The following is a 144179-nucleotide window of genomic DNA, read 5'->3' as shown; positions in this document are numbered from 1 at the left end:
TCAACTAAAATTTTAATTTGTGAGATCAGAATACTGGTTCTACTAAATTATTATGAAAAAGGAATCTGAATATAAATTTTTAAGTCTCTAGCTCTTTTCTGTTGTGCCAATGATTTTTACAGAGAAACGTCAAGAATTCGAAAATGGTTAAAGTTATTGAACTGATATTCAACACATATTGATTTAGTATTACTCCTGACATGCTAGAATCGTTTCACGTTATATACTTGATTTTTAAAGTATTGCACAACACATATGACGTCAGTGCTAGTTACAGTGGACTAGGCTGGCACAAACTGGAAAGACTGATGTGAATTTATACGGCGTGAGTAGGCTGCTTCCCTACAGGTTCATCGAACAACCTTCACAATACTCTATAATTCCAATGTCGTATAGCGCGTGGAAAGAATGAACACATAAATCTTTCCGTACGAGCTCTGATTTCCCTTATTTTATCGTGGTGATCGTTCCTCCTTATGTAGGTCGGTGTCAACAAAATATTTTCGCATTCGGAAGAGAAGGTTGGTGATAGGAACGTCGTGAGAAGATTCCGTAGCAATGAAAAACGCCTTTCTTTTAATTATTTCCAGCGCAAATCCTGTATCATTTCTGTGACACTCTCTCCCATATTACGCGATAATGCAAAACGTGCTGTCTTTCTTTGAACTTTTTCGAAGTCCTCCGTCAGTCCTATCTGGTAAGGATCCCACACCTCTCAGCAGTATTCTAAAAGAGGACGGACAAGCATAGTGTAAGGAGAGTCCTTAGTAGGTCTGTTATATTTTCTAAGTGTCGTGCCAATAAAACGCTGTTTTTGGTTGGCCTTCCCCACAATATTTTCTATGTGTTCCTTCCAATTTAAGTTCTTCGTAATTGTAATACCTAGGTATTTAGTTGAATTTATAGCTTTTAGATTAGAGTGATTTATTGTGTAACCGAAGTTTAACAAGTTCCTTTTAGTAATCATGTGGATGACCACACACTTTTTGTTATTTAAGGTCAACTGCCACTTTTCGCACCATTCAGATATCTTTTCTAAATCGTTTTGCAGTTTGTTTTTATCGTCTAATGAATTTATTCATCGATAACCTACAGCGTCATCTGCAAAGGACCGAAGACGGCTGCTCAGATTGTCTCCAAAGTCGTTTGTAAAGATAAGGAGCAGCAAAGGGCTTATAACACTACCTTGGGAAATCACAAATCCAGTCACATAACTGAGACAATATTCCATAAGCACGCAATTTCACTGCGAGCCGCTTGAGTGGTACCGTGTCAAAAGCCTTCTGGAAATCCAGAAACAGGGAATCGATCTGAAATCCCTTGTCAGTAGTACTAAACACTTAATGTGAATAAAGAGCTAGTTGTGTTTCACAGGAACGATTTTTTGTAAACCCATGTTGACTGTGTGCCAATAGACCGTTTTCTTCGCGATAATTGATAACGTTCGAACACAATATATGTTCCAAAATCCTGCTGCATATCGACGTTAACGATATGGGCCTGTAATATAGTGGATTACTCTTACAATCTTTCTTTCATACTAGAGTGACCCGTGCAACTTTCCAGTCTTTGGGTACGGATCTTTCGTCGAGTGAACTGTTGTATTTGATTGTTAAGTATGGAGCTAATGCATCAGCATACTCCGAAAGGAACCTAAATGGTATACAGCCTGGACTAGGAGACTTGCTTTTATTAAGTTGCTTCGCTATTCCGAGGATATTCACTTCTACGTTTCTCATATTGGCAGCTGTTCTCGATTCGAAATCTGGGATATTTACTTCTTCTTCTTTTGTGAAGGCCTTTCGGAAGGCTGTGTTTGGTAACTTTGTCTCATCAGAGGACGTCCAGCGACTTGTTGAGTCCACGTCATATCTAGTTACTTTACTACGTCGGGCAAAAGAAAGTCCGATGATGAAGATACTTGGTTTGTTGGGCACTCAACTGCCTCGTTGTCAGCACCCGTACATAGCCCTAATCTGTCAAGTCTTACCACTTACCCGAATTATGATGAAATGATGAGGACAACACAAACACCCAGTCTCCGGATGGAGAAAAAATGTAGTCCGACACTATATTAAGACGTAGCCCATGCTTTTTATCGCCTCAGTGTGTACCGCCATACGAAGTCTAATTTATCCTACCATCGTACTCCTTGCGCTACATGTACGTTGGCGGCAGTAAAATCGTTCTGCAGTCAGCTTCAAATGCCGGTTATCTAATTTTTCGCAATAATGTTTCGTGAAAAAAAAAAACTTCCCTGCCCTCCAGGGATTCCTACATGAGTTTACGAAGCATATACGTAATACTAGTGTTTTGATTGAATAGGAGGGTTCCATATTTCTAGGTTTCAGGAAAGAGTTTGGCATTTGTCCCATTGTAAATTATTAACGAAGGTCTGAGCATACGTATTAGTATCCCAGATATGTAATTGACTCAAAGACTTCTTAACTCATGGAGTCCAGTGCGTTGTCCTCGATGGTCAGTTTTCGTTAGATACAAGGGTATCGTCAGATGTGGCCGAAGAAAGCATAATGGGACCGCTCTTACGCTGTATGTACGCAAATGATCTATGACGGGGTGAGTGGTAGTTTGAGGTTGTTTGCTGATGATGCTATGGTGTACGGAAAGGTGTCGTCATTGAGTGAGTGCAGGAGTATACAAGACGACTTGGAATTTATAGTTAGTTTCGAAAACGGCAGCTTGCTCTGAATATATAAAATGTAAAATAATGCATTTCAGTAGGAAAAACAATCCTGTAATGAACTAATATAGCTTCAGTAACGCTTGCAAAGCTGTATTAGATCATTACAGGATTGTTCACACAGTCACGTCTGTTGCGCATCTGCCGCGCGGGGTAGCCGCGCTCTCTAAGACGATTTGTCACAGCCCGCGCGGCTGCCCCGTCGGAGGTTCGATGATGATGATGATGATGATGATGATGATGATGTTCGGTTTGTGGGGCCCTCATTTCCGTAGTTATCAGCGTCCGTAAAAATTCCCAACCTTTACTCAGTACAATCTCGGCACGTTTATGAATGAGGATGAAATGATGAGGACAACACAAACACCCAGTCATCTCGAGGCAGGTGAAAATCCCTGACCCCGCCGGGAATCGAACCCGGGACCCCGTGCGCGGGAAGCGAGAACGCGACCGCGAGACCACGAGCTGCGGACTCACAGGTTCGAGTCCTCCCTCGGGCATGGGTGTGTGTTGTCCTTAGCGTAAATTAGTTTCAGTTAGACTAATTTGGGCGTAAGCTAAGGGACCGATGATCTCAGCAGTTTGGTCCCATTAGACGTTACCACCAATTTCCAAAATTTTGTTGTGTATCTAAGCCTATTGTCCCAAACCTAGGCCTAACGTTGTAAAGCAATATGAAACGGAACTAGCGCAAAAAAACGGTAGTAGGGAAGGGGTATCGTCTTTTTCGGTTTTGTGGCAGTTCAATTGTAAAGCAGGTCTCGTATAGAACATTTGTGCTATCCATTTTCGAATACTCCTCGAGTATTCGAAATCCTCACGAGGGCAGATTAAATGAAGTGTTGTGAGTAATACATAATACGTTGTAATTCCCACAAAACATTAATCTTAGATGTGTGTTACGTCACATTTTAAAATAAGGTACTCGATTGACTGGTGCTAGAAATTTTGTTTGACGAAGTCCACTAGCTGTGGGTCTAGTGGGTCTAGTAGTTACCGTAGTTCCCCGTTCCTGGTCGGGTACGATAGTTTCTTCTCTTGATAACTGAGTGTATGGGTTATTCTAATCATTTCACCTCATTTTCATCATAAAGACGCGTATGTCACATAAGTGCCATCAAATAGCGAGACTTGCGTCAGATGGTTGAACAACCGCAGTCGTGGTGCATAGTGGAGTGTACCCTGCAGCCACTAATAGTCATTCTCTTGCCTGCTCCACTCGCAAATAGAGCGGGGGAAAGCGACTGTCTACATACCTCCGTACGAGCCCTATCTTCTCTTACCTTCGTGGTGCTTATGCGAAATGTACCTTGGCTGCAGTGGAATCATCCTGCAATCAGCCTGAAATGCCGGTTCTCTAAATTTTCCGAACAGGTTTTCGTGAAAAGAACGCTGGTTTCTCTGTAGGGATTCTCATTTTTCACATAGCATCTACGTAATACGTACGTCTTGATGGAACAGGCAGATTGCGTATTCTTAGGTTTCCGACAAGCGTTTGATACGGTGGCCCACAGCCGACTGTTAACGATGACACGAGCATACGGAATGATTTAGAAGATACGTGAGTGTTCCGAAGACTTCTGAAATAAAAGAACTTGAGGATGAGTGTTCATCAGACACAAGGGTGTCTTCAGGAACTCATCAGAAAAATGGAATAGGACCGCTCTCAATCTGTATGTACATGAATGATCTGACCGACTGGATGAGCAGTACTCTGTAGCTGTTTGGTGATAATGCAGTGGTGTACGGTAAGGTGATGTCGTTGAGTAACTGTAGTAGTATACAGCATGTCTTGGACAAAATTTTTCGTTTTTTTTATGAATGGGAGCTTTCTCTAAACGTAGAATAATGTGAGTTAATGCAGATGAATGGGAAATACAATCGTATTACGTTCTATTACACGGTTAGTAATGTGCTGCTTGACAATTCCAGGTTGATTAAATAGCCGGTATTGACATAAGTACCTCCAATGAAGGGAGAAAACTTCATTCTGGAGACATCCCCCCACGGTGTGGCTATGCCATGACCCCACAGTATTCTTTATTCCAGAAGTACTAGTCCCGAAAATTTCGCAAGAGAGGTTCTGTGAAGTGTTTGGAAGGTAGGACATGAGTTACTGGAGGAACTGAAGCTGTGAGGAGGTGTCAAGAGCAGTGAGTGGGTGTCTCAGACAACCTATTCTGTCTTTTACAGTTGCACAATGTTCAATTGTCCCGTCCACTGCACGCGCGTATAGTTTGTTTAATTCCGAGTGACTGGACTTCTACATCTGAAAACTAGCACGGCCAACTCTTACAGGAAGAACTCTCTTAAGTCCCCTTTTTTGAATGAACATACACGACCAAAGAAATAGTCGTCGAGCACTTCTTGCATGATGATGTCAAGGTCTCATGTGACAATCTCATCAGCATTCAACCGTAGATTGCCACTAGCGTAGTTTAGGTTAATATGAGTTCCGACGCTGCCTGCAGCGAGAGTATCTGATGGACGCGACAAAGAATCTAATTTCGACACAATAGCAACATCAGGCATGTGATCATGGACCACACTGGACTTGGAATTCGAACGAACTGTGTTTTCAAACTGTCTTTCGAGATGCGGGAACGTGAAGTCATCGCGGAGCTAAGCCCGTATGGGAAATCCATAGTCATGTAACCGAAACATGGGCACAATTCAAGACGTATCTAGTGCTTAATGGTGTGAGACAGTTCCGAAATGAATTCAGACATCATATATTTTTGCAGGCGGTTTCCGACCAGAAGTAATTTACGACGAATAATCTCGAACATTTTTCAGTTGTGGTAAAGAAGCCACGCCCATAATCAGTGCCTGTAGCGCCACGTCATACAACTGCGGCACGACGAAATTAACACCGATGGAACCACAACCACCTTTCCACACACCAATGCTGCAAGCCAAGCCCTCACAAAACACGATTCATAACCCTCCCAGGAGTGACGCAACTGGTAGTGTGGCAGCACCTTGCAACCGGCAACGTCGACCGCGAACGTGCTTTCCAACCGTACATCTACATCTACATCTATACTCCGCGAGCCACCTTACGGATACCCGCGAGGGACGTATGGAGATTAAGGCCTCCATTAAAAACCAGCCGCGGCTTTTTTACAGTAACGACGCTACTCTCTTCCTTACTCAGATGTCTCCAAGTAAAACACAACATCCTCTACCGACATCGACAATATCGGTCCTCTTTCGCAAATTATTTATGGAATACTTTTTCCAACTTCCCCTTCTCCCCCCTCCCCCAACCTCTTGTCCCAGGAGCTAGAATCTCGACGAAACTCGCCAAACAAGACAAAACGGACGTTGTTCTAATGGAAAGTCAATGTGGAGCAAGGTGCAGCGAGACATCCTAGTTTCCGTAACGTCCACTTTCTCTTTACCTTCTAAAAATTTTCCTTATATAAGTTTATTCGCGGATAGCTCTGCATCTGCAGCGTTACTTGTTCTCCTTTTTCAATTACGCTGCTATTGCAGCCATTTACTAACCATGTGAAACAAAAAAGTTACATAATAAGAATCAGTAACGAAGATCATATACTCTGTATATCGTCTCCTTGTGTTTAAGTTGTTTCTTTTCCTAAATATGAGAATATAAAATAACATGACAGCTGACAAGAAAGAGTTTCTGCAACCTGAGCCTTATAATGTTGTTTACCCGAACTAATATTTCAATTTGTAATGACTTTATAAGAGAATAGTGATAAATAAAAAAATTTAAAAAAACTACCTGCACAAGGCTAATGTCTTACGTTGGAGTCCCTACCCGGCACACATTTTTAATTTGCCAACAAGTTTTAAGAGTGGAATGCTGTGGTGGGAAAGGACGGGATTAATCTTACCTCTATATAATTATTAAGGATTTTATTTACTTATTTAAAGAGACGGCATTCATTAAAAGTTACAGATATACAAAGGTTACTAAAGTACTACAAATCAGTGTTTCAACACAGCGGTCCACCACAATATAACACAGATGACAACAGCTATAGGCGAATATCAACGTATCTTATGTAATTTATCACACCACTTATGACTGTTAGGAAAGGATCCTTGTAGACACTTTCGGGACTTGTTGATACAAAATGAGAAACTGTCTGTCCTTCCGCACCACAGTCACAAGATTTGTCTTACACGTGGAGAGAGTCGGTATATCCTCCACAGGCCGTTCGTATGCGGTTAATTGTGGTCCAGATTGTCTAAGGCTGGCCAAATTTACTGGGTTTCCCCTGAATGCACGGTAGTTCCAGGTACTTAGGAGGACAGTTATGTTGCCAATAGCATTTCCATTCATCGATGGCACTGAATTTACTTTCAGTAAGAATTTTGCCTTCGATAAGAGTGGGATGTCTTGATCTTAATCTTTTTCGCTCAAAAGGGAATGCAGCGTCGAATACTGGAAGGTCATGTGGTAATCATATAACACACTCTTCCGTCTGATATCTGAATATGGAATGTGACACAAGCTGGGTAACCAGTATGTGGGAGCAGATCGTATTGACCCACCAACAATTCTCATTGATTCGTTAAGTAGTACATCTCCATTTTTCACATGTACTTGTATACTACTAAGCCATATAGATGCACAGAACTCTGCTGTTGAGTATAAAAATGCAGTACCTGATATTTGCGGCGTTCCTGCTGATGATCTCCAAATAGTGCTACAGAGCCTATGGAGAATGTTATTTCTGATTTTAAGCTTAGCCTTCGTGTCAAGTGCTCCTTTTATTTTAAAAAAAAGTGTCCTCTCTAACGTGAGACATTTTATGACGAAGTTTTTCTACCTCAAAATACTCGTGTGATGCTCTGTGTTTCAATCCACCGGACATGTCGAAACATGCTACTTCTTTTGTGCTTAAGTCTCCTCTGGGTTGTGCCAAGGATAAGTCACATAGAGAGAAATATCCAAAGCTTAGAAGGAGAAGCAGCCAGATAATATCAGAATCTCCTGGTTAAAATCAGTTTATCACAAGACATTTTAAAGCATATAAATTCTGTAGCGAACGTTTCTACTAGGGACAAAGCAGAATAAAGTAGATGAAGAATCTGTACCTCGGTTAAATTCATTTTTTATTCTTCCTCTTTCATCTGACGACTGGTTCGCTCAAAGGATATTGCTGTACCGCACTGCAGCTGGCAATGCGGTTTTCCCCCTTTAATCTGGTACTCTCGTAGTATTTTTTGGTAAGATTTTATTCTACAAGAGACAACGCTGGCTCGTCAGAAAACACATCAAATCATAGTGCTTCTCTTCACTTGTCCACGGTTTATCATTTAAGCGTTGTTAAAGGCTCGCCTTTTCTTTTTGTCAGCTTCGGTGTACAGTTTCACAAACTGCACATTGGAAGCGGGAATCACACAAAAACGTAACGTCCACAAAAACAAGTAACGATAAAGATTGCGAACGTCCGCACTGCGATTTTATCTTTATAGCGCTTCCTCTTGGTATTCTCTGTGTTGTACCTTCTCTCCCTTACAAGACAGTGCTCCCAACAACATCACTATTTACGTTCCGGGAACTGCTGTGTCGCCCTGTTTCCGAGAAAGGTTGATATGTTAAAGCGATAACTTTACCCCTTCACAGGTGTCCCAGAACACAACGTGATATAATTGCGCTAATTTAGTGCTAAATGTGGAATACTGATAAATTCATCGTTGTAAGCACGATGCTATAATTTACAGATGAATCGTGGTGTTAAGATAAATGTCACTCTGTTCATCCTTGGTCTACCTGCAACGGCGCCGCTATTTCTGTTTCGTCCTACAGAAAGCAGTGCCACGCACGTTGTGGTGAACTTCTTCTGCACGCTATCGTCTTCCCAACATTTTGACTGGAGGTACGAAGGACTTCGGGCATTCACTTACATAATAACATGGAACACCTACAGACGTCCTTATGAGGCCATTTATTGTATGACTACCAGTTTCGGTGCTTCAGTGCACCATTTTCAGGCTTTAACTAACGCTCAGGGACTTAACTTCATTCGATTAACGATTCAGCAGTGGCCAACATCTGTGAACTGGTTTTCGCAGACTACCTATAACAACGATGTTGTGACTCCAACCATCGACTACCAACTGACGGGAGAAATATTCGAAATTGTTCTTCTGCAGTCCGGGCCACACATGTTCCCTGTTAAAAACGACTCATGCTGTTCTACAGGAAAGGCTGTGGTAGAACCAACAGTATTAAACGAATCCAAACGGTGCACAGATGTTTTTCAGTATCAGGCTATAACACTACCGTCTGTATGTACGTAGCTTTTGCAATCAAATACCAAATTTGGTTTATAACGTACTATTCCCCAACAGAAAAAATAGTCCTGTCACGGAAAAGCCACGTATAACACTACCGTCTGCTACTGCTATACCGTAACCATAAAGTTGGAGGCAGATCGTAAAATGGAACTATCTTGTTAAAGCAATTATGGTATAAAGCCACAGAGCAGCGTTATCCTCTGAAAGGAATTTTGCTGTGTTGATCGCATTGTACATAACGGAGGTGGCTTATCGGAAGTGAAAGTCAGAACTACGTAAATATTTGAACAGTAACAAACAATAATTTACCTATCCACACCGTCCAAATGAAAATAAAAACGGTCGTCAGCCCAATATATTTAAATGAACTAGTAGATAGTGTCGGAAGTTCCATGCGGCTTTTCGCGAATGATGCTGTAGTATACAGAGAAGTTGCAGCATTAGAAAATTGTAGCGAAATGCAGGAAGGTCTGCAGCGGATAGGCACCTGGTGCAGGGAGTGGCAACTGACCCTTAACATAGACAAATGTAATGTATTGCGAATACATAGAAAGAAGGATCCTCTACTGTATGATTATATGATAGCGGAACAAACACTGGTAGCAGTTACTTCTGTAAAATATCTGGGAGTATGGATGCGGAACGATTTGAAGTGGAATGATCATATAAAATTAATTGTTGGTAAGGCGGGTACCAGGTTGAGATTCATTGGGAGAGTCCTTCGAAAATGTAGTCCATCAACAAAGGAGGTGGCTTACAAAACACTCGTTCGACCTATACTTGAGTGTTGCTCATCAGTGTGGGATCCGTACCAGATAGGGTTGACGGAGGAAATAGAGAAGATCCAAAGAAGAACGGCGCGTTTCGTCACAGGGTTATTTGGTAACCGTGATAGCGTTACGGAGATGTTTAGCAAACTCAAGTGGCAAACTCTGCAAGAGAGGCGCTCTGCATCGCGGTGTTGCTTGCTCGCCAGGTTTCGAGAGGGTGCGTTTCTGGATGAGGTATCGAATATATTGCTTCCCCCTACTTATACCTCCCGAGGAGATCACGAATGTAAAATCAGAGAGATTCGAGCGCGCACCAAGGCTTTCAGACAGTCGTTCTTCCCGCGAACCATACGCCACTGGAACAGAAAAGGGAGGTAATGACAGTGGCACGTAAAGCGCCCTCCGCCACACACCGTTGGGTGGCTTGCGGAGTATAAATGTAGATGTAAATGTAGATGTAGATGTAGAATTAGGCATGAGAATGAGTAACATTCCAGTTCAAGGAAATAGATATGAATAACTTTAATGGATAGACACAGCCTATATTTTATCACATGAGAGTGCAATGAACTCTGTCACTAGCCGGTGTTGACGTTGAAGAACGAGTTAACAGTTATAGGAGAACAAGACTATCTGCATAAGGACAACAGAAAATAACATCCACTTTTACCTTCAAGGCTTGGTCAAACTGAATGGTGTCAATAACATTACTATTAATATTCACTGTAGAATGATAAATTGGACATCGGTTCCGTCTCTCTTTTACCAATTGCTTTTCTACCTGACATGGAAAAAAAATATTTCACTAGCATACTATTTCTCAATGTCCTCTGAATAAAAGAAGTTACTGTTTTCATAGATAGTGGTCTTTCTGTTACTTGTTACCTAGCATAAGCACAACAGACAAACTGTGGATCCTGTTACACTATTAATATGCACTTCCAATACACAAGAAAGACAAGCACTTAGCAAACATGAGTATATAACTTTCCACAACAGCAGTTCGCGAGTTTTTCTGCAGTAAGAGAGCAGTCTGGAACCGCAAAACCGCTACGGTCGCAGGTTCGAATCCTGCCTCGGGCATGGATGTTTGTGATGTCCTTAGGTTAGTTAGGTTTAACTAGTTCTAAGTTCTGGGGGACTAATGACCTCAGCAGTTGAGTCCCATAGTGCTCAGAGCCATCTGCAGTAAGAGACGATATTGATAAATTTGTAAAAGACTGACTCACCTTTTAAAATTTACAACAGGCAGCCTTAGTTTTAAGAACTTTTAATTTTTAAAAGTAACAGCAAATTGTCTTTATTTCTACCGTCTTCTAATTTCAAGTCAATGATTAAATAAATAACTTTGAAAGTTCACTGAACTTTAAATTGGACTGTTGCAACCACTGGGAGGCTTTCACAAAGCTACATTTACTACCTCGCACACATTACCAAATCCGCAGTAAATCTGAATACTCCCTTCTTACCAAATGACAAACATTATTATTTAATTAACTGTTTGGCTTTGAGGCTTTCATTTTTTCCACAACTAGGACAATTGGTAATCATAATTCAAACGGAGAGGAACCCGAGAGGTGCTGTGCTTGGGCAAAAATCAAGGTAGGTACATAAATTCAGTTATAAGTTATATTTGAGCACAGTAAAACATCCAATGAGCTGATCCTTCACATTACTTGTTTACAATTCCTTGGTTCCTTTTCAGTGACATCAGAACGTGGCGGCGAGTGTACGTCGGTGGGTGGATTTGCAGGCGGAAATGCTGAACTCCGTCATTTCTTGGTTGTGATGATAGGTACTAATTCCAGAATAGTTCCAGCTCTTTATCCGTCCATCCGAGGCATTGGAAAGCGGCACGAAAAGCTCTCTCGGTACCAGCACGATGCACAACTTTTACATGGGCAGTTAACAGTTTGGTAGCTCGTCCCCGGCTGACTCTTGGTTCCACCTTTCTATCCATGCCCATCACATTTTGCGCGCGCTACATGCTTCCGTTCCCGAGGGGAACCACACCACCGTTTACATACAAAATAACTAAGAACCCTAAGTGAAGGTCAGCAGTTTACATAACAGTAACCTTTGCACATATTGACATTTCTACAAAAAAATTATTTAAACAAAATTATTCAACCTTAAAGGTAACCAAAGAGATTATACGAGAAAGGCAAAAGATATCATTTGCTCATATTGTGCATATTACAGAGATTACACTTCATTACAGTGTCGAATTAATTGTACACTAATTACAGAAGTTCAACGATGGGATGTTGAACAAAACAGAAGGCTAAATCAATTAACAAAAAGTATGTAGTGTGTGGGCTATGGTGTTACAAGGTTGATTGAAGGATCAATTGAAAAGTACTTTGTGAATGAAAACTTCGATATATGGGGTCACTTGTTTGTTACAGAAAACACTGCCAACCTCGTGCTACCTGGCACTAAACGAAACCTAACAACAGAAAGGATTACAAAGCGGATATTCTGCGTCGTGTATAACACCGTTGGGTCGTGTATAACACGTTATGCGGATTTTTGTTAATAAAAAGTTACAGTTTAAATTTTAAAATAGGAGTTTTACGTGTTCATCTTTTTCACACATTCAGTCCACTTTGTGGAACTCCACGATCTAGTTTAATCATTATTCTGCTAAATTATCACCCTTATTCATAGTTCATTATATACAAATATGAACGTGTTGATGGCTGAGTTGTGAACTGAACTTAGGCTTCACAAAGCCATTCTCTTCGTTCACAAAATACAAGCGAACCTATTATCCTCTAATTAAGTGTTATACATTGTGAGCCGGCGACTGTGGCCCAGTGGTTCAAGGCGTTTCAGTCTGGAACTGCGCTGCTGCTACGGTCGCAGGTTCGAATCCTGGCTCGGGCATAGATGTGTGTGATGTCCTTAGTTTAGTTAGGTTTAAGTAGTTCTATGTTCTAGGGCACTGATGACCTCAGATGTTAAGTCCCATAGTGCTCAGAGCCATTTGAAGCACATACATTGTAACCAAGCCAATATTAGTATGAAACCGCACAGTCCCACTTCTTTTACTTTCGACCATTCCGAACTTAATAGCTTTCATGAACAATTTAACAAAAGAACAAGTTTATAAATGCCACTAATATAGTTCAATAAACAGGCTATGTGCCCTTCACAACTTCCCCTGAGTATGATTCACTCTCAGTAAACAGCTCTCACGCTAACGTATATTCAGTTAATAGATATAACAATATTTCTTTATTCAATGTTTCACATTCACACTAATAATTAAACAAATTATCTATATTTAGAGGAAGTTGCAATAATCACAATAAATATAGCTTTTTTCCCCAATATACAATTTTGACTATTTGATAAGGTCATAGTCCGTAAGATGCAGACACCTTTCGGCTACAGCCGCAACTGCTTGCAGCTGGCCACTAGATCCGAGTGCATGTACCACAGCGCAACCATGACTCATTGCACCTGTCTGCTCGATCATCTTTTACTTACATAGGCGCGATGCAAGGAGCTGTGCCTCATCCCTCTACAACATCTTTCAGCCCATACACTTCCCACCAACACCAGACTGACAATGTCTTGAAGCCTCAGAATGTGTCATCTCGTAGTCGAATGTGCCATAATGATATTTTCTCCCCATTTAAATTCATTGTCTATTCATTAGTTATTTCAGCTACCTGTCTCATCTTCAGTATTCACATTTACCACAATATTGCCAAAGCTACTTCTATCTTTTGTTATGTACACTTCTTATAGTCCAAGTTTCATTTTCGAATAAACCTGAACCACAGATAAATATTTTCAGAAACAACTCTCTGAAACTCTAATTTGTATAAGGCATTAAAATTCGTCTACATGAATCGGCCCCTCATACCCTAATTAATTCCCTTAGCGTCTCCTGATTCAATTCAACGATGCTGAATTACACTTCATTTCCTTTTGTTGAAATTCATCTTACAAGCTCTTTTGAATGCAATATCCAAACGCAAAACGGATGCACCCGTTCACCTCCACAGTGGCGGAGGCGCCTGCGCAGTGTGTAAGTAGGTGTGTAAAAGAAAGTATTGAGGAACAAGAACCTGACACACAGTTAAATCAAAGTGCGAAATCTGCTGTAGCGGAACGACAAGAGAACTGCGGCCGGGATATTGATTTCATCTGCTTACGTATGTTACCCAAGGAAACGAAAATTTGTATGAGAAAAGTTCGAGAAGGGATTGATATTTCAAGGAACGAAGACGGCTGTGGGCACGTGCCTCCGTGGCTTCTCACCATGAAGGAATTGAATAGGCAGCCGAGGTGCCCGACGACTACAGACAACACCCAGGAAGGCATCTCTGCGGCAGAACAATAGTATTTTCATAAGCATTCCCCCTCTCTTGTTCTGCCTGTTTCCCTTCTGTCTAGCCTTTGCAATTTCAAGCAATACGCTTCAGTCGGGACTACTCCCTTTTTTTCCAATGATTATAGCCTCCAATGGTAGCCGGAGGGATTTTAGTCAATAACGACATTACTTCAGTATAGCGCAATACTGGTCTTAAGCAGTTTGAGCTAACCTTGAACGCCACAATATCCTGAAGAAGACACTAGCAGAGAGGTTAAAATGGCGATAAAATAGAAGAATTCGAAGAGGAAAATGATACATTCTTCCGTACTGTCTTAGAAGAGTTTGCCTTCAGTAGTCTTTCCGCTCAACTGAATTTCCGTTGCAGCTCCAACTGCTTTTAGAAAGTGCCTTCAGTACGAAGATGACTAGTCGCTAGTTTACGCTTGCTACGACATTGTGATAAACTCATATAATTGGGTAGTAATGAAGAGAAAACAGAAAATGATATTTCATCTACGTCAAAGTCTGCAAGCCACCTAATGGCGTGCGGCACATGGTATTTTGTACCGCTAACTGAGCCCTCCAACCCTGTTCCATAAGCGAATAGCGCGTGGGAAGAATGATTGTCGGTAAGATTCTGTATTGGCTCTAATTTCGGAAATTTTCTCCTCATTGTCATTACGAGAGACGTATGTAGGGGGAAGTAATATGTTTTCCGACTCTTTCCGGAAAGTGTTCCCTTAGAAATTCAGTAGTAAATCTCTGCTTGATACACAGCGCCTCTCTCGTAACGTCTGCCACTGGAGTTTCTAGAGCATCTCCGTAACGCGCTCGCGCCGGCTAAATGATCCCGTGACGAAACGCGCCGCTCTTCTTTGGATCTCATCTGTGTCCTCTATCAGTCCTACCTGGTAGGGTTCCGAGACACTGGAACAATACTCAAGAATAGGTGTCACAAGCGCCTCATGAGCCATGAATCCTTAGGATTCTTCTTATGAATCTGAGTGTGGCATCCGCTTTTCCCACTATTTGTTTTATGTAATAATTCTATGTAACGTCACTCTGCATAGTTACTACTAGATGTTTCACGCTATATAATGTGTCCAGCGGTTTGTCATCCATAGTGTAGCTGTTGAGTAGTGGATTTCTTTTGCTATGCATGCCCAATATGTTACATTTAATTACGTTTAAGGTCTGCTGCCACAGCCTGCTCCATTCATTAATTCTCTGGAAGTCTCTTTGCAAATCGTTACTACCTTCTGGCGCTGTTATAGACACTCGCATTATCTACATACAGCCAGAAAGAGCATCCTACTCCTTCTACTAGATCATTTACATATATTGTAAACAGTAACGGTCCTATCACACTTCCTTGGGGTACTGCGGGAATAACATCTGTCGATTTTGTTTCGTTAGAAGCAACGTATTGAGTGCTGTGTGCAAGTAAGTCTTGAACCCAGTCGCAAATCTGCTCAGTTTTTTTACTAAACGGCAGTGCGGGACGGTGTCAAGTGCCTTCCTTAAGTCAAGGAATACGGTATCAACGTGAGGGCCGTTGTCGACGGCTCTGTGTATCTCATGGAGGAAAAGAGCGAGCTGAGTTTCATAGGATATCTGTTTGCAGAATCCATGTTGATTTTTATAGAGGAGATTTTCATTCTTCGCAAACGCCATAATTGTTGAGCGTAGAACATGTTCCATAATTCTGGCGTCAATGATAAAGGTCCGTAATTAAGTGCATCTGTCTTGCGGCCCTTCTTATAAACGGTAATGACCTTCGTTTTTTTCAGTCGCTAGATACTGTAGTGTAGCGGAATAGTAAAGAGTCGGGTCGGAAACGTGGAATATTGTCAAAGTTTCGTTGCCTATGCCGAGAGCCAGAGGCAGTAGGTTACCCAAGAGGTAAGAGGATTGCACATACATCGGAATGTGTCGTCACGCAAGGGGAAATGGCCTGGTTACACACAAAAGGCGAGAGAGAATTGCTTATCACGCGGGTTTGTGTTAGACGGGGACTGTCGTTGAGTGCAAGACAGAGGTATAGCGTCAGCTGTACTGCATTTCACAACTTCGCGGAAGTCTGCCGCAACAACACGTAACTCTGTCGCAATAACACCTAAGGGGCGAGTATGGCAGCACTATAAGTGGAACGAATGCGGTCATTACAAACGAACATGACGTCAGGACGTCGCTCGTGTTTCCATTAAATACGCCAGTTTTGATAGCAACAAGGCACTCGCACTCGCAGTTACTCTTGCAGTTAGATGTGTTCTGGGTCGCTGCGTAGCGCTCAGCTCGGTGATCGACATGTTAATCTTTATTAAGGATATTTTGCAGTAAGGGCGGCCCATCCAGCAGCAGAAGTGAGGGGACAGTGCCAGCTCTGGTCCTCTCTGCTGCCGCTGTCAATCATCGACTCAGGATTAGCAGACATCGCGGCAGACTCGCTCCCCGCCAATGCTGAACACATCAGTGAGCCGTCGTCGAGATCGTGCGGGGCCTAGGTCCTGTGCATCCGCCGTCACAACTGGGTGAGCCGACGACGCTGGGGGACTGCAGCCCGTTCCGCCCGTCCACCGCGGACGAGCCACCAGGAGGAGCAGGGAAGAAGACGCGGTGGGATAGAGTACACTCCGCACTACGAGAACGCTTCTCGTGCCGACAGCGTCGGGACTCCAACCTGGAGCCTCTGCGTGCAGCAGCTTGCTGCCCGCAGCCGAGCCGCCGCCCAGACGGGCGCCGCCAGCCACGCGCGGCTGAAGTAAGGGCATTCCTCCGCCACGTCACAGCACGCGGCGCGGCGCTAGCAAGACTGCGCGGCCCGGATCTGGTGTCATCGCTACGAGTCAGCGAGGGCTCGGAGAAGGTCGTTGATATCACCAAGCTACATTGTACTCGGCAGGAATAAAGGTGTTATGAATTAATAATGTTTCTTTGGCGTTTCTGACGCTTCTACAGCCATTTCCTAGCATCCTGACAACTGGAGAGGTCACCTCTCGGCCATCCAGTACGCGTAAGCGACCGGGACCACCGCAGAGCCTACAGTACCCTTTGTTACTCAAGTGATGTAGAAGGGGAGCAAGTTCTTCCGCACAATATTTGTAGAATCTTACAGGGATCTTATCGGGTCCTGACACCTTTCAAATACTAAGCGATCCCAGCTGTTTTTCAATTTCATGATCGGTTCGTACGACGATTGAAACGAGGGACCATGTGACGATCTTCTACGGTGAAACAATTTCCGGAAATAGAATTCAGTATTTCGCCCGTCTCTCTATTATCCTCCGTTTCGGTGCCAGTATCGTCACTGAGTGAATGAATAGAAGATTTCGATCCACTTATTGAGTTTACACACAACCAAAACCTCTTAGGTTTTTACTCAGATCGGTTGACAATGCATTACTTTCAAAATCTTTGAACGCTTCTCTCATTGCTCTCTTTCGCTCATTTTCGCTTCGTTCAGCTTTTGTTTGTCAGCTATATTCTTACTTCTCTTGGACCTGATATGTAGATCTCTTTGTTTGCGTAACAGTTTTCCAACACTGCTATGCCTTTGAATTTTTTTCCATTTGTTCTCCGTATCTTTGTAGTCATCACCGAATGTCTGACGCTGACTGCTCAGATGCTCTCAGATTTGTATCCTGCCACTGTTGCCAAGCAAAAATATCCTCCTACCTTTCTCAGGTTTCTTTGTAAGACCCGTTGTCATAGATGTTATCATAGCCTTATGGTCACTCATATTTTCCATTACTTTAACTGATTCGTTAAGTTCAGTTCTGTTTGTTGCCAGGAGGTTAAGACGTTACCCTATTACCCTCACGAGTTGATTCTCTAACTATATGCGCAAAGAAATTTTTGGAGAAGACGTCCAGAACAACGTCACTCAAATCACTAGTACCAGTTTTGATAGCATGACACTCGCAGTCTATACTTGGCAAGTTAAAGTCAACCCTATTACTACGGCATGATCAGGAAAATTATTAACTATATTCTGGATCTTCTGTCTGAACCGCTCTACCACCGTTCTTGACCGATCTTTGATACTTAACTTCACCCAGAGTAATTCACATTCGGAATACTTGATAATCTCGCAAGCTTTTATCAAAATTTGTACTGTAACAAATATGCCGCCACCAATGGCCACTAACCTATCCCTACGATAAATATTCGAGTCTGATTTTAGAATCCCTTATCATCAAAATCCGGTCTCACCAAAATTTTCTCTCTAATACCGTTTGTACGTTACAGGCTTCAGTAAGCGATACTAATTCTGGGACCTTTCCTTGGATGTTCCTTCAGTTAACTGAGTTTACTGTAATAAACATGGTTCAAATGGCTCTGAGCACCATGGGACTTAACATCTTAGGTCATCAGTCCCCTAGAACTTAGAACTATTTAAACCTAACTGACCTAAGGACATCACACACATCAATGCCCGAAGCGGGATTCGAACCTGCGACGTAGCAGTCCCGTGGTTCCGGACTGAAGCGCCTAGAACCGCACTGCCACTGCGGCCGGCTTTACTGTAATAATATTATCCTTTTCTGATCTGAGAGGACGAATATTCTCTGAGGACACTGTGCCAAATTTACTAGGCAAATCGTCTTTGATTCGAAAGGATGGTTTCTCTAACCTAAAAAAGCCCCATGTGCACTCCACTCTTACTCCACTACCATAGTAGCCGCCTCCTGCGTGTAGTGTTAAGGTGAACCCTGCAACTCTGCACCCGATAGCGGCGGAGCTCTAGAAATTCGCATGCGATACCGTCGCAGAGTCTTCTGAGCCTGAGGTTTAGACCTCCCACTATGCTTCAAACCAGAGGACCGCGATCAACCCTGGATACGATGCTACAAAGTAGACAGCTTAACCTGACCACTCGTGTGATGCTAGTTGCCTTCACCAGATCAGCCATCCCCAGAAAGGAGACGAGGAAGCCCCCAGAACCCAAGCGGCAAGTGTCATTCGTGCCGACATGTGCAGCCGGTTGCAGCCATTGCGCTTGCGGCCGGAGTGGCCGTGCGGTTCTAGGCGCTGCAGTCTGGAACCGAGCGACCGCTACGGTCGCAGGTTCGAATCCTGCCTCGGGCATGGATGTGTGTGATGTCCTTAGGTTAGTTAGGTTTAATTCTAAGTTCTAGGCGACTGATGACCTCAGAAGTTAAGTCGCATAGTGCTCAGAGCCATTTGAACCATTTGCACCAGCCTGTGCGCTCGATAACCGCCGACAGGGCAGCCTCCCTCCGGTAAACACACCGAGTGCACAGTGGCATTCTTTCCTGCCTTACCTGCTGTTTACGTGGGGGTCTCCATCGTCCGCCTAGCACTGGAGCTCCCAATTTCAAACCGCGTGGTCTAGGGAGCTTCGACCGGTTCGCGCGGCTCCTCCTTTCGGAGGTTCGAGTCCTCCCTCGGGCATGGGTGTGTGTTGTTCTTAGTGTAAGTTACTTTAAGTTAGATTAAGTAGTATTTAAACCTAGGGAGCGATGACCTCAGCAGTTTGGTCCCATAGGAACTTACCACCACTCAATTTCAAGCGTAACCACTCTCTGCACTGATCCGGACAGGGCAAAAAAATCGACCGCTTTTCCAACAGGAGAGGCGTCCCGTGCTGGCTCAGAGTTATCATTAACACTGGGTAGCACTTGGTACCAGTGGCCAAAGCACAGGCCGTCAGCTTGAAACCTCCCCCTCACTTATCGACCTTAATGACAGTGAAAAATTAAACCGCGTGTACCTAATGGAAATTTGGGAAAAGCAATCGTCACCGAAGTTAATCTGTCGGTAAAGAGGGAGGAAAGGGTTATACCTAAGTGAAAGAAAAAATGCAAATGAAATTGGCGGATATTAATTTTGAGAAAAGGGTAAAATTAATAAAAAAAGTAAATGTGCGGTCGTCACGTTAACAATTAATTGGCGTTAATTAGAAATTTGAGATTTGGGCAAAATTACGGTGGCCAGTCCTACGGACAATTACTATAATAACTGAAAAAGAAAGGTTATTGCACATATAATTAGCACTAAAAGCGTGGCAACTGAAGGTTGACACGTGTTGTGTGAAAACTGAAAGTTTGTCAGAAGTAATAAATTTTGCGGCACTCTGACTTAATTTAGCAAAAGAATTAATAAAACCGGAAAATGGGAAGTTAATTTAGTGACTGAAATTAATAGTGTAGCACTACGAAATTCAGTAGAATAAGGTTTGTCTTGCGCTACCTCAGCAATCATTTCAAAAGCTACTTGAATCTACGCAATTTAGAAATAAGAGATTTCACTTTGAGCTTGAATTAAATGATTCTGAACAATTAACAATAGCAACATTTAGTACGTACCAAGCCGAGCTGCAGTCACAGGTAAGCTAAAATATGGTAACAAAACTCTCATTCTTAATTTCTGCTTGCGTAATCTAAATATTGTAGCCAGCTATGAATACTTTAACTGAACTTTGAAATTAAAGCAGTGAAATGGAATGATATTACTTTAATGCTGGCGTTTGAATTTCAACGACGCTCGGGTTAATTCCAGAAAAGGATGGGACCCTGCTTGGTAATGCAATTGGGACAATGAGCAACAAAGGTTCATGCTAAGTTGCTGTATTATTGTGATGCAACAGTTTTAAAAGCTGAGGTCTGCCATACAGTTCTAAAACTTTACGTGCTTCCAGTCTTCCTTGTTGGTTGATTGAAGGTTTGAAGCCGTCGATCGAGGAGGTGGCGACAGTCACTCACTGTCGGCCGTCGCTGTTGCAGAAGCTGGATGTTGGCGCGCCTTCTTCTCGACACTGTCACCAGGCGAAACGGCCTCTTGATGTGCGCCAGCTAATGCTTCCCGTCCGCGACACCGTGTCAGAAACTATCATAGCAAGTCGAGCGCAATTACATGCTGCCAGACCCCAAAAGCGCGGCAACTCGTGGGATCGTCATACAACACACCTGCTCCACCACCCTCCTCCAGCCAGACTCCCTCTGCCCGCGCTCCACGCGGCAGAGTTAACACTACCAAAGATCCTAAACACTTTGGTTCTCCACACGACCTATCGATGTATTCGTTCGATAGCATAGTTTTCCCTAGGCAAGACCCAGCGTATAAATACAAATAATATTCACAAAACAAACCAATTATACATCGACATAAATGCATATATATATACAAATAGTAAAACAATTACAATATATAATGACACAGAAATGTCATATCTTGAGGTAACAAAATAAGGAAAAAAAAATACACTCCTGGAAATGGAAAAAAGAACACATTGACACCGGTGTGTCAGACCCACCATACTTGCTCCGGACACTGCGAGAGGGCTGTACAAGCAATGATCACACGCACGGCACAGCGGACACACCAGGAACCGCGGTGTTGGCCGTCGAATGGCGCTAGCTGCGCAGCATTTGTGCACCGCCGCCGTCAGTGTCAGCCAGTTTGCCGTGGCATACGGAGCTCCATCGCAGTCTTTAACACTGGTAGCATGCCGCGACAGCGTGGACGTGAACCGTATGTGCAGTTGACGGACTTTGAGCGAGGGCGTATAGTGGGCATGCGGGAGGCCGGGTGGACGTACCGCCGAATTGCTCAACACGTGGGGCGTGAGGTCTCCACAGTACATCGATGTTGTCGCCAGTGGTCGGCGGAAGGTGCACGTGCCCGTCGACCTGGGACCGGACCGCAGCGACGCACGGATGCACGCCAAGACCGTAGGATCCTACGCAGTGCCGTAGGGGACCGCACCGCCACTTCCCAGCAAATTAGGGACACTGTTGCTCCTGGGGTATCGGCGAGGACCATTCGCAACCGTCTCCATGAAGCTGGTCTACGGTCCCGCACACCGTTAGGCCGTCTTCCGCTCACGCCCCAACATCGTGCAGCCCGCCTCCAGTGGTGTCGCGACAGGCGTGAATGGAGGGACGAATGGAGACGTGTCGTCTTCAACGATGAGAGTCGCTTCTGCCTTGGTGCCAATGATGGTCGTATGCGTGTTTGGCGCCGTGCAGGTGAGCGCCACAATCAGGACTGCATACGACCGAGGCACACAGGGCCAACACCCGGCATCATGGTGTGGGGAGCGATCTCCTACACTGGCCGTACACCACTGGTGATCGTCGAGGGGACACTGAATAGTGCACGGTACATCCAAAAAGTCATCGAACCCATCGTTCTACCATTCCTAGACCGGCAAGGGAACTTGCTGTTGCAACAGGACAATGCACGTCCGCATGTATCCCGTGCCACCAAACGTGCTCTAGAAGGTGTAAGTCAACTACCCTGGCCAGCAAGATCTCCGGATCTGTCCCCCATTGAGCATGTTTGGGACTGGATGAAGCGTCGTCTCACGCGGTCTGCACGTCCAGCACGAACGCTGGTCCAACTGAGGCGCCAGGTGGAAATGGCATGGCAAGCCGTTCCACAGGACTACATCCAGCATCTCTACGATCGTCTCCATGGGAGAATAGCAGCCTGCATTGCTGCGAAAGGTGGATATACACTGTACTAGTGCCGACATTGTGCATGCTTTGTTGCCTGTGTCTATGTGCCTGTGGTTCTGTCAGTGTGATCATGTGATGTATCTGACCCCAGGAATGTGTCAATAAAGTTTCCCCTTCCTGGGACAATGAATTCACGGTGTTCTTATTTTAATTTCCAGGAGTGTAGATGGAAATAGGAGGATATGCATTTCTGGCGTTACAAGCTGTGTGATCTGTTCCCTCTTTCGCCTTCTGCTCAGTGACTCGCAAACCCACCACTGTCTGCCACTCACTCTCTAGTGAGAACGGTGCGGTCAGATGTTGCGTATCGGAAGATGCAGTGACACCTGGCTCATTAGGGGATTCCAACAGCACCAAAGGTGTCGTACGTTTCATCACCAGCGCCTCCGTGTCACCTCAACTTTGAGCAGTAGCCGCGTCTCTTGTCGTCTCTGACCAAAATACATTGGCATCTTCAAAACCTTAAAAGATTTTACCTCTTCTCCATGAACTTTAATTCTTTCTAAAAAACACCTTCGTTTCTTTTAATGCTTCTTTCTCTGGAACTCAGACTCATCTTCGCTGAGGCCAACTTCCACTACATTTTCCAATTTGCTGTTAACCATTCGTGTTAGTATTCGTAATTATGACTTTTTAAACTGGAGGTTGGAAAATATTCACATCCATCGGCTACATTCATCCCCCAAACCTTTTGGAGCGAATTCAACAGTTGGTGCACTGGAAAATATATGTTAACGTCATGTAAATGTCCGGTATTCCCTTGAGGATAAACTCAAAAATAAATTACTTCATAAGCCCGAGCCTATTTATACTATAACAGACATTTTATAACCCAATGTGTGTTTTCAATAGTGTATTCTCGTATTTTTATTAACTTCATAAATATTGTGAACATAAAGTAGTTCTAAAAATTTCTATGCTAGCAACCGATTCACCCCTGAGGGTTTTTCATTCTATGTTTTCTCTCTAAACGCCTAAAAAATTAATACAAATTAGATGTAGATACCGCAGATAGCGACTGTACTTTATTAGTTAATACATGACATCTTTCCTCCTCATTTTCCAATGAGGAAAGTAATATTTGTTTCTTTGGAAGGCATTGTACTTTGTAACCTGAGAGTACTTAACTGCATGGCAAAACATATTTGTTACTATAGCTTCTCATGTTTCACAAACTTCACAAAATTCTGTTTTCTTGCTGATGTTAACGTTAAAAGCGGTACACAATACCATAGCACCGAACAAAGCCTTCGTGTGTACCGCTGTGTGCGAAAATGTGTTTACCTTGCTCAGGTAACAGCTTTTCGCTGACAGAAACTGTTCTTCGCTTCACTGCCGCATGTTGGCTGATATCAAGAAGGGGGGCAGCCCAGAAATAGGGGCTTTTTGGAATACTCACCAAGAGGGAAACAGCATGACAAAGCTGAGAAAAATCAGGTTTTGAAATGCAATTTTAATACATATCCTTGCGAGAGCCATTCATGGAAAAATTACTCTACCTGGAGTGAAAGATATACGAACTCTCTGATTTCAAGAGAGTAAAAGTTCAAATTCCAAATTAAAGCATGTGCTTACATGTACCAATATTGGGGAAGCCGACCACGAAGAAGGACAGTTTGGATTTGGGAGAAATATAGGAACCCCTGAGGCAAAAAGGGACCCTATGACTATCTTAGAAGATAACTTAGTAAAAGACATTTGTAAATTTATTTAGAGAAAACTTACAATAATGTTGACTGGACTATACTCCTTGATATCCGGAAGTTAGAAGGGTTCAAAGATAGCGAGTGAAATGTTATTAACAACTTGTACCAGAAACAGACTAAAGTTACAAGAATCGAGGAGCATAAAAGGGATGCAATAGTTGACAAGGAAGAGAGAAAGTGTTGTAGCCTATCCGAAATGTTCATTGACCAAGCAACAAAGGGAGCCAATTAAACACCAGGGAGAAGAATAAATAACTTGGAGCTTACTGAAGACAATGTAATTATATTCCAGACGGTAAAGGGCATGGAAGAACATGTTAACTGGATAGATGCTGTCTTCAATGGAGGGTATGAAACGAACTTAAACAAAAATAAAACATGGATAATGAAATGTAGAAGAAATAAATCAAGTTATAGTGGATAGAATTAGATTAGAAAATGAGACACTATAGTTAGTATAATAGACTATACTGTTTCAACAGTCAAATAGTTGAACGTGATCAAAGTAGGCTGCCGATAGCAACAAATGTATTTTTGAAAAAAAGGCGTTATTTCGCATGAACTGTCACTGTAAGTGTTAAAAAAAACTTTTCTCGGGGTATTTGTCTGGGGTGTAGTAAACAGTTCATACAAGAATAAGTGCTTTTGGGCTGTGGTGGTACAGAGGAATGTTGGAGGATTATTGGCAGACAAAATGACAATCGAGCAGGAACTGAACTGAATTGCAAAAAACAGAAAAAAACATACAACTATCAGTAATTATGTAGATATGGTGAGGTTTGTACATTGTAGACTAGTATGGAGAGCTGTACCAAACCTCTCTAAGAGGTAGGACTAACAGGGGATATTGATATTGAATGTATGCAGAGAAGGGCAGCACGAGTAGTTACAGGCTTGTTTAATCAGTGTGAGAGTGTCACAGATATACCAAACGAACTAAACCCTGAAGACTACTGAAGATAAACGTAAACGTTACCGAGAAATCGTATTAACAAACTTTCAGGAAGTGGCTTTAAATAATTGCTCTAGGGATATACTACAACCCACTACGTGTCACTCGCGTAGGGATCGTGGAGATGAGATTAGAATAATTATATAACGTACAGAGGCATTCAAACAATCATTCTTCTAGTCCTCCATACCCCAGCCGTACAAGAAGAAACCCTAATAATAGGTACAATGGGACGTACCCTCATCTATTAACCTCTCGGTGGTTTGCAGAGTGTAGATGCAGATGTAGGTGTAATAGTCAATTGCTTTCATAATACGACACTCTTCTGTAAGTTTTTATAAATTTCAGAACGCATTTTACACACATTTAAGTGACTTGAACATTAGAATTCTCAATCTCGCTGAATCCACAGTCTTCCAGTTGCAGCAGAATGACATATTCGGGAAAGCTTGCTCCAGAATATTTATGTAGGCTGGACTTAGTAGATATCTTGAAAATACTAGTCTTTCAGTCCTCATTCTCAGTAGACCCATAAGATAAGGTTCCGATGTGATTATGGCATCAACGACAGTGATTAACATACTGTGAATGAGGAATAGTAGATGGAGCTAGGCGCATAGCACATTCCATTTAGAATATCGTCAGGGTTTTCAGTATTCCAAGACCCACAGTTTCACGAGTGTGCCGAAAATACCTAATTTCAGGCATTACCTCTCCCTACAGACAACACAGTGGTCAGAGGCCTTCACTTAATGACCGAGAGCAGCGGCGTTTGTATAGAGTTGTCAGTGCTAACAGACAAGCAACACTGCCTGAAATAACCGCACGAATCAATGTGTGACGCACGACGAACGTATCCGTTAGCACACTGCGGCGAAATTTTTCGTTAATTAGCTGTGACTGCAGATTACCAACGCGAGTGCCTTTACTAACAGCACGACATCGCCTGCAGAGATTCTCTTGAACGCACGACCTTTTTGGTTGGACCTAGGACGACTGGAAAACGGTGCCCTAGTAAGATGAGTCCCGATTTCATTTCTTAAGAGCTGATAGTATGTTTCGAGTGTGCCGCAGATCCAACAAGGCTATGGACCCACAATGTCAACAAAGACACTGTGCAAGCTGGTGGTGGCTCCATAATTGTGCAAGCTATGTTTACATGGAATGAATTGGCTCTGGTTATGATCGGCTACTTGGAGGCGATTTGCTGTCGTACATGACTTCCCGTTCCAAAAAATCTGTAGATTTCTTACGGATAACATTGAGCTATGTCACCTGAAGAACATTCTGAACAATTCGAGACAACGATTTTGCCACCCAGATCCCATGGAATACTTTTAGACATAATCGAGAGATTAGTTCGTGCACAAAAGCCGCGGCGGCAACACATTAGCAATTGTGGGCATGTCAAATGTGGATCACGTTAAGGCGTAATCACCAAGAGTTACTTGTTGTTGTTGTGGTCTTCAGTCCAGACACAGGTTTGATGGAGCTCTCCATGCTACTCTATGCTGTGCCAGATTCTTCATTTCCCAGTACCTGCTGCAACCTACATCCTTCTGAATCTGCTTAGTGTATTCATCTCTTGGTCTCCCTCTACGATTTTTACCCTCCACGCTACCCTACAATACCAACTGGTGATCCCGTGATACCTCAGAACATGTCCTACCAACCGATCCCTTCTTCTAGTCAAGGTCTGCCACAAATTTCTCTTTTCTCTAATTCTGTTCAATACCTCCTCATTACTTATGTGATCTACCCATCTAATCCTCACCATTCTTCCCTAGCACCACATTTCGAAAGCTTCTATTCTCTTCTTGTCCAAACTATTTATCGTCCACGTTTCACTTCCATACATGGCCACACTCCATACAAATACTTCCAGAAACGAGATCCTGACACTTAAATCTATACTCGATGTTAACATATTTGTCTTCTTCAGAAATGCTTTCCTTGCTATTTCCAGTCTACATTTTGTCTTATCTCTACTTCGACCATCATCAGTTAATTTGCTCCCCAAATAGCAAAACTCATTTACTACTTGAAGCGTCTCATATCCTAAACTAATACCCTCAGCTTCACCAGATTTAGTTCCTCGTTTTGTTTTTGTTGATGTTCATCTTATATCCTCCTTTCAAGACACAGTACATTCCGTTCAGCTTCATCGGCGAAACTCAAAGTTTTTATTTCTTCTCCATGGATTTCAATTCCTATTCCTTATTTTTCTTTTGTATCCTTTACTGCTTGCTCAATATACAGATTGTATAACATTGGGGATAGGCTACAACCATGTCTCACTCCCTTCCCAACCACTGTTTCCCTTTCATGCCTCTCGACTCTTGTAACTGCCATCTGGTTTGTGTAAAAATTGTAAATAGCCTTTCGTACCCTGTATTTTACCCCTGCCGCCTTCAGAATTTGAAAGAGAGTATTCCAGTCAACTTTGTCAAAAGCTTTCTCTAAGTCTATCAATGCTAGAAACGTAGGTTTGCCTTTCCTTACCTATTTTCGAAGATAAGTCGTAGGGTCATTACTGTCTCACGTTTTCCAACATTTCTACGGAATCCAAACTGATCTTTCCGGAAGTCGGCGTCTACCAGTTTTTCCATTCGCCTGTAAAGCATTCGTGTTAGTATTTTGCAGCCGTGACTTATTAAACTTATAGTTCGGTAATTTGCACATCTGTCAAAACGTGCTTTCTCTGGGATTGGAATTATTATATTCTACTTGAAGTCTGAGGGTATCTCGCCTGTGTCAAACATCTTGCTCACCAGATGGTAGAGTTTTGTCAGAGCTGGCTCTCCCAAGGCTATCATTAGTTCTAATGGAATGGACTCCTGGGGCCTTGTTTCGGCTCAGGTCTTTCAGTGCTCCGTCAAACTCTTCACGCAGTATCATATCTCCCTTTTCATCTTCATCTACATCCTCTTACATTTCCATAATATTGTCCTCAATTACATCACCCTTGTACAGACCCTGTAAATACTCGTTCTAACGTTCTGCTTTCTCTCCTTTGCTTAGAACTGTGTTTCCATCTGAGCTCTTGATATTCGTACAAGTGGTTCCCTTGTCTACAAAAGTCTCTTTAATTTTCCTGTAGGTAAGATCTATCTTACCTCTAGTGAGATATGCCTCTACGTCCTTATATTTTTCCACTAGCCATCCCTGCTTAGCCTTTTTGCACTTCCTGTCGATCTCATTTTTGAGACGTTTGTATTCCTTTTTGCCTCCTTCATTTACTGCATTTTTATATTTTTTCCTTTCATCAATTAAATTCAATATATCTTCGGATGCCCAAGGATTTCTACTAACCCTCGTCTTTTTACCTACTTCATCCTCTGCTGCCTTCACTATGTCATCCCTCAAAGCTACCCATTCTTCTTCTACTGTATTTCTTTCCCCTATTCCTGTTAATCGTTTCCTAATATTCTCCCTGAAACTCTCTACAACCTCTGGTTCTGTCAGTTTAACCAGATCCCATCTCCTTAAATTCCCAGCTTTTTTCAGTTTCTTCAGTTTTAATCTACAGTTCATAACCAATCGATTGTGATTAGAGTCCACATCTGCCCCTGGAAATGTCTTACAATTTAAAACCTCGTTTCTAAATCTCTGTCTTACCAATATGTAATCTATCTGAAACCATGTATACAGCCTTCTTCTATGATTCTTGAACCAAGTGTTAGCTGTGATTAAGTTACGCTGTGTGCAGAAGTCTATCAGGCGGCTTTCTCTTTCCTTTCTTACCCCCATTCCATATTCATCTACTGCGTTTCCTCCTCTTCCTTTTCCTACTGTCGAATTCCAGTCACCCACGACTATTAAATTTTCGTCTCCCATCACTATATGAATAATTTCTTTTATCTCACCGTATATTTCATCAATCTCTTATTCATCTGAGGAGATAGTTGGCATGTAAACTTGTACAACTGTGGTAGGCGTGGGCTTCGTGTCCATCTTGGCCACAATAATGCACTCACTCTGCTGTTTGTAGTAGCTTACCCGCACTCCTATTTTTTTATTCATTATTACACCTACTTCTTCATTATCCCTATTTGATTTTGTACTTATAGCCCTGTATTCACCTGACCAGAAGTCTTGTTCCTCCTACCACCGAACTTCACTAATTCCCGCTATATCTGACCTATCCATTCCCCTTTTTAAATGTTCTAACCTACCCGCCCGATTAAGGGATCTGACATTCCACGCTCCGACGAGTAAAACGCCAGCTTTCTTTCTCCTGATAACGACGTCATCTTGAATAGTCCCCGCCCGGAGATCCAAATGGGGGACTATTTTACCTTCGGACTATTTTACCCAAGTGGACGCCATTATCATTTAACCATACAGTAAAGATGCATGCCCCCGGGAAAAATTATAGCTGTAGTTTCCCCTTGCTTTTAGCCGTTCGCAGTTCCAGCTCAGCAAAGCCGTTTTGGTTAGTGTTACAAGGCCAAGTTAGTCAATCATCCAGACTGTTGCCCCTGCAACTACTGAAAAGGCTGCTGCCCTCTTCAGGAACCACATGTTTGTCTGGTCTCCACAACAGTTACCCCTACGTGTGGTTGCACCTACTTTAAGGGTATCTGTATCGCTGAGGCGCGCAAGCCTCCCCAGCAACGGCAAGGTCTATGGTTAGTGGGTGGTAGGGGGGGGGGGGAGTGCTACTTATCAAAAAAATGGTTCAAATGGCTCTGAGCACTATGGGACTCAACTGCTGAGGTCATTAGTCCCCTAGAACTTAGAACTAGTTAAACCTAACTAACCTAAGGGCATCACAAACATCCATGCCCGAGGCAGGATTCGAACCTGCGACCGTAGCGGTCTCGCGGTTCCAGACTGCAGCGCCTTTAACCGCATGGCCACTTCGGCCGGCGCTACTTATCAGCTCGAAAGAAAATTAAGTTACATGATTAAATTTCGCTTTGTTTGCAGATACATGTATGGAGTCGAGTCGTGGTAAACTCTGAAATCCATTTCTACAGTACCGAAACACGGCGTTAGAGGCACCGAAACAAAATAGTCCACCCACTGATAACGTTGTTCTGTCTTCCCTAGGGTCTTTTGTGGTTCTATGGCGACGGGAAACACACCTGAAAATTAACAAAACCTAGCTGCTTAACTATATATTTTCGAGGTGCCCCTGCAGTCATTGGTCTCTTGTGAGAATTCATGTTTCGCGTATAGCGCGTGCTGTGAGCATCTTCTAATCCTGTGATACGAAGATTAGTGGTTTGATTTATCGGTTACTTTTCATCGTGTCATATTGCGTTTCTCAAGAGTGTCTGTCGTTACATGTGGAGACTGCTTACTACCTCTGGTCACCAGTCATGAGCCGTGGTGTGCTGTATTGATCATTTGCGTGTTTGTCTGTGATTCTCGTATGATCATTTGAGCGATATGCTCCACCAGCAGAAGGTGCTATTCGGTTTCGCTTTATTGGCGTTCTTCTGCATCAGATGTTGTAACGTCAGATCTATTTGTGCACTTTGAGTTGGTCGTTTTCCTGAGTTACGACAGCACATTAGCTCTTCAATTACAGCTTCACTATAGATAACCTTCAGCTCTAGACCCGTCAGAGAGCAAAGCTAACACTATTTCAATAAATGTATACTGGCTGGACAAAAATATAGATACACAGCGAGAAATGCACGTTTCAAGGTAAACGTCGATGCTGGCCAAGCCTGCAGTTCGCGCTTATGTAATGGACAACTAACTGCACCTGTGAAACGTCTCCAACACATTGTTAGTACCAAGCGTGGTCAGAACAGTGTTCTCTTTATTTGTGACTGCACTGTGACAGAGCTAGGTGACTTCGGACCTGAGAAATCTGATGGTGCTCATATGATTAGAGATTAGATTAGATTAGTACTTGTTCCATAGATCATGAATACGACACTTCGTAATGATGTGTAACGTTTCAGGTTAATAAAAGGTGTCTATACAAGATATTACATTACACAAAATATTACATGACACTTAATATTTTTATTTTTTTTGTGGGGGTTGAGGAAATTACCCACTTCCTATATCTAAATATTCATCTAATGAGTAGAAGGAGTTGCCATTAAGAAATTCTTTTAATTTCCTTTAAATGGAGAATCGAAGCATTTGAGATGTGGTGCTATAGACGAATGTTGAAAATTAGGTGGACTGATAAGGTAAGGAATGAGGAGGTTCTACGCAGAATCGGAGAGGAAAGGAATATGTGGAAAACACTGATAAGGAGAAGGGACAGGATGATAGGACATCTGCTAAGACATGAGGGAATGACTTCCATGGTACTAGAGGGAGCTGTAGAGGGCAAAAACTGTAGAGGAAGACAGAGATTGGAATACGTCAAGCAAATAATTGAGGACGTAGGTTGCAAGTGCTACTCTGAGATGAAGAGGTTAGCACAGGAAAGGAACTCGTGGCGGGCCGCATCAAACCAGTCAGTAGACTGATGAAAAAAAAAATGCTATATGGCTATCTGTCAGACTTTTTATGCTATTAGGTAAGTGACCAAAGACTTTTGTAGGAACATGATTTACCCCCCTCTGAGCCAAAGTTAGATTTAACCTTGAGTAGTGAAGATCATCCTTTCTCCTAGTGTTGTAGCCATGTGCACTACTGTTACTTTTCAATCTGTTCGAATTGTTAATAACAAATTTCATAAGTGAATATTTATATGTATACATTGTGAGGCTACAGTGAAGATGTCTAGCTCTTTAAATAAGTGTCTGCAGGATGAGCTTGGATGAGCTACAGCAATAATTCTGATTACACACTTTTGTGCAATGAACACTCTTTTACTCAATGATGAGTTACCCCAGAATATGATGCCATACGAAACGAGAGAATGAAAATAGCCGTGGTAAGCTAATTTACTGAGATGTATATCGCCTAAATTTGCAATGACCCTAATAGCATAGGTAGCTGAACTCAAACGTTTAAGCCGATCCTCAGTGTGATTTTCCAGTTCAACCCCTGATCAATTCATACACCTAGAAATTTTGAATATTGTACCTTAGCTACCGATTTCTGATCGAAGTCTATATTTATTAATGGTGCCATTTCATTTACTGTGTGCAACTGTATATACTGTGTTTTGTCAAAGTCTAATGAGAGCCCATTTGCAGAAAACCACTTAATGATTATCTGAAAAACATCGTTTACAATTTCACCAGTTGATTCTTGTCTGTTGGGTGTGATTGCTATACTTGTATCATTGGCAGATAGTACCAGCGTTGGATCTTCGTGAATATAGAATGGCAAGTCATTAATATATATGAAGAACAGCAGAGGACCAAAAACCGAACCTTGCGCCACCCTATTCTTGATTGCCCCCAGATTGAGGAATCACCAGATTTTTGCATATTATGTGAACTGCTTATTTCAACTTTCTGCAGTCTTCCTCTTCCAGTTAAGTACGGTTTAAACCATTTGAGCACTGTCCCATTGATGCCACAGTACTTGATCATATCTAGAAGTATTCCACCATTTACACAATCAAAAGCTTTTGATAGATCACAAAAACCCAACGCGTGACTTTCGATTAATCAGAGCATTTAATATTTCATTAGTGAAAGTATACATAGCATTTTCCGTTGGTGTAAGCTTCCCTCACAAAGGTAGACATGTCTGGTGTTTCAAGAGCAACCATATTGAAGGATTTTACCAAATACACGGAAAGCGGAAAAATATCGTATAAGTTACAACGCGGATGAAACCATGAGTCGAATGATCGCGATAGACGCTCGCTGAAGAGGATTGTGTCGAAAAACAAGAGGCCGACTATCCAGCAGTGAAACAAATTGCCGTATAGGGATTGCGGTGCCAGAGTCATAAAACATGGCTGTGGAGCAGTGGAATAAATTCAATTGCTCGGATGAATCTTGGTGAACATTGTTTCCAATTCTTGGCCGAGTTTACGTCCCACAAGTGACACACCGCGGGCTTTTGGTGATAGGAGAACCAAACCGTGGTATTCCAGGGCCCCATAGGTACTCTGCAAGGTCGCATCACTGCTAAGTAATGTGTCACCATTCTGGCTGATTGGTTTGACCCCACAGTACAACGTTTGTTTCACAATGGAGATTCTGTGTTCCAAGACATTTTGGCCTTTGCATTTTCCCAGGTCACCATAGCCACCAGATTTTAATTTTATTGAGCTTTTGTAGTCTAGTTTGGAGACAAGGTCCTTGATCGTTACTCACGTCCATGATCGTTACCGAAAGCTGTCGGGGCTTTGCAGACAAAATGTACGTAAGATTCCCTTGAAAGCCATACAGGATCTGTGTCTACGAATTCCAAGACGACTAGACTCTATTTTGAATGGAAACAGTTTTCCTACTCAATATTAGGCAAGTTATATGGTGTTACCATATTTTGCCCACCCCGTGTACATTGGCATAATTCAAGCTAGCCTAACCTATGTCTTAGTTCAGTAGGCCCTTCATTACAAAGTTGTATATGTAGGCTTTCGTAGTAACATACCTGTCGCGGGTTAGATGGTATATGAGGCACAGGGTGTGTTTACGTGACCACATCGGCTGTGACACCCATTTGTCGTCGCTGTGCAACCACGTGACACCTAGATCGAGAACAATTTTTTTTGCTTCCTATCTGTCTTGGAGATCACAACGGGGCCAGTGGTGATACATTCTCCTTCGGTGTATCCGTGCTCACCGTAACGCTCACGTGCTACATTAGTGAACATGTACGTATCATAATCAGAGCGTGTGATCTGTCTTTGATAAAACTACCTGTATGTCAAACGCTCCTCTCCCTGCCTCAGTGCTTTAGAATAGTCATACGTCACAATTTTTTATTATTGAGTATACGTGGTGTAACTGCGAGGGTCTTGTATGAGCAGCAGCTACAGCTGTTCCACTTTCAGACAAACAATGACGTATCAGAATTTTTTGTCTCGAGCTCACTACTGCAGGTGGTTCTTCCATCTTTGTGTGGACATCTCAGCGGATCCTTTTCACGAATGAAGTCTAGTCCACCAGGCAAGTCGTTCTCAGTTCCCACGACAGTTTTGTGTGGGCTGATGGAAACTGGCGTGATTGCCCCACCTCCCCCTCCCCCTCCCCCAGGGGTTTCAGGAACGATACGGACTGAACATTTAGGCAGGGTTCCTAGATGGGCGTGTTCCGTACCTTGTTCCATCATATCTGTGGGATGTTATGTACTTGAAACTCATATTAATAGAATATTCCGTCTGTTCTTGGTAGAACAACATTATAATAAACGAAAAGAACCAGTCTGCTTTTGTTCTACAATATTACTTTCATTGTTAACCGGTTTTCGGCTTACAAGGCCATCTTCCGACATTTACTGAGTATTATCACCAAAGAAGTTAAATGTTAGCAGACAACATTGGAAGAGAAGTAACACATGTAGACTGAAGTAGAAACGTACAGTAAGTAACATCTTTGCAATGAAAAAGTAAAAACTGAACAGTACATAAATAACAATGGATTATACAGGAAAACCTTTAGCACAAAATAGGAATAGCATGCCTACATAACAGTTTCTATTAATAAACAAAACTAATAAAATAAAATAAAAATAGTACTAGACAAGGTGGCATCAGGAGGTACGAAACATGGACAGTGATACACAACCAATTAAAAGAAGAGACAGTTATAAATGTAAATACAGAATACATGAGGAACTTCAGCAATGAAAACCGGTTAACAACAAAAGTAATATTGTAGACCAAAAGCAAACTGGTAATTTTCATTCATTACTTGAAATTCCTTGACGGCGTACTGCATGGGCTCTTGTAAGATGTGCCACTGCATGTGCATCCGAACATGTGGTTCCATCACGATGGCGCACCGTCTCATTCTAACGTGCGGCCCGATGTCATCTGCAGTTATGATTTGGAGAATATTAGTTAGGGCATGACGGTCTGCACGTCCTTCCTGCTGGATCCCACTAGACTACAACCTGTGGGATCATACGAAATCCTTAATTCACAAGACTTCTGTACGCATCCGATGAAGACCTTCTATGGCAGTTTATGGTTGCACTTCATGCTGGAGGATCAGGGATTTGTGAACATCTATACCAGAACATGGTAAGGATGTACTGCACCCATGTTGACGTCGGTGGCCATCACATCGACCCCAAATTGTAAATGGATCTAGACGACAAGTAGCAGGGGTCAGAGAGAAATACGTATTGTGTTATTTCACGTGTAGCGGGAATTAGTTTCAGGACATGAGTCCCTGTGCTTAACTTGACAGTGTTTGTCCGCACTATAAATACTCAAAGTCTGTAAAGAGACTTTAGTTACTCTGTGTAGATAAATTGTATGATATAAATCTCCTTACGGAGCTACTTAGAAGAAGCCCCCCTTGTTGGAAATTTCCAGCGCCCATTCTTTGCCGAGGCCTGCCAAGCTACTGCGCCACAGCGAAAAAATGGCTAATGATTATTCCTTTACATAAGCTATCGAGCGCGAAAGAAAGAACGGCAAGTCCCGAGGCGCAGATATTAATGATGCAGGTCCCTCTGATTATCATCCTCGTCTTTAATTGAATTTGTAAGTCGAAGTGAGTATTGGTCGTTTCCCTGGCCAGCACAGTCTTCACCGGGCCCGGTTATTGGAATAGGAGGCTGAATAATTCACCGCAGGAAGGGCCTTATTGTCGGGCCGTCGGGGCAGGGGGAAAGTAAATAGAGGGAGTACGGTACACGTGCTCGGTCGCTGCACGGTCGAAATTAAATTCTTGATTCAGAGAGCGCGAGAGGGGCGCAGCAATGGAGGTGGGCGGGAAGGGGCGGGGGTGGTGAGATACTGGCCTCCTGCCGGTCACCCGAGGGGTGGGATCCCCGGCCCCTGGAGTGGGGGCGGCGCGGACAGCCCTGCGTGCACTTCCTGACGACAGCACACGACAATGGCAGCAACATGGGCGAGCAGTCTGTGTGAGTGCTACAGCCTCGTTCATAAATCAGTTCCTCAAATTAATTAAAATCTCAGTCCTCCTCCTCGACGAGAAATATTATCCTCCATCCGTTGTTTGTGGCGAGCGAAGGACCTCTGTACAATAATCCAAATGGAATTATCTTAATTAATTTGTTGCTTTGCCCTGTATTGCTTGCCTATAAATACCTACCTGTACATATTGAAATGAGAATTTAAATGCATTAATTTAGTCAGACTTAATGTAAAGTGATCTGAATTTCCTATTGTTCCCTCTTGGTGTAACGTACTTAGCCATTTATAATACATGTTCATCATCGAAAACAGTGTGAATGAATTACGAAATTAATTACAGTTGTGTTGACTATGGAAAATTTTATACGTAATGGTCGCAAACCAATGTGTTAATACTATGGTCACCGTCATTTCTCAGACTATTACCCTTGAGTCTAATCAGATACTAGCCCGTAACCCCCCCCCAAACTCCTTACCCCCTCTCTACCAGCACCATAGTCAACATTAACGCCTAACTAAAAATTAGAATTAAAACCACAATCTTTGAACGCATTTACGATTTAAAATGAAAGATAATTGATGTATAGTTGTTGATGGTTACTAACCCAAGAACTAATAAGTCAGTGAGATGATTAGTGCTGCATGTTTCTAACGACCTTTTCTTTGTAGAATGATGAAAGATTTCTCAATCGATAGCGAGTTCTACGTACCAGTCCTTTCCAGAAAAAAGGCTAACTATCCACATTGAGGATACACACTTGCTAAAAAACATGCTTCCTCGCCATCACTCCTCTTCCTAGTAACATCTACTTCACCCATGGTCTGCATGAACATTTAAAATCAGCAAGTTAAGGTATGTGCACTGTACTTATTACCTGCAATTTATTTTTCGGCTGGAATCCTTACTTTCAAACGCGTACGTTTCGTATGTATTCATTACCAGCGATGGCGAGGCATGACAGAATCTCTGACCAGAGAGTTATTTATCGTTGCTAGTCTGCGCTTGACGGCGCGAGAGTTCTGTTGTGTGTGTGTGTGGGCAGAGCGAGTGTTCAGTTGCGAGTGGCTCTCAGTCGGCAGTAGTTGTAGCGAGTGGGCGGTTGTACTGAGCGGGCGTCGGCATGCGTCGGCGGCGTGCTCTCCTTCCATCTCTGGTCACGATTCAGGGCGAGGTATATTGTAATAGAAGGTAATGAAGCAGCATTGCGCTCAGCTAATAACATATGATAATAGTAATTAATTTGTTCAAGAATTGCCCCAATAATAATTTTTTTATAAAGTAACTGTTCTAAACAAAAAGATTCATTTCAAGTTAAATAATATTTCCCATGTATTCCCTCCAAGAATCAAAATTAAACATGGGCCAGCATTGCACGGAGCTGTGCCGAAAAATAAGAGCAGATATTGATGCAGTTTACTGAGGTAAGAATTTTGGTTTTTGTGTTCAGATTTAATTATTGCACAGGGCCGAAGGTCAGCGCCGCTGCCCTTATAAAATTTATCAGGTTTAATTATTGCTGTTCAGATATTACATTCAGTTCATGCTTCATTACTGAATCAACATTATTGTGAGTTTAATGATCAGTCATCATTCCTTAATTTTTGTGTGGAGTTTACATTTGGACCATTATTATTCTTTAATTCTGCTGGGAGGTTACAATTTCACTATTATTGACTTTTAAAATTCTGTGGGGAGGTTACACTCTGATTGTCTGCAAATGGAGGATTGTCATCATTATACCGCATGTCGCAAGTACTATCGGTCAAGTTGTTTAACTCAGTTATTTCACTCACTATACCTCACGATGTACTATTAACAGTTTTTCGCGGCATTTTTACACTAATCACAATTATTCACAAATGAAACAAAGACAATGCAAAATCCGTCAAACACTATTACAACAAAGAGCAACAAATTGCCGATGATCTGTGGAAGAAAGTGACAAAGTTAGTAAAAGCGTTGCGCAAAAATGCTAATTATATTAAGTAAATTAGAGCAGATATCTGACTACTTCTCAAAAGATTCTCGAAGAAATACGATCCTGGTTCGGATGTCGCCAAGTGTAACCTCTCCGCAAGAAATAAAAAGGACAATGATAATGAGCTAAAAATCTAAACTCCTCACAAAATATCGTTAAATAGGAAAATGGAGCCAAGCGTAACCTCTTTGCAAAATTAAAGAATAATAATGGCCCAAATGTAAACTCCACACAAAAATTAAGGAATGATGACTGATCATTAAACTCACTATAATGTTAATTAAATAATGAAGCATGAACTGAATGTAATATCTGAACAGCAATAATTAAACCTGATAAATTTTATAAGGGCAGCTGCGCTGACCTTCGGGCCTGTGTAATAATTAAATCTGAACACAAAAACCAAAATTCTTACCTCAGTAAACTGCATCAATATCTGGTCTTATTTTTCGGGACAGCTCCGTGCAATGCTACCCCATATTTAATTTTGATTCTTGGAGGGAATGCATGGGAAATATTATTTAACTTGAAATGAATCTTTTTGTTTAGAACAGTTACTTTATAAAAAAATTATTATTGGGGCAATTCTTGAACAAATTAATTACTATTATCATATGTTATTAGCTGAGCGCAATGCTGCTTCATTTCCTTCTATTACAATATACCTCGCCCTGAATCGCGACCAGAGATGGAAGGAGAGCACGCCGCCGGCGCATGCCGACGCCCGCTCAGTACAACCGTCCACTCGCTACAACTACTGCCGACTGAGAGCCACTCGCATCTGAACACTCGCTCTGCCGACTCCACACACACAACAGAACTCTCGCGCGGTCAAGCGCAGACTAGCAACGATAAATAACTCTCTGGTCAGAGATTCTGTCATGCCTCGCCATCGCTGGTAATGAATACATATGAAACGTACGCGTTTCAACTTCTGAAATGACAGAAACTGAAAGATTTCCTGTGCTTCGTGTTTGAGCACAGTCACTAATAACAATAATAACAATATGTAACCCCTACAATACTACAGTAGACATTACACAGATACTATTGTTGGACTTTCAATTAGTTCGTTCATCTGTTGCGGAGTGAATAATGAAACAATTTCTGGTCCATTGCGGGAAGTACCTAAAATTGGGAGATAGTATTTTCAAGAGATATTTAAGCATATGTGATCTACATGTCACAATTTGACTGTCGATAGGCGCGTGGTAAAGGGTTCAGAGTATATGTGCAGTGGGTTGATTGTTCCAGGAAGATGTTCATATCTTCCTTTCATATTCTGTAGTCTCCACCGCATAGCGACACACGTTAATGCTAGTATTTGAGAAAATACAATTATTGGTAACTTAGATAATCAGTATCACAGTCTTACAAAATAGTGGGAACAATAATAAGATTTTAAAAATAATTTAATATCGTGACAGAAGTATAGTAGAATCTTTTGGTTTAACCCCTTAGAAAATTTCGTTTTACCACTTACAGGTTAATTACCACCAGATTGAGAACCACTGCATTGATGTAATTGTCACACCGTATTGTGTAGTTGCACCTTCAACCACTCTAATCGACGTGTCACGTAGTACAGGGGCCGTTGAAAAGAAATATCTCCGAATAATTTGTTCTTCTCTCAGCATCAGTTCAGGTATTATATGTCATCCAATATTACTCTGTCGAATATCTCGCTTCGCTGACTCCAGTTACAGATCTCTGCCGCTAGAGTGCTCCGCATTGTAGCGTGTAAGATAGCGATGTGAACGTAACTATGTCGGTGCGTGCGAAATAGCTTGCTGTAATCGAGTTTACAATCGCATCCGATTGAAATCCATAGAAGAACGAAAGCTGTGTCCGGTGATTATTGTACCGACAGCAGTAGTGTGGGACTTTGAGTTGTTAGTGCTCGTAATGAAACAAACAGTAGTGCTAACCTCAACGTGTTTGATAGAGCTTGGTTGTAGACTACTGCTTACGGCAACCAGACTCCTCGGAATCGATTGTTTACTACAGACACAACTCTCAAATAAGTGTAGCATATCAAAATAGCGTGTACAGGTCATCACTGGACAAGTATGGTACAGAATACTGTGTGCGTGGTGTGTGCCTCGAGTACTCATAACCAACACGTAATAGAGTTGTTTCCTCATTTCTCAACAGTTTCTTTTGCGTTTTTTAGCAAGAAAACGTTTTATTGACACGTAGCCAGCAGAGATTCAGAAAATATCGTTCTTGTGAAACGCAACTAGCTCTTTATACTCATGAAGTAATGAGTGCTATCGACACGGGATGTCAAATTAATTCCATATTTTTGGATTTTCAGAAGGCTTTCGACACTGTTCTTCACAAACTTCTTCTAATCAAACTGCGGGCCTATGGAATATCGCCTAAATTTTGCGACAGGATTCGTGATTTTCCTATCAGGAAGGTCATCGTTCGTAGTAATAGATGGACATTCGTCTACTAAATCTGAAGTAATATCTGATGTTCCAGAAGGAAGTGTTATAGGCCTTCTATTGTTCCTAATCTATATTAACGACATAGGAGACAATCTGTGTAGCCCTCTTAGATTATTCGCAGACCATGCTCTCATTTACCATCTTGTAAAGTTCTCAGATGACCAAAACGAATTGCAAAATGATTTAGATAAAATATCTGTATAGTGCGAAAATTGGCAATTGACCCTGAATAAAGAAAAGTGTGAAGTTATTCACATAAGTACTGAAACAAATCCGCTAACTTTCGATTACGCGATAAGTCCCTCAAATGATAAGGCTGTAAATTCAGCTAAATACTTAGGAATTACAATTACAACTAACTTAAATTGGAACGATCACATAGGTAATGTTGTGGGTACAGCAAACCAAAGACTACTATTCATTGGCAGAACACTTAGGAGGTTTAATATATCTAGTAAAGAGACTGCTTACACATAGACCTATATCTCTGACGTCGATCTGTTGTAGAATTTTAGAACATGTTTTTTGCTCGAGTATCATGTCGTTTTTGGAAACCCAGAATCTACTATCGAGGAATCAACATGGATTCCGGAAACAGCAATCGTGTGAGACCCAACTCGCTTTATTTGTTCATCAGACCCAGAAAATATTAGATACAGGCACCCAGGTAGATGCTATTTTTCTTGACTTCCGGAAGGCGATCGACACAGTTCCGCACTGTCGCCTGATAAACAAAGTAAGAGTCTACGGAATATCAGACCAGCTGTGTGGCTGGATTGAAGAGTTTTTAGAAACAGAACGCAGCATGTTGTTATCAATGGAGAGACGTCTACAGACGTTAAAGTAACCTCTGGCGTGCCACAGGGGAGTGTTATGGGACCATTGCTTTTCACAATATATATAAATGAACTAGTAGATAGTGTCAGAAGTTCCATGCGGCTTTTCGCGGATGATGCTGTAGTATACAGAGAAGTTGCAGCATTAGAAAATTGTAGTGAAATGCAGGAAGATCTGCAGCGGATAGGCACCTGGTGCAGGGAGTGGCAAGTGACCCTTAACATAGACAAATGTAATGTATTGCGAATACACAGAAATAAGGATCCATTATTGTATGATTATATGATAGCGGAACAAACACTGGTAGCAGTTACTTCTGTAAAATATCTGGGAGTATGCGTGCGGAACGATTTGAAGTGGAATGATCATATAAAATTAATTGTTGGTAAGGCGGGTACCAGGTTGAGATTCATTGGGAGATTCCTTAGAAAATGTAGTCCATCAACAAAGGAGGTGGCTTACAAAACACTCATTCGACCTACACTTGAGTATTGCTCATCAGTGTGGGATCCGTACCAGATCGGATTGACGGAGGAGATAGAGAAGATCCAAAGAAGAGCGGCGCGTTTCGTCACAGGGTTATTTGGTAACCGTGATAGCGCTACGGAGATGTTTAATAAACTCAAGTGGCAGACTCTGCAAGAGAGGCGCTCTGCATCGCGGTGTAGCTAGCTCGCCAGGTTTCGAGAGGGTGCGTTGCTGGATGAGGTATCGAATATATTGCTTCCCCCTACTTATACCTCCCGAGGAGATCACGAATGTAAAATTAGAGAGATTAGAGCGCGCACGGAGGCTTTCAGACAGTCGTTCCTCCCGCGAAACATACGCGACTGGAACAGGAAAGGGAGGTAATGACAGTGGCACGTAAAGTGCCCTCCGCCACACATCGTTGGCTGGCTTGCGGAGTATAAATGTAGATGTAGATGTAGATACACTTATCCGCCCTATTCTGGAGTACTGCTGTGCGTTGTGGGATCCCCATCAGGTGGGACTGACGGATGACATCGAAAAAGTTCAAAGAATGGCGGCTAGTTTTGTATTATCGCGAACTAGGAGGGAGAGTGCCACAGACATGATACGTGAATTGGAGTGGCAGCCATTAAAACAAAGGCGTTTTTTCCTGCCAGGGGAACTTCTTATGAATTTTCAATCACCAGTTTCGTCCACAGGTTGCGAAAATATTCTGTTGGCACCCACCTACATAGGGAGAAGCGATCATCACGATAAAATAAGAGAAGTCAGGGCTCCTACAGAAAAATTTAAGTGCTAGTTTTTCCCGTGATTGTTCGAGAGTGGAACGGTAGTGAGACAACTTGTAGGTGGTTCACTGAACCCTCTGCCAGGCACTTTATTGTGGATGGCAGAGGACTCACGTAGATGTAGATGGTGATGAATTCCTTAAAAACATCGTGACAGGTTACGAAAGCTGGGTTCACCTTTTTGGCCCCGAAAAGAAGAGATCATCATTGAAGTTCCACGACAAAGGATCGGCGACGCCAAAAAATTTCGAGACCCTGCCATCCGCAGGTAAAGTCATGCTCACAGTGTTCTGCGATGCACAAGGTGCGGCGCATTTGGAATGCATGCTGAAGACACCATCGTGAACTGTACGTTTGACAACGCATGAACCTGTGTTCAGTGTGTGCCTCCTTTAGAATATGAACATGGTCATTTGATGGCCGAAACCGGATCTGACTGTGTCATAAGACTGTAATTGCGTCTATAAATAAAGAAAAAACTTTTATTTTGAGACCTTCATAAAACTGAATGCACGAGCACTGCGCCATCTACAGCGATCCCACACCTTGGCTTTACTGCCCTCGATCATTTTTCACACGGTCCCGTCTTGGCCCTATTCGATGTTCATATGTTTCCGAATCCTAAATAACGCCTTCGAGGACTTCAGTTCGACTGTGATAAAGAAGTGCAAGGACAGCTGAGGTTGTGGCCATGTCAACAAACAATCCTTAGTGGTAGTGTCGAGAAACTGGTCTCACGCTTCGAGAAATGTCTTCTTCGCCATAGTGACTGTGTTGTGAACAAACATGTAGTCATGAAGAGTGGAGATGCTGTATGTTAATAGTGTTTTCGCTTAATGACTTGGAAGTCATTACTTTTCGGAACGCTGAGATAATACACACATCAAAAAAAGTTTTGCATCACCCTGGTTCCCAGAACTCATGAAGATAGATGTTGACTGTGGATTCTGCACCAAAGACACAGTCCCTTTGACTGTTCAGAGATGTCACTAAACCCACCCAATGATGTAAACCACCATGCATCAGCAGCGCCTCTTAGATGGAGGGGGTTCTAGGCGCTTCAGTCTGGACCGCGCGACCACTAACGCCGCAGGTTGGAATCCTGACTCAGGCATGGATGTGTGTGTCATGTCCTTAGGTTAGTTAGGTTTAAATAGTTCTAAGTTCTAGGGGACTGATGACCTCAGATGTTACGTCCCATAGTGCTCAGAGACATTTGAACCATTTAGACGGAGGGGTCCGACAACCGATAAGCTCCAGTCATTCCACCAGCAAGGAGGTACACGGCTCTTGTTCTCTGTAATTCTACCAGCCTAGACGGTCAATACCGCGGTTGAATCGCGACCGCGTTGTTAGTTTTTGCCAGGAAGGGCTGTTGACAAGGGAAGTGTCCAGGCGTCTCGGAGTGAACCAAAGCGATGTCGTTCGGGCATGGAGGAGATACAGAGTGACAGGAACTGTCGATGACAGCCCGCGACACTGGATGACCGCTACCTACGGATTATGGCTCGGAGGAACGCTGACAGCAACGCCACCATGTTGAATAATGCTTTTCGTGCAGCCACAGAGCGTCATGTTACGATTCAAACTGTGCGCAATAGGCTGCATGATGCGCAAATTCACTCCCGACGAACATGGCAAGGTCCATCTTTGCACCGCGGTACAGATGGGCCCAACAACATGCCGAATGGAGCGCTCAGGATTGGCATCACGTTCTCTTCACCGATGAGTGTCGCACATGCCTTCAATCAGACTGAATGTTTTACCTACAGTCCAGCGAGTGCAGCAAGGTGGAAGTTCGCTGCAGTTTTGGGGTGGAATTATGTGGGGCCGACGTACGCCGCTGGTGGTCATGGAAGGCTCTGTAACGGCTGTACGATAAGTGAATGCCATCATCCTACCGATAGTGCAACCATATCGGCAGCATTTTGGGTAGGCATTCGTCTTCGTGGACGACAATTCGCGCCCCCATCGTGCACGTCTTGTGAATGGCTTCCCTTCAGGATAACGACATCGCTCAATTAGAATGGCTTGCATGTTCTCCTGACATGAACCCTATCGAACATGCCTGGGATGGATTGAAAAGGGCTGTTTATGGTCGACGTGACCCACCAACCACTCTGATGGATCTAAGCCGAATCGCCGTTGAGGAGTGGTACAATATGTACCAACAATGCCTTGATGAACTTGTGGATAGTATGCCACGACGAACGCAGGCATGCATCAGTGCAAGAGGACGTGCTACTGGTTATTAGAGGTACCGGCGTGTAGAGCATTCTGGACCACCACCTGTGAAGTCTCGCTGTATGGTGGTACAACATGGAATGTGTGGTTTTTATTTTGCCGCTACCAGGTTCAACGCTTCATCGCGTCATCTTTAGGCTGTTTTCATGCGGTACAGGTTGATACGATATCTAAGCGTAACCCATCATTTGCCAGCATATCTGGATACGCATATAATATGTCGCACTCCAACAAACAACTGCCAACTGACACGAGAACCATACAAATACTAAATGGTTCTCGTGTCAGTTGGCAGTTGATGGTTGGAGTGCTGACAAAATATCTGAGTATCCAGTAATGCTGACAACTGGGGGGGGGGGGGGGGGGGTCTGCATGCGGATCGTATCAACCTGTACCACAACAAAACAGCCTGAAGATGACGCAATGAAGTGTTAAAACTGGCAGCGAGAAAATAAAATAAAAAGATATGGGTGGCTGTAGGTGTTTTTTTTATTTTTTGTCACGAAACGACTCTCCGGTTGACCTATAGAATCTGTGAGACTGGTGACTGGAGAAACGTCATACATACAGTTTCCAAGATATGGAGAGTTGATAAGTGGGAAAACCATCGCATAACAAGCCCACGCTTCCAAGTTACCGACGAGAATAGTGTACAGAAGATTGCAAGAGAAAATTTAGGACGTTAGATGACAATCAGTTGGTCTTAGGAAAGGTAAGCAAGCACCAAAGAGGCAGTTCTGAAGTTGCTCTTCATAATGGAAATAAGAATGAAGAAAAATCAAGATCCATTTAAAGGATTTGTTGACCTGGAAAAACTGTTCAACACTGTAAAATGATGCAAGATGATCGAAATACTGAGTGTACGCTATAGGATAAGGTGAGTAATACCCAGTATGTACTAGAACCAAAAGCGGGTAAGACTGAAAGATAAACACAGAGGTTCTCCGACTGAAAAGGGGGTAACACAGAGACTCAGTCATAAGCCCCTACTGCTCAACCACTACAACGAAGAAGCAGTGATGAAAATAAAAGCAAGTAACAAGAGCGGGATTAAACATCAGGTTAAAGGGATATCAATTAGAATAGTAGCTGGTGACATTCTATCCTCAGTGGAAGTAAAGAAGAATTACTGGACTTGGTGAACCGAAGGAACAGTCCGATGAGTAGAGAATATACATCGAGAGTATATCGAAGAAAAACTAAGGTAATGAGAAGTAGCTGAAATGGGAGCACCGAGAAATTTAACATCAGATCTGGTGTACACTAAGTGGGAGAAGTTAAGGAATTCAGCTACCTAGGCAGATAAAATGACCCATGACGGACGGGGCAAGGAGGACATCAGAAGCAGACTAGCCGTGAAAAATAGAGCACTCCTGGTCAAGAGAAGTGTACTAGTATCAAACATTGGCCTCAATTTGAGAAAGAATTTTCTGAGAATGTACGTTTGGAGCACAGCATTGTATGGTAGCTAAACACGAACTGTGGAAAACCGGAACAGAAGAGAATCGAAGCATATGAGATGCGATGCTACAGGCGAATGTTCAAAATTAGGTGGTCTGATAAAGTAAGGAATGACGAGGTTCTCTGCATAACTGGAGAAGAAAGAAACATTTAGGAAACAGTAAGAAGAAGAAGTAGAGACAGGATGTTAGGACTTGGGATAAGGCAACTGGGAATAACTTCCATGGTCTTATAGAGAGCTGCAGTGGGTTAAAATTGAAGAGGAAGAACGAGACTGGAATACATACAACAAGTAACTGAGGTTTTAGGGCAAGAGTACTACTCTGAGACGAAGAGGTACGCAAAGGAGAGAAATTCATGTGGAGCCGTATGAAACCAGTCAGAAGGGTGGTGTCTCAATAAATAAATAAACAAAAATAAAAGAAATATTTAATCGGCGTCTGCACTAGTGGTATGCGTTCACTTGACCTTATCATCAATCTTTCCTAATCATTGGCCCTGAAGCACATTTCCGAATAAATAACGCGCGAAGCGATCCAGGTAACTGATAAAATCGTTTGACCTATAATCGATGTGAATATTGCAATAAACCCTCCAACAAACATTCTTGGAACTGATCATAAAACTGTGTACACAATTAAGAAACTTCCTTGTGCATATTCAGCATAATCGACACTTATCCACAGGGTTTTGGTGACTGTACAGATTGATTTGGACAGAACTTCATTATTAAGTGCACTTAAAATTACAGTTGGTACTGAAATTCTGTTTAGAAAAATACGAAATATGAATGTCACTGAATTAGCAACTTACTTAAGAGATCGTGTACTGAGTCTAGATTACCATAATTTCCTAAAAGATAAGCATTAGTCAGCCAATAATGATATTATTAAAAGAATCACGCACCATGTTTTGAGTACATCAACAGTTATCTTACTGTCTGAAAAGAGCTGTCCCAATTTATCCAGATGAATTTTGAGAAACATGTTGAAAAGGAACTCGCAAAATTCGAAAGTTATCAGGACAATGTTGTACTGATCAAGTTAGGAATGGCACTGTACACGAGTGACAGAAAAGCGCTCCAGTAGCTATCCACAGTAGACCGGGTCATCCTCCCTAGAACCAAGAGCATACTGAACAATATGCAGCTTTATGCAAACCAAGAATATCACTGTAGGTTGAGCGTTATGCTAGCCATACAGTTTCTTTCAAACTTGACAGTTATTTACTAAGTCTCTTTAGTTAAATATTACGGCCTTCTAGAAACTCCTCAACTGATGCTAAACAAACTGATGTAGTACAACAATATCTGCTGAACTGATGCTAGGACGAATGACCCTCGTGTGAAAAATGGTAGTTTTTAGGACAGAGTTCTGATCAACCGTTACTAATTACATTTACGCCTTGTTCATGAAACAACGAATTGTAATAACCCAAATTATTTTAAAACTCCTATTTGTAGTATTTCAGCCAGATTAACAATGGTTAAATATAAGCAAACTGAAGAGCTAATAATACACTCCTGGAAATGGAAAAAAGAACACATTGACACCGGTGTGTCAGACCCACCATACTTACTCCGGACACTGCGAGAGGGCTGTACAAGCAATGTTCACACGCACGGCACAGCGGACACACCAGGAACCGCGGTGTTGGCCGTCGAATGGCACTAGCTGCGCAGCATTTGTGCACCGCCGCCGTCAGTGTCAGCCAGTTTGCCGTGGCATACGGAGCTCCATCGCAGTCTTTAACACTGGTAGCATGCCGCGACAGCGTGGACGTGAACCGTATGTGCAGTTGACGGACTTCGAGCGAGGGCGTATAGTGGGCATGCGGGAGGCCGGTTGGACGTACCGACGAATTGCTCAACACGTGGGGCGTGAGGTCTCCACAGTACATCGATGTTGTCGCCAGTGGTCGGCGGAAGGTGCACGTGCCCGTCGACCTGGGACCGGACCGCAGCGACGCACGGATGCACGCCAAGACCGTAGGATCCTACGCAGTGCCGTAGGGGACCGCACCGCCACTTCCCAGCAAATTAGGGACACTGTTGCTCCTGGGGTATCGGCGAGGACCATTCGCAATCGTCTCCATGAAGCTGGGCTACGGTCCCGCACACCGTTAGGCCGTCTTCCGCTCACGCCCCAACATCGTGCAGCCCGCCTCCAGTGGTGTCGCGACAGGCGTGAATGGAGGGACGAATGGAGACGTGTCGTCTTCAGCGATGAGAGTCGCTTCTGCCTTGGTGCCAATGATAGTCGTATGCGTGTTTGGCGCCGTGCAGGTGAGCGCCACAATCAGGACTGCATACGACCGAGGCACACAGGGCCAACACCCGGCATCATGGTGTGGGGAGCGATCTCCTACACTGGCCGTACACCACTGGTGATCGTCGAGGGGACACTGAATAGTGCACGGTACATCCAAACCGTCATCGAACCCATCGTTCTACCATTCCTAGACCGGCAAGGGAACTTGCTGTTCCAACAGGACAATGCACGTCCGCATGTATCCCGTGCCACCCAACGTGCTTTAGAAGGTGTAAGTCAACTACCCTGGCCAGCAAGATCTCCGGATCTGTCCCCCATTGAGCATGTTTGGGACTGGATGAAGCGTCGTCTCACGCGGTCTGCACGTCCAGCACGAACGCTGGTCCAACTGAGGCGCCAGGTGGAAATGGCATGGCAAGCCGTTCCACAGGACTACATCCAGCTTCTCTACGATCGTCTCCATGGGAGAATAGCAGCCTGCATTGCTGCGAAAGGTGGATATACACTGTACTAGTGCCGACATTGTGCATGCTCTGTTGCCTGTGTCTATGTGCCTGTGGTTCTGTCAGTGTGATCATGTGATGTATCTGACCCCAGGAATGTGTCAATAAAGTTTCCCCTTCCTGGGACAATGAATTGACGGTGTTCTTATTTCAATTTCCAGGAGTGTATTATATATTTTACAACCGACTCCAACGTTGATTTTACCTTAGGTCATTGGCCTTCTCACTGGTTCGATACGGAACGCCACGAATTGCTCTCCAGCACCAACCTCTTCACTTCAAAAGCACATCAACTACTTTTTGGCTGTATTCGAATCTCTGTCTTCCACTACGGGTTTTACTCTCTACAGATTCGTGAAGTACCAAGGAGACACTAACAGCCTATATTTCCCTTCACATCCTACTGCGTTCCAGTCTCACATGGTTATCAGATGTTCACTCGCTTCACATGCAGAATTACACGCTCGATATCACTTACTTTACCTTTTATTCTCCAAGATCTATATACTAAAAGAAGAAGGGTAAATTTAACCTGAATGTCAGTGGTTTTCAAAATGGTTCAAATGGCTCTTAGCACTATGGATTTAACATCTGAGGTCATCAGTCTCCTCGAACTTGGAATTACTTAAACCTAACTAACCCAAGGACATCACACACATCAATGCCCAAGGCAGGATTCGAACCTGCGACCGTAGCGGTCGCGCGGTTCCTGACTGAAGCGCCTAGAACCGATTGGCCACACCGGCCGGCCGTCAGTGGTTTTCCTTGCACGATTCTAGTACTGGTTATTTATGAGATATGGTGTATTTAAATCTTCCCACACAGACACTTGTGCAATACCTGTGGTAACACACACTGAAGAACGTCACAAGTACATAAAATAGTTATTTGGATTCCGTGACAAGTAACGAGACAACTGACGATCGCAGGTTGTGTTCAAAATAAACACCTGCAGCGGCACATTAAGCTTCCAGTCTGGTATGGAACGACTGCTTCACATGATTAGCATTTCAGGGGAGTTGTCCGAGCAGGCTGCAGTAATACGTCTTTGCATATCATAACGTGTAGATGATATGACCTAAGAAGTAGCGTCTTTCAGCTTTCCCCATAGAAAAAAGTCTGCAGGCGTCAAATCCGGGGAATGGGCCGGCCAAGGTAGAGTTCCTCCCCAACGATTTGGAAGGCTTTGCTGAAGACATACTACAGTGTTTTTCCTACACTATGGGGTGGACAACCATTCTGTTGGTACCACAGTTTCCCCCAGTCTGCTGAGGAATTTCTTCTAGCATTCGTGGACAATCGTCGTTAGGAGGCTGCGATACTCGTGAACACTCAGTGTTCCGTCTACGAAACACGGGCATATGAGCTGATGGTTCACTATCTCACACTACACATTTACACTTGTAAGTACGCTGTTTAGGTTTTTATATTGGTAACGCCACGTAGCGCTCTGTATGAAAATCACTGGCTGTGCTGTGTGCAGTCTGTGGCTGGGTGTCATTGTTGTAATATTCGCTATTGTAGTGTTGGGCTGCTGGCTGTTAACAGCGCACAGCATTGTGCAGTTGGAGGTGAGCCGCTAGCAGTGGTGGATGTGGGGAGAGAAATGGCGGAGTTTTGAAATTTGTAAGACTGGATGTCATGAACTGCTATGTATATTATGATTTTTCGACACTATTAAGGTAAATACATTGTTTGTTCTCTATTAAAATCTCTCATTTGCTAACTGTGCCTATCAGTAGTTAGAGCCTTCCGTAGTTTGACACTTTTATTTAGCTGGCAGTAGTGGCGCTCGCTGTATTGCAGTAGTTCGAGTAACGAAGATTTTTGTGAGGTCAGTGATTTGTGAAAGGTATAGGTTAATGTTAGTCAGGGCCATTCTTTTGTAGGGATTATTGAAAGTCAGATTGCGTTGCGCTAAAATTATTGTGTGTCAGTTTAAGCATAGTCATGTATAATTGTTCAAAGTCGACGTTTCATAAACTTCATGTGCGTTGACGTCCCACACGAAACCCACAGGGACTGTCAACAGACAAATGGCGCACGTCTCGGCGGTTTACCGGCACACGATTGGTAAATGTGACCTCATGAATAAACAAGATATATGATGCATCTGAAGTTTCCTGCCTCAATGCCCTTGTACAACAGTTAACACGATTCTCGTAATTGTTTCCATTCAGATCTTGATGGAAGGACATATGATAGGGATAGAACCTATGTCAATGGGGAATGCGTAGAAAACTTGCCTGATATGTGTCGCTTCCTCTTGCGATTGCACGAGAGCTAATGTACTGATCAAGTAAAACAGCTGGCGCGGCAGCTGAGCGGTTCTAGGCACTTCAGTCTGGAACCAGGCGGCTGCTGCGGTCGCAGGTTCGAATCCTACCTCGGGCATGGATGTGTGTGATGTCCTTGGGTTAGTTAGGTTTAAGTAATTCTAAGTCTAGGGAACTGATGACCTCACATGTTAAGTCCCATAGTGCATTGAGCCATCCGCACCATCAACTACAACAGCAGGAAGAACATCAACTTCTCCCCCATATGTCGTCATTTGTTTCCTTCTGCTACCTTGTCCCAGTGTTACACTACCGCTTTTATGTAATTAATGCTGTTAGATTAGATTAGATTAATACTAGTTCCATGGATCATGAATACGATATTTCGTAATGATGTGGAACGAGTCAAATTTTCCAATACATGACATAATTAAGTTAATATAACAACATACTTAAGTTAATTTAACAACTTTTTTATTTTTTGTGGTTTTTTAAAAAAATTTTATAATTTTTTTTCTTAATTTATATCTAAAAATTCCTCTATGGAGTAGAAGTAGTTGTCATTCAGAAATTTTTTTAATTTCTTCTTAAATACTTGTTGGTTATCTGCCCAACTTTTGATACAATTTGGTAAGTGACCAAAGACTTTAGTGGCAGTATAATTACCCCTTTCTGTGCCAAAGTTAGATTTAATCTTGAATAGTGAAGATCATCCTTTCTCCTAGTATTGTAGTTTTGCACACTGCTATTACTTTTGAATTGGGTTTGGTTGTTAATAACAAATTTCATAAGAGAGTATATATACTGAGAAGCTACTGTGAATATCCCAAGATCCTTAAATAAATGTCTGCAGGATGATCTTGGGTGGACTCCAGCTATTATTCAGATTACACACTTTTGTGTAATATATAGTTTATTCCTCAGTGATGAATTACCCCAAAATATGATACCATATGAAAGCAATGAGTGAAAATAGGCGTAGTAAGCTGATTTACTAAGATGTTTATCACCAAAATTTGCAATGTCCCTTATTGCATAAGTAGCTGAACTCAAACGTTTCAGCAGATCATCAATGTGTTTCTTCCAATTTAATCTCTCATCAATGGACATACCTAAAAATTTTGAATATTCTACTTTAGCTATATGCTTCTGATTAAGGTCTATATTTATTAATGGCGTTCACTGTACAGAACTGCATGTACTGAGTCTTATCAAAATTCAGTGAGAGTCCGTTTACAAGGAACCACTTAGTAATTTTCTGAAAGACAGTATTGGCAATTTCATCAGTTAATTCTTGTTTGTCAGGTGTGATTACTATACTTGTATCATCATAAAAGAGAACTAACTTTGCCTCTTCATGAATATAGAATGGCAAGTCATTAATATATATTAAGAACAACAAAGGACCCAAAACTGACCCTTGTGGAACCCCATTCTTGATAGTTCCCCAGTTTGAGGAATGTGCTGATCTTTGCGTATTATGAGAACTGCTTATTTCAACTTTCTGCACTCGTCCAGTTAGGTATCAATTGAACCATTTGTGCACTGCCCCACTCATGCCACAATATTTGAGCTTGTCTAGCAGAATTTCATGATTTACACAATCAAAAGCCTTTGAGAGATCACAAAAAATCCCAATTGGTGGTGTTCGGTTATTCAGATCATCCAAAATTTGATTGGTGAAGGCATATATGACATTTTCTGTTGGAAAACCTTTCTGGAAACCAAACTGACATTTTGTTAGCACTTCATTTTTACAGATATGTGAAGCTACTCTTGAATACATTACTTTCTCAAAAATTTTAGATAATGCTGTTAGAAGGGAGATTGGACAGTAATTGTTGACATCAGATCTATCCTCCTTTTTATGCAAAGGTATAACAATAGCACATTTCAGTCCATCAGGGAAAATGCCCTGTTCCAGAGAGCTATTACACAGGTGGCTGAGAGTCTTACTTACCTGTCGAGAACAAGCTTTTAGTATTTCGCTGGAAATGCCATCAATTCCATGTGACTTTCTGCTTTTAAGTGAGTTTATTATTTTCCGAATTTCAGAGGGAGAAGTGGGTGAGATTTCAATTGTATCAAATTGCATAGGTATGGCCTCTTCCATTAACAGCCTAGCATCTTCTAATGAACACCTGGATCCTACTATATCCACAACATTTAGAAAATGATTATTAAAAATATTTTCAACTTCTGACTTTTTGTTCGTAAAGATTTCATTCAACTTGATGGTAATACTGTCTTCCTCTGCTCTTGGTTGACCTGTTTCTCTTTTAATAATATTTCAAATTGTTTTAATTTTATTATCAGAGTTGCTGATTTCAGACATGATACACATACTTCTGGATTTTTTAATAACTTTTCTTAATATAACACAGTAGTTTTTATAATGTTTGATAGTTTCTAGGTCACTACTCTTTCTTGCTGTCAGATACATTTCCCTTTTCCAGTTACAATATATTTTTATACCCTTAGTAAGCCATGGTTTGTTACAAGGTTTCTTATGAGTATATTTAACTATTTTCTTTGGGAAGCAGTTTTCAAATGCATTTACAAAAATTTCATGAAATAAATTATATTTTAAATTGGCATAAGGTTCATGGTACACCTCATCCCAGTCTAACTGCTGTAGGCTTTCCCTGAAATTTGCAATTGTTAAACCGTTGACTGAACATACTACTTTGGAGGACTGTTTAGTATTGCTGAATGGAGATATGTCATATATTGTAACTAGCTGTGCACCATGATCAGAAAGACCATTCTCAACAGGCTGCACATTTATCTGGTTAAACTTGTCTTGGCCTATAAAGAAGTTATCTATCAGTGAGCTGCTATCCTTTACCACCCGAGTAGGAAAATCAATAACGGGTGTCAAATTGAAAGAACCGAGTAATACTTCAAGGTCATTTTTCCTATTACCCTCTTTCCGAGAATCTACATTGAAGTCCCCACAAATAATAATTTGCTTCCCCTTGTCTGACAAATAGCACAACAAGGAGTCCAAATTTTTCAGAAATAGATGAAAATTTCCTGATGGGGACCTATATACAGTTACAATTATAAATGTGCCTTTATTTAATTTAAGCTCACAGGCACATGCTTCTATATGTTTCTCTACACAAAAATTTTTTGTTTCTATACTTTTTGCACAATGATAACTTTTGATATACATGGCAACTCCTCCTTTCTCCATATTTTCTCTCATTACATGTGCAGAGAGCTTATATCCACTTACATTTACCTTATCCATATCAGTAGCAATGTGATGTTCAAACAGGCATAGTATATCTATTTCATCCTCAACTTCTAAATCTTCTAAACAAACCAGAAGCTCATCTATTTTATTCTTTAAACTCCCTATATTTTGATGAAATATACTTACATTATTTTTAATTATACTTTTATGAGAACCTTTCCTTATTCCAACATTTGCAGTACTCTCCTGTCTGAGTTTCTCATTGTGCTTAGGCCTAGTTCCTATACCAGTGGTCACATGGTGTTCAGAGAGGCAGATTATGTCAAATGGGTTGGGTGACTTTAATTCATCAATGCAATTACCTAGGACTGAGATACAACTTGGTGGAGATAAAATTTCTGGTGATTAGTGAAAATTTATAATTGACAGCTGTGATTGGTAATCCAATGTGCTAGAATTGTGCTGTTTAATTTCTTTCCTAAACTGAAGATTTGTTTCAATCCTGACCTCACGTAGAACTTGACATCGTTCTGTCTTACCTATCTTAAAAAAGGTGCTGCTCCAACACCTGTAACCACTGGTATTTTACCATTCATGGCAGTGCCTCCCCCCCCCCCCTTAAATTTCCTGCTATTGCCCCAGCCAGTTTCCCATTCCCTTTCCTGTTGAGTTGTGGGCCATGCCTGGTATAGTCCCACCTACTGAGAAAATCAGCAGGAACCACACCAATATGAGCCCCTGCACCCGACCCAAGCAGCTGTTCCAACTCCAAATTAACTCTCCCAACAGAAGAGTTCAAATGAGGCCGGTCATGGCGTCTCAGGACAGATACAAATTCAACATTGGTGTGTCTCCATGCCGACACAATCTTTACCAGGTCACACTCTATACTGTATCCAGGATCTCTGTCGATGCTATTCCCTGGCCCTCCCACAATAACCACGGTGTCTTCCCTGGTAAATCCTTTACACAGTGAACCTAAATCCTCTGTCACCTGATCCAGACTAGCACTTGGTTTGAAAAAATTTGTGACCTGGTATTCTGGTCCTAATTCCTCCTGCAGAAGTTGGCCTACACCTCTGGCATGAGAACTGCCTAACAACAAAACTTTCTTCCTTTTCGACGACTTTCCTACAGTCTTTTTCAATTTCCTATTGAAAGTTTGTTGTGTCCTGTCTACACCTACCTCTGCTTGAGGCTCATCAGTTTCTAACTGAAGCAACAGGTCAAACTTATTTTTTTTGACATTCACCACAAAACTGTCAGACTTAGTTCTAGGCCTGTTCCTTATGTTACCTGTTGCCACTTTCCACCTCTCTTTGTCCTTCTCCCTCCTTAACCTGTCCAGATCTTTCCTAGCCTGATCTAACTCAGCCTGAAGGGCAGTAATTTTCCCCTCCTGTTCCACCATCTTCCTATCTCTGCTGCAAATCCTACACAACCACTCATGAGCCTGATCCACTTCCCCGACACCCACGCCACTGCAGTTCCCCCAGTGAAAAAAACTACTGCATCCATCACACCAAACCCCGGAACTAACAATTCTACGGCAAGTCAGGCACTTCTCACTTATGGCAAAAATAACACTTTAGCTAGAATAAATCAATTAAATTACCGAAAATCAAAAAAAGACGTTACAAGAACTAAGTTTATTCACAAATGTATACAAGCAAGATTCTGATTTAAAATTCCGCTATTTTTCTGAGATCTGTAATAAAACAATGAAGGTATACGCTATTTATTATATATTTCACTCAATGGAATGAAAAAAAGGACAATTAAACGAGATACTTTAAGTTTGATTCTCCAAAAACGTTACAAGAATTAGGCCTATAAACAAATGTATATAAGTAAGTTTCTGATATAAAGTTACGCTGTTTTTCTGAAATCGGTTTTAAAACAATGAAGTTATACGTTATTTACTGTAGTTTACTTATTTGCTACCGAGAAACTAGCTAAATTACCGTGAAACAAGAAACAAACACGTTTACAAAATTTAAGCCTAAGGGCGACTTCGCGAAGTTACGATCTTTTCGTGTTTTCCGAAAAAATACGCAAAGAAAAGTCAAACATTCAACGGCGAGACTAAACGATACACTAATGCACGTATTTAATTTGTTATCGGCGTTAAACTAAATTATATTCCTGTATAAATCACTTAACTTTCTGGAAACATTTTCTGGCGTCACTTACTCGGCGGCCATCTTGGATCTCCAATGTCAGTTAGTGTGTGACAAACTGACTAACAAGTCGCAGTGCACTCAAAGAACACACAAGCACACTGTTAGCAAACATAACAACGCCGTACCTAACAACTACACGGATTCTGTGGCACAAAAATCTGTCGATGGGAAACTTTTCAAAATATAGTATCTCGCACACGACTCGCACAAGAATCTTCCAACGAACACCATCGACATTTTTATTTACCCAGCGTCTAGTTCGTTAATGTCAACAGGCATTGTTCCATTCAGAAAAGTGTAAGTATGCACAAAAAATGTGCTTTGTAAGTATTATTACAATCTGTTGATAGTTCCAACGATACGAGCCTCTGAAAACTAATCCATTTTGCGAGAACCGCACATCAACAGCACTTCCCATCTCACCAAAATTTTTGGTATAAGTAAGCGTATATTGTAGCTTCTCAACCCCATTCACACATTGCTTTGTTCTTGAGTATTTTTCTGGTGGTCACCTCTCACGTATCAGTCTGTTCGAAGAGTAGTTTTCATTGCCTTCTGCATCATTATGCTTTCTCTTTTAGGGCTGTTTCCCATCCCAAGGGCAAGAGGGTACGCCAAACAGGGCACGTTCCAGCCCCCTCCTCCCCCCATGTCATTGCCAAGCCACTCGTTGATGATTAGATCCCGTAGTGCTTCCACACGGGAATGATGCTGCTGAGTGCTACATTTCACGTTTTGTTCCAAATAGCTTCAGACCATTTCTAGATTCTACTAAAACAATAGGACTTGATACACTCAAATCAGGAAAGCAGTAGTTGATTTAAAGCTGGAGTAGCTGCCATATTTTGTACAATTAAACCAATTGCGCTGTAATGACAGGAGAAAGCTATCACCATAAGCCTATAATACACTTAACGAGATGTTGGCACCGGTCACCAGTATCGGACGTGCCATCCTACGAGGTTGTCCGTCGAAATGCTCACAGCCACGGACCGTACTCGTACATTCAAAAGCGAATTCGTTAACCGAAATGATTTTATGTAACAACTTAGGCAATCTCTTTAGTGGTTCTTAAGCATGAAACATTGAAAAGGATTAACAAGTCGTTGGAAACACCGGAAATACAACCTACATCTACATCTAAATATATATATCGCTGGCCAAAAAGCGGTGTGTGGAGGAGGGCACAATTCGCACCAAAGTCATATTCCCCCTCCCCTCCCCCCTTACCGCTTCTGTTCCACTCTCGAATCGAGCGATGGTAAAATGCCTCAGTACGAGCTCCAATTTCCCTTATCTATGAATGTACAGGATAATAAACACACTAGTAAGAACTGAAGTAATTCGCGTCGTATGTGCCAGTAAAACAAAGATGTTCCACTACAAGGGAAACTATTTTGATTGGAAGGATCCAATAACATGAGCAACTTCGTGAAAGCCATTAAGAAATCGAAGATAACCTTACAATATGTCAGCTGGATATCAAATATTCTTTAAATCTCAGGAACTTGATAACAACAACAAACGTACAGCTTCGTACAAACAACAGACAATATAGTTACAGTAAAATGACATATTATACCCTTTGCTGGATATCCACAACTATTTAATAAGTTGACAGTACAAAATCCAAAAGTTTCCAAACCAATATACCACAAATTACACGAGGTAGTGGAAGATATGTCAATATAAGAATATGTCATATTAATAATGCTAAGGTATGCCTGTAGAGTGCAACACAACGTATAGGGTAACCTACAGGTTGCTGGTAAATAAACTCTACTGTAACAGAAAAGCCTGCGGGCTACTGAAGTTAAAAATACTATGGTTTTATGTGAGAAAGATTACCACAACAGCTGTATCTTGAGAATGCTTTATTCCATCACACGACTAGTTTCGGCGGCACATTACCGACATCCTCAAACCCCCATCACTGCCAAAAGAGTATTTGATTTGGTTCAAATGGCTCCGAGCACTACGGGACTTAACATCTGAGGTCATCAGTCCCATAGAACTTTGAACTACTTAAACCTAACTAACCTAAGGACATCACACACATACATGACCGAGGCAGGATTCGAAACTGCGACCGTAGCGGTCGCGCGGTTTCAGACTGAAGCGCCCAGAACCGCTCGGCCACACCGGCCGGCAGTATTTGATTTCCTTGGAGCATTAACTGTGGGATCCTTGTTACTAGAATACGTGGGCAGGCTTCCAGTAGGGGTCTATACTCTCCGAAACCAGCCGTCTGATAGAATAAAGACATTCTCAAGAAATAGCTATAGTGGTAATTTTTCTCATGTATGTCATCAGATGCAGTCACCGCAATAACATGAACATATGTGAATTACTATGGTTTTATTAACTTTATATTTTGTACTACGGTTTTATTCATTTTATTTCTTGACAATTTCATTACAGATTTTTATTATTCTTGTGATTCTTCAACTTCTCCCGGCGTATTTCTTGCTCGAACAGTCCACGGGTGTACTGCCGGACAATGGTGTCCAACGGGGCAGTTACATTATACATTGCATGTCTTGCTTTTGTTATTTGGTCTGTACCGTGTCTATCTTAGCTGATGCCATGCATAAGGAAAATGGTTTTTAGGACTATTACTAGCTGGTGGCTTATTGGAAGGAAGATGGGGGTGCGGCCCTGTCGTTAGCTGTGATCTCTTCGGTGGTCCCTAGAGCCCTTTGCATTACTGTCAGTAGTGGCCACCATCTGACCTACATGTGTACTAAGGCGTCTCACTGCGGTTCGCGCTCCAGTCTGTTGACTGGTCTTGCTGGGCGTCCATCACATGCGCCGGGCTCGGCTCTTACATGGTCGGCTAATTTTGAGGTTCGTACTGTGGCATTTCACGGCTTTTACGCTTTCATTATAATTTTTTAGGTCCATGCCTCATCGTTAGTAGCTCGCAGTTGGTTCATAAGTTATATTAGGCTGGCTATGTGCGCTTACTTGTTGTTACATTAAGCCCCGTTTACCTGGGTGGCCCTAGTTGACTCAGAAAACCTTTTAATCCCTCACTCACAAGGGACCTCGCAAGCTACTTGTTGAATTTGCTGGATTTTTTTGTGTGACTAATACGACTTTCTCACACGTTATCGAAATATGACCTGATGTTCGCTTTTCTATGGTCCCTTTCAACATTAATAAATTTTATGATGAATCCCTCTTCCTTCTCTCTGGTTTTTGCAGCGCGTAAAAATGGACTCCATCCTGATATCTGGGTCATGTGTAAGATTTTACACAGATAAGGGATTTGTTGACCGTACCTGTGAGCAAGAGGGATTGTTATTAAAGAAAACTGTAATATCTTTTTATCCCATTATATATTGACGAAAACATTACATCACACCAGCCGCATAAATCAAAAGCCAATCTCCTTTCTCAAATATATTCTGGCAATTGCATCTTCTTCCATCTATACATTTAACCAACCGAACAGTACCACATTTCAGTCAACACTCAGATCGTCTACTCTCTCGCCCAACAGAACACCGATTGCTCTCGATATCCTATAAACTACTACTGCGCCAGTAAAGGCGGATTAATAATAATATTTGGCGCAATCTATGGCGCTGTGAGCCAGTGTAGCCACCTTTCATATGCCCCTCCTCCATGGGCTAGAATTCGGTGGTAATTTTGCCAGCATTGGTGGTGGAAATACCACCAAATTCGTCCAAAAAACACAGACAAAAATAAAAGATGATATTAATAAATAAATATCACGTAACTAAATCAATTTTAGCTTTACACTGACCCTTCAATACTCTAATATATAAAAAGACTGTAATAAATACAAATGCTTACATAAGTATGATTTTACATAATAGTTTCCTCAAGTATTACTTCTCAGAGTAGTTAAACAGTTCAATCAATGGCACCTGCAATGACGAATAGGTGCACATAAAAGTCTAATAACATTTCATAAACAGTAAATACACAATAAATCAGTTTACACAAATATTCACAGAAAATCTTTTCAATAGTTCAATAAACAAGTAGCACTCCTCAGAGTAGCACCCAGTAATGGTCAACAGGTACAAATAGCAGTCCCATAACATTTCATCAGCAGTATTTGGACAGCTCCAACAGTGGCACCCAGCAATGGCGAGTAGGTGCAGGCAGGATGAGTTACATCACATCATTGGTTGCAGTTCCAACAGTGGCACCCAGCAATGTTGAACAAGTTGCAGGTAACACTCCATAATATTCACCAGCAATAATTAAACAGTCAATCACATTTCACCAGCACAAATTAAACAGTCCATCACATTTCATCAGCAGAATTTAAACAGTTCATCACATTTCATCAGCAGAAATTAAACAGTTCATCATATTTCGTCATCAGAAATTAAACAACTCATCATATTTCGTCAGTAGAGATTAAACATTTCCAAGTGGCACCCAGCAATGATAGTAAGTGTAAGCACGAACTACAGTTTGAATGCACACACAATTACTTTTACGAAATTATTATCAATGCTCTTACACTAAACATACAAATTGTAATAAATGCACAAATAATATCAGATAACTATCGTATTAACTATTACAAATACACAAATATCAGTAAACCTATAATATTTATGGGTGTCAGTGCAAGCCACAACAATTAAGTAAAATAATATTTAGGAGGTAGGTCGGTACCAATTATTTGGGATTAGGAAAGGATAACACACAAAACGCACTCACTCATTTTTCATCCACATACTAAGTACTATTGCGTAACTGAATAGTGCTCCTCACTTACCTTACCTCTTATCCACCAAAACTCAAATGCAATTCTGTCAAAATTTGATGTGTAACATGTGTATCAATTAGTAGGGGCAGCAGTGTATAATAGTCAATAGTAGTTAGTCAATGTCATAGTCATCAAGTCAAGACCAAAGTTTGCCAAGCCAAATCAAAATATACAGTTGCTGAATAGCAGTCACTTTGCCAACATATGCAAATACTTCTTCCCCCTCCCCCCCCCCCCAAGAACATATATACTGCTTATTGATTTAACAATATAAGTGTATAGACACTCTTCCTTCCACTGGAGTGTTCAAGTCTGCCATCTTCATCCTTCTTGTTCTATATAAACCAACAACAACAAAAAATATGTGCTCCGCACTTACCTTACCTCTTATCCACCAAAACTCAAATAATCATCAGCATCACACAATCTCAATACTTCAATAATACCTCTTCAATACGTCGATACATTTAAACCTTATCACCACTATCATTTCACTTCCATAACAACTCCTTCCTCTAGTCAGTCTCCTCGAACAAGTACAGATAAAATCCTAGAGCAAACTTCAATTCATCATCTTATATCTGAAGATACAATATCCACACACAACCTCTCAGTAATCCACCTGAGCCAAATCTTCTACTCATTATTAATTACAAAATATATTTTGGTTACCTTGTCCATCATAAAACAAAATAAATGCATACATGACCTCTAACAGCCTTCGGTTTGAATAAGTTTTAGTAAATAGGTGTGAGTAGACATAAGAATTTGAATGAATAAATCGCAATATTTCACAGTGTGTACACCACTTCAAGAATCATGGCAAAACAGATGCTAACATATGGAGTATTTATCTGTGTCTAGTGTCACTTGTTATTTCAATTGCTCACGAAGAATGCAGTGTATTAAACATCCATAGTCTAGAACTAGTGTTGGTATTTTATGTCGTCGGCTTCCTTTCTATAATAATGAATTTATACAGCTTCCATAAAACCTCCAGTTCACGTGACTTCAATGAAGTTTAAGAACCTATGTAGTTCGTAGAACTATAGCAGTTCATTTCCTTAACTTAAAATATAAAGCACTGAGCTAAGGAAAACGTGCAATACCGAGTAAATATACCAGTAGAGGACAGAATACCATCAAGTGGATGCAGCACAATCCCTGCAATGAGGCTCTGCCAAGCGAACAATATATAATTAATACCATAATGTAACCTAAACTCTATGTTTCTACACAGTATATAAGCATTTCTATATACTAATGGAAAGAGTAGTTATGACAACAAAACAGAAATGTGTAAATATGCAATCCATACGCAAAGCAGCAAGTATATATCTTACATAATAAATAAGTCATTAGCATCATATCAGCATAAGCAAATAAATGTTCAAATGTAATCTTAATAAGTAAAGATGAAGGCGCAAGAAGATAAATCACAAGGTATAACTTACATACATAGCCGTATCAGCGCAACTAATGGGGTGACAAATATAATTTAAATAAATAGACTCAGCAGGCACATAATGAAAAATATGACATCAGTGAATAAGCACAGCAGCCAAGCGATGCATAATATACACAAGTAACAACCCTGTTTATTAACAAACTATTGTCAAAGTCAGCAAATTTACACAAGCATGTCGCTTCACAAGTATATTCATATAGCATAAAATTTAACATAAAGTATAAATCACGTAATTGCGAGCAGCAAATTACGTATAAAGTACATACCAAAGTATAAATATGTTACCTGAAAAATAATCTCAATTAATAGTTACGTTTTCAGTTTATTACTTTCTTCCTCGAATTTACATTCTTCCTGAAATTTTCTTGATTACAAGTCCTCTTAATATCGGACACACAGAGAATTTACCCGTAGTTCTTAAAGATTTTATGCAACTGTATCCTGGAAATACTGAACATTAATAACATGATAAGTTATCAAGTCACTATAGCTTAATACTGAATTTAACCGGAGAAATTAGACTGTGTATTTGTGTACAGCTGTCAGTGCATTTGCACTGAGCGGTCAATCAGCTGTAGGCAGGCGTGACGTAGGAAGTAATGGTTTGTGGTGAACGGTTCCCTTGTGCGGCGCGGGGACTGATTGTCGCTTTTTGTATGTGCTGCAGCTAGAACACGGAGAGGTATCCCTGTGTTCTCTACGTGTTTACGTGTAACTGTTAATTTTCTCAAAAGTACGCCATTCCACAAAAAGTTTAACTTTCGATATATCATGTATTCCCTTAGAGAGCTGTGATTTAAGAGTTTCTACCTCTACAGTGTTATCATGAATAATGTTGCGAACTCTATATGAACCGTTATAAAGCAGAAAAAATTGGGGACACAAGCCTTTTCCTTTGTGAGACAAACGGTAAGACTTAATCAACACCTTTTGACCAACTGACAAAGTTTTTAAATGACCTGGACGTTCAGATGATTTCTCTCTTCTAGCAGCCGTAGATGTAGTATTTTGTAGAGCCAGGTCGACAACTTCAGAATGCCGCGTTTTCCGTTTAGGTGGAAAAGGAACGATTTCAGCAATACGATTTGTCAGTGCTTTAGTTTTTAATATCGGTATAGGCGGTAAAGAAGTTGAATCATTATGGAGTTCGTTCAGAATGTTTTGAAAACTATGAAGATACTGATCCCACGTTCTCTGATTATGATGACAATAAAGACGACACAATTTATTAATTTTCTTCATCCATCCTCCCAACGGGTTAGATTGAGGGTGAAAAAGTGAAATGAAAATTGGTTAATCTTACGACGCCGTAGAGCATAAAGCCAAATTTTAGAGCGAAACTGTGATTCATAATCTGATATAACTACATCAACATGACCCACTTCCTTAAGAAAATGTTTGATGAAGGCATTAGATACTGAACAAGCTGTTGCTTTGCGTAAAGGTGTAAAACACTCATATTTTGATGTCAATTCCACTACTATCATAATGTACGCAAAACCATTAGTAGAACGAGCCACTGGACTGAACAAATCGACTGCAGCCATCTCCTTTAATCACACTGGAACGATAGGAATCAATGGTGCTCTGTGAGAAATAGTTGGCGGCATAGCCTTTTGACATAATTTGCATTTGGCAAGAACAAATCGAATACGTTTTTCCATATTACTGAAGTAGCCATTTTCTCGTAATTTATGAAAGCATTTTCTGGGACCAAAGTGTGCATAGCTGAAATGTGTATACCATATCAATTTATTACCCCACTCATCAGGAATGCAAACTAACCAAACAGAGGTGTCAACCTATTTTCGTTTAAAAAGAATATCATTACGAACCAAATAATACTGTCTAATCGCTACGCTTTACTTTCTCCTCCACTTCTCCTTAATGTTCTTCCAGACTGGATCCTTGTTTTGCTCCTTAGCGATGTCCTGGAGCGAAGACGAAATGAAATTTTCAAATGCAACGCCTTGAATATACATCAAACAATAATTGTTTTCTTTGCAGTCCCCCTCAGAACTTTGTTTCAAACACATAGGTGCACGTGATGAAGCATCAGAAATAATATTAGAAGAACCCTGGATGCAAACAGTACTAAAATCAAATTCCGGTAGATACAGTGCCCATCGTGATAATCTTCCATGTGTTAATTTTGTTGACATAAGAAATTCCAGAGCTCGATGATCGGTGTAAACCTTACTTAGTATGTATGCCATACAAAAAGATGTGAAATTTGGTAAAAGCTCAAACAAGAGCCAAAGCTTCAAGTTCCGTAATCGAATAATTCTTTTCTGATTTAGAGAGAACACGACTTCCAAATGCAATAGTTTTCTGTACTACAACGCCGTATTCTTCTATCTCTTGAAATAACTGTGCAGCTAGGCCTTTGTATGATGAGTCCATTGCCAAACAAAAATCTTTAGATATATCCAGGTGTGAAAGAAGTGGAACAACAACTAAAGCATCACAAAGTTGTTCAAATTCTAATTGAGCTTCCTCATCCCAACACCAATTAGAATTCTTTCCAGAAAGTTCACATAAACGAGTTGTGGCCAAATTGTCCAATCTAACAAAGCGTCTAAGAAAATTACAGACACCTACGAAACTACGAACATCACGTTTAGTAGTAGGAACAGCATAATTACGAATAGTGTCTAGTTTCTTTGGATCAGGAAGAATACCTTGTGTTGAAATAATTTGACCAAGATATTTCATCTGAGAACGACAAAATTCAGATTTTTCCAAGTTCACTGTATAGCCAACTCTTGCAAAAATTCGTAATAATGATTCCAAAATTATGTTATGCTCACTCCAAGAACTTTTAGCAATAAGAATATCGTCAACATATGAAGTAATATTGTTACGAAGATAAACAGGTAAGATTTCATTTAAACCACGAATGAATGCTGCTGAAGATATGGTAAGACCAAACGGTAATTTCTGAAATTGATAACAGGTACAAAAGACTAAAAAAGCAGTGTATTTTCTACAATCAGGGTGGAGTTCAATTTGCCAAAAACTTGCACGGAGATCACTTGTGGATAAAACTTTAATTCTGTGGATCTGGAATCCAGAATCAAACGAATTGACCCATCCTTTTTAAGAACGACATGTAATGGGCTGGTATAATGACTGATTGCTGGCTCAATAATGCCTTGATCTAACATGGATTGAAGTTCATTCTTAACCTTGTCTCTATAAGCCAAAGGAATAGCGTATGTTTTTCCCTGAAATGGTGTGTGTTCTTTTACTTTAAATAAATATTGTAAGCCTTGTATAGTTCCTGTGTGATGACTAAATACTGTAGCATGTGAAGTCAAAATTTGCTGTAATTCTTCTCTTGCAACGTCATCTGTCACTTCAGCTTTGTTAACCTTTTAATTAATTAATTCTTCACTATTAATCAAATCATCCATTGCGTATCTGTATCTATTGTTGTCATGAATGAACATATTGTCATCATAATACTCAGTGGAAACATCACGAGTAAGAAACCGTAAACAATTTGTAGAAACCGTAAACAATTTGTGTCTGATTCAGATTTCGTTACACACTCGAAAAATTTCGAACATCTCGGCATTCTGGCAACAGTCAAGTTCACACTTCCTTCTTTAAAGTTTAATATTGCTTTATATGTGTTAAGAAACTCCATACCTAATATAATTTGTGTACCGAGTAATGGAACAATAATAAAATTAGCAGAAAATTCATATCCTCGACAAATGAAATTTAAGTTGGTCTGTTGTTTGACTTCCACACTTTTTCCAGAAATAACTCCTCGAATTGTGGTTTTAGAAACAGGTAACACAGGACAAGCAATAGTTCTTACACATATACGGAAAACTGATTCACTAATAATTCAATGGGCTCCCAGAATCTAAAACCGTAGTGAACTTATTTTTACTCACACATACTTCAGAAACAGGATGTAAAAATGCTTCTACATTATTTTCCTTTTCGTCTACCAAAATATCTCTCAACATAGTGTAAAGTCGTAGTGTCATTATATTCTGAACCGTCTGTATTGCTGCCAGAAGCCGAAGCTGCAAGTCATTGTCGATTGTTTGCGTCACGTCTTTGATTATTCACGTTACTTTGCGGATCAGTTTCTACGATTTGCACTTGTCTCTCTGAATTTCTGCCACATGGAGACTGCCAATTATGTCCGTCCTGTCTATGTAAATTCTTGGTTGTGTCTGTTATTAAAATTTCTATTTTCATGGCTATCTGCATGACTACTTCTTGTGTAATTTCGACCGTCACTTCTACAATTATTGTTAGGTCTACTACCAAGGCTATTTCTGTAGTAAGAATTTCTATTATTGTATGAATAACTTCTGTCTTGATGATACTGACTACTGTTTCCGTATGCTTGATAATTCCGGTAAGAATTTCTGTTATTATAATTGTCTGTGTAATTTCTGTTAGAACGACTGTTAATTTCATAAGGCTGGTATTTATTGTCCTGTGTTTCGTCTGTCATTTCCAAAATTACCGTTATAACGTCCGTTCCGATCATTATCTCTTTTCTCTTAAAATCTCTTGTGACTACCGTTATTGAAAAAATTACAAGAATTTCCATCGGCGTGGTCATACTCAAGTTCTTGTAGCAAAGTCTTAAAAGTTTCAATGTCGTATTTACATCTTCCGGCTAAAGCAGTGTGTCTTATCGATTGTGGCATCTTAGTTAAACAAATACGAATTAATTCATCGGGATATACGGGTTGGAAAGGAATTGCTTCTTTCGAATCATGTCTTCAAAGGATTCTGCCGGCGTGCGGAATTCAGACTGTTTAAAATGACGTTCCATAACTGGACTACGTTTGACTCTGTCTTACGTGTTTTCGGACAAATATGCCGACAGAAATGCATAATAAAAATCATTTCAATTATAACAATCTCTAATAAGTGCGCGCATTCGCGTCACCGGTTCGTTTTCTAAATATCCACACGTAAATTCCAGTTTGTGACTTAGTGGGCAATCTGGCGGAAGTGCATACATAAATTGATCTAACCATGAACATGGATGTATGTCATTATTAGAATTGCGCAAGATCTTAAATTTCCGAACAGTTAAAAAGTGTTTATATTCAAAGTTTTCGCCTCGTGGCGACAAAGACCTACCGCGTCCGTCCCAGTCCAAATGCCGATTATTGTCAAGTTCACGCGCCTGGCGCTCTCTTGTTTCATCTCGTAAATGAAATAAATTATTTTCTTCAAAACTCTCCGCTATGGACGATTCTAAATTTCTTCTACTGTCTGTTCCTACTATTTCGCTTTCAATTTGTTTGACTTGCTTTCGTAAAGCCTCGAATTCCGTTTTAACGCGTTCATTAAATTTATCCTGATTTTCAACATGTTTATTTATATTCTGGTACTCTTCTGTTTCTGCAAATGGCAATGGAGCTGTATCATCTGAATCTCTGTCTCCATTTAAACTAAGACTTGTCAATTTATCTGAAGTCTCCTCAACTTTTTCCGTTAAGTCACCTATTGGTTCTTTCTGTTTATTTACATCTTCCGTAAGTGTCGCGACTCGCGTTTCAGTATTGACATATTTAGTAGTTAACTGTTCATATTGTTGTGTTAGGTTATTTATTCTGTCATTTGGTGCGGATTCCTCGATTCTTTTAAATATTTTCTTTCTTATCGTGTGCGCGTTCTAAATATAACTCTGAAAATTTTTGTACCATAGCGCGAGCTCTTTCTGCCTGTTCGCTATCCAGTTCCTCTCGTCTATTTTCTATTGAAGTTAATCTGCTATTGTGTTGTACTTCTTCTCTAATTTCTTCTTTTAATTCATCTTTCATGTTTTCAAAACATGTCCCTATTCGTGAGTCTAAACATGTTGCCATTGTTCCCATCTGTGTTTTAAATTCAGATCCTAACTCTGTTTCCATTGTTCCCATATCAGTTTTAATTGTTCCTATTTGTGATCCCAATTTTAATATTGCACTCATCAACTGCTCCTTATTAACTAGATCGACATTCTTTTCGCCCCTAACATTTCCCGTAAAACTAACTTCCTTCGTCATAGCAGCAAAGCTATCTGTGTTCGATAATATTCCAGAATCTTCTGTCGTTAATCTCGTATTCTGAAAATTTTCCGATTGTGAAAAAATTTGAACTGGTTCCGGACTATTTTCCCGGCTTATTAAATTGTTTTCTACTCCATTATTCACCATACTGTTCTCCTGTGTGGGCGAGTTCGCCTTGTTAACAATTTCGTTATTCTGACTATCCATCATTCTTGCCTTTTTCATCAATCGCGTAATCATTTACAAAACATGCAAAACTCGTCACTATACGAAAATTACACGCAATACAACACTTTATCACCAACAATACCCTTGACACGAAATGATTCCCGACACAAACGATTAACGAACAATTAAAACTTTCACAGTTGCACAAAATTCTCAAACCCCTATACGACACATCAGAAAGTAAATTCTGCAAAAATACCATTAGAAGAATGACAAGACAAATACAAATGTTCAATTACAAAATCTACAGATGCAATATGGACTACAATTACTAAGCTACAAATTAGTACAACAATACTACTGTCTACAATTCTTACTATCAAAAGAATTCCGAGGGCCGATCCGAAGCAGCGGGCACCACGTGCATGGGAACTTTATTAAAAAGAAAAGACTAATATTATTGAATAAATGCAATAATTTTACTAGCTGTGTGACCGATTACGAAGTCTCGTAACCGGTTGGCCCTGACTGGTATTAGCACGCAATCTGACTGCATAAAATAAAAATAAAGAGTGACAAAGAATTTCCATTATCACAATTGATTAATTAAGTCCCCTGCAATTATAAAAGTTTCGAAACAACAAAGCAGAAGTGTAACTGTTCTGTGTGTGGTAGTGTGACTCAACGTACATGTATCTGGCTCGGTTCGTTCTCAATACGACGAAATATTTTAAACGCCATTTATAATCAACTAATTGAAAAATCAGAAATACTACAATTGCACATAGAAACCAAAATAACAAGTCTAATAGACGAACACAAGCCAGATGCTTTGTTGACTGTACCTTTGAGCAAGAGGGATTGTTATTAAAGAAAACTGTAACACCTTTTTACTTCATTATATGTTGACGAAAATATTCCATTACACCAGCATAATAAATCAAAAACCCATCCCCTTTCTCAAATATATTCTGACAATTGCATCTTCTTCCACCTATACATTACACCAACCGAACAATACCATATTTCAGTCAACACTCAGATCGTCTACTCTCTCGCCCAATAGAACAACGACTGCTCTCCACATCCTCTGAACTACTACTGTGCCAGTGGAATCAGCGGAATGATAATCTTTGGCGCAATCTCTGGCGCTGTGACTCAGTGTAGCCACCTTGCATCACATAAAGAGAGACTTTAAAGATAAGACTTTACACAGTACAACTGAAAAACATCTTAAGAAAACTTGAAGTATCTTGTCAGCTGAAGGCCCCAGCAATTACTCAAGAAAAATTAAAGACAACCTTAAGATAAACATACACAGACCACGGCTGAAGGTCGTTTCAAGAACTCAAGAACATTAAAGAGAAGCCTTACAGACAAGGATTTACATATTAAAGCCACAGATTCTGAAAGAAACGCTTCTGAAGTAATAAATACAGAACAACAAGAATTTTAAATGAAACACGGCTAAAGGCCTAAACTTAAAGATGCTATGAAATTCGGCTGAAGGCCATATACTAAACATAAAACAGAGAGTATTCATATGGGGCTGAACGCCTGGCACTGTACCTGCGACCAAATAAAATGAGAATCACAAACAACAAACAGTGGTGGTCAGAAGTGTTCAAAGGGTAGGCCTGGGGAGGAAACTCTAACCACATTTTAGGTGAGACAGACAACCAAGCTTAACACTACACAATCGGTTTGCAGCATGAACTACAGATGGCTGACGAACAAACCAACTGCCGAATCAATTCCCTTCCACCCAACCAACAGCACAACAACCAAAGGTACCAGCAAAGACGAGGATTGCAGTAGGATTATGCCTTAATAATTGGTGTATAAACATAGTCAAGGAAGAATAAACACCCAAAGAGAAAAAGAGAACAACACCAAGCTGTCAAACTACATGCCGTGCCGGACAGCATCAACACGGTGTGGGAAACACACTGTCGCAAAACTATACTAACGACCAGGGCAAGTAACCAGAACGTTAACGGCCACGAGGCAGAAGATACCACTGGTGCACTTTGAAACGTCCCCTTTGAACAATTATACAAGACTGTGCTTATCCTGACACACAATATTTTTAGCGTAACGCAATCTGACTTTCAATAATCCCTACAAAAGAATGGCCCTGACTAACATTAAACTATACCTTTCACAAATCACTTACCTCACAAAAATCGTCGTTACTCAAGCTACTGCAATACATCGAGCGCCACTACTGCCAGCTAAATAAAAGATTCAAACTACTGAAGGCACTAAGTACTGATAGGCATAATTAGCAAATGAAAGATTTTGATAGAGAACAAACAATGTATTTACCCCAATAGTGTTCTAAAGTCATAATTTACATAGCAGTTCATGACATCCAGTCTAACAAATTTCCAAACTCCTCCATTTCTCTCCACACATCCACCACTGTTGGCGGCTCACCTCCAACTGCCCAACGCTACGCGCTGTTCACATCCAGCTGCCCAACACTACAATGGCAGACAACAATGCAAACCAGCCACAGACTGCACACAGCACAGCCAGTGATTTTCATACAGAGCGCTACGTGGCGTTACCAATAAGAAAATCTAAACAGCCTACTTACAAATTCACTAATAAATTATAATCATCTCAAAGGTTAAACACCAGACAGAGAGACGGCCGCAAAATTTGCTGACTCCAACACAGCATCACACTGCTGCTTGCGGGAACAGCCCAGGATGCCACAATCTGCAGTCAACGAAGAGATGTCACTACGGTTGAGCTTTCATGACACGTTCACAGGTTACTCCAGTATGGCGGTGGGCGACAAATGTAGAAGTTCTCGCAGCTAGTGCTACACAACGCCGACAGCACGTGCATCACGCCAGCGGCCCCGGACTGATCACACACCGCAGAGACTTCCTCGCTGTTCCACCGCAACCGACCCACTGGCCACACCCGGAAACGGTCAAAATATCAAATACACGTTGGCCGATGAGACGATCCACCGAACGGCCAACAAACAGTCGTTTCTGCTCCAGTCTTCTTCAGTCAGACAGTCCATGTGTGCCGCCAGAGGTCTTCAAGTATTGGCTGTCCGCACCTCACTGGTGCTCCATGCACGACGCTTCTTTGTCTCCGACCGCTGCTCCGTCCCCGACTGCTGCACCGCGCCTGACTCACTTCCAGACACACGACGACCCGGAAATAATACCGGTCGCTCCAGAGATAGTACGACAGAGCACTTCTCGATAAGCACTGTTGCTGTCACTCATGGGCAGGTAAGGCAGGAAGATAGTGACGCCAGTAAATGGAATAGGAAAACGAGGCAGCAGTAAGATAAGAGAAGATGACAAACAATAAACGGAATGAACACGAGCCGCGCACGGCTCACTTTTAAGACCACTGGCATGTCGCCGTATGTTGGAATCGTGTTCGAAAATGATGGATTGGAACATGTTAACTACACTAAAGGACAGATGAAAATTCTGGTTATGAAGCTCCAGTCCTGCCTAGGTCTGCTTACAAAAGAATGCTTACATTGAAACTAAGTTGCAGGACTGTATACTTGCACTTAGCAACAGAACAACCGATCAACCATTTGCATAGGTTAAAAGCAACAGAATAACAACATTAAATGATCACTCATTTGCCGAAGTTGTATACATAAAGTTCTGTATGGACATTCCACAGGAATATGCAACAGAAGAGCAGGTAGCTTATGCCCAGGAAGATGGGGAGTGTTATAACAAAAGTGTTATACAGAAAACAACACGTAAAATTGGAATCGCCGAATTCTCTGACCTAGAAGAAATCCTGGAGGGAACAGAGATAATGGTCAAAGCCATATAATAGACTGTTTACAGGAAAAAACCTAGATATGTATTGGAATTCGAGAACAAACATTCAGTGTACCTTTCATATTACTGGCTACAGAAAGAATTTGTGGAGTCCAATGTAAATGTATATTATAAGATAAAAATTAAGTTGGGTAATTTTACAACCACATCAGATAAAAACAAAGAGCGAATTATTCTTTATGTGTTAATGCACTTGCCAGAATTAATATAGTTTGAGGATACGAGTACATTATGCTTTCTTATTCATTCCCCAGGTAAAATCCTAAAAAGTCTCCAATTTTTGACGATCTAGGAGTGTGGCATGTGGATAGCTCTATGACCTTGAAAAGTATCTGAAACTAGGCGGTTAAAAGCTTAGCGATCTCCTAAATGACTTTGAGGTCCTACGTTGCCGATTTTCTTTTCTTCTGTATACGTAACTCATGTGACGCTTATGGTTCTTATGTACGATGAGGCGGTTGGGATTGAATTTTTAACCTGAATGGCCTTCAATTGTAAATTCTGTAATTTATGTGTCAAATTACAAGCCCAGCGGTGTACAGATGAACTAATAATCACCTTAGACATTTTATGAAGTCTCCAGATATGAGACAACAGGAACTTCCCGTGTGTTCCTCGCTACGGAACACGGTATTACCAACCCGGATAGCACTGCATGATGGATCGTCTGTTTGATCCCTGTACAAGGCTGTTGAAGTTTGTCTACCATGACTTATGTCTTTCTTTTCAACTACTCTGTTACAGAATATACGAGGGCTATCCACAAAGTACATTACGTTTTGGAATTAAATGTAAATAAAGTATTGGAAATTTTATTTATTATATACAGATGAAAGCCACACTTAAATACTACTTTTCTGCATAGTTGCCATTTTAATTAAGGCACTTATCGTATCGATGGACGAGCTTGGAAATTCCTTCGTCGTAAAGTTCGGCCGCCCGCTACTTCAACCACGTGGTTACCTCTTCTTGAAGCTGTGCGTCATCGTCAAAACGCTGCATAGCCAACCACTTCTTCATTGCTGGGAATAAGTGCAAGTCTCTCGGTGCCAGGTCGGGACTGTACGGCGGATGAGGAAACAACTCCCACTTAAAAGATTCGAGAACTTCGCGAGTGGCATTGCCGTGTGGGCCCGGGCGTTGCCGCTTACGAGAAAGATGGCGACTCATTACTCGATTGCATCGTTACTGGTGACGAAACATGGGTTAAGCATGTGAACTGCGAGATAAAATTGCAGTCAATGCAGTGCGGGCACACAAATTCCCCCCCAAAACTCAAGAAATGCATGCAGACAATGTCGCCAAGGAAGGTGATGGCGACTGCCTTTTGGGACAGAAAAGGTGTGATTTTTGTGGATTTCCTGGAAAGAGGCACTACAATAAACTCTCAAGGTATTGCCAAACTCTGCACAACCTCAGAAGAGCAATACAAAACAAGCGCAGGGGAAAGTTGGGCTCAAAGATCTTGCTGATTCACGACAACGCCAGGGCCCACACGGCAAATGCCACTCGTGAAGTTCTCGAATCTTTTAAGTGGGAGTTGTTTCCTCATCCGCCGTACAGTCCCGACCTGGCACCGAGAGACTTCCACTTATTCCCAGCAATGAAGAAGTGGTTGACTATGCAGCGTTTTGATGACGACAAACAGCTTCAAGAAGAGGTAAACACGTGGTTGATGGCGCAGGCGGCCGAATTTGACGACGAAGGAATTTCCAAGCTCGTCCATCGCTATGATAAGTGCCTTAATTTAAATGGCAACTATGTAGAAAAGTAGTATTTAAGTGTGGCTTTCATATGTATATGGTTCAAGTGGCTCTGAGCACTATGGGACATAACATCTGTGGTCATCAGTCCCCTAGAACTTAGAACTACTTAAAACTAACTAACCTAATGACATCACAAACATCCATGAACGAGGCAGGATTCGAACCTGCGACCGTAGCAGTCGCGCGGTTCCGTCATCTGCATATAATAAAAAAAAATTCCAATACTTTATTTATTTTCAATTCCAAAACGTAATGTACTTTGTGGATAGCCCTCGTAATTACGATACTTGCGAATTTATTAGTAATTACCCTGCACTGTTGCTACTGTAATCACATAATTTCATATCTGTAATACAACAGGGGTCAGAAAGTAAAGCACCAAACAGGCATTTTGCAAGGTTGCGTCTATTTTGCCACAAAACAGAACAAACAAGTAATAATAAAGAAAAATAGTGTAATGAATACAGAATGTAAACAGCTGCAACATGCATAATGGTGGGCAAATATGTTCTTCGCTTTTTTCCAACCTAACGGATTTGCACACACAACTGGTTAATGTGCTGAGTATGGGATGTGAACACCTCTGGCAGCAATACTGTCCTGACATGGACCGTACATAATGTGAACAATGTTGTTAGTCTCTCGTTGAGGCATTAACGCCCTACAGAGCAGCTCGCAGTCTTGGAGGGTGATTGGTGGATGCAGACATACTGTGAACAATGTTGTTAGTCTCCCGTTGAGGCAATAACGCCCTACAGAACAGCTCGCAGTCTTGGAGGATGATTGGTGGATGCAGACATACTGTGAACAATGTTGTTACTCTGTCGTTGAGGCAATAACGCCCTACAGAGCAGCTCGCAGTCTTGGAGGGTGATTGGTGGATGCAGACATACTGTGAACAATGTTGTTACCTCTCGTTGAGGCAATAACGCCCTACAGAACAGCACGCAGTCTTGGAGGGTGATTGGTGGATGCAGACATACTGTGAACAATGTTGTTAGTCTATCGGTGAGGCAATAACGCCCTACAGACCAGCTCGCAGTCTTGGAGGGTGATTGGTGGATGCAGACATACTGTGATCAATGTTGTTAGTCTCTCGTTGAGGCAATAACGCCCTACAGAGCAGCTCGCAGTCTTGGACGGTGATTGGTGGATGCAGACATACTGTGAACAATGTTGTTAGTCTCTCGTTGAGGCAATAACGCCCTACAGAGCAGCTCGCAGACTTAGAGGGTGATTGGTGGATGCAGACATACTGTGAACAATGTTGTTAGTCTCTCGGTGAGGCAATAACGCCCTACAGAGCAGCTCGCAGTCTTGGAGGGTGATTGGTGGATGCAGACATACTGTGAACAATGCTGTTGCCTCTCGTTGAGGCAATAACGCCCTACAGAACAGCACGCAGTCTTGGAGGGTGATTGGTGGATGCACACATAATGTGAACAATGTTGTTAGTCTCTCGGTGAGGCAATAACACCCTACAGAGCAGCTCGCAGTCTTGGAGGGTGATTGGTGGATGCAGACATACTATGAACAATGTTGTTAGTCTCTCGTTGGGGCAATAACGCCCTACAGACCAGCTCGCAGTCTTGGAGGGTGATTGGTGGATGCAGACATACTGTGATCAATGTTGTTAGTGTCTCGTTGAGGCAATAACGCCCTACAGAGCAGCTCGCAGTCTTGGAGGGTGAATGGTGGATGCAGACATACTGTGAACAATGTTGTTAGTCTCTCGGTGAGGCAATAACGCCCTACAGAGCAGCTCGCAGACTTAGAGGGTGATTGGTGGATGCAGACATAATGTGAACAATGTTGTTAGTCTGTCGTTGAGGCAATAACGCCCTACAGAGCAGCTCGCAGTCTTTGAGGGTGATTGGTGGATGCAGACATACTATGAACAATGTTGTTAGTCTCTCTTTGAGGCAATAACGCCCAACAGAGCAGCTCGCAGTCTTGGAGGGTGATTGGTGGATGCAGACATACTGTGAACAATGTTGTTGCCTCTCGTTGAGGCAATAACGCCCTACAGAACAGCACGCAGTCTTGGAGGGTGATTGGTGGATGCAGACATACTGTGAACAATGTTGTTAGTCTCTCGTTGAGGCAATAACGCCCTACAGAGCAGCTCGCAGTCTTGGAGGGTGATTGGTGGATGCAGACATACTGTGAACAATGTTGTTAGTCTCTCGTTGAGGCAATAACGCCCTACAGAGCAGCTCGCAGTCTTGGAGGGTGATTGGTGGATGCAGACATACTGTGAACAATGTTGTTAGTCTCTCGTTGAGGCAATAACGCCCTACAGAGCAGCTCGCAGTCTTTGAGGGTGATTGGTGGATGCAGACATACTATGAACAATGTTGTTAGTCTCTCTTTGAGGCAATAACGCCCAACAGAGCAGCTCGCAGTCTTGGAGGGTGATTGGTGGATGCAGACATACTGTGAACAATGTTGTTAGTCTCTCGTTGAGGCAATAACGCCCTACAGAGCAGCTCGCAGTCTTGGAGGGTGATTGGTGGATGAAGACATACAGTGAATAATGTTGTTAGTCTCTCGTTGAGGCAATAACGCCCTACAGAGCAGCTCGCAGTCTTAAAGGGTGATTGGTGGATGCAGACATACTGTGAACAATGTTGTTAGTCTCTCGTTGAGGCAATAACGCCCTACAGAGCAGCTCGCAGTCTTAAAGGGTGATTGGTGGATGCAGACATACTGTGAACAATGTTGTTAGTCTCTCGTTGAGGCAATAACGCCCTACAGAGCAGCTCGCAGTCTTGGAGGGTGATTGGTGGATGCACACATAATGTGAACAATGTTGTTAGTCTCTCGTTGAGGCAATAACGCCCTACAGAACAGCACGCAGACTTGGAGGGTGATTGGTGGATGCAGACATACTGTGAACAATGTTGTTAGTCTCTCGTTGAGGCAATAACGCCCTACAGAGCAGCTCGCAGTCTTGGAGGGTGATTGGTGGATGCAGACATACTGTGAACAATGTTGTTAGTCTCTCGTTGAGGCAATAACGCCCTACAGAGCAGCTCGCAGTCTTGGAGGGTGATTGGTGGATGCAGACATACTGTGAACAATGTTGTCAGTCTCTCGTTGAGGCAATAACGCCCTACAGAGCAGCTCGCAGTCTTGGAGGGTGATTGGTGGATGAAGACATACAGTGAATAATGTTGTTAGTCTCTCGTTGAGGCAATAACGCCCTACAGAGCAGCTCGCAGTCTTAAAGGGTGATTGGTGGATGCAGACATACTGTGAACAATGTTGTTAGTCTCTCGTTGAGGCAATAACGCCCTACAGAGCAGCTCGCAGTCTTTGAGGGTGATTGGTGGATGCAGACATACTATGAACAATGTTGTTAGTCTCTCTTTGAGGCAATAACGCCCAACAGAGCAGCTCGCAGTCTTGGAGGGTGATTGGTGGATGCAGACATACTGTGAACAATGTTGTTGCCTCTCGTTGAGGCAATAACGCCCTACAGAACAGCACGCAGTCTTGGAGGGTGATTGGTGGATGCAGACATACTGTGAACAATGTTGTTAGTCTCTCGGTGAGGCAAAAACACCCTACAGAGCAGCTTGCAGTCTTGGAGGATTATTGGTGGATGCAGACATACTGTGAACAATGTTGTTAGTCTCTCGTTGGGGCAATAACGCCCTACAGAGCAGCTCGCCGACTTGGAGGGTGATTGGTGGATGCAGACATACTGTGAACAATGTTGTTAGTCTCTCGTTGAGGCAATAACGCCCTACAGAGCAGCTCGCAGTCTTGGTGGGTGATTGGTGGATGAAGACATACAGTGAATAATGTTGTTAGTCTCTCGTTGAGGCAATAACGCCCTACAGAGCAGCTCGCAGTCTTGGAGGGTGATTGGTGGATGAAGACATACAGTGAATAATGTTGTTAGTCTCTCGTTGAGGCAATAACGCCCTACAGAGCAGCTCGCAGTCTTTGAGGGTGATTGGTGGATGCAGACATACTATGAACAATGTTGTTAGTCTCTCTTTGAGGCAATAACGCCCAACAGAGCAGCTCGCAGTCTTGGAGGGTGATTGGTGGATGCAGACATACTGTGAACAATGTTGTTGCCTCTCGTTGAGGCAATAACGCCCTACAGAACAGCACGCAGTCTTGGAGGGTGATTGGTGGATGCAGACATACTGTGAACAATGTTGTTAGTCTCTCGGTGAGGCAAAAACACCCTACAGAGCAGCTTGCAGTCTTGGAGGATTATTGGTGGATGCAGACATACTGTGAACAATGTTGTTAGTCTCTCGTTGGGGCAATAACGCCCTACAGAGCAGCTCGCAGACTTGGAGGGTGATTGGTGGATGCAGACATACTGTGAACAATGTTGTTAGTCTCTCGTTGAGGCAATAACGCCCTACAGAGCAGCTCGCAGTCTTGGAGGGTGATTGGTGGATGAAGACATACAGTGAATAATGTTGTTAGTCTCTCGTTGAGGCAATAACGCCCTACAGAGCAGCTCGCAGTCTTGGAGGGTGATTGGTGGATGCAGACATACTGTGAACAATGTTGTTAGTCTCTCGTTGAGGCAATAACGCCCTACAGAGCAGCTCGCAGTCTTGGAGGGTGATTGGTGGATGAAGACATACAGTGAATAATGTTGTTAGTCTCTCGTTGAGGCAATAACGCCCTACAGAGCAGCTCGCAGTCTTAAAGGGTGATTGGTGGATGCAGACATACTGTGAACAATGTTGTTTGTCTCTCGTTAAGGCAATAACGACCTACAGAGCAGCTCGCAGTCTTGGAGGGTGATTGGTGGATGCAGACATACTGTGAACAATGTTGTTAGTCTCTCATTGAGGCAATAACGCCCTACAGAGCTGCTCGCAGTTTTGGAGGGTGATTGGTGGATGCAGACATACTGTGAACTATGTTGTCAGTCTCTCGTTGAGGCAATAACGCCCTACAGAGCAGCTCGCAGTCTTGGAGGGTGATTGGTGGATGCACAGATACTGTGAACAATGGTGTTAGTCTCTCGTTGAGGCAATAACGCCCAACAGAGCAGCTCGCAGTCTTGGATGGTGATTGGTGAATGCAGACATACTGTGAACAATGTTGATTGTCTCTCGTTGTGTCAATTACGCCCTACAGACCACCTCGCAGTCTTGGATGGTGATTGGTGGATACAGACATACTGTGAACAATGTTGTTAGTCTCTCGTTGAGGCAATAACGCCCTTCAGACCAGCTCGCAGTCTTGGAGGGTGATTGGTGGATGCAGACATACTGTGATCAATGTTGTTAGTCTCTCGTTGAGGCAATAACGCCCTACAGAGCAGCTCGCAGTCTTGGAGGGTGATTGGTGGATGCAGACATACTGTGAACAATGTTGTTAGTCTCTCGTTGAGGCAATAACGCCCTACAGAGCAGCTCGCAGTCTTGGAGGGTGATTGGTGGATGCAGACATACTGTGAACAATGTTGTTAGTCTCTCGTTGAGGCAATAACGCCCTACAGAGCAGCTCGCAGTCTTGGAGGGTGATTGGTGGATGAAGACATACAGTGAATAATGTTGTTAGTCTCTCGTTGAGGCAATAACGCCCTACAGAGCAGCTCGCAGTCTTAAAGGGTGATTGGTGGATGCAGACATACTGTGAACAATGTTGTTTGTCTCTCGTTAAGGCAATAACGACCTACAGAGCAGCTCGCAGTCTTGGAGGGTGATTGGTGGATGCAGACATACTGTGAACAATGTTGTTAGTCTCTCGTTGAGGCAATAACGCCCTACAGAGCAGCTCGCAGTCTTGGAGGGTGATTGGTGGATGCAGACATACTGTGAACAATGTTGTTAGTCTCTCGTTGAGGCAATAGCGCCCTACAGAGCAGCTCGCAGTCTTGGAGGGTGATTGGTGGATGAAGACATACAGTGAATAATGTTGTTAGTCTCTCGTTGAGGCAATAACGCCCTACAGAGCAGCTCGCAGTCTTAAAGGGTGATTGGTGGATGCAGACATACTGTGAACAATGTTGTTTGTCTCTCGTTAAGGCAATAACGCCCTACAGAGCAGCTCGCAGTCTTGGAGGGTGATTGGTGGATGCAGACATACTGTGAACAATGTTGTTAGTCTCTCGTTGAGGCAATAACGCCCTACAGAGCAGCTCGCAGTCTTGGAGGGTGATTGGTGGATGAAGACATACAGTGAATAATGTTGTTAGTCTCTCGTTGAGGCAATAACGCCCTACAGAGCAGCTCGCAGTCTTAAAGGGTGATTGGTGGATGCAGACATACTGTGAACAATGTTGTTTGTCTCTCGTTAAGGCAATAACGACCTACAGAGCAGCTCGCAGTCTTGGAGGGTGATTGGTGGATGCAGACATACTGTGAACAATGTTGTTAGTCTCTCATTGAGGCAATAACGCCCTACAGAGCAGCTCGCAGTTTTGGAGGGTGATTGGTGGATGCAGACATACTGTGAACTATGTTGTCAGTCTCTCGTTGAGGCAATAACGCCCTACAGAGCAGCTCGCAGTCTTGGAGGGTGATTGGTGGATGCACAGATACTGTGAACAATGGTGTTAGTCTCTCGTTGAGGCAATAACGCCCAACAGAGCAGCTCGCAGTCTTGGATGGTGATTGGTGAATGCAGACATACTGTGAACAATGTTGATAGTCTCTCGTTGTGTCAATTACGCCCTACAGACCACCTCGCAGTCTTGGAGGGTGATTGGTGGATGCAGACATACTGTGAACAATGTTGTTAGTCTCTCGTTGAGGCAATAGCGCCCTACAGAGCAGCTCGCAGTCTTAAAGGGTGATTGGTGGATGCAGACATACTGTGAACAATGTTGTTTGTCTCTCGTGAAGGCAATAACGACCTACAGAGCAGCTCGCAGTCTTGGAGGGTGATTGGTGGATGCAGACATACTGTGAACAATGTTGTTAGTCTCTCGTTGAGGCAATAGCGCCCTACAGAGCAGCTCGCAGTCTTAAAGGGTGATTGGTGGATGCAGACATACTGTGAACAATGTTGTTTGTCTCTCGTTAAGGCAATAACGACCTACAGACCAGCTCGCAGTCTTGGAGGGTGATTGGTGGATGCAGACATACTGTGATCAATGTTGTTAGTCTCTCGTTGAGGCAATAACGCCCTACAGAGCAGCTCGCAGTCTTGGAGGGTGATTGGTGGATGAAGACATACAGTGAATAATGTTGTTAGTCTCTCGTTGAGGCAATAACGCCCTACAGAGCAGCTCGCAGTCTTAAAGGGTGATTGGTGGATGCAGACATACTGTGAACAATGTTGTTTGTCTCTCGTTAAGGCAATAACGCCCTACAGAGCAGCTCGCAGTCTTGGAGGGTGATTGGTGGATGCAGACATACTGTGAACAATGTTGTTAGTCTCTCGTTGAGGCAATAACGCCCTACAGAGCAGCTCGCAGTCTTGGAGGGTGATTGGTGGATGAAGACATACAGTGAATAATGTTGTTAGTCTCTCGTTGAGGCAATAACGCCCTACAGAGCAGCTCGCAGTCTTAAAGGGTGATTGGTGGATGCAGACATACTGTGAACAATGTTGTTTGTCTCTCGTTAAGGCAATAACGACCTACAGAGCAGCTCGCAGTCTTGGAGGGTGATTGGTGGATGCAGACATACTGTGAACAATGTTGTTAGTCTCTCGTTGAGGCAATAACGCCCTACAGAGCAGCTCGCAGTCTTGGAGGGTGATTGGTGGATGCACACATAATGTGAACAATGTTGTTAGTCTCTCGTTGAGGCAATAGCGCCCTACAGAGCAGCTCGCAGTCTTGGAGGGTGATTGGTGGATGCAGACATACTGTGAACAATGTTGTTAGTCTCTCGTTGAGGCAATAACGCCCTACAGAGCAGCTCGCAGTCTTGGAGGGTGATTGGTGGATGCAGACATACTGTGAACAATGTTGTTTGTCTCTCGTTAAGGCAATAACGCCCTACAGAGCAGCTCGCAGTCTTGGAGGGTGATTGGTGGATGAAGACATACAGTGAATAATGTTGTTAGTCTCTCGTTGAGGCAATAACGCCCTACAGAGCAGCTCGCAGTCTTGGAGGGTGATTGGTGGATGCACACATAATGTGAACAATGTTGTTAGTCTCTCGTTGAGGCAATAGCGCCCTACAGAGCAGCTCGCAGTCTTGGAGGGTGATTGGTGGATGCAGACATACTGTGAACAATGTTGTTAGTCTCTCGTTGAGGCAATAACGCCCTACAGAGCAGCTCGCAGTCTTGGAGGGTGATTGGTGGATGCACACATAATGTGAACAATGTTGTTAGTCTCTCGTTGAGGCAATAGCGCCCTACAGAGCAGCTCGCAGTCTTGGAGGGTGATTGGTGGATGCAGACATACTGTGAACAATGTTGTTAGTCTCTCGTTGAGGCAATAACGCCCTACAGAGCAGCTCGCAGTCTTGGAGGGTGATTGGTGGATGCACACATAATGTGAACAATGTTGTTAGTCTCTCGTTGAGGCAATAGCGCCCTACAGAGCAGCTCGCAGTCTTGGAGGGTGATTGGTGGATGCAGACATACTGTGAACAATGTTGTTAGTCTCTCGTTGAGGCAATAACGCCCTACAGAGCAGCTCGCAGTCTTGGAGGGTGATTGGTGGATGCACACATAATGTGAACAATGTTGTTAGTCTCTCGTTGAGGCAATAGCGCCCTACAGAGCAGCTCGCAGTCTTGGAGGGTGATTGGTGGATGCAGACATACTGTGAACAATGTTGTTAGTCTCTCGTTGAGGCAATAACGCCCTACAGAGCAGCTCGCAGTCTTGGAGGGTGATTGGTGGATGCACACATAATGTGAACAATGTTGTTAGTCTCTCGTTGAGGCAATAGCGCCCTACAGAGCAGCTCGCAGTCTTGGAGGGTGATTGGTGGATGCAGACATACTGTGAACAATGTTGTTAGTCTCTCGTTGAGGCAATAACGCCCTACAGAGCAGCTCGCAGTCTTGGAGGGTGATTGGTGGATGCAGACATACTGTGAACAATGTTGTTTGTCTCTCGTTAAGGCAATAACGCCCTACAGAGCAGCTCGCAGTCTTGGAGGGTGATTGGTGGATGAAGACATACAGTGAATAATGTTGTTAGTCTCTCGTTGAGGCAATAACGCCCTACAGAGCAGCTCGCAGTCTTGGAGGGTGATTGGTGGATGCACACATAATGTGAACAATGTTGTTAGTCTCTCGTTGAGGCAATAACGCCCTACAGAGCAGCTCGCAGTCTTGGAGGGTGATTGGTGGATGCACACATAATGTGAACAATGTTGTTAGTCTCTCGTTGAGGCAATAACGCCCTACAGAGCAGCTCGCAGTCTTGGAGGGTGATTGGTGGATGCACACATAATGTGAACAATGTTGTTAGTCTCTCGTTGAGGCAATAGCGCCCTACAGAGCAGCTCGCAGTCTTGGAGGGTGATTGGTGGATGCAGACATACTGTGAACAATGTTGTTAGTCTCTCGTTGAGGCAATAACGCCCTACAGAGCAGCTCGCAGTCTTGGAGGGTGATTGGTGGATGCACACATAATGTGAACAATGTTGTTAGTCTCTCGTTGAGGCAATAGCGCCCTACAGAGCAGCTCGCAGTCTTGGAGGGTGATTGGTGGATGCAGACATACTGTGAACAATGTTGTTAGTCTCTCGTTGAGGCAATAACGCCCTACAGAGCAGCTCGCAGTCTTGGAGGGTGATTGGTGGATGCAGACATACTGTGAACAATGTTGTTAGTCTCTCGTTGAGGCAATAACGCCCTACAGAGCAGCTCGCAGTCTTAAAGGGTGATTGGTGGATGCAGACATACTGTGAACAATGTTGTTAGTCTCTCGTTGAGGCAATAACGCCCTACAGAGCAGCTCGCAGTCTTGGAGGGTGATTGGTGGATGCAGACATACTGTGAACAATGTTGTTTGTCTCTCGTTAAGGCAATAACGCCCTACAGAGCAGCTCGCAGTCTTGGAGGGTGATTGGTGGATGAAGACATACAGTGAATAATGTTGTTAGTCTCTCGTTGAGGCAATAACGCCCTACAGAGCAGCTCGCAGTCTTAAAGGGTGATTGGTGGATGCAGACATACTGTGAACAATGTTGTTTGTCTCTCGTTAAGGCAATAACGCCCTACAGAGCAGCTCGCAGTCTTGGAGGGTGATTGGTGGATGAAGACATACAGTGAATAATGTTGTTAGTCTCTCGTTGAGGCAATAACGCCCTACAGAGCAGCTCGCAGTCTTGGAGGGTGATTGGTGGATGAAGACATACAGTGAATAATGTTGTTAGTCTCTCGTTGAGGCAATAACGCCCTACAGAGCAGCTCGCAGTCTTAAAGGGTGATTGGTGGATGCAGACATACTGTGAACAATGTTGTTTGTCTCTCGTTAAGGCAATAACGCCCTACAGAGCAGCTCGCAGTCTTGGAGGGTGATTGGTGGATGCAGACATACTGTGAACAATGTTGTTAGTCTCTCGTTGAGGCAATAACGCCCTACAGAGCAGCTCGCAGTCTTGGAGGGTGATTGGTGGATGAAGACATACAGTGAATAATGTTGTTAGTCTCTCGTTGAGGCAATAACGCCCTACAGAGCAGCTCGCAGTCTTAAAGGGTGATTGGTGGATGCAGACATACTGTGAACAATGTTGTTTGTCTCTCGTTAAGGCAATAACGACCTACAGAGCAGCTCGCAGTCTTGGAGGGTGATTGGTGGATGCAGACATACTGTGAACAATGTTGTTAGTCTCTCATTGAGGCAATAACGCCCTACAGAGCAGCTCGCAGTTTTGGAGGGTGATTGGTGGATGCAGACATACTGTGAACTATGTTGTCAGTCTCTCGTTGAGGCAATAACGCCCTACAGAGCAGCTCGCAGTCTTGGAGGGTGATTGGTGGATGCACAGATACTGTGAACAATGGTGTTAGTCTCTCGTTGAGGCAATAACGCCCAACAGAGCAGCTCGCAGTCTTGGATGGTGATTGGTGAATGCAGACATACTGTGAACAATGTTGATAGTCTCTCGTTGTGTCAATTACGCCCTACAGACCACCTCGCAGTCTTGGAGGGTGATTGGTGGATGCAGACATACTGTGAACAATGTTGTTAGTCTCTCGTTGAGGCAATAACGCCCTACAGAGCAGCTCGGAGTCTTGCAGGATGATTGGTGGATACAGACATACTGTGAACAATGTTGTTAGTCTCTCGTTGAGGCAATAACGCCCTTCAGACCAGCTCGCAGTCTTGGAGGGTGATTGGTGGATGCAGACATACTGTGATCAATGTTGTTAGTCTCTCGTTGAGGCAATAACGCCCTACAGAGCAGCTCGCAGTCTTGGAGGGTGATTGGTGGATGCAGACATACTGTGAACAATGTTGTTAGTCTCTCGTTGAGGCAATAACGCCCTACAGAGCAGCTCGCAGACTTGGAGGGTGAATGGTGGATGCAGACATACTGTGAACAATGTTGTTAGTCTCTCGGTGAGGCAATAACGCCCTACAGAGCAGCTCGCAGACTTAGAGGGTGATTGGTGGATGCAGACATAATGTGAACAATGTTGTTAGTCTGTCGTTGAGGCAATAACGCCCTACAGAGCAGCTTGAAGTCTTGGAGGATTATTGGTGGATGCAGACATACAGTGAATAATGTTGTTAGTCTCTCGTTGAGGCAATAACGCCCTACAGAGCAGCTCGCAGTCTTAAAGGGTGATTGGTGGATGCAGACATACTGTGAACAATGTTGTTTGTCTCTCGTTAAGGCAATAACGCCCTACAGAGCAGCTCGCAGTCTTGGAGGGTGATTGGTGGATGCAGACATACTGTGAACAATGTTGTTAGTCTCTCGTTGAGGCAATAACGCCCTACAGAGCAGCTCGCAGTCTTGGAGGGTGATTGGTGGATGAAGACATACAGTGAATAATGTTGTTAGTCTCTCGTTGAGGCAATAACGCCCTACAGAGCAGCTCGCAGTCTTAAAGGGTGATTGGTGGATGCAGACATACTGTGAACAATGTTGTTTGTCTCTCGTTAAGGCAATAACGCCCTACAGAGCAGCTCGCAGTCTTGGAGGGTGATTGGTGGATGCAGACATACTGTGAACAATGTTGTTAGTCTCTCGTTGAGGCAATAACGCCCTACAGAGCAGCTCGCAGTCTTGGAGGGTGATTGGTGGATGAAGACATACAGTGAATAATGTTGTTAGTCTCTCGTTGAGGCAATAACGCCCTACAGAGCAGCTCGCAGTCTTAAAGGGTGATTGGTGGATGCAGACATACTGTGAACAATGTTGTTTGTCTCTCGTTAAGGCAATAACGACCTACAGAGCAGCTCGCAGTCTTGGAGGGTGATTGGTGGATGCAGACATACTGTGAACAATGTTGTTAGTCTCTCATTGAGGCAATAACGCCCTACAGAGCAGCTCGCAGTTTTGGAGGGTGATTGGTGGATGCAGACATACTGTGAACTATGTTGTCAGTCTCTCGTTGAGGCAATAACGCCCTACAGAGCAGCTCGCAGTCTTGGAGGGTGATTGGTGGATGCACAGATACTGTGAACAATGGTGTTAGTCTCTCGTTGAGGCAATAACGCCCAACAGAGCAGCTCGCAGTCTTGGATGGTGATTGGTGAATGCAGACATACTGTGAACAATGTTGATAGTCTCTCGTTGTGTCAATTACGCCCTACAGACCACCTCGCAGTCTTGGAGGGTGATTGGTGGATGCAGACATACTGTGAACAATGTTGTTAGTCTCTCGTTGAGGCAATAACGCCCTACAGAGCAGCTCGGAGTCTTGCAGGATGATTGGTGGATACAGACATACTGTGAACAATGTTGTTAGTCTCTCGTTGAGGCAATAACGCCCTACAGAGCAGCTCGGAGTCTTGCAGGATGATTGGTGGATACAGACATACTGTGAACAATGTTGTTAGTCTCTCGTTGAGGCAATAACGCCCTTCAGACCAGCTCGCAGTCTTGGAGGGTGATTGGTGGATGCAGACATACTGTGATCAATGTTGTTAGTCTCTCGTTGAGGCAATAACGCCCTACAGAGCAGCTCGCAGTCTTGGAGGGTGATTGGTGGATGCAGACATACTGTGAACAATGTTGTTAGTCTCTCGTTGAGGCAATAACGCCCTACAGAGCAGCTCGCAGTCTTGGAGGGTGATTGGTGGATGCAGACATACTGTGAACAATGTTGTTAGTCTCTCGTTGAGGCAATAACGCCCTACAGAGCAGCTCGGAGTCTTGCAGGATGATTGGTGGATACAGACATACTGTGAACAATGTTGTTAGTCTCTCGTTGAGGCAATAACGCCCTTCAGACCAGCTCGCAGTCTTGGAGGGTGATTGGTGGATGCAGACATACTGTGATCAATGTTGTTAGTCTCTCGTTGAGGCAATAACGCCCTACAGAGCAGCTCGCAGTCTTGGAGGGTGATTGGTGGATGCAGACATACTGTGAACAATGTTGTTAGTCTCTCGTTGAGGCAATAACGCCCTACAGAGCAGCTCGCAGTCTTGGAGGGTGATTGGTGGATGAAGACATACAGTGAATAATGTTGTTAGTCTCTCGTTGAGGCAATAACGCCCTACAGAGCAGCTCGCAGTCTTAAAGGGTGATTGGTGGATGCAGACATACTGTGAACAATGTTGTTTGTCTCTCGTTAAGGCAATAACGACCTACAGAGCAGCTCGCAGTCTTGGAGGGTGATTGGTGGATGCAGACATACTGTGAACAATGTTGTTAGTCTCTCATTGAGGCAATAACGCCCTACAGAGCAGCTCGCAGTTTTGGAGGGTGATTGGTGGATGCAGACATACTGTGAACTATGTTGTCAGTCTCTCGTTGAGGCAATAACGCCCTACAGAGCAGCTCGCAGTCTTGGAGGGTGATTGGTGGATGCACAGATACTGTGAACAATGGTGTTAGTCTCTCGTTGAGGCAATAACGCCCAACAGAGCAGCTCGCAGTCTTGGATGGTGATTGGTGAATGCAGACATACTGTGAACAATGTTGATAGTCTCTCGTTGTGTCAATTACGCCCTACAGACCACCTCGCAGTCTTGGAGGGTGATTGGTGGATGCAGACATACTGTGAACAATGTTGTTAGTCTCTCGTTGAGGCAATAACGCCCTACAGAGCAGCTCGGAGTCTTGCAGGATGATTGGTGGATACAGACATACTGTGAACAATGTTGTTAGTCTCTCGTTGAGGCAATAACGCCCTTCAGACCAGCTCGCAGTCTTGGAGGGTGATTGGTGGATGCAGACATACTGTGATCAATGTTGTTAGTCTCTCGTTGAGGCAATAACGCCCTACAGAGCAGCTCGCAGTCTTGGAGGGTGATTGGTGGATGCAGACATACTGTGAACAATGTTGTTAGTCTCTCGTTGAGGCCATAACGCCCTACAGAGCAGCTCGCAGACTTAGAGGGTGATTGGTGGATGCAGACATAATGTGAACAATGTTGTTAGTCTCTCGTTGAGGCAATAACGCCCTTCAGACCAGCTCGCAGTCTTGGAGGGTGATTGGTGGATACAGACATACTGTGAACAATGTTGTTAGTCTCTCGTTGGGGCAATAACGCCCTTCAGACCAGCTCGCAGTCTTGGAGGGTGATTGGTGGATGCAGACATACTGTGATCAATGTTGTTAGTCTCTCATTGAGGCAATAACGCCCTACAGAGCTGCTCGCAGACTTAGAGGGTGATTGGTGGATGCAGACATACTGTGAACAATGTTGTTAGTCTCTCGTTGAGGCCATAACGCCCTACAGAGCAGCTCGCAGACTTAGAGGGTGATTGGTGGATGCAGACATACTGTGAACAATGTTGTTAGTCTCTCGTTGAGGCAATAACGCCCTACAGACCAGCTCGCAGTCTTGGAGGGTGATTGGTGGATACAGACATACTGTGAACAATGTTGTTAGTCTCTCGTTGAGGCAATAACGCCCTTCAGACCAGCTCGCAGTCTTGGAGGGTGATTGGTGGATGCAGACATACTGTGATCAATGTTGTTAGTCTCTCGTTGAGGCAATAACGCCCTACAGAGCAGCTCGCAGTCTTGGAGGGTGATTGGTGGATGCAGACATACTGTGAACAATGTTGTTAGTCTCTCGGTGAGGCAATAACGCCCTACAGAGCAGCTCGCAGACTTAGAGGGTGATTGGTGGATGCAGACATAATGTGAACAATGTTGTTAGTCTGTCGTTGAGGCAATAACGCCCTACAGAGCAGCTCGCAGTCTTTGAGGGTGATTGGTGGATGCAGACATACTATGAACAATGTTGTTAGTCTCTCTTTGAGGCAATAACGCCCTACAGAGCAGCTCGCAGTCTTGGAGGGTGATTGGTGGATGCAAACATACTGTGAACAATGTTGTTGCCTCTCGTTGAGGCAATAACGCACTACAGAACAGCACGCAGTCTTGGAGGGTGATTGGTGGATGCAGACATACTGTGAACAATGTTGTTAGTCTCTCGGTGAGGCAAAAACACCCTACAGAGCAGCTTGCAGTCTTGGAGGATGATTGGTGCATGCAGACATACTGTGAACAATGTTGTTAGTCTCTCGTTGGGGCAATAACGCCCTACAGAGCAGCTCGCAGTCTTGGAGGGTGATTGGTGGATGCAGACATACTGTGAACAATGTTGTTAGTCTCTCGTTGAGGCAATAACGCCCTACAGAGCAGCTCGCAGTCTTGGAGGGTGATTGGTGGATGAAGACATACAGTGAACAATGTTGTTAGTCTCTCGTTGAGGCAATAACGCCCTACAGAGCAGCTCGCAGTCTTAAAGGGTGATTGGTGGATGCAGACATACTGTGAACAATGTTGTTTGTCTCTCGTTAAGGCAATAACGACCTACAGAGCAGCTCGCAGTCTTGGAGGATGATTGGTGGATGCAGACATACTGTGAACAATGTTGTTAGTCTCTCATTGAGGCAATAACGCCCTACAGAGCTGCTCGCAGTTTTGGAGGGTGATTGGTGGATGCAGACATACTGTGAACTATGTTGTCAGTCTCTCGTTGAGGCAATAACGCCCTACAGAGCAGCTCGCAGTCTTGGAGGGTGATTGGTGGATGCAGACATACTGTGAACAATGTTGTTAGTCTCTCGGTGAGGCAAAAACACCCTACAGAGCAGCTTGCAGTCTTGGAGGATGATTGGTGGATGCAGACATACTGTGAACAATGTTGTTAGTCTCTCGTTGGGGCAATAACGCCCTACAGAGCAGCTCGCAGACTTGGAGGGTGATTGGTGGATGCAGACATACTGTGAACAATGTTGTTAGTCTCTCGTTGAGGCAATAACGCCCTACAGAGCAGCTCGCAGTCTTGGAGGGTGATTGGTGGATGCAGACATACTGTGAACAATGTTGTTAGTCTCTCGTTGAGGCAATAACGCCCTACAGAGCAGCTCGCAGTCTTGGAGGGTGATTGGTGGATGAAGACATACAGTGAACAATGTTGTTAGTCTCTCGTTGAGGCAATAACGCCCTACAGAGCAGCTCGCAGTCTTAAAGGGTGATTGGTGGATGCAGACATACTGTGAACAATGTTGTTTGTCTCTCGTTAAGGCAATAACGACCTACAGAGCAGCTCGCAGTCTTGGAGGGTGATTGGTGGATGCAGACATACTGTGAACAATGTTGTTAGTCTCTCATTGAGGCAATAACGCCCTACAGAGCTGCTCGCAGTTTTGGAGGGTGATTGGTGGATGCAGACATACTGTGAACTATGTTGTCAGTCTCTCGTTGAGGCAATAACGCCCTACAGAGCAGCTCGCAGTCTTGGAGGGTGATTGGTGGATGCACACATACTGTGAACAATGGTGTTAGTCTCTCGTTGAGGCAATAACGCCCAACAGAGCAGCTCGCAGTCTTGGATGGTGATTGGTGAATGCAGACATACTGTGAACAATGTCGATAGTCTCTCGTTGTGTCAATTACGCCCTACAGACCACCTCGCAGTCTTGGAGGGTGATTGGTGGATGCAGACATACTGTGAACAATGTGGTTAGTCTCTCGTTGAGGCAATAACGCCCAACAGCGCAGCTCGCAGTCTTGGAGGGTGATTGGTGGATGCAGACATACTGTGAACAATGTTGTTAGTATCTCGTTGAGGCAATAACGCCCTGCAGAGCAGCTCGCAGTCTTATTGAGTGATTGGTGGATGCAGACATACTGTGAACAATGTTGTTAGTCTCTCGTTGAGGCAATAACTCCCTACAGAGCAGCTCGTAGTCTTGGTGGGTGATTGGTGGATGCAGACATACTGTGAACAATGTAGTTAGTCTCTTGTTGAGGCAATAACGCCCTACAGAGCAGCTTACAGTCTTGGAGGGTGGTTGGTGGATGCAGACATACTGTGAACAATGTTGTTGCCTCTCGTTGAGGCAATAACGCCCTACAGAGCAGCTCGCAGTCTTGGAGGGTGAATGGTGGATGCAGACATACTGTGAACAATGTTGTTAGTCTCTCGGTGAGGCAATATCGCCCTACAGAGCAGCTCGCTGTCTTGGAGGGTGATTGGTGGATGCACACATACTGTGAACAATGGTGTTAGTCTCTCGTTGAGGCAATAACGCCCAACAGAGCAGCTCGCAGTCTTGGATGGTGATTGGTGAATGCAGACATACTGTGAACAATGTCGATAGTCTCTCGTTGTGTCAATTACGCCCTACAGACCACCTCGCAGTCTTGGAGGGTGATTGGTGGATGCAGACATACTGTGAACAATGTGGTTAGTCTCTCGTTGAGGCAATAACGCCCAACAGCGCAGCTCGCAGTCTTGGAGGGTGATTGGTGGATGCAGACATACTGTGAACAATGTTGTTAGTATCTCGTTGAGGCAATAACGCCCTGCAGAGCAGCTCGCAGTCTTATTGAGTGATTGGTGGATGCAGACATACTGTGAACAATGTTGTTAGTCTCTCGTTGAGGCAATAACTCCCTACAGAGCAGCTCGCAGTCTTGGTGGGTGATTGGTGGATGCAGACATACTGTGAACAATGTAGTTAGTCTCTTGTTGAGGCAATAACGCCCTACAGAGCAGCTCGCTTTCTTGGAGGGTGATTGGTGGATGCAGACATACTGTGAACAATGTTGTTGCCTCTCATTGAGGCAATAACGCCCTACAGAGCAGCTTGCAGTTTTGGAGGGTGATTGGTGGATGCAGACATACTGTGAACTATGTTGTCAGTCTCTCGTTGAGGCAATAACGCCCTACAGAGCAGCTCGCAGTCTTGGAGGGTGATTGGTGGATGCACACATACTGTGAACAATGGTGTTAGTCTCTCGTTGAGGCAATAACGCCCAACAGAGCAGCTCGCAGTCTTGGATGGTGATTGGTGAATGCAGACATACTGTGAACAATGTCGATAGTCTCTCGTTGTGTCAATTACGCCCTACAGACCACCTCGCAGTCTTGGAGGGTGATTGGTGGATGCAGACATACTGTGAACAATGTGGTTAGTCTCTCGTTGAGGCAATAACGCCCAACAGCGCAGCTCGCAGTCTTGGAGGGTGATTGGTGGATGCAGACATACTGTGAACAATGTTGTTAGTATCTCGTTGAGGCAATAACGCCCTGCAGAGCAGCTCGCAGTCTTATTGAGTGATTGGTGGATGCAGACATACTGTGAACAATGTTGTTAGTCTCTCGTTGAGGCAATAACTCCCTACAGAGCAGCTCGTAGTCTTGGTGGGTGATTGGTGGATGCAGACATACTGTGAACAATGTAGTTAGTCTCTTGTTGAGGCAATAACGCCCTACAGAGCAGCTTGCAGTCTTGGAGGGTGGTTGGTGGATGCAGACATACTGTGAACAATGTTGTTGCCTCTCGTTGAGGCAATAACGCCCTACAGAGCAGCTCGCAGTCTTGGAGGGTGAATGGTGGATGCAGACATACTGTGAACAATGTTGTTAGTCTCTCGGTGAGGCAATAACGCCCTACAGAGCAGCTCGCTGTCTTGGAGGGTGATTGGTGGTTGCAGACATAATGCAAACGGTCTCCCTAGTCCATCCCACATATCTCTATGAAATTCAAATTGGGAGAGCGAGAAAGCCACACCATGGGTCCAATATCTTCTTTTCCCAAGAAAACATAAACCATCCGTCCTCTACGAGGTCGAGCATTATCATCCATCAACATGAAGTCTTGGCCCTCAGCACCTCGCAACAACCGCAATTGAGGTCCGAAGATCTTATCACGATACCTGACAACAATTAAATCTTTTCGATACTCATGTGCAAATTTATGAAGAGGGGTTGAATAGTAAACATAATTCCTGCACACACCATAATCGATCCACCCCGATATCGATCTCCTACCTCAATGTTTGTGTCCCGAAATCGTGACACAATGCAGACGTTCGCTTATGTGAAGACGCGTCAGAGGTAGCCATTCAGCACATCTCCAACAATAAAGACCACTCTGCCTGCACTGATTGCTTCGATATAGCACGTCCAGAGGGTGCTGCGAGCTCACATGCTAGTTGCCGTGCACTACTAATGAGGTACTGTCCTCTCTTCTGATATCAGATGTGATCGGCCCTGCCCTGAAATTCGGCATACACTTCTGGTATCTACAAACCGTCGCCACATCCGAGAAACAACAGCACGATTCACACTAAGCCATTGGGCCACATCAGCTTGCGACTGTCCTGTTTCCTCTCTTTCTTTGCTCCTCCAACGCAAGGAGTGTTCTCTGTGCTATATTGCACAGGCGCTGGCTGTTTACACAAGGATTGTGGATTTGAAGCTACCTAGCAACCTCTACATTGTTTCTTAGGTGCCCTCAGGTCATCGGTGGCATGGTTCTCCGCAATCTTCCGTGTAGAACTCGATCGTATGGACGTCTCGTTGACAGTTTGAAGACTCAGGACGAGGAAATTGCGGTTTTTTGCTTTAATTTAGGACACCACCATATTACAGTCATTTTGACTAAGCTTTGCTTATTGAAAGTCCTATCATCAGAGATGTGGTTGAGGGCTTAATATTAAGATTATATTTCAGCTGAGACAACATCATGGATTGGCAGAAATTATAATGTCATTTCCATTTGTTTTAAGAGCACAAAATCTTTCACATCTACGTATCTGTACACTGTAGAGAATACCAATACTTTAACACATTTTTGGCATTTATTTAACATTTATAGAAATTTAAAAAATAAATGTCTTGTGATTAGGGCCGCCCGTCGGGTAGACAGTTCGTCGGTGCAATTCTTTCCATTTTACGCCACTTCAGCGACTTGAACGGCTATGGGGGTGAAATGACGATAATTAGGACAACACAACAGCCAGTTCCTGAGCGGAGAAAATGTCCCATCCAGCCAGGAATCGAACTCGGGCCCTTAGGAGTGACATTCTGGCGCGCTGACCACTCAGCTACCGGGGGCGGACATATACATAAATGGAGGCAAGTCATTCCCTGTCTTGCGGTAGGTATTAGGCGTATTTTGACGGCTCTCTCTCCTTGCAAGGCACACGAAATCGAATTTTTTGTGATTTTGTTGATATTACCATAAACATGTATTTTAATGAGTTATACACGCAGTTTACAAGCTGCATTATTCAGTTTGTGTACGCAAAGTGTGAGTCATCTCACGATATAAGTTAAATGAAATGATTCAAATGGCTCTGAGCACTATGCGATTTAACATCGCAGGTCATCAGTCCCCTAGAACTTAGAACTACTTAAACCTAACTAACCTAAGGACATCACACACATCCATGCCCGAGGCAGGATTCTAACCTGCAACCGTAGCGGTCGCGCGGTTCCAGACCGAAGCGCCTAGAACCGCTCGACCTCAATGGCCGGCTTAGGTAAGTCACTGTACTTATTTTCTGAGACATCGACTCTGAAATTGTCTTCGAAATGTCACATCTCTTATTATTACTCTCTTATGGCATGTGTCAACATTACAAACAATCCATGACCCCCTGCAGTTTAAGTAATATTATATTAATAAAAAGACCTTACTCCTTCCTTCGCTAAAAACAGTTGAGCTGTGCATGTGTCTCCTTTGGTGTACTTGGTTGCAAGTTTTTATTTTCGTGAGGCATATTTTCCGGAAATGCAACTGCACAGATTGAATAAACAATTTACGTATTTATTACTGCATTTTAGTGCTGCTGACGTATTTTTAGAATTTTGAGAGGAATATTGTAGAAAAAACTAAGTCTGTAAATAGTTTAGGGAGCTTTGTGACTACAAACTGCTATTACTCTGCGTAACTTTCAGTAGGATTGTGTTACTTGCAAAAATAGCAGTAACTGATGATGAATAGTACAGTTTCTATATTTTTATAATGAAAAACACGATGCACTAACTTTGTCCCTTCTAGAAATGTGCTTGAGAACAACTTCAATGTGGGAATATACGCTTTGAGGCTCTGTGGTGACTTATATCAAGGGTAGCCTGAATTAATTGGTTAGGTCTGTCTGTTTATCTGCTTAGGGCAGTATTTTTTTTAACTAACGCTTATTTTTCTGCTGTTTTAAGCCTTGTCAGGGTAGTTTTAGTATAGAGAACTACTCCGCCTACATTCTCAAATGTCAACTTATTTATTAGGTATTAGTGTATGTGAAAATTGACTCCCAGTTTCTTTTACATTGTTGATGTATTTTTAGACTATTTAGCCATTTCGTAATGTAATTTGATTCCTACAACAGTTTTTCATGTGGTTAGCTCAAAGATAATTTTAACATCGCATTTTTCTCGCTGCCGGCTTATTGTACAGACTTCCTAGAAAACAGAAACTTCTTGGCTGAGGAAAATAACAATTTCACAATTATCTTGTGTCTTTTACTGCAGAGCCATCTGTTGGTAACAGTGAGAACTGCAACCAAAGAACTAATTTCGATTTTAATGCAGCCATCGGTTGGTGGCAGGAGGAAACTTGTTATAGAACAGGATTTTATTTCACATTTTTCAGGTTTTGTGGGACTGTATTTAAGGTAAAACTTATTTTCAGTAAATACGAATTCAAATTTTCTAATTTATATTTTATAATCAAATGTTGGCTTGTAATATAGCTTTAAGTGAATTAGCAACAGTGACTGATGCGCTAGTCGTTGAACGTATTTTTGGAAGTCAGTGGTGCAAACATAGTTTACTAATCTTCGGCAGTTCAGATACTTCACTATATTTGTCTTCAAAGGGGGACGGGGTGGGTGGGTGGGAGGTAGAGGGTGACATGAGGTGTGCGGGGGCCCTACCATTCCATCCCCGCCTTTATCTTGGTGCGTGGCAGGACATCATGGTTCCTGGAATGGCCTTGGAAATGGAGTGCTGTTGTTGATGCCTGAAAAATGTGACATGTGCAGTTGTCTGAGCTCTCATACGACACCGGGAAAAATAAGCTAACAGATTCTGAGTGAGCGAATCCCTCAGCAGAATGTCCCCTGCTATCCTGCTGTAGGAATCACCAAATACTACAGGAACTTGTTTATATTGTTGCAATATGGAAAGCGAACTACCCTGCTCACATCCCGCTGTACGAAGTGAGCAGTCATGGTCTCCACACCTCCGAGAAGACAACACTGCCAAACCTTGGACTCGATCTAGGCAGCCTGCGTTGTGCCGTCCAACTTGGACTACCCCAGCGCCGCAGAAGAAGTAGCGAGGGATGAGCTGCAACCCATGCTGGATGAACTGAGTAGCACCCTCAGTGTCATATTTAGGTGACTGAAGTCACATCAGCACGCAAAAACGAACTCGCATCTCATAACTTAAACAATTCCAAATACAGTTTATTTTCATAACTATCATGTCAGAAATGCTGGCAGTGTGTCATTCAGTTTGTCAACAGATGAATGTCGAATAATCTAATACTAGCTGTCTACACTACTGGCCATTAAGTTGCTACACTAAGAAGAAATGCAGATGACAAACGGCTTTCATTGTACAAATATATTATACTAGAACTGACATGTGATTACATTTTCACGCAATTTGGCTGCATAGGTTCTGAGAAATCAGTACCCAGAACAACCACATCTGGCCGTAATAACGGCCTTGATACACCTGGATATTGAATCAAACAGAGCTTGGATAGCGTGTACAGGTAGAGCTGGCCATGCAGCTTCAACACGATTCCACAGCTCATCATGAGTGGTGACTGGCGTATTGTGACGAGCCAGTTGCTCGGCCACCATTGCCCAGACGTTTTCATTTGATGAGAGATCTGGAGAATGTGCTGGCCAGGGCAGCAGTCGAACATTTTCTGCATACAGAAAATCCCGTACAGGACCTGCAACACGCGGTCGAGCATTATTCTGCTGAAATGTAGGGTTTCACAGGGATCGAATGAAGGGTGGAGCCACGGGTCGTAACACATCTGAAATTTAACGTCCACTGTTCAAAGTACCGTCAGTGCGAACAAGAGGTGACCGAGACGTGTAACCAATGGCACCCCATACCATCACGCTCGGTGATACGCCAGTATGGCGATCACGAATAAACGCTTTCAATGTGCGTTCACCGCGATGTCGCCAAACACGGATGTGACCATCATGATGCTGTAAACAGATCGTGGATTCATTCGAAAAATATGATGTTTTGGCATTCGTGCACCCAGGTTCGTCGTTGCGTGCACCATCGCAGGCGCTCCTGTCTGTGATGCAGCGTCCAGGGTAACCGCCGCCATGATCTCCGAGCTGACAGCCCATACTGCTGCAAAAGTCGTAGAACTGTTCGTGCAGATGGGTGTTGTCTTGCAAACGTCCCCATCTGTTGACTCGGGTATCGAGACGTGGCTGCACGATCCGTTATAGCCATGCGGATAAGGTGCCTGTCATGTTTACTGCTAGTGATACGAGGCTGTTGGGATCTAGCACGGCGTTCCATATTACCCTTCTGAGCCCACCGATTCCATATTCTGCTAACAGTCATTGGATCTCAACCAACGAGAGCAGCAATGTCGCGATACGAGAAACCACAATCGTGATAGGCTGCAATCCGATCTTTATCAAAGTCGGAAACATGATGATACGCATTTCTCCCCCTTACACGAGACATCACAACATTTCACCAGGTAACGCCGGTCAACTGCTGTTCGTGTATGAGAAATCGGTTGGTAACTTTCCTCATGTCACCACGTTATAGGTTTGGCCACCGGTGCCAATCTTTTGTGAATGCTCTGAAAAGCTAATCATTTGCATATCACAGCATCTTCTTCCTGCTGGTTAAATTTCGCGTTTGTAGCAAGTCATCATCGTGGTGTTGCAATTTTAATGGCCAATAGTGTATTTTCATGCTGCTGTCCTGACCACTCAAGGAATACTAGTTTCAGTGCACGTGGGACCACCAGCAGTAGGGGTCTAAATAAGACCCCTGTGAATGCGCAACAGCTTATCAAATTGATGGGTCTGACTAACATACTATGAATTTGACTGTGTTGGTGTTTTTTTTCCCTGTACTTGAACTATAAGTATCACTTCTCTAAGAGTTTCTAGAGTTTGCAAACAATAGATACTCCTCCCAATGTTCGAAACTATTTTTCATACATTGAAAGCCGATCGGATGGCAAGAGCAGATATAAAGCCATTGTGGTGATCAGCTGAGGTCGAGTGGAACATTGATGATGAGTATGCCTGCCTCATCGTCCCATGCGGTTCAACTTTGGGCCATTGTCACTTCTAAAGGGCTCACTATTCTCAATACTGCAGGACTTGACCACGTGGCCAAATGGTGACCCACAAAGAGGCCTCTTTCAAACTATGTTAGGTGACGATAGCGCTGTCTCACACGCTACAGCTTCCACCGCGGCAAGAGGGCGCTACGACGAACGACTACACCGCTGCCAATGAGATGCAAGCATCTCCCCACCGGAGCTCCAGCGGCGGGTGTACGTATGCTAGAACATTCATGGAGCGTGGTCTTTTTTCATGTTTGCCAGTTGAGTAACATTTACAGACTTTCATAATGGCCAGGGCACGAAGTCTTCTGGAAAACCATTATATTGAAGAGTGACAGATTTATAAAGCTATTGTGACTGTATACATTTCTACACTCAAATCTACTGTTAGCAACTGTCGCTGTAAATAGAGCAACAAAGTTATATACTATTTTTACTACTGGATATTGGATGTAGAATAAATTAATATCTGAATTCTTTGTTCGTAAACAGCATCTGTTCCGCGCTCCGGTATCCACTATAGCAACACACAGCCTCCAGAGGAAGACATAACACTTCACTCTTAGTTAGGTTTTATCGCTACGCCAGTCTGAAGAAGAACGTAATTTAATTACAAAACGTCGTTACAGGCAGTCTTCCAGTGTCTCACAGTAAACGATGCCTTTTCGTTTATACAGTCGCTAAGCCGGAATCGACAATGTGATACCATGTTATAATATATATTCACTGCTTTCAGCGAAGTGAATGTAACCTTCTCTAATTTCGTCGATACATTTTATGGTAGCGGCGGTTACTTTGTTGTTTAGGACACAACAAAATGGATGGATAGCTATGATTTGAATACCTGCTCCTCTCAATTTCATTTACATTTGCGTTCGAGATCATACTGTAAAATGGAAACCACTAATTTTGGATTCACCTATACAAAGCGTTATGCATTCAGTGAATGATAAAAAAAGTTGGTGCGTGTGTGTTGGGGTTTATGGGCGCTCAACATCGAGGTCATCAGCGCCCAAAAATTTGGTATTATGGTTCCCGCTGTTAAATTCGTGTATCGTATTTCCTTTGTTGAAGGGTAAAACATGGCACAGTTTTCTTCAAGAGACAGGTATCAGTTATCAGAAGTTAAAAAGAGCTGTGATCTGAAGAGGAACTGTTTGGATCTTACAAAAATTGTCAAATTCTTTGCAGCACGTAGCTATGTTTCGTCATTAACAAAGCCTCTAATGAACAGTAGTTATGAAAATCCTTGGACATGTTAGGTTTCTAATACTGGTCGATTAAGCAATCAAGTCTGTCATTGCAAACTAATTTTACGTATTTCGCCTTTTATCTTTCCATAGGAAAACCGCTTTAAGTTGGGAGGGTTTAATGTATCAAAAATAGTACGTAAAATGATATGCCTTGTAAATTTGTTTTACACTTGTAGGTTCTGAAATAGGTAGACGAACGGTTACATGACTAGGTTAAAACTTCCATATGTGTTGTGATACGCCACGACTTTGATATCGTGTAGTGTCTTCGTGAAGAAGGAAGTGGATCATAACGAAACTGAAAAAAGTCAAATGAAAATCTTTGAAACTTTGTGCTACACTTGTTTGCTAAAGTTAAAGTCACAAGGATTCTAAGACGTGAAGAGATGGGCATAGAAGGTATGTACTGTGCGGGCATATTGGTCAGTTTTTTGTAAAAGCTCTAATATAATATTTGTGTCCTAATCATAGGATGAATCACTCAGCGGATGACAGAAACAGACGTGAAGTATTGGAGATAAGCTTCAGGCTATAAATGGAACGGACGAGAGAGCTGAAAATACTGAATTTCTACAGCCGACGAGTACTGAATCAGGAGAGAGGTAGCGAAGATGTTATAGGTGCATGAATATTTGCAACAAAAGAAAGTCTACCAAAAATACAAACACACACACACACACACACACACACACACACACACACCTAGCAGTGCCCATGTCACTGGATGACATCACGAGTAACATCATCACTTACTATTCATGTTGTGTTACGTTTACACGAAATTTCTATTGAGATCTGATTACTCTCTAGCCGATGTGGCTGACATGGATCTCATTTATGAGGAAAGCAAGATAACGAAAATGTCTCTGAGCACTATGGGACTTAACTTCTGAGGTCATGTCCTTTAGAACTTAGAACTACTTAAACCTAACTAACCTAAGGACATCACACATATCCATTCCCGAGGCAGGATTCGAACATGCGACCGTAGCGGTCGCGCGGTTCCAGACAGTAGCGCCTAGAACCGCTCGGCCACTCCGGCCGGCAACAAGATAACGGCTTCTTATCATTACAGTAGCGGTCGTATTGAACGGTACCTGTACAAATCCAACAGTCGCAAGTGGTCTGTCTCTGTAACAACGTTCGTCTGAGCTGAGGATTAATAGGACGTACATGGTTTCAATCACGCAGAAATCAGTAGAAGATCGAATTTTCAGAAAGTCTACGACCGATGTACTTGTGATATTGTTTTGAAAGAAAGTACAGCTCATTCCTGTTTACTGCTCTCCACACATTTGTGGTTAAATATACTGGAAACAACTGTAGCTATATCCGCGTCGAGTCAACAACGTTAGATTAGATGTTGCCGACCAGTTAACCGACCAAGCGCATTAACGGAATTTCCAATATCCCGTCAATATATTTGAGTAAGTAAAGGACCATTTATTGTGTGAGAAGATTGCAGCCACCGACGTTAAACACCCTACATCCCAGATGTGTTGAAATTTGTTTACGTTTTTGTGCTCTCGTTTGCCTTCAAATTATATATCGTATTAAATTCTGCAGTATTAACTCAGTGTATACGTACTTATGTGTTTGCTAGTCAAATAATATTTGTAATAGAAGCGGTTTAGAATCCTCTTTACGTTTCTATGCCAGCGCAGTGCAATTGATTCCTTTTTAAAATTATGACCAGATAATTAAGTTTCCGCAAGAAGATGTGTTTATCAAATAGTGTTCATGTGTAATTAGTAAACCACGATCGGCTCTGTAGCTCTTGTATGTTAGCCATCTGCAAATATAAAGCTCAATAAATTGTGTAAATATTAATACAAAGCAAATTCAAATAGATCGTGAAAACGGTATGTATAGCAACGAACTGACTGACGTTAGTGTGTCATATTGAGGATTAATTGATATCAATCGGATGCGAATAACAGCAGACTGTAATAGGAGTAGCGATGTGGACCTCGGCGCAGCATACCGACTACGACCATCTTACAAAAAAACGCATCTAGGTCTCTGGTCTTGCCTGGAACCGATATTCACAGTTCGTAATGCGATTTCTGGTTCTATATACAGATCCACTCCACCAGAAACTTATTTTTCTTTAATTATTTTATTTACAAATTTATTATATAGACTTATGTTAAAGCCTTTAGGCGTCAACATCTAAACAAGGTTACACAGAAATTCTCTTTACAGTTTCCATTGTAAAGTGTCTAGAAAATGAGATATTCACAATAATAACTGCTGATAACCAACGAGTGATAACTGATGATAACCTACAAGTAATTACAGAAATACTACTGAAGAAAGGAATGCCAGAAACAATTTCGTGAGGCACCTCAAGAAATAACACTATTAACGTAATCAATGCATGTACACCTGGAATTGTCCACGGATGAGGCGCGCAACATCATATACGCTACGCCTTCAAGTAGTTGGGTAAACTACGGCGAACACTGGAACTTACATAGTCACGAAATAAAACCCATGCAGAGGAAATTCGTAAAGCCGACGTTATCTTCTGCAGCATCTATGTCTGTATACCCCTATTCATGAAGCACAAACTTCGGCGAACTTCCAATCTCGGCACGTTCAGCAGCGAAACAACAATTATGTTTTACTATCAATGTTATTGTTATTTGCAACAGATTTAATCACGAGTCCCATCCACATGACGACCTCTTATCAGCCAACGTTGGGACCCTGTCAGTATTATTTATGGGTCACAAAATTTTCTGCATGGAATTTCATCTTTTGTATACCAAAGTTAACCTGTGTTTACTAAATATGACGTGCTCCCACTATTATTTACTGATCAATTTACAAGAGATAATTTTACATCTGGATTTCATGGGGAGCCAATCATTTTCTTAATTTATGGTCGATTTTGAGCCTGATGTCCTGCAATATATGTTAATGACACAAAATCAGTCACTTGAAACTGGTGTGAAATCTGGGTCTTAATTACTTAAAAAAATACAGTTAAATGTCTGTGTCTCCATTTAAAATTATTGTATGACAAGTGCTCAGTAACATTAAAAACTGTTCAGTTAGTAGAGTCACATTCGATCTGTAGACCAGCATGCTCCTCTTGAAAAATAGCATCACGCTATTGACACTGGACAGGTGACAAATGACGACGCAGGATGTCGTTGACGTCCCGTTGTGCAATCATAGTTTACTCATTTAGTGCCAGCGATGACCTTCATTCATGCCCGACGGCTGTCCACACCATGACGCCAGAAAAAGAGTGAGATCTCTCTCCGGGTCGCCGCCAACAATCAGCAGTCGATGTTCCCCCGTCACGGAACCACTAAAAACGCTGTCGTTTGTGTTGTGAAGTTATTGACATTCTGCGCATAGAACGGTAATTTCTTGATCCGGCTGCTGCTAGTATCTAAATAATGGTGTGAGGTGACACGGGATGTGGTAGGGAGCTCATCACTTGTTATCCAGTGGCAGGCGCCTATGTGAAACTGTGTACAATACAGCCATACTCCCCTATGGTGATCGTATGTAGACCTCCGGAGACTATACGACCTTCATGCCTGCCCTAATGTTCCCATGCAGTCCCACATTGGGCCAGTGCCACAATCGAATGCCACAAAACGTTTGTAATTCACGTTTTCACTAGCTGGCCAATAGGAACCTACAAACTCTGTAAGGTGCCGACAACGCTGTCTCACACGAATACGTGGCATCTCCGTGTCCTTCAGAGATATCACTTAACATCAGACGCTGTCATGCCGCTTGTAAGCCCTGCCCACCCTAGTAACAACGGCAGATACGAGCAACGCTGGTGTACTTTAGTGATATTTCTAACCTTCACAGAGAATTACAGCATTAAATCATTTACTCAACCGCCGATGGTGCGCATGCCTACAAAGTTGCATTCACATTCGATTGTGTGTTCTGTGTGCTTCACCTTTTTTTTGTTTGGCAATCTGTACATCGTAACAGCAGTAGAGATAATAATGACGGAGGCAGACGTGTGCAGATGCTATAGTACTAATGTCAATGGTGATGGTTGTAATATTAAGATCAGTAAATGTTGTCCTGTATTTTTCAAACCAACGTCGTTATTACAAAAATCAAAGCGAACGGACAAAGTAGAGTCACTCAGGGTAAGTAGGTACGTTGTCCGCCCCCGGTAACTAAATGTTCAGCGTGACGGATTGTCAGTCCTCTGGGCCCAGGTTCGATTCCCGGCTAGATCGGGGAATTCTCTCCGCCCAGGGACTGGGTGTTGTGCTGTCGTCATCATCATCCTATCATCCTCATCGGCTGCAGGTCGCCGAAATGATGTCAAATTGAGAGACCTGGACCCGGCGAACGTTCTGCCCGACGGGGGACCGTGGCCATAGGAATAAATAAAAAAGTGGGTACGTTCTGTTTTAAAACGTATTTACAAAAAGACAGCATGTGGTATATTTTCTGAATACTGTCTCGTACTTCAACGTTCTCCTTTATATCACATCTGAATGAAATGTAAATTATATATATAGACGAAACTTCGGAAACAATCAAAATTCTGGGCCTTGCATTTTACTGACGTCAGCCGATATGCGGGGTAAAAAGAATAAAAAGAGTTTTCTGCTCCCGTAGAAGTGGATATTAAGCTCATTTACAACAAACGAAGGCCTTTGTTTGCCTTTCCTGCTCCGACACTGTAGTCATGGTATAATGTGCCGCATTCCTCACACAGGAAAATTTCGGTCCCTCTTAAGTCTCCAACATCATTTGAAGTTTTAGCTCATTTTTACCAGATTTCTTTCAAGGAAGAACGAAACTTAGCACCAGGTATAGGTGGTTGAATGGGTACTTGCCTATAAGGGTTCAGCGCCGTTGTAAATTCCTTGTTCAACGGCTGGAGTGCATCTGTTGTATCAGATGAGACACAAGGTTGCAATACCATATTCGTCATATTCTTTACGACATTCATGATCATTGTTCGACTTCGGGTGGGCCGTGTGGCCGAACTTCAAAAGCTGGCATGACTTTCGGAAAATTATTTCCCCATGTTGAAAATGCTTCTTAGTTAATGTAGCTTGATTCCGTCATATGGAGACCGTATCCTATTGTTAGTCCATTGTAGAAATCATTTTTAAGCCTGATACACTTTGTGATCAGAAGTATCAGGACACCTGGCTGAAAATGATTTACAAGTTCGTGGCGCCCTCCATCGGTAATGCTGGAATTCAATATCCCGTTGGCTCACCCTTAGCCTATATAAAAGCTTCCACTCTTGCAGGCGTACGTTCAATCTGGTGCTGGAAGTTTTCTTGGGGAATGGAAGCCCATTCTTCACGGAGTGCTGCACCGAGGAGAGGTATCGATGTCGGTTGGTGGGGCCTGGCACGAAGTCGGCGTTCCAAAACATCCCAAAGGTGTTCTATAGGATTCATGTCAGGACTCTGTGCAGGCCGGTCCATTACAAGGATGTTATTTCGTGTAACCACTCCACCACAGGCCGTGCATTATGAACAGAAGTTCGATCTTGTTGAAAGATGCAATTCACCAGCCCCGAATTGCTCTAAAATAGTGGCAAGCAAGAAGGTGCATACAACATCAATGTAAGCCTGTGCTGCGATAATGCCACACATATCAACAAGGGGTGCTAGCCCCTCCATGAAAAACACGACCACACCATAACCCCACCGCCTCCGAATTTTACTGTTGCTGGCACATGACGTTTACCGGGCATTCGCTATACCCACAACCTGCCATCGGATCGCTGCGTTGTGTACCGTGATTCGTTACTCCACGCTACATTTTTCCACTGCTCAACCGTCCAATGTTTACGCTCCTTACACCAAGCGAGGCGTCGTTTGACATCATGTGGCGTGATGTGTGGCTTATGAGCAGCCACCCACCATGCAATCCAAGTTTTCTCACCTCCCGCCTTTCATAGTACTTGCAGTGGATCCTGATGCAGTTTGGAATTCCTGTGTGATAGTCTGGACAGATGTCTGCCTATTGCACATTACTGCCCTCTTTAACTGTCGGCGGTTCTGTTAGTCAACAGACGAGGTCGACCTGTACACTTTTGTGCTGTACGTGTCCCTTCACGTTTCCACTTCAGTATCACATCGGAAACAGTCGACCTAGTGATGTTTAGGAGTGTGGAAATCTCACGTACTGACGTATGACACAAGTGACGCTCAATCACCTGACCACGTTCGAAGTCCGTGAGTTCCGTGGAGCACCCCGTTCTGCTCTCTCACGATGTCTAATGACTAGTGAGGTCGCTGATACAGAGTACCTGGCGGTAGGTGGCAGCACAATGCACGTAGTATGAAAAACGTATGTTTTTGGGGGTGCCCGGATACTTTTGATGACATAGAGTACCTTAGAACGCAATGAGTAGGTGAATGAGCGTTCCGGTATCACTGTAGCATGCCATTACAATCACATGTAATTCCCTTTCCTTACATGTCACGCTAACATCCTGTCCTTGCCCTTTAGTAACAGTGACTCGAACTAGGGCATGGTTGTTGAGAGCAAGACCAGTCTCACCGAGGTTGAATATCCTCCCGTTTTTGTACGAAGAGTTCAATTCTGTTGGTACATAGTGATACAGGTCGTAGAGGCTTTACCTTGTCATCGCTGAGACTATGGACAGTGAAATGCCTACATATGATCCTAGGAAATACTCCTTGTGACACTCCACAAACTTCTGGAAGGAGTCTTACACAGCTGTTATCCCCTTATTGTTGAAATAATGTTAAATTTCAGGACATTCTGTGTGATTGCAGGCTCCCTTACGAACATCCTGAGGGGCGAGAAGAAAATCCAATTTGGCCATATCTTGGAGCACCTTTGGTGGGGCAGTTTCCTTCGTTTTCAAATGGTTCAAATGGCACTGAGCACTATGGGACAACATCTGTGGTCATCAGTCCCGTAGAACATAGAACTACGTAAACCTAACCAACCTAAGGACATCACACACATCCATGCCCGAGGCAGGATTCGAACCTGCGACCGTAGCAGTCGCGCGGTTCCGGACTGAAACGCCTAGAACCGCTCGGCCACCGCGGCCGGCTCCTTCGTTTTCCTGCGTTATTTATAGCTCCTTCCATTCACTCATCCTTCCATTTGCAAAGAACACTAAAATGGCTCTGAGCACTATGGGACAACATCTGTGGTCATCAGTCCCCTAGAACATAGGACTACGTAAACCTAACCAACCTAAGGACATCACACACATCCATGCCCGAGGCAGGATTCGAACCTGCGACCGTAGCAGTCGCGCGGTTCCGGACTGAAACGCCTAGAACCGCTCGGCCACCGCGGCCGGCTCCTTCGTTTTCCTGCGTTATTTATAGCTCCTTCCATTCACTCATCCTTCCATTTGCAAAGAACACTACCGCACTTCTTAAGGCATGCAGTGCATTTGCAAGGAACAGTTTACTTTCAACCAGACAGATTAAGTTGACACACATTCCACGATAGTGTAACCCTTACTTGTACTGACAGTAAACATTTTTATGAAATATCTAAAGAACGGATCTCTTACAAAGTGTGTCGTAAATATATGTATAAATACCGTACTAAATTCTTATTAATCTAACCCGGAAGAAACAAAATTATGTTTGATGCAATCTAACCGATTTTCATAATCGAGAGACTGGTTCCCTCAGTTTACTTATCTCGAAGGAACACATGTTTCTTTGAAATACACAGAGAAAATCAGCTTTCGATTACTGTGATTGGTACAGCTGTGTATCACAGAACAGACTGGTAGCTTTAGCGTCACTTTTGTCGTTTGTATTGCCACTTCTGCTTAATTAATAAGCAAGCTACTCACTTCCCCTAGTCCTCACTTACCCCGAGTGAATATAGGTTATAAGAACTGCATTTTGTGGAATAATAGGTAGTCCGCTATAATGAAACTCAGTAAAGAATCTTACAAATTCATAAATTATAGAGCACAGCAATAAGTCCTTTTTTTAGGTTTTATTTGGCAAATCCAGGTTCCGGCTAGTGCTTAGCCATTATCAGTGTACTATTTACTAGTCTCAACGCATGTCAGTTCCCTGTTGTTCGGGCATCAGTCAGTACTACAGTAGTATGCAAAGCACTGTGACTGACGCCCGAACAACAGGGAACTGACATGAATTGAGACTACAAAACAGTTCATTGATAATGGCTAGGTACTAGCCGGAACCATATCACAGTCGCTGAGTGTACCCACGTTCCTAATGGAAGATAACCTGATGAACCTTACAAATGCTACAGGGAATGGTAATTACGGTTCCGATATCACGATGGTCGGTTACTGCACCAGTCAGTAAGCACACAAGAGACCCTGCATGACGTCAAATTGAAGCATAAACTTTGCTTTTCTTTTGCTTTAAAATTCTACCAAGTTAATGTGCAAGCCTTCTTCACTTAAGGAGGTGCGTTGTGTTTGGGCCAATGCGCAACCATACTTTGCCTGAGCGCTGTGAATATCCTTAATACTTGAAAAAGTGGTCTAACGAAACCGTGATACACGAGTCAATGGTAACTTGTACAAAAATAAGTTACTGGATAAATCTGCTTCTTGTGGTAGAAGAGATTTCAGTGTTGAACACCATGGTAGTTTTACGGATGTACCAGATCAGGAAATGTTTCAAGGTGAAACACTCGCAACTTCGATTTTGCACGTTCGCTAAGACCTTACACTCCGAAAACTGCGGTATTCTTGACGATAAAGTTGCTGTGAGTCATCTGTTTCTGCTGGCGTATCTGTTGATCGAAGGGGCCACGTGTGTAGTATCGGTTCGTGGTGTCCGACTGGCACAATGTATCGGGGATCAATCACCATCATGAAGTGCGCTGACGAACTGAGATCCTGAGTGTTTTCTGTTCCCATTCCTGATTCTAATGGAGTATGACGAGCCGCTCGAGATCTCTATTCGGCCTTAGGCTACGTAATTCTGTTTTGAAACAATTTGTTGTGTTCTTCATTTGTGTGGCCATAGTATCAGGAGTTGCTTTATAATTCTTGATTTTTTCACTAGACGCGTTTCGCTTCATTGAGGTAAAGTATCATCAGTGGTTTGCAAATTATTTACATTTTGGTTCGGTTTTCAGATCGAAAAACAGTTCGTTATGAATAGGTTGATTTGTACTTATGGTTATTTTTCGGCTGATTTCTGGCTTACATCGGAATTACGGTCAGCTAGCACATTGGCGTTTTTCTGTTTTTGACACTGATAATTTCGTCTAATTTTTAGATGTTCTGCAACACTATGCATTTATCACACCACACTATTATGCACACCACTCTATTCTGTTTCTTTTTGTATTTCAAGTATGTGTTGTTGGGTTTTGTAGTTTTGTCAACATAACCTTTCAACTAATTTGTCTTTCACCTACAACATTTTTTAAAAAATTAGATTGTTTTATGTGTGTAATTCTATTTAATTATGTTTCTGTGTATTTATGTATTGTGTAAGAGTAGAGAAGCAATAGCGATGCAGAAATTTTTTTATTATTTTTTCTGTTTTATTTTTTATTATTATTTATTTCTTTTAGCGGAAGGGTACTATGATGAGCGGACATAAGTATATAGCACTGTGATGGAGTGTGTGTTTGAGGAGAAGGTGAGGAGTGGAGGAGCGGAAGAAGTGAAACGAAACAGTGAGTGGTGGGGAGGGGGGGGGGGGTGAAGGGTGGAAAAGGCTCTTTTCTTTTTCATGTAATTTCATCAATTTTTCTGTATAGAGTCGGGTTTCCAATATTTATCTGGGGTATGTGGGGGAGGTGAGCTCTTGTATCTCCCAATTGGAAACTTATATGCAGGAAATTTGGGGACAGCTTCGGTATTTAACTTAAGGTGTAAGGAATACCAGCAGATCCCGGCCAGAGCTGCTGGTGGTTTATCACCTTTTTGGTTGTGAGCTACTCTTGTGCGTTATCGTTGACCAATCTCGTTATTCTTTTGCTTTTTGTGTGTACTCTGCTCTCATCTTGGATCGCCGTTGGAGCCAATTGCGTGGCCCCCTTAGGTATTGTTGCTTCCAGTACGGTTCCAAGAAGGCTGCGTCGTAGTGAAGTAGCCCTATCGCTTCTTCTTCTTAACTTTTGTTCTTTCGCCAGGCGTAGTCCTCCGGAAGCCTGCTGGAGGATCTCTTCAGTCATTTTGGTCGACCACCACCGCATGGGGGCGTCACTTTATGTCTTCTTTGACGGCCTGAACAGCTCAGTTGACGGCCATACTCGGACGGGATATTATTTCAGCGGTCTAGGTGGCGTGCGTTTTCTGCTGATGTGGTACAGGTTCCTGTGTTTGGGAGTATGTCGTCGCGCTGGTACGTGAGCTGGTCTGGGCAAGTCGCGATTCAAACTGAGATCGCCGGTGATAGGTCTCTCGCAGCAGGAGCCACACAGCCTCCATTTCTGCATAGAACACCATTCTCAAGCGTACTTTGGCTTCCAGGGCTGTGTCGAACCGCCTGCGTTCTGTAGTTGCACCGCCTCTTGGTCAGCACTGGCGCGCAGTGCGGACTGCCTCTGTTCCGCGGCGCGTGGGCGGCCTCCTCTTCCATTCCTCCTTTTCTCGCTGAAAGGGGGGGGGGGGGAGGGGGGAGGATGCTGCCAGCTCGTCTCTGGTCTGCTTAGAATATGAAGTCAAGGCCGCGTCGCGTCTTCGTCTTCTTCGACGCCTCTTCTTTGCTTGATCGATGTTTGTTTGATTTGAAACACTGCTGCTTCGTGTCCAGCTCCGCCGGGAGGGGCTGCACGGTAACATCAAAGCTCATGAGTTAGGTAAGTTCATACACTTCGTCAGTGTTCTTTCTTCGTAGCGGATTTTGATCTGCGTGTACTACCAAGATGAAGAGCGGCTACTTCCTCTTGTTTGTTCTGTTATGTAACCTTCCCACAGCGTTTCCCTCCGTGGGCGGCGTCAGGGGGCACGTGGCCGCAGTCGCAGAGACGCTTGCATTGGCGACTGTGGTGGCGTCAACGTAGTAACTCTGTCCACCTGGTCACCAGGTCGTTGAGTTTGCTGAGCGTTTTCTTCATTAGACCTAGAACTGGGTCACAAGCCATCTTAAGATTAGAGTCGCAGCCTCGCTTGACAGAATTATCTTTGGTGCGAATTTCTATGGTTCCTCTATCGATACTGTCCCAGTAGTTGAAAGGTCGTAAAATTCTGTATACAGTCATATTCCAATGCACGATTTTCTGCCAAACAGTGCTTTACAGGTACAATAGTCGAGTGTGCCGGTGGTGTTCTCAACATCGATCTTCGATGATGCGCACGTGCAATAGATATATAAAATTATTTTGAAACATTTCTTCTTGTTTCTGTTGGAAAGTCAGTAGTTACGTTAATAGTTTTTGTGGAGTAAACCAGTCGTAACCGCATAAAGATAGTTTTTTATATACTGGTGACCGGTTTCGACCAAAGTTCCGGTCATCATCAGACCTCTTGCTCCATTGGAGTCCGTGAAGCTGATGAAGAGCGGGCGCCACTATAGAAGGCATATGACCCCTGCAGAAGCCGAAACCGGCCACTAGTAAATAAATAAACATCTTTATGCTGGTGAGACTATTTTACTATATAGAAAGTATACAATGAATTCTGATATCTTCCTATTGATACATCAACGCATCCGAGTGGTGAAGGGGGAAAAAATGTGTATTCTCTGAAACTTCCAAACAGCGAATTTTATCTGCACTCAACTTAGACTGACGCGTTTCCAGCATGACTTTTCTAGGTCTGGCTACCCCAACGATTTTTTCGTTCAAGGTTTTCCGTACAATTTATAGGTGCTGATTTACGTCTTCATTACTATCCCATTTCCGCTTAATTCTGTTAGTACTGTCACCTTGGGTATCTTTCTTTAGGCGATAGTTCTGTGACGTTTCTCTATATTGACATCACTGTTACGTCTAATTTTATCCTTTCTCATATTCCTGTCCGCAGCTCTTGTTCTTTAGGTGGCGTTCTCGCTTCCCGCGCACGGGGTCCCACGTTCGATTCCCGGCGGATTCAGGGATTTTCCATGCCTCGAGATGAGTGGGTGTCGAGGTGTCGTCTTCATCATCATCATTCATCCCCATTACGGTCGGAGGAAGGCAATGGCAAACCACCTCCGTTAGGACCTTGCCTAGTCGGCGATACGGATCTCCTACGCTCTGTCAAGGAGTATGGGACCTCATCATCATCATATTCCGAGAGTGCACTGCTTATAATCACCCTATAAAACTAAATAAACGTCTTGATTCATTTATGCCACAAGTTTGTTTTAAGATAATTACATATACTAAATTTTTTACTCTGATGCCTTTTCTGGTTCTTGCAGTTCTGCGTTTGGTATCTATTAGATTTCTACTATCATCAGTTACTGTGTAAAGGAATTCGTTTATTTGATCGGAAGTCTGACAAATCAGTTCTTGAATATTTGCTTGTTGCAATGCGCCCAGTTCATCATTCCTTTATTCTGTTTTTTTTTTTTTTTTTATTCGTTTGTGCTTTTACTGCACGACAACAGATATGACGTAATATCCAATATTTAGTGCAAAACCAATCGACAGAAGGTTCATATTAACGTCAAAAGATTGATGTTTTACTATTTACGTCAAAAACTCGTAGGTTTCGTTTAAGTTGCTAGGTGTGAAAGTACAGATACTAGCATCATTCACTTCCTCCTCCGATCCAAGGAATTTTTTTTTTCCTTTGGCTGTGATTTGTGCAGGTGGTGGAAAATTTCATCTTGTAGCGTATTTCAAAGCCCTTGATATGATCAGTTCACGACAAGTTGTAGGTTTCTTTAAACCTGGTTCGTGCATCCTCTTAAAGACTGACCAAAGGAAAAGGCAAAGCAGGTCTAGAATTATCACGCCTAATGATACACCTATGGTTGAAACCAACCATTGAGTTCACGACAACTTTACCTAACTTCAAATACGTTAAATATCCTATCTTGCCATACTTATGAAACACTGATGGTGAAATACAGACTCTTCTTCTTCTCATGGCGCAACTACAATGTGAGGTTGTCAGCCTCCTGAAAAAGTTCTCTCCACTCTGACCTCTCCTCTGTGGTTCTTCAACATCCTCTAAGAATTTTTTTATTTAATTGTATATCGTCTGACTACTTCATTCTCGCACATTCTCTCGGTCTTCCTCTAGTTGCCCTACATTAGTATTCTTTTCTGTCGTTCTTCAATCATCTGTCATAAGAATAATCCAAATCAGACGATTCTCCCACTTTTTAATGATCTTATAGTGTTAGCTTCTTCTATGTGGCTGTTCAGTTCAGAAGCTATTCAATGGTTCAAATGGTTCTGAGCACTACAGGACTTGACTTCTGTGGTCATCAGTCCCCTACAACTTAGAACTACTTAAACCTAACTAACCTAAGGACATCACACACATCCATGCCCGAGGCAGGATTCGAACCTGCGACCGTAGCAGTCCCATGGTTCCGGACTGAGCGCCTAGAACCGCTAGACCACCGCGGCCGGCTCAGAAGCTATTCTTGCTATATCTGTACCATTACAATCCCAAACAAATCAATATATCTTGTGGAGCATCCTGCATTCAGATATTCTGAACTGCTGCTCTTGAGTACTCTTTAATGTCCAGGTCTGACAACAGTACCTGCACATTACGTCTGGTCTTAACAGGACCTCTTATATGTAAAGTTTAATGTGCATGTTTAGTTTCCAGGAAGCATCTATTAACACTGAAGATGCACAGTTACATTTTAGTTCAGATGAAATTCGAACTACTAATATCATATCTGTATGTTATGGGCACGTAATACGAGTATAATGCCAGCGTTCACACTCGGTCCACACTTTTAGTTTACAAGCAGTGAAGCTCGTAATTAGACAAAATGTGCCTCGTGGAAAACAAAGTAACAGCGTTCTAGTGGTGCTGGAGAGTGCTGTATGACTAGTGAGGACGAAAAGGACAAAATCGGAGTCCCGGCGTACTCTCCTCTCTCGTTTTATATCAGATTAGGCGGAGAAAGTTTTGGCAATTAAAGTTTCGCAGCCAACTTTCACTTGGTGAGAAGAGTAATTATGAAACACGTTAAATTAATTTTGTTTGCTGCAGTGTTAATTTGTCGCAAAGACTGTTCCGTTTGCTCCCCTGCGGCTCAGAAAGTAATGCGTCCACCGTAACTGTGACGCAAACTCTTTTTCTTAGTTTGAGAGAAAACTGAGATTCCATTCATCCCCGAGGCTTCGGGAAATTCGATTAACGATATAAAAATGAGACGTTATTTCTTTGTCGACTTCTTTCTCTTGTTTAGTCATGTCTGAGGAATAAATGATAAGGTTACGACAACAGAAAGTAATGATTATTTCAATATCACGTTGCTTTAATCCTGATTAGTATTTAGCGGGTAACGGAAACAGTACTATCCTCTTCAAATGTTGGTGCACTTCGGTAACTATACATATCATGTTTCTGTATTAACGCTTTTCGGTGAACTCATCTCGTGAAAACATAAGGTTTAGAAGCATTCGAAAGCATAAATATTGTAGTGGTCGGCAAAGCAGATGACTTTCGAACAGGTGACGAATTCAACAGGTGTAAATGACGAAGTAATTACAAAAGCAACGTTGGTGACACGTCGTTTGCAGAAATATTGTTCCGATGGCTGTATATTGGTTGAGCACCTGATTACAAAAATTCATTTACAGCGATCTACCCTAGATACAGTTATGTGGTTGGTTGTAAATTGTAGATCCATCCATAACCTTTTAATGAATACACGTCTACATGTACTCCATTAGCTGCCTGTCGAACGTCTAGGCCATATTCGGTTTCGCTCCATGTCTTTGCCATCATCTATATAGCATCTCGTTTTTGTTTTGCACAAGAGGATGCGATGGCCAACTAGTTTTATTCTAACGTGAATAACTATTTCGCTCTAAAAAATGGCCATTAGTAGCGATCGGATTCGATCATAAATGTGGGAGGACAATCGCATGTTGTACAATACTCAGCATACAACCAGTTGTAATCGCTGTACCAAAATCAGAGCAAGTACTTTACCACACGAAAGTAATTTTTGCAAAAGGAACCGAATAACTACTGGTGTAAAGATGTATGTGCAACTACTTGTAACCAACTTTGAGATAACCACATTTACCGATTTTGTGAATAATATGGATCGTCAAACACATAAAACTACTCTGCGAAGAGTTCAACACTGACATAAGCACCAGAACACATATTCGATGATATAATAATTAATCATGCAATCTATACTGCAATATTATTGTAATATAAAAAACTGCTAACCATTAGACTGTGGTGATAAATATTGAAAGGTGGGCAACTGAAGCATCTCTCTGACCTGTTGCTTGTATTAGTTTGAAGACAATTTTCACTAACTACTCAGACGTGATCTTTTATACGATAGAAAACCTCTATTGAAACAATTATGCTTTCGACGAATACTATCACTAAAGTATGCGCTTTATTGCTGTGAGACAAAGGACTGTCAAACGCAGAAACCTTCCGAAAAATTGTTTGTGTAGCTCAATATCCACCACAGCAGTTATTTTCCTTAATCCAAAGATATTCACAGTATCTTCTCATGTCTTCGTCTGCTACACAGCGTCCCTTTCATGCAGCATGATCTAGTGACTTCAACTGCTCAATATCATTCACTTATATACGTTTACGTTCCACGTAGTTCCATAAATAATCAATGTTATAATTCACATTCAACCAACTAATTTATCTGAAACGTATTCTGCTAGAGTTATACAGTTTACGAAACAATAATTAGTGCGCTAAAATTTCTTAATGAAATAATGTACTTCTTCAAAGCCGTTTGCTTCGTAGAAACATCAGTAAAAAATGTATTACTTATCTTTTACATTTCGTCAGCGATCATGGATTTCACAAACTCTGTGCCTACCCCTCTGTACATGATACACTAAACATCACAAATGAACTTACACTTGAGTTTTTTACTTGGTAGTGAGCACAGTTAATCATCCGAACGAGTAATGTTACCCTAAGAATAATTTGCAGCAAATAATAATGTCTTCACAATTGTAGTATTTATTGTTACAATCCTTGGCAGGTATAACGTTTCTTGAAGTTGCGTAGTATGTACAGCAAGCCAGTATACACTATTTACAAAGTGGCAAATAAATGTAGCCACCTCTTCTTATTTGAAATTGTGCTACTCAAAATTCACTGTTTTGGTGTCGGTAGCTACCTTTAACTCGTTCATCCGATTCTTTCCTCAAAAAAGCTAACTTTACCATCAAACACAGTTTTACGTATTCTCTCTTATAAAGCCTTACTCGAACGGAATAAAGACAGTCCTCTTACAGAAAACCAACGGTAACTCTTCTTGACGCCAGTTGGCATGCATCGGTTCCCTCATCTTCATAACTTAATATTAAAGCTATTAACACTTACATAATTGTTTACATAGTCACAATACATATAAGAAGAGTCGAAACTCTTATTCGAAATATATTACAGGTTAGACAACTGATTATTTAAACGATATCGCTTCTAAAAAAGTCACCATCGTTTGGATGGCACTTGTTTCTTTAGACAGCAGCACCCTTCAGCCACCTCTACTCATTTTGTTTTGTTCAGAACAGACGCGTCAAGATGAATTGTATGGGCGTATCCACAAAATCCTTCTGAGTAAACACTACTATTTGCAACAAATCGCATAGTCATTTAAAAGTAAATATCTGTAATCAGGAATAAGCTTGATGTTATCTGCCAGTAGCATACTCTCGCATCCACTCAATGTTGAGTAAGTAAGCTGTATTTCTATTAAAGATTTATGCACACATTCTAAGAAATAAATCTCTGTCTGCCAGTGTTCCGAGTTTGTTTCATAACCTTAATGAGAAAAAGCGATTCTTTGAGTGTAAACAGAATTAACAACGGATTAATTGAACTAAATTATTGATTTAATATGAGATAGCTTTAGCCATTGTGAATATATAGTGCCCAGTAATGATATAACGTCAATAATTCAGGGAACATAAAAGCTGTGGCATTGTACATATCTTTCTAAAATCATTTATGCCTTTTGGCTCGGATATGTCCCACTATTTAAAATGACCTTCATCTGAATGTATAGTCGCTTTTCAGTATGGTGTGTACCGTGACGTAGAAGAATTCTGAGGCAATTACTCCTATACATATGTATATGTCTCCAGAAGTCTAGCAGCTGACAAGAATTTCTCAGATAGTTGCTTACACTTCTAGCTGATATTGTTGCACCACCAAGAGGGCGGTGCGCGACACTCATTAAATTGGCTTGAAATGTACTGAGTGCTTGGATGTTAGTTAGTTAGTTACATGTTCCACGGATCATTTAACGATCCTTTTACCGAAATGAGGTAGAATGGTTCAAGTGGCTCTGAGCACTATGGTACTTAACTTCTGAGGTCATCAGTCCCCTAGAACTTAGAACCACTTAAACCTAACTAACCGAAGGGACATCACACACACCCATGCCCGAGGCACGATTCGAACCTGCGACCGTAGCGGTCGAGGTGAAATGATTCAGTTTATAGCATATGTGTAAATGATGAGTATTCACATTACCGAACATATTATTTTTTCAGTCATACAAATGTATCAACGCTTAAACACAGGTTTTCTTCTTTTTTTTTTTTTTTTAAACTGATTGCTGGTGTTTTTAAGTAGAAATTCTTCTATGGAATAAGAAGAGTTGTCCAGGGCGAATGATTGTAAGTTAGATTTAAAACTTGTTTTGCTAGCTGTCAGGCATTTAATGCTATTGGGAAAATGATCATAAATTTTTGTTTCTGGATATTGAACTCCTTCCTGCAACAACAATTGGAAATAAAAGTCATTCATTCCTCCAGTTTTTCTCAAATTGTGATGGATTATTTATGACGAATATATCGAACATATGTATTGCGATGGCGCAGTTAAAATAACCAACTCTTTGAAGAGATATCTACATGACGTCCGTACGGACACAAAATTTTATTCTTACTGCTTGATTTTGTGCACTATAGTTCATGGTACCGCTGACGACGTTGAGACCAGTTTGGGGTCGATGGATTCGAGAGGACCATGCTCAACAAAATGCAAAATCTCAACAATGTCTCGCACTTAGTGCCCGAGAAGATAGAGGTAACGAATTGCTTAATTACGAAATGACATGAGTCAGTTTATGTTGAAAACTTTTTTTGGAAACTGTTTCTTTAATTGTACACGCACCGTTTAGTAATGAGAAAACCTAAGTCTGATCCTTAGAACGGTCTTTTTCCATATATTTAAGTAACATCTTAAGTCAGACGACCTGTGTCCTTTCATTATAAAAAATAAAGTTCATCGAGCAGACGGGGACAACAAGAAGACAAGATAGTCCAAACAAAGTTGAGGAACAAATTAAAGAGAAATCACGTTCCTTTCCGGCAATCTCCAGTTACTATGCTTCAAGGGAAATCAGATATTTTCATTCAACTCTGTTTATTACAAAGATGTGTTTTCTTTCCAATGAAATTTTTCGAGACTCGCGAGTGAGGTACTTATTCTATTACAAGATAGTGAAAGAATGCTTCGATTTACGTTTTGGTAAATCAAAAGTTGATGTTAAATAGTCCTACATCATGTACATTCTTAGCTGCGAATCTGGACGCCCGTCAACAGTAAAACAGAATGACGATAATGCCAATTTACGCCGGACCGGGACCGGAATCCGAATTTCCCTCTTATCACTAGCGGTCGCCCTACCATTGAGCTATCCGAGCACTTTCACGGCATGTCCGAACTTCTGAACAACACATGCAATGAAATATAGTACATAGTCCTACTTTAAATGACACTGCAGAACATGTGAAGCTGCTGAATTAGCGGTAAATGAAAGAAAAGCTAATACGTTACAGTAGTTTATAAGAGATTGAACATCTATCTAGAAACAATGACAGCAGTATGGGTCTCATGTTTGATCACATGCAGTACGTATTCTGCCATGCGTATCTATTGAAGAAATATGTTGTTAAAGGCAGCCTTCTGTATTCCCATTTTCAATAAATGATCTCAGCAATGGAAGTAATAATATACCATGGAAGGAGAGGGAAGTAATGTCCAAATGAAACATGTTCGTTCCTTTTCAAATATTTTAACGAGCATACTTCACCAAATCTCAGAGAACTTCATCTTTTTAGCGGTTCCTGTGGTGGGCTAAACAAGAACCACTGCCTAATAAGGTTCTTGTAAGCGCTCGTAGACAGTGGGAGATTTGACACTTTTCAATCGTGGTCACTCATTCACACTGTGTGACTGTGATTCTGGTCTTGTGAGTCGAGTACTTAGAGAGGTACATATTATGAATAGATGATTGAATAAATATTATATGAGAAGTTTGTGATATTACCGGCTCTGCTGCAATTCCTGATAAATTTTATCTTAATATACGGGCATCAGAGGATATCCTCAATTTCAAATCATGGCGGCAAAAACTGTACTGGCGAATGTGCTTATCATAAGAACCTTAATCCAATGTAGTTGTACGATCCTAAACAAAGATTTTACTCCACCGAAAGCACAGGTCATACTTCAAAACACATAGGAGTTTAATAAAGCTCACTTTTGTACTTAGGCACAAATTTCATATGAATGATTCACGTGCAATGCCAACTGAAAGAGCATATGATGATGAGAAACTGCCTATTACTCCTGATAAAATTGAGGACTTCCCGAAATCTATGAAATACATACTAAAGAACTAGATCTGCCGGCCGCCGTGGCCGAGCGGTTCTAGGCGCTTCAGTCCGGAACCGCGTGACTGCTACGGCCACAGGTTCGAATGCTGCCTCGGGCATGGACGTGTGTCCTTAGGTTAGTTAGGTTTAAGTAGCTCTAAGTTCTAGGAGACTGATGACCTCATATGTTAAGTCCCATAGTGCTCAGAGCAATTTTTGAACTAGATGTCTCATCCAGTGACCCACAAACAATTCTTCCGGATAATTATAACTAGCTGGTATTGTCTAACTGGAATTCCTTCTCTCTCTCTGTCTGTCTCTCTCTCTCTCTCTCTCTCTCTCTCTCTCTCTCTCCTTCTCTCTCTCGCTCCTCGCTCTCTCCCTTCCTCTCTCTCTCTTTCTCTCTGTTTCTCTCTCTTCACCCATCCTTTCATTCTTATGTCTGAATCCCGTCCGAAGTTATTATTTATGTATAGTGCTACCACTGTTGGCAACTTGTCACCTGATTACATAAACGGGTATGAAGCTAGTTGAAGCTATATAAACTTGACAGAGAAGGCTTTGTAAGCCCCTTGTAACGTACTCCAAAGCACGTATCCCGAAAATCAAACATGATGTCTTTGTTTTGCTATATGATCCACGGGTAGTTTCCACACAACACCTTTGTTTACAAAAATGACAGTTTGCATGTGGAATGGCACGATAGTAAAAGGAGCGTGTGACCACTGGGGGTATTCCGTTTTACATGTTTGTTTTTACAATTATATATACGTTTAGTTTTTAGTCATAAAGCTCTCCAAAGCTATGTTCTGAAATAGGGGTTATTGTTTGTCCACTATACGGTGCCTCTGTTACCCCAAAATCTTAATACAACACCCATATGTCATTCTAAGACATGTAATTCTACCAGATGATAGTGGTTTAAACGCTCGAAACGCATTGTGGATATATACTGATCAGCCATAACATTACGACAACCAGTCTACTATCGATACGAACCCGTCCAACCGATAGCAGCACCACCTGGCGAGGAATGAATCGGGTGTCCGAGGAGTGTTGTGGTGAGTGTCTTCAATACGTGGCGAAACCTAGATGGAACTACGTCCAGACGTTGTGAGACTGTTCGACCACCTCTCATTACAGAAGTCCAACGTCATACGCTGCGCGGATTGGCAGAACAGCACAGGCGGCGACCTGTAGTGGAACTAATATCAGACTTTAAAACTGGTTGGAATACAGGTGTTTCTAAACACATAATGCACGGAACGCTCCTAAAAATGGGCCTCCGCAGCCAATGTTAAGACGACGACACCACAACTACGACTAAAATCTCCATGTGACCGTCGGCACTGGATATTCGCGCAATGGCAGAGCGTTGCATGGTCTGATGAATCCCGATACCTTCCTCATCATGCCGATGGGTGGAAGCGAGCAGCTTCTTGATAATATACAGCGGGAAGGAGACAAGCTGGAAGTGGCTCTATTACGCTCTGGGGAAGAATCACGTCGGATCCAGGGGTCGAGAGGAGCTCGTGCAGGACACCATGACGGCCAAGGAGTATTGTACACTGGTTGCAGACCACGAACTACCCTTCATGTTTTCTGACAGCAGTGGCACTTTTGAGGAAGATAATTCGCCCAATTACAAAGCCAGGAGTGTTATGGAGTGGTTCGAGACCACAGCGGCGAGTTGCAATTGATACGCTGGTCCCCCAACTCACCATATCTGAACCCGATCGAACAGTCCATCACTCTTCTTGCTGAAACTTACGGGGATTAGACGACTTGTGGGTGCAGATATGGTGCCGACTCCCTCCAGCGACATATTAAGGCCTAACTGCTTCCGCGCCAAAGCGCGTTGCTACTGTTACCCGTGCCAAAGGTGGACATACCGGCTATTGGGTAGGTACTCATAATCTTCTGGCTGATGAGTGTAAATAAACAGAGTCCGGGAACAGTAAATTTATTGTTTCATCCGATAACAACACTCACGGTAACGTCTAACCCAAAATGTTCGCATTTGTAGTAGCTGCATTTCTTTGAATGACAGGACATATATATTGTGACATTTGTTTATTCTAAAACAAGTGGGCACAAAGCATTGTAATAGGTACATAATATCAAAGTTTTTTTTTAAATATATGCGGTTACTTATGTAAGGGTGTAAGCTTAGAAAATTTTCAAAACTTGTTTTTAATTACACCGTGTTCCTTTTGTGCGAAACCTTCCCTTTAAAACATCCTACATATATGGACAAATAACTTAATGAATGTAACGTTTGATTCACTAAAAGGTGGGACCATTTATTAACTTCTTTCTCATTTACCAGAAATCTTCCTTTGGATTTATGTCTCTTCAAAAATAAGCGATTCATATTGTTACATCTGCCTTGAATGATCGTACTGCCACGTTACCTACTTTGAAATAGCGTCCCTTGCAGCAAGACAAGAGTCTACAGGCACAATGCGGACGATCCTCAGAACCACAGACTGTCGACACAAGAGCAGTTATGAGCCCGGCGTAAACAATGGACAGAGAGCACGTCGCCTAATCTGACGAACACTTGATTCTGCGTGCGGCTTCACGGTGGGCGCATCCGGAGTGTAGGTTAGGAGTATGAGCATTGCCAGATTGCACGCGTCAATGTCGTACGGATGTACACTCCTGGAAATGGAAAAAAGAACACATTGACACCGGTGTGTCAGACCCACCATACTTGCTCCGGACACTGCGAGAGGGCTGTACAAGCAATGATCAAACGCACGGCACAGCGGACACACCAGGAACCGCGGTGTTGGCCGTCGAATGGCGCTAGCTGCGCAGCATTTGTGCACCGCCGCCGTCAGTGTCAGCCAGTTTGCCGTGGCATAAGGAGCTCCATCGCAGTCTTTAACACTGGTAGCATGCCGCGACAGCGTGGACGTGAACCGTATGTGCAGTTGACGGACTTTGAGCGAGGGCGTATAGTGGGCATGCGGGAGGCCGGGTGGACGTACCGCCGAATTGCTCAACACGTGGGGCGTGAGGTCTCCACAGTACATCGATGTTGTCGCCAGTGGTCGGCGGAAGGTGCACGTGCCCGTCGACCTGGGACCGGACCGCAGCGACGCACGGATGCACGCCAAGACCGTAGGATCCTACGCAGTGCCGTAGGGGACCGCACCGCCACTTCCCAGCAAATTAGGGACACTGTTGCTCCTGGGGTATCGGCGAGGACCATTCGCAACCGTCTCCATGAAGCTGGGCTACGGTCCCGCACACCGTTAGGCCGTCTTCCGCTCACGCCCCAACATCGTGCAGCCCGCCTCCAGTGGTGTCGCGACAGGCGTGAATGGAGGGACGAATGGAGACGTGTCGTCTTCAGCGATGAGAGTCGCTTCTGCCTTGGTGCCAATGATGGTCGTATGCGTGTTTGGCGCCGTGCAGGTGAGCGCCACAATCAGGACTGCATACGACCGAGGCACACAGGGCCAACACCCGGCATCATGGTGTGGGGAGCGATCTCCTACACTGGCCGTACACCACTGGTGATCGTCGAGGGGACACTGAATAGTGCACGGTACATCCAAACCGTCATCGAACCCATCGTTCTACCATTCCTAGACCGGCAAGGGAACTTGCTGTTCCAACAGGACAATGCACGTCCGCATGTATCCCGTGCCACCCAACGTGCTCTAGAAGGTGTAAGTCAACTACCCTGGCCAGCGAGATCTCCGGATCTGTCCCCCATTGAGCATGTTTGGGACTAGATGAAGCGTCGTCTCACGTGGTCTGCACGTCCAGCACGAACGCTGGTCCAACTGAGGCGCCAGGTGGAAATGGCATGGCAAGCCGCTCCACAGGACTACATCCAGCATCTCTACGATCGTCTCCATGGGAGAATAGCAGCCTGCATTGCTGCGAAAGGTGGATATACACTGTACTAGTGCCGACATTGTGCATGCTCTGTTGCCTGTGTCTATGTGCCTGTGGTTCTGTCAGTGTGATCATGTGATGTATCTGACGCCAGGAATGTGTCAATAAAGTTTCCCCTTCCTGGGACAATGAATTCACGGTGTTCTTATTTCAATTTCCAGGAGTGTAGTTAACGTGATGATGCTATTCGGTGTCATTGGATGCATAACACGATCACCGTTGATTGGCGTTGGTGGTAATCTCAACAGCACTTGTTATATTTGTGACGTCTTAAATGCAATGCGGTGCCCCGAGGTATCCATGACATAATCTTTCGACAAGATAACGCAAAACCACAGTAGGACCGTGCTGTCCGGATCAACCTTGATGCCCTGGCCACCTCGTTCTACAGATCCCTGACCCACAGAAAACATTTAGTCATCGACGGTCGACAGTGTGACTCGCCATTCATCACCCACTACGACTGATGAAGTTGAGCTTAAGAGTTTAATCATCATAGATAGGAGCACAAGAATCTGTTGACCAACCTCACTTCGACTGCTTACCCTCAAATCACGTGTACATTTAATTGTTTATTTTTCCTACTATATCTAATAGGCATTACAATTAAAACATCGTTATTTGCTTTCTCGGTAATGGTCAGCCTTGTATCTGTCGTGTATTAGAGACTGTTAGCTAACGTTCTGCAATGTACCGAATTATGTCAGTACAACTCTATTTCTTTCTGCATTCACTTTAGATGAAACAGCAACGAAACTTTTTGATTATAAGTAATACAATATACTGCAAAAACGTGCCCTTATCGTCCTAAACAATACCGATAACTGAGAACAGTTCTCGCACCAAAGACTCTTCACAATCAGATGCACCCCGATGCTTAGGCGCACAGCTTAGTTCCATGGGCGCTACAGAGGAAGTAATGACAAAACCATATTATGACTTGGCCAATTGTGTATACATCGGCTGCGAGCTACACCACTTTTTCATGTGCATGTTGATTGTATGGGAGATATCCCTGGACAGAACGCGCATTGCCATATTCAGTTTCACCTCTCGCTGCTTGACGACTGACAACAACCCAATTTCTCACATTTCTCAGGTGTGTAGTCGAATATTTCAATTAACATTTCAATTAATATTTTAATTAACGGTTATACTGACAATTCATTGAGTACAACAGGTGTTTGGATACAGATGTGAAAACAATTAAAATATAAAACAGAAGAAAAATCCAATAGTTCGTTGTAGCTGTATTTAAGTCATTAGATACCCACACAACTGGTTTCGCAACATTAAGTTACATTTTCCAGTGAACATTTGTACAGAAAATTTTATAAATGTATGCTTTAATACTGGGGCAAAATCGTTATTTGAGATGTCTAAAACTGCTGAGTGCACAGACTTGAACAAGGAAGAAAATATTACACACCTAGTTGGTGGATCACATACAACCCACCCCACAAAGAATGGACTTACACGTATTTAATAAATACAATATTTAATTCCATACCAAAGGAAAGTTACTTACAAATGCCATGCCAAATGGTACAGAGAGCTACAGAATTCCACAGAGTAACAGCTGTCGTGGCTAGGATAAGTTTTCAGCCCCTCTTAATTCACTAAACCATCATCAATGATGAGAAACTGCTCCTTGATTTAAAAAACACTGAAGCAGTGAGACAGTTCCCATGTAACATGGAACAACTGCTGAAAACGGTAGTGACAGCTGTTAAAATCACGAACTGTCATCACTTTACCCATTAATATATGCTCCTGTCGGCCTAAGCCATGGAACAGACGATGCCACTCGTCAATGTTTTACAGGAAAACTGTACAACCGAGAAGAGGTCTGATGTAAACGATGTGCTTCCCAAGCTTTCCAGGTCATAGTTATCGCAATTTTGTGCATGATTTGTCTAGGTGACTTGTGGTATAGAGTCTTGTTACCAGTGGGTACCATGCAGAAGTAGCCGTGCACCACTAGTGAAATCTGCAGACAAAGGTCTTTCTCTTCTTCTAGTTACGGCTTAACACTGCAGCTATAAACAATTGTGTATCTTGAAAGATTAAAGTAAGGGGAAAGGCACCTACTTTGGATGATACAGAAGCGTTTTATAAACCAGTTTTACATGTATTATAGAGGAGTCTAAGAGAAACACATTGTTTGCGACTTATGTCACGTAGACATTTTATTTATAAAAATGGTTTGTCGGTTGTATTTGTAATGTACCGATTTACTGAGACATAAATTTCCACAACACTAGTTTATCAGTCATTTGTGTAAGGGATGGATTGTAAAGACTTTGACTTTCGTAGATATGTTTGTAAACGAGCGGTTCTAGGCGCTACAGTCTCGAACCACGCGACCGCTACGGTTTCAGGTTCGAATCCTGCCTCGGGCATGGATGTGTGTGATGTCCTTAGGTTAGTTAGGTTTAAGTAGTCCTAAGTTCTAGGGGACTGATGGCTTCAGAAGTTAAGTCCCATAGTGCTCACACCCATTTTTTTTATGTTCATAAAGCTTGGACACATGGAAGGACACATTGTCTTCCGTATTTAGAAAAGCATTGTTGAGCAAAATACCGTGTTGTGACAGATCAGCAGTAGTGGTGTGAACCAGATGTAGTCGAGTCTTGGACGAGATGTGACAGTGATCGGTTGTCTCAGCTGAAGAGCCCTTGGTCAGAGAAAGTGGTTCTCGTTTGAAACGGGCGAGTTTGAAAGGGGTCCGATTTGGCCTTTCGAGTGGCAGTATGGCCCTTTCGAAGACGTGCCACTCAGACTGGACGTGCTGCGTTGGTTGTGCAACGATGCTTGGTCTAAGTTCAATGGGACTTAACATCTGAGGTCATCAGGCCCCAAGACTTAGAACTACTTAAACCTAACTTAGCTAAGGACTTCACACACATCCATACCGGAGGCAGGATTCGAACCTGCGACCATAGCAGCACCTAGAACCGCTCGGTCATAGCGGCCGGCACAACGGTGCTGGTATGAGTTTAAACGTCGCTTTTGCACAATTGTTCATGACTGTGCTTAAACTGACACACATTTCTTTTTTTTAGCGCAACGCAATCTCACTTTCAAAAATCCCTACAAAAGAATGGCCCTGACTAACATTAAACTATACCTTTCACAAATCACTAAATCACTTACCTCACAAAAATCTTTGTTACTCGAAAAACTGCAATATAGCGAGCGCCACTACTGCCAGCTAAATAAAAGAATCGAACTACTGAAGGCACTATCTACTGATAGGCACAGTTAGCAAAGAAAGATTTTGATAGAGAACAAACAATGTATTTACCTTAATAGTCATCAAAAGTCATATTACATATATAGCAGTTCATGGCATCCAGTCTTACAAATTTCAAAACTCTGGCATTTCTCTCCCCACATCCACCACTGCTGGCGGCTCACCTCTAACTGCGCAACGCTATGTGCTGCTAACATCCATCTGCCCAACGCTACAATGGCAGACAACAATGCAAACCAGCCACAGACTGCAAACAGCACAGTCAGTGATTTTCATACAGAGGTGGCGTTACCAATAAAAAAAACCTAAACAGCCTACTTACATAGCCCCCATGCTCCCCACAAAAATATTTTACAAATTGTTTTGGGCAGTTGCCAATACAGATTTGAAAAAATTTTCATAATTACAATAACAAAGAAATCAAATGCACACACTTGTTGATACAGTGTTGGTCAAAAGCTAAAATTTTCTCACAGTCCATAAAGACAGTCCTGATCATTCATCACAGTAAAATTGCAGTGCATTTTCCAAAGTCTGAGCAGTTAAAGAGAATGCACATGGAAATAGTGGATTTCCATGCAGAATTGAAGAAATAGTGTTGTCCTTCCAACGGAAAGACATTGCTGACTCTTAACATGCAGACAGGTAATGGGCCACAACAGAGCTAACCACAACAGAGTCAGTCGATGTTTTGAAGAATATTGGTAGGTAGGTCATCACAGAGTACACCGACTGTAGTCCTGGTACAGATTACGGTATTGGTGGGCCACCAGAGGCGCAGACCCACTGCAGTCCTTGTAGAAATAATGGTATTGGTGGGTCATCAAAGATGCAGACCCACTGTAGTCCTTGTAGAGATGGCCAGCAGCCATCTGTTGTGACTGTGCAGGTGCACAACCACCATCAAAGAGTCTTGCAGAGAATATAGCAAGTCCATGAACCACCACTTGTGCAATCTCAAATTTTTTTTGAGATGTCCTTAGAAGCAGCAATGCTGTTATCCAGTCCCTTGCTGAATAATTAACATATGTGCAATCACTAAGAGTCCTCTTTTTTTACATATTGTGCATATACTATGACCAACAGAAATGTGGGCAGTGAACTGAATGCTTACAAGTTACTTAATTTGATGAACTGGTGTCAATTACAATTTTATAACATAAGAATACAATAACAAAGGTACAAAATACATCATTAAAGAACATAACAATACAGATAACATTTGTGGTAATGCAGGCTTTACAGAAGAATCGAAATAACATATACATCAGTGTTACAGGAATTATGACGTAAGTAAATATATAAAATAGTGAGAATAGTTTCGAAACATTAATTTCACACATGAGAATTGAAACAGAACAAAATTAATAATGTGTAAACATCTTTACAAAGAAAATAACATATTATCAGAAAAATTCTACAACATAACTCTTATTAGCTAAACACATTAAGACAGGAAAAACACAAATCATATATTGTAATAACACGAAAATACAGGACAGGGTTTGTTTTCAGTGTGACATTTGCTACTGCAGTTCACCCCAAAAACTTCATTCCATATATCTTTCCTCTTATTTCAACATTTGTTTCCACCAAAAAAATTCTATCCAAGCATGCTTTCTGTATTTATATGTTCACACATTTTTACCTCATTATTTATTTTCCATTATCTTACCTCATCATTTATTTCCAAGAAAATCCTACCTAAACCTGTTGTCCCTAAACCCTAACTTTTTGGTTCATATCCTCCTTCAAAATACTTTTTTGGCCAAACCATTTTCTTATAGCTTCTCAATGCATTTCTTCCAATTCATCATAGTTAGTTTCTTATATAGCCTACCCCCTCTTAAGCAAACTTAAATCTACTGAGCTCAGATATATATGCCAAGGGACGAGGCAATGGAAATTAACACAAACAGCAATGACAAAAATTAAAATTGACAAAGCAAGCAGCAGTAAAATAAATTAGCAGAGCATTTGCAATATTACAACTAAATAAGGCAATGTGCAGCAAACAATAAAAACAAATCAATAGTAAAACTGGCTTAACAGAGTAATACAAAGTCAAATTCAGTAACACTATGCCTGGCAAGCAGCAGCAGCAAATGCAATAACTTATACCTAAACATGACAAAGCTCAAGCAGAAAAAATAGTACACTAAAGACAACAACGCAGGTAAGGGAAATGTCTGTTCACATCTTAATATCTATGTCATTAAAGTGGTGCACCACAAAAACTAGTTCTACAAAATATTACCAAGTACTTGAAAAAAAAATTATATATGCAGTTACTGTTATTAGTCCCTTCTTATTGTTCTTTCCATCCCAAGAGTTCCTTTTTCGAAGAATGTGGATCATAAAGTAATTATTTAATAGATCTATGGACAGAGAGTGTTCACATTAGCAAATGCATTTTATTTTATTTTATAAATCCAATGCTGCAGCATAGCTGGAAACCAGATATTAAACAAAATGAGAATCTCTTAACTAGAAAGACAATAGATGTAAAATTTTTCTCATCATTTCATTAGGCATTTTAGTAAATATCATAAATTAAGAGCTCCACAGTGTAATCATATGTTTTCAAGTTTGAGCATGTCGCATTTGTGATGCTTTCTACAAAGAAATGTCAATAGCGAGGATAATGGCCTCTCCCTTTTTTTTCCACCTGTGCCTCTGAAAGGCACACACTAATGGCTTTTTTTTTCAGGCGATTGTCGCGCAGCTGGGTGCCCACAACACATTACGTGAAGGTGGTCACTTAACTTTCTTACCGAAATATTTACGACAGCAGTAACAGTCTCGTAAAAAAATTTCACAGGTCGAGAATTTGCGTTACAAATGTGTAGAAACAAAATCCTATCACTATAACAGAGTCCAAAAAACTTTCGGCGTCATTGTGATACATTCACTCATGTACACACATTTCATAACTCTTTAAAGTACAATTCTCAGCCTATTGATCATAAACGTACCTCAACAGCATAATACACATCGTCATAGCAATAATAACATCATAACAGATCAATCACATCTCAGAATCGTCACAGCTTCTTTCAAAAATTTCAAGACCTTCAATAAAGTCATCTACCTCAAACGTACTTCAAAAATCATGATCCCTTACCAAATACATCAATCTAAGCTCTCATAGTATCACAACGGTTCTGAAAAAATATGAAGAGTTCACAGAGTACAGACAAAATACAATTTCATAAGTGTGAAGTTATCCAAATGTGTAATTGTGTAAACATCTGTCACTGATGTAGTAAAAAAAAATGTTTATTTCTCTGTTAAATAATCAGATAGCTGTGTAATTCTGTTACAGAAATATGGTACCGATGTGTAAAGTTGTATAAGCAAATACCATATTAGCTAGGGCTCCTTGCGCTTGCCAAACACATGGTACACAAAGTAAGCGTGTACCCCCCTGAGGATTAATGTAATTATACCCTCAGGTGTTATAGATTACAGCAGTGGAATGAAATGTATCACAGAAAACTTTCTTTGTAATTTAAAAATCTTGAAAAATAAATGGTTTAAGTACAAAATTAATCACTCAAATGCGTGTCCTGTAGCGCTAAATGTGCGTCTTGTTGTAAGATAATTCTGTGGAACTGTCGTAGTTATCGTCCTCTGTAAGCAAAGTTCTGCTGAAGTCAATGTACTTACCTCATCATAAACGAAAGTGAATTGCTTTGCGTATAGATATCGTAGTTATTACGTACCTTACCGTGATCAAGAAAGTACTATAATGTAATGTATTGTTGTGCCACTGAAAAGGCTGTCTCATTGTAGCTATACCACAAAAGTTACTACTAAAACATGTTTTACTTTCCAGAGTAATTCAGAAAAACTGTGCAGATATAAAACAGAAACACTGCAAAAGCAACATTGTAAATTGTCACTCATTAGTAGTGTCGTGATAAAATCGTGTAGCTGTCACATAAACTAACCACTGTGTCATCCGGTATCTCACTGAAAGTACTTTAAATGCAGAATATATTTTCAAGTAAACCAAAATGTTCCATTAAAATCTCATTAGCAGTACCAGCATATGTTCTAAGTATGTAAGCCTTACAGTCGTTACATAATCGTGCAAGTAACAAGCAAGAATGTACACACACAGTAACACTGTGACGTCTGTTCACTATAACAATGCATTCGTAATTTCTGTTTAAATAAGTTCTCTTGGTTCATGATTGGATATTTAACTTCAAACATTGTTGCATGTTAACAGATTCTAAGTCTGACAAAGCATACTAGCAATGTAAAGTGAAAAGTTATATGGTAAAGATGAAGTTAAAAAACAGATTATCTTTCAATAAACCATTTTACGTGTGAAATGTGGTGTAAACCTTTACTCATCCTAGTACGCAGAGTTTCAACTTCAACGCAATAATCATGTGGTATACGTCGGATTCTGTAAGGTCCATTGTAAACTAGAAAGAATTTGAGACTCAAGTTTTTCATCTTATGTGACAATGAATGGGCTTTAATGATAACTTTCTGACCAATTTATAATTTCTTTGCATTTGCTTTACCGTGTAGTTTTCTGCTTTTGTCTGCTGCAGATTTTATATTTATAATAGCCAGATCAATTACGTCTTTGTGTCGAAGTTTACGTGTATTCGGGAAAGGTACAAGCTCTCTGATTCTGTTCGGTGGTTCTTAATTCTTCAGTACAAGAGTAGGTGGTAAAGCAGTGGAATCATGAGGCATTTCATTCAGCACGTTTTGAAATAAGTGTAAATATCTGTCCCAATGCTGATGCTTTCTGTGACAATAAAGTCTGCAAAGCTTATTGATTTCTTTCATAATCCGTTCGGAGGGGTTACAATGTGGTGAGTACAATGAAATAAAAATAGGTTTGATTTTATGATTCCGAAGCATGCGTGACCAAACAGCAGATCTGAATTGCGGTCCGTATTCTTAAATGCATTTACTAACGTGTCCAACTTCACGTAAGAAATTTTTAACAAAGGCGTTGGATACAGACCGTCCAGTGGCTTTATATAACGTTGTGAGAGAAACAAATTTTGAAGTAAGTTGAACGGCGACTAGAACGTACGAAAATCCATTAGATGTTCTGACAAACGGTCCCAAGAGATCAACAGCTGCAAATTCTTTTAATTTAGAAGGAATGATAGGAAACAGCGGAGCACGATGGGAGATACTAGATGGTTTCGCCTTTTGACAAAGTTTACAAATGGACAAGACTCTTCGAATTCTCTTTTCCATTTTGTTAAAATAACAAGTCGTTCGAAGAATATGATAACATTTTCGTGGGCCAAAATGTGCGTAGCTGAAATGAATGTACCGAATGAGCTTATTAACAAAATCGTCAGGAATGCAAAGTACCCATAGCTTGTCATCAACAGTGCAGCGTTTGAACAGTATGTTGTTTCTAACCAGAAAATAATGCCGAATCTGTGTGTGTGTCTTTTCATGCCACTTGCTCTTGATGTCTTTCCAAATCGGATCTTTATCCTGTTCATGAGCAATGTCCTTTAAAGATGTGGTGATGAAGTTTTCAAAGCCGACATTCTTAATGTAAAGAATACTGAAATTTCTCTCGAGGTTGCCTTCTGTGTTACTTATCTCAAGTCCAGCCAGTGGGCGTGACACTGCGTCCGCAACAATGTTCTCCTTGCCAGGAATGTAGACTATTGTAAAGTGGAATTCTTGCAGAAACAATGCCCTGTCATGATTTAATTTTGAAGACATAAGGAATTGTAATGCACGATGATCACTGTATACTTTTACGTGCTTACCAGAAAGAAAGAAACGGAACTTGTTAAATGCCCAAACGATAGCTAAACCTTCTAATTCAGTAACGGAATAATTTTTTTCAGATTTTGTTAGCACTGGGCTAGCAAAAGCAATGGTTTTCTGAACAGTAGTGTCATTTTCTATGGCTTCTTGAAATAAATGGGCACCAAGACCGACTTTAGAAGAATCTGTGCTAAGGCAGAAATCTTGTGACAGATCTGGATGAGCTAGTATTGGCGCATTAAGTAGCGATTCTTTCAAAGAATTGAATTCCGACTGCGTTTGTTCGTCCCAGTTCCAAATAGTATTTTTTCCAGTGAGAGAACAAAGGTTTGGTGTAACAAGAATTTGCATATTCAGAAAACAGCGGTAAAAATTTACGAGACCTAGAAAACTGCAGACTTGTTCTTTTGTGGATGGAACTGGAATGGCTCTGATTGCTTCTAACTTTCCTGGATCCGGCTGAATGCCTTCAGAAGAAATAATATGTCCCAAAAACCTCACCTTTGACCTACCGAATTCAGACTTTTCCAAGTTAACTGTAATTCCAGATTCTGCAAAAATACGTAACAAACTGTTGAGGATGCGATTATGTTGTTCCCATGAAGCTTCTGCTATTAGAATATCGTCCACATATGAGGTGTTGTGACGTTTTAAGAACTCAGGTAATATGGAATTTAGCCCGCGAATGCATGCTGCCGAAGAAATGTTCAAACCATTTCCGAAACTGATAACAAACGCCGAAACGAAGGAAAGCTGTGTATTTTCTACTTTCTGGATGAAGTTTGATGTGATAAAAAATCCAGGTTCGTATCCTGGCAGGGTCGCCATATGAAACGTCCCCTTTGAACAATTGTACATGACTGTGCTTTAACTGACACACAAAATTTTTTTTAGCGCAACGCAATCTGACTTTCAAAAATCCCTACAAAAGAATGGCCCTGACTAACATTAAACTATACCTTTCCTAAATCACTAAATCACTTACCTCACAAAAATCTTCATTACTCGAAATACTGCAATACAGGGAGCGCCACTACTGCCAGCTAAATAAAAGATTCGAACTACTGAAGGCACTATCTACTGATAGGCACAGTTAGCAAAGAAAGATTTTGATAGAGAACAAACAATGTATTTACCTTAATAGTCATCAAAAGTCATAATATATATAGCAGTTCATGACATCCAGTCTTACAAATTTCAAAACTCCGGCATTTCTCTCCCCACATCCACCACTGCTGGCGGCTCACCTCCAACTGCGCAACGCTATGCGCTGCTAACGTCCAGCTGCCCAACACTACAATGGCAGACAACAATGCAAACCAGCCACAGACTGCAAACAGCACAGTCAGTGATTTTCATACAGAGGTGGCGTTACCAATAAAAAAACCTAAACAGCCTACTTACAACAGAGTGATTGCGTGAACATTCTTACTCTCTATACCATAATGTAAGGGCAGATCGTACAGCAACTACAGTATAGATAAAAAAAATTGTGAACCAGATGTGTCAACATGAACTGTTGAGACTAGGTTATTAGGAGTGCGACTATGGACATGGACGCCTCTAGCCTATCTTCCACTCAGTCCGCAGCATCGATATGCATAGCTCGACTGATGCCATCAGAGTATCATTACGAAGATGGAGCGGCGCGTCGTGCTCTTCATCAACGCAAGTAGGTTCTCCCCGCACGCAAGTGATGGTCATGTAGAGCAATCTCCTGTGGACAGCATTCGTCCAAGGCACAATTGCCTCACACTAGGCATAATGGTCTGGGATGCGATAAGCGACAACTGTCTTTCACCTTTTATGGTACTGAAGGGGACCCGGCTCCTCCCGCAGGAGGTTCGATTCCCCCATCGGGCATGAGTGTGTGCGTTATTCGTAGCACTTAGTTTAAGTAGTGTGTAATTGCAGGGACCGATGACCTCAGCAATTTGGTACCTTAGAAATTCCCACGTATTTGAATATTTTTGAAGGGGAGGGTACCAGCTTTGGGTACGTGCAGAATGTTGTTAGACACGTTCCTTTGCCGCTCTTGCAGCAGGATGGTAATGTGTTGTGTCGAGCAGGATAATGGTCGCCCACACACTGCCAGTCGAAGTTCATCGTGCTCTGCATGACTTAGGGCAACTTAAGTGGACAGTACGATCTCCGAACATGTCTCCAATCGAACATGTTTAGGATATTATGGGACAGGAACTGACTTGTGCGTCTCGTCAGCGAACGACTCTCACAGAACTGCATGAAGACCTCGAGCGTACGTGATATAGCATGTCCCAGGACAGTATTCAGCACCTGCACCATCGAATTGGTGCCATAGTCAGTGCCAGAAATGCCGCCCGTGGAAGCTCACCACGTACTATCATGGGTGTATCAGCGTGGGTCGATACATGGTACCTCAGGGCCACTTATGCTATTATTCTTTATAGGTATTTATTTCATGTACTCCATATGACTGTTGCAACAATAATCTAGAGTGAACTGGAATTCTCTAAAAGCGAGTACTAATTTCTTTTCTGCCAGTGTATAAAGTTATACAAAAATTTGCTGCTAGCTATATTACCTCAAGAAGAGAGCCTTAAACGATTCATGAGATCGCTCAGCGGATCAAATGGGAAACATATAGTGTTAGTAAAAAAAACGAGGAAGGTGGAGCAGTGGTTAGCACACTGGACTCGCATTCTGGAGGGCGATGATTCAACCCGCTTCCGGCCAACATGATTTAGGTTTTCCTTGATTTCAACAAATCGTTTCAGGTAAATGCCAGGATGGTTCTTTACGTCTAAGTCGTAAGGGCAAACTACCATCACACTTGCGTGAAGGCAGAATCTGCTTCCGACGCTAAAGTCCTCAGCTCGTGGTCGTGCGGTTGCGTTCTCGCTTCCCACGCCCGGGATTCCGGGTTCGATTCCCGGCGGAGTCAGGGATTTTCTCTGCCTCGTGATGTTTGGGTGTTGTCTGATGTCCTTAGGTTAGTTAGGTTTAAGTAGTTCTAAGTTCTAGGGGACTGATGACCATAGATGTTAAGTCCCATAGTGCTCAGAGCCATTTGAACCATCCGTCGCTCAAGAGCACGGCGGCGCGCCATTCGATTTTCCAGGTGATGCTCTGATGGCAAGCCTAATCCGATGGGACCGATCAGCTCGCTGCTGTTTTACACCCTCACCCAAATCAACCAACTAACCTTTAAAATGAAAAAAGTTCCGTACTGTGACCTTATAGGGGTTGTTTTTTTAAATTTAGACTTCTAAGAAGGTTCTTTTAACACCTTTCTTTGGATTTTAAAAGTGTTTGAAATCACTTCAATCACAGCGAAAGTTCTGCCGTTCCACATCACAGAATTTGCAGTTGTCCTGACCTTCTTTTCGTCATAGGTACCGGTACGGCGTACTGGTGCGAACAGTATACATCAAATGGTTCAAATGGCTCTGAGCACTATGGGACTTAACATCTAAGGTCATCAGTCCCCTAGAACGTAGAACTACTTAAATTTAACTAACCTAAGGACATCACACACATCCATGTTCGAGGATGGATTCGAACTTGCGACCGTCGAAGCATCTACATCTACATCTACATTTATACTCCGCAAGCCACCCAACGGTGTGTGGCGGAGGGCACTTTACGTGCCACTGTCATTACCTCCCTTTCCTGTTCCAGTCGCGTATGGTTCGCGGGAAGAACGACTGTCTGAAAGCCTCCGTGCGCGCTCTAATCTCTCTAATTTTACATTCGTGATCTCCTCAGGAGGTATAAGTAGGGGGAAGCAGCGCGATTCCGGACTGAAGCGCCTAGAACCGCTCTGCCAGTATACAGGGTGGTCCATTGATCGTGACCGGGCCAAATGTTTCACGAAATAAGCTTCAAACGAAAAAAACTACAAAGAACGATACTCGTCTAGCCTGAAGGGGGAAACCAGATGGTGCTATGGTTGCCCGCTAGATGGCGCTGCCATAGGTGAAACGGATATCAACTGCATTTTTTAAAAATAGCAATCCCCATTTTCATTACATATTCGTGTAGTACGTAAAGAAATATGAATGTTTTAGTTGAACCAATTATTTCACTTTGTGGTAGATGGTGCTTTAATAGTCACAAACATATGGCTAACAATTTTACGCGAACAGTTGGTAACAGGTACGTTTTTTAAATTAAAATACAGAACGTAGGTACGTTTGAACATTTTATTTAAGTTGTTCCAATGTGATAAATGTACCTTTGTGAACTTGTCATTTCTGAGAACGCATGCTGTTACAGCTTGATTACCTGTAAATACCACATTAATGCAATAAATACTCAAAATGATGTCCGTCAAACACAATGCGTTTGGCGATACGTGTAACGACATTGCTCTCAACAGCGAGTAGCTCGCCTTCCGTAATGTTCGCACATGCATTGACAATGCGCTGACGCATGTTGTCAGGAGTCGTGTGAAGTTGGCACCCCTTTTACGAGAAATATTCATTTTTTTCATAGTTCTTAATAGATGTGCCATAGTTCTTGAGTTCTTTGTACAAAATTTGAATAGTTCTGCAGAATCTGACGAAGAAAACAAAAATACTCGAAAAAATTTTCATATCGAAAACATTCTTTCTCGATTTCCGCTTAATGTAAATAAGTACAAGAGTTCTGAGCACAGTTCTGAACAGAGCTCCAAGAGTTGTATCGAAAATCCAAGTACCATTTTTTTGTGCAGCTAAGAGTTTACGAGATAACTGCAATTTAAGCAGAAAATCTTTTCACCTACTGTGAAGTTAGCACCCTTTTTTTCTGAAATATATATTTTTTCAGAGTTATTGATAGATATACCACAGTTCTAGAGTTCGTTTTACAAAATTTCAATAGTTCTGTAGAATTTAGCGAAGAAAACAACACTCGAAAAAATTTTTCTATTGCAAACATTCTTTGTCAATTTTTCGCTAAAATTAAACTCGTACAACAGTTCTGAGGACAGTTCTGAACAGAACCCCAAGAGCTCTATCGAAAATCCCAATAACATTTTTTTATGACGATTATAGTTTATGAGATAAATTGCTTTAACGTGGGACACACTTTCTCTATAGAAAATATAAATATATTCGTACAACAGTTCTGATGACAGTTCTGGACACCACGTGAAGAGTTCTACGGAAAATCCTAGTAGCATTTTTTTGTTCAGGCAATAGTTTAAGAGGTAATTGCAACTTAATTAAGAACTCCATGAGAGTTCCTACTGTGAAGCTGGCACCCCTTTTTCCGAAATATATATTTTTTTCAAAGTTCTTGATAGATAAGCCATAGTTCTAGAGTTATTTGTACAAAATGTCAATAGTTCTCCAGAATTTAGAGAAGAAAACAAGAGTCCTCGTAAAAATTGTGGTATCGAAACCATTTTTTGTCGATTTCCGCAAAAAGTAAATTCGTACAACAGTTCTGAGGACAGTTCTGAACACAGCCCCAATAGTTCTATCGAAAATCCAAATAATTTTTTTTGTGCAGCTAATAGTATGCGAGATAATTGCATTTTAAGGAGAAAATCTTTTCACTTACTGTGAAGTTAGCACCCTTTTTTTCAGAAATGTATATTTTTTTCAGAGTTCTTGATAGAAATGCCATTGTTCTAGAGTTCTTTGTACAAAATCTGAGTAGTCCTCCGGAATTAGAAAAGAAAACAACACTCGAAAAAAGTTTCGTATCGAAAAATTCTTTGTCAGTTTTCGCAAAAAGTAAATTCGTACAACGTTCTGAACAGAGCTCTATCGAAAATCGTAATAATATCGTTTGGTGCCGATGATAGTTTATACGGTAACTGATTTGATGTTAGACCCACTGCCTCCGCAGAAAAAAATAAATTGGTACAACAGTTTTGATGAACAGTTCTGGATAATACCCCAAGACTTTTTATCGATAATCATAAGAACAATTTTTTTGGTTATAATAGCTTGTCAGATAATTGATTTTACTCTACAAAAAAACTACGTCTATTCATATGTTCTGCTGATAGCTCTGGACAGCATTGTAAGAGTTCTATCGAAAATACTAGTAACATATTCTGGGCAGGTAATTGTTTACGTAGTAACTGCATTTAATAAGGAATGCTTATGAGCATTTCCTGTGAAGATTGCACCCCTTTTACAAGAAATATACATTTTTTTCATAGTTCTTGATATGTATGCTATAGTTCTAGATTTCCCTGCTCAAAACACGAATAGTTGTGCAGAATTTCGAGAAGAAAACAGTAACTTGACAAAATCTTGGTATATTAAAAAATTATTTGGCAGTGTGGAAAAAAGAAATTTGTGTAACAGTTCTGTTGGCAGTTCTGGATAGCATCCAAAGAGTTGTATTGAAAATGATAAGATCATTGTTGTGGCGATAATAGTTTATATGATAATTGTTTTAATCTGATACACACTTTCTCTACGAAAACACAATTCGTAGAATAGTTCTGATGACAGTTCTGAATAGCACCGACAGAGTTCTATCAAAAACTATAATAACATTTTTTGTGACGATGACATTATATGAGATAGTTAATGTGGGACTCACTTTTGTCTTGTAAAAGTAAAAAATTCGTACAAAAGGTCTGACGCCATTTCTTAATAGGACCCTGAGAGTTCTACCGAAAACTGTAATAACATTTTTTGTGAGGATAACAGTTACTGAGATAATATCATTTACGAGAGACCCACTTGGTCTACATTATAATAAATTGGCGCAACCCTTTTGCTGACAGTTCTGGATAGCACCGAAAGAGTTCTTTTAAAAACCCTCATAACATTTTTATGGTGCCAATAGATTATGAATAGGTTGTGTGTTCACTCTGCAGTGGGTGTGCGCCGATGTGAAAGTTGCTGGCAGATAAAAACTGTGCGCCGGACCGGGTCTCTAACCCCAGGCTGTGAAGAAAGAATATCGGCACTGTATCCTTTCTTCCAGGAGTGCAACTTCTGCTATTTTCGTAGGACAACTTCTGCGAAATTGGGAACGCAGGAGATGAGGTACTGCTGGAAGTACAGCTGTGAGGACGGATCGTGGATTCTCACTTTTATTTTGGAATCATGTGAGACACAAACAATGTTACAATGTGCAGTGCAGTACACAAGTTCTTTTATCCGGACTAGGTGGGACCGGAAGTAATTCGGATAACCGAAAATCCGGATATATATTCTACTAAATACAAAAAGTGTAAATGTTCAGCACTGAACAAATGCCGGTACACCATCTTAAGACTGACTGTAGTAACTGTAAGTGGAAGCGTGGGATGTGCACTCTTGGATGATTCAAAGAGAGAAGGCTCGTCAGTGCGAAACAAACAGATGGCTGAGAAAGCAGATACATTCACACGCGCCACTAACCAGATGGTGTCACACCTGTCGAGAAACGCACCAAAGGTACAATGAGCTGTGGTGGAGTGCTGTTGGCGTGGGTACTATGCAACTTACTTGGTGGGCACCAATACACCGTTATATTAATGCACAATGCTTGAGAAACAATGTCATTCACAGACTCTGAACTCCTTAATCACTCAGTACTAGACTAAATTACCGGCCTAGTGATAAGTAGCCTATGTACCTCACCGACGACATATCTTCGTGTTATAAGAAAAAAAGAGAAAAATACCAAGGGACACAAAATCTGAATCCAGGTAAACCGGAAATTCGGATTAGTGAGGACCAAATAAACGAGGTTCTTGTTTACGAATTTCGAACTCCTTATTAACGTTAATACTGTATCCCCTCAACGTAACACCACCTCTATCAGTCATGTACTGAATTAGGATTTAAACATACTATTTAGTTCGTTTGTACAATATATTCATTTAAATATACTTACGTTTCTGTACATTGTAAAGACTTTTGACTCTCGCTGTAGTGTAACTCATCAAACTACCGTACTTCCTTCCTAACTAGAACAAATGTTTGCAACAATATTAAGGATAGCAGTTTCAAATTTATTCGTTACACACAGCACATGTTTTTATGTATCCTAGCGTCTGGTGATGTTGCCACCTAACTTTCATCCATGAGGGTCCTGGGCATATTTTTAGCTGTTAGTGGGTCCTGGATGTCATGAGAGCTCAAAACAATTACTTCCTTACGTAATAAAATTCTCCTGTTTCTTCCTGATTCTAAAAGTATACGCTTCATGTACAGTACCCCGTCATTCCCTTGCTTAAATGTCATTTTGTTTATTTTGGGCGCCGCAGTTTCCGTAGAATCTCGTTTGTGGAACATCTTTGAAGAACCTGTCGACTGTCGTATGTGCTGGAAAAATGTTTACATGGCATAAAACAAAATCAGAATGCGGTTCAACAGTTGCAATATGTTTTAATGGTGGAGTAAAAATGGTTCAAATGGCTCTGAGCACTATGGGACTTAACTTCTGAGGTCATCAGTCCCCTAGAACTAAAAACTAATTAAACCTAACTAACCTAAGGACATCACACTCATCCATGCCCGAGGTAGGCTTCGTACCTGCGACCGGGGCGGTAGCGCGGTTCCAGACTGTAGCGCCTAGAACCGCTCGGCCACTCCGGACGGCCTGATGGAGTGAAGATTAAAAACAATGAGCAAAACAGGCATCAAAACTAGGAACAACATGAAAATTGTGCTGGTATGGGCGGACAGGCAACATGTCACATAAACTGAAAAAGCTGCTGAAAGCATGAAAAAGGTGGCCAGAATAACAAACAAAAGAAGTAAAAATAAAGAAAATGAAAAGGACACGTAAGGTATTAACAAGATTATGAAGCAGGAATGGTTTGCAATGTCGTCATTGAGAAGAAAATGACATACAAATCTTTAGTTTCAATTTTCTGTAATCAACGTGTTTGCATACAGAGATACTGTTACCGGTATCTCATCCACTGTTAAAGCTACATAAAAAAGCTATGGATGAATAATAATATAGTGCTTGCCTACACACTTATCCACATTATTCAACAATGGATTAAATATTTTAAGCTGCAGTGTGTCATATTATGTTCTTAAATTATTAGGAGAAAAAATTGACTTTTAAAATACATTTTTTTTAAATAATCAAAACATTAAGCTGGTAAATATTACTGGTTTGCTGTTTCAACAAGGTAATAATTCAAAGAATAAAATTTGTTTTTGTCTTTTATTTTGAATAGCGTGTAAGTGCATTGAACCTAAAATAACAATTACGTGTAATTCAATATGTAAGAAAAACATCAATATTCACTGCACAATGTATTCCACAGATTTACCATTTTTTTCACCTAGAGCTCACAATATACCAATTCTTTGATAAAAGTTTCATTCCTGAATCTATTGACAGTCGTGCATTATTAAATTTCAAAGTACCAGCGAAAACTACAGGCCGTGATGTACAGGTCCCCTTAACAGCTCTTCTTCAGGGTGTAGTGTTTGATGGAGCTATTATAATGAATGGCACCAACGAGAGTGTGCTCTGATTTTTGACTATGATTTCTTTCGTGATCGTTTGCAACATACATTTCTTCCTTTGATTCGGAGGAAACCGATCTTCAGTTAGTGGACAAGTTGTTATACTTGTATCCATCATCAAGTAGCATCCGAATTTCTTTTCTTTGGCTGCTACTCCTTTACATTTCTTGCATTTTATGATAGTCTTTAGACCTCCATTTGTTGCATCTACAGCCTCTTGCATGAAATTATAACCAAGTCTAAAAAGGACATACGTATCAACGGAAATGTAATGTAGTTTTGCATAGCGTGAATTTAGGCACGTTAGACACGATATCTTTTTGTTGCAAATCGGGATATCTTTTAATATTATCTCGTATAATTCCCCAATATTCGGCACTGCACTCAGAGCTAATATTTTTCGAGAGATTACACCTATTTTTGGGAACGGTAACACATATAAAATATCAAATCTCTGCTTAAAATGCTGGGAGTTTATAATTTTTTTCTCCAAAACGTCCAAAACGAGATCCAGAAATGAATGGCTCACCATTTGAATGGTACTTTTGAAATCATCACTCAGTGATATTGCTTGCACATATGATCGCTCTAAGCTTGTTGATACCAGTGCCTACCAATTTTAATTGTATGTTACAGCACTGAGGATGGTCACTAAGTGACCGAAAATCGATTTTGCGGGTAATAAAACAAAAAAATACGACCAATGCTGATTCTCCCTCCAGTTCTATCCACTATTTGGTCGTGGTGAACAGAACACTCCATGGAGTCGCCAATCAATCTGCATTTCTTCTTGGTGTAGCAATTTTAATGGCCGGTAGTGTATTGAAGACATTTTCGAGCCGATGTCGACCATGGCATCGGACAGTTGTGGAAGACCGGATGAGATGGAGTGAATTGAATGCCTCTGTCATCGATTACTTTAAATTCCTCCATGCTGAGAAGACGTTTCAATTGCGGTAGATTGTACATTTTATGGTATTACGGTTCATAAATATCACACAACAGCACCGACTCCACAACAGGCACCCACTGCACAAGAGCTCTGACTGAACGAGCATAACGATTATTCGCATGAGAGTGAGCAGTATTGTAACGTTTAGCCATTAGGGGCAGAGCAAGGAGCGAAATGCAGCGCTGGCGGGCGCCTTCACACGATGCGGCGCGCGCCACCCAAAAAAGTGCAGTTGTTGTCATTAGCTTTAATGCTACCGCGAGAAGCTTTGATGCTACCTCTATTGTAACTGCTACGCTGACGTCACTTGCCGAATGTTTAAAAGACGCAGTTCACGTGTTCATTGTTTCCAGATCTAGTGCCACGACTTTTGCATTGTTGCTGCGCTTTGTTTGTTATTTTTTGCTCTTGAGAGGTCTCAGGGACGTATCATAGTTT

This window comes from Schistocerca americana, chromosome 1 (genome assembly GCF_021461395.2).
Source record: "Schistocerca americana isolate TAMUIC-IGC-003095 chromosome 1, iqSchAmer2.1, whole genome shotgun sequence".
In the NCBI taxonomy this organism is placed as follows: Eukaryota; Metazoa; Arthropoda; class Insecta; order Orthoptera; family Acrididae; genus Schistocerca; species Schistocerca americana.
The sequence above is the reverse complement of the archived record's forward strand: the minus strand, read 5'-3'. Positions refer to the sequence as shown.